The sequence below is a fragment of the Alosa alosa genome, chromosome 9 (assembly GCF_017589495.1).
Source record: "Alosa alosa isolate M-15738 ecotype Scorff River chromosome 9, AALO_Geno_1.1, whole genome shotgun sequence".
Classification (NCBI taxonomy): Eukaryota; Metazoa; Chordata; class Actinopteri; order Clupeiformes; family Clupeidae; genus Alosa; species Alosa alosa.
Window position 1 is genome coordinate 22,965,572 of NC_063197.1, and position 144,179 is coordinate 23,109,750.

Genomic DNA, 144,179 nt, shown 5'->3' on the forward strand with positions numbered 1-144,179 from the left:
GTATTCATTGATTTTAAAATGTATAACTACTGCGAATTACCAGATTTTACTGAAAGTCATCTTACCGTTTGACCTCACTTGACCTTATTTCATTTTATTATGGGCACTTCTATCATCTATTTACAGAGCTCCATTGAGACAGTGAAACCCTGAGGATGTGTGATAACTTCATGATCTGCTAAAACAAAAGGAAAAAACACACAGCATTGTGGAGCCAGAACATACAGAGGGGCATTGTCAGCCTCCACAATCCGTCAGGTTTACCTCCATCAGCGCAAATAGATGGCTCACCTCGATGAATGGCATCCTTCCTGTTTATCTGTGATCATGCTACTCATCTCCACAGTGTGAGCGCAGATAAGGTCAAATGACATGGGGGTCTCGGCGCGCCTCCCTTTGTTAGCCCAAATGGAGGGTTGAAAATGGCCACCTGACTAGAGGCGCTAGGTTGAGCCACTACCCCCACCCACTCACCCACCCACGGGCCCATCGGCACCCTCATCAATCCTCCACCCATCCATCGCCACCTGACAGTGTTTGACTGCTCTCCAACGTTTGAGGAAGCCTCGGCCCGAGATAGGGTCTTATCAGTGCCTGGCCGAGCTGCCGGCCGACTGCTATCCGTCAAGCACTCAGCAGCAGGGACGACAGCCTCTCATTTACCCAAACAACCCCCACACCCCCACCCCCACCCCCCGCCCTACAGTCTTATCTCCGAATGCACGAGATAACAGCAGGCAGAGGAAGACTGATAAAGCAATTTATAAAATCTTACAAGATCTGTGCTAATGCCAGGCCACGTGTGACCTGACTGTAGTAGGTGTTCTGGGGAAGTGTGAGGGGGAGCCCCAACTAGTCTTTGTCATTTTAATTAAGATAATGGTCTTGCCAAGACATCTGCTGCCAAGGATTCTAACATTCCATTTACAGACACACATTGTTACTTGTCATGATTTAAGAATAAAAAGGGGTCTAAATCTTTTACACTTTCTTCATCAATTAGAGCTTAATGGTAATGTTTATATACACAAAATAAATAATAATTAAAAAATGTTTTAAAGAAAAAAATGATTGCATGGTATAGTGTACGCTATATGGTGAGAGTAAATCCAAAAGACTGAAAGCCATGAAAGACTGAATCCATTATCTACCAAGACCAAGGGAGCCATTTTAAAGCCATAACATCAGTAAAACACCTGATTAAATGACATACAGGGAGGGGAAATTAAATCATACATGCACTTCCTATGTCATTCCTGATACATCAAAACTAAACGATCTAACCAACAGGCAGCATAGATGTCATCTTTATGGTCAACTACTCAGGCTTGTTTATGCAGTGAGCAAAGGTGTTTTAGCAAAGCATCCTAAGGGATGTGCCCTGGCTTTTCCAACTCTTTTGTTCCACTGCTTGAATTAGTATGCCATTGGTGAGTTATGGATCCAGCAGTATAGCGTACCCTCGCCTCTCACCCTTACTACTTGCACTAAAACAACAGGCCAATTAACACAAAATGACTGCCTGTTTGTTCGCACCCCTCTCTCTCTCTTTCTCTCTCTTCGCCCCAGATTAATGACCGGCCACCAATTTCACTCGCCGTGGCCATTTATCAAGCCATACAACTGGGTCACTTGATGATTAAACATCCATCCATGTCCTTTGGGACCTTGTCCTCAGCAAAGGCTCCAATTTGATTTAATTGCTCCTCACGGTTTGTGACCTGAAAAAGTCCCATTGGCAGGATCCCCCCCTAGCAACGGCAAGTAGCGAGTCACTTTACGTATCTACAATGCATTGGGTGAAGAAGCAGGGTGTGTGTGTGTGTGTGGGGGGGTTGTGGTAGCCTACAGTAACCACCAGCTGTGGATGTTACAGGTCAGCATGCACAGGGTTCTGGGGAAATCCTAGAGGTTTCTGGGAAATGTCTGAAAATTCTAATCCAGTAAAATGATGCTTTGATGAAAAAGTTGATGAAAGTATCTTTTTTAAAAAAAAGAAAAACTGCTCTCAGAAAGCAAACACACACTTCCTGTAGTTATCCATGTTCCTACCTGACTAGCTGGATTACAGTGCTAAAAATAGACAGGAGAAAAACTCCTGGCTATCAACCCCTTTGTCCATCACGGCAACCCCCTTTTGATTAGTATTGGTTTGGCAGAAATGTGATTAGCGTGTGCAACTTCACGCGGGACACTTGATGAAATTACATGGGCTGTGGTGCAGACAGCTCAAACAGCATTAGCGACTCGAGAGGCCTTGGAAGGGATGCTAAAGGCATTAGCCGCAGTGCTTAAACTGACTCGGCCCTGACATTTATTGGCCCTAATTGAGCTCTATGTCAACAGCCAGAGTCACTTTAGATAGCACTGACAGACTTCACCTGATCGTCACCACTATCACTAAACCAACTGCAGAGTAGCACCTTTCCAGGCAGACACTAGCCAGCAAAATACAACTAAAAGACAACTAGCTAGCAAAATATTAAACAATTCTGCTGGATTTAAATGGAGAAAAGGGGCATTTAACTGTTACTTCATTAGTAAATGATTACACCTTACTAATTTTATACCAATGTATGTAAGAAGCGGTTTGTGCCATGGAGTTGGCGTGTACAGATTGTGTTGTTGAAATAGACTGAAGAAGAAATGGTGACTGAAATAGCTATGATTTCTATGAACGCTCACAAATGAGGCACATTGGTGTGGTAACGATGGTAACTGTTTGTGGTAGCTTCTTATGATGGCCGAAATAGCTGTGCACGGTGGCGTGGATGGCATTTCAAAGCCGGCCAACCGCTGCGGCCAGTCTGACCTCTGCCCTCGGCCGTCAATGCCACATGCAGCCTTTGTGAGGGCAGCTGCACAAAGCCGGACAGGGAGCTCCGTCCGGGCCCTGAGCTGATTAAGGCGTTGTCCGGCTCCGCTCGGATACCCCCGGGAGCCCACAAACAGGCCAGCGAGGACCGCCAGGACCACCAGGGCCCAAGGTTAGTGGCCAAAGTGACCCCTCCACACCCTACCAGGACCCCCGCCATGTTTGGACACATCCCTGGACAAAGCGTGCCCTGCCCTAATCGGGCAGATTAGCATATGTGGGGGGTGGATGTAGAGGGCAAAGGGCGCCAGACCAATGCGGCCACCCCAGCGTATGGACGGGCACTTGCAGAGGGGCTGACATGGTGACCTGGCCGGAGAATAGATACAGTCCCCAACTTGCCCATCCCGTCACCCTAAGGCCATTGTGGTCCGCATTACAGCCGGGATCATCCCAATTTGCTATTCTAGCGTTGCTCCTTCATTTGTTTTGCAGGTTAAACTCAGCTTTGAGGGCTCAGGTTGTCTTTCAACGTCGCAGGACGGACATCTTCACCTCTTAATATAGTTCTTTGATGTCAGAAAATACACAAGGAAAAAGACAGAAAAGAAACCAAAGAAAAGCAAACAGAAGATGTTCTTATTCATCAGGGACATTATTTATAAAAGTATAGATATTCAGTTCATAAAAGACTTAGGGCTCAGTTCATTTTTCAGCTACTATTTCTGTTTGGGGAAAAATAAAAAAATAAATAAAAAATATATTATTTTAAAATACTATAGCTTGTGTACAATAAAATAATGGTATAATGCCCATAGTAAAATGAATGAACTTATATATGTATACCAAAATAGGATGTGAGATGAGTGAAGAATTTCTGTGAGCATGTGTCAGTCATAAATCGGGACCTCCATTTATTGGATTTTCCATAGTAATTCCATCCAGGTAAATCTAATCAGTTGGATGATCAAATTCACCATCAATGGTATGTACCTTCAGTATGGTTGTCAGTTTATAAGTGATAAATAGAGGTCACATTTAAACCAACCAACCAGCCAACAAAATGGAACACCACTAACGTCACACATCAAGTATAAGATGTTTAACATCTTAGAATCAAAGCGCTCTGTTACCTATAATCTTTCTTCAATCTATTTTATAAATGCTGATTCCAGCCATTTAATCCTATAGTACCAGATTTAGTACATTCAAGTTTAATTCTAGGGATTTATTGACTTGGTGTTCCTGGCACTTTTTAAATAATAATAGCAATAATAATAATAACAATAATAATAATAATAATAATAATAATAATAATAAATAAAAAACTTTAAGTAGAGAATCATGTGGTTTCCGAAATATTTGGCCAGCCAAAACAAAAGCAAGCCTGTGGTTGTAGTTCTTCATTTCTAAATATTAATTTCACACTAACTTTACCTGCATATGGATGTCCCTCTATAATGTAACTCAGTCTAGTTTGGAATACGCATGCATAAAAATATACCTAACTGTGGAAAAACAAGTACAGTAGGCCAGTGTCTGCTGTCAGCTCGGCTCGGTGAGGATGGTGCTGACGTGCAGTCATGGAAAAGCCCTGAGGTTGTCAATTTGTGAATGCCAATCACTCACAGGAAGGTTTACTTTCAAGAGCACACTTCTCTCTGGACTGAGGGGGACCAAGCATGCTCTGTTCATTTTCTGCCATTTTCCAAGATTTATCCCCAAGGACCAGTTCTCTTCTGTTGAAAGAATACAGCTAATTGAACCTTTGCCAGCAGATGAAATAAAACGGCATATTGAAATGAAATTAATTCATTATAAAGAAAGTAAGTAATAAAGTTCAATAACTAACAAATATGGAAAATCATGACAGAGCTGGTCAGTTCTGGTCAGTCTGACCAGCAGCCATGATTAAAGGCCTATCCTTTCCCCCCTGCCCTGCCCTGGTGTGGTGGGCCACGTCGTCATTTCCTGTCAGGCGTTGGGCCGCGGGTCAAACACTGGGCCTCCTGTGCGTTCTCATTCAGCGCGGGGGTCGTGTGTCAGGGGCCAAAGAGCAAGTCTGGGGGAGAGAGGGGCGGCTGCAGGCAGGTAGACTCGCTTAATTGATCCCTGGGGACCCAAGAAGCATTCCATGCCTCAGGGGTTGGAGGGTGGGTGAGGGTTCGCTGGGGGGGGGTTGATGGAGGTCATGATGGAGCAAGAGCAGAGCTCAAAGTGGAACTGGAGGGGGTGAGTGAGGTTGGCAGCCATAAATGCCTGCAGGTATGGAATATGTACACTGGCTAATCGATCGGACTGTATCTGGACAGCACTAGGCAGACTGTTATTGGTTTTTTGTAATATGTAACATAACATAACAACGTGTTTGTAACATAATAATAATGTACATCATATACAACTGATTGGCAATCCTACACACACACACACACATATATATATATATATATATATATATATATATATATATATAAAAGGTGGTGCAATTTAGCAGGACATTGTACTGAAGCCCATTTTTTTGTCTGTAGTTGACTTTACTCTATAGAGTGTCATTCAGAGGAAAGCATAGCATTCTGGAACACTTGCTTTAATTAAGTATACACCTTATGCCCACTATCATTTGCTCAAGTTAGTGCTGATTGGCACAAAGGATGCAGTTACAAGATTCAGTCATTGTTCTCCAATTGTCACTAATTGCCTCCATATGACAGATGGCGACTCCCTTCGCACTTGGCAGGTGGCACACTTCACATCCTGCCACTGTGCTGCTGACGCTCGATGGGGCCTGATGATGCAACCTGTCGGCTTGCTTGACTGGTGTGCCACTGAGGTAATGAAGACAGGTACCCACACAAATCACCCTGGGCCAGATGACATCGAATGAATCCATTACTCTGAATCCATGATCCATATCACTCTGAATATGACATTACACGTTATGTAACATTATTTAGATATTGTCCATGTATCATGAATATAACATCCATCATGAATGTATTATCTATGTATCATCAAGTGGCGCATCAATATTAAAAGAAAACAGAATACTTTAATTTGCTCCAGACTGTTGTATAAGGTGATCGACATGTGATTTCAATCTTTCCCCTTAACACCAAGGGGAAACCAATCTTTCCCCTTAAGCCCTCTCAATCTCCCATGTCTCTGTGCAAAAACAGCCTCCTTATCCATCCCTGCCAATTTGTTGACATTGCACTGGCATTAGCTCAGCAGAGAGCCATCACAGTGTGCAGGAAAATTTCATTAACAGCGCGGAGCACTGAGGCCGCAGCTGTGGCCAGATGAAGGGGAGAATGTGAGAGAACAGAGGAAGAGAGGGAGGGAGGGAAGGAGCACCACTCTTTCTCTCTTCTCCCCTCTGAAAGACAGGAATGCATCTCGCCTGAGAATGTTTGTGTGCGTTTGTCAATGTGTGTGTGTGTGTATGTGTGTGTGTGTGTGTGTGTGTGTGAAAGGCAGCATATGCAGCTGGTGGATCCACGGCTGAAAGAGGGTCATAAATATTGTCATGTCGAGCTGTTGCATGCGCCGTCTTTGGCTGCAGAGCGGGAGGCTCTCTCAGGTCGTTAACCACCCAAGTCAAAGGCGGCCCAGGCTGGTGAAGTCAGTAGGTCAGAGCTGTGGAGTGTGGGTGGGAGGGAGGGAGGCAGGCATTCCCAGCCTTGGGCCTGGACACAAGACCACCACACCACCAGATATCTGTCTCATTTGACTGATGGAGCAAAGGTGTGTGTTGAGTGATTAATGTCATATTTGTTTCTGTAATGACAAAAGTAGTTTGGCAATTAAAAAGCACTTAAAGAGCATTGCCTGAAATATGCTTGCTTGCTTAATGCTAAACAAAGGAAATGTTTTGCTAATATCTTGTAATGTATGAGAATTTCCCCATAAAAATTATTCCCACTAATTTTTTCTTTAAAATACAATACAGTAATTTGTTAACTTGATTACTGACACATTGTTTAAAAAAGTCATAAATACTCTGATGAATGCATGTGAATATTACATTTTAAATGAAAAGAATTCACACAATGAGTGAGAATAAATCAAATGTGTTCTCAAATACACTGGTTACCCAAGAGGTTTTACCTATAAAAGCCTACATTATATTATAACACTGCACCAGTTTAGGTATACTGTATCAGAGCTGTGGTCAAAAATCCACCTAAAATTCATATCAGGGCTAAGTGGATCAAAATCCCCACTCCTTGTTGCCACAGTCTTTGTTTTGTGGACGACTGACCCTCAGCCGCATTAGTGCTTTTAAATACCTCATGAGAGGCCCTGGACCCCCCGACAGGGCAGCGTAGACAGCAGTTGGACCAAGTGGCCCAGGGCCTTGTCCTGTTTGTTCAATGTGAGCGCGGCACCCTGGGAGCACATTATACACCTATTAAAGCCCTGTAATTATTTACCTTCTCCTCTTAAGAGAGGGCCATGTCTCGGAGATAAAGAAGAGGCTCTCGCCTCTGCCGAGTGCTGTTTGACTTGCGGCTGGAGAGGCTGGGGTGGGGTGAGACTACAGTTGCTCTGTATTGGCAGAGCAAACATTCCTGAGCAAAGGATCACAGTTGATCAGGGACCACTGAGGGCTCCCAGAGCACCCCACGCTGGACACACAAACACACAGCCACGCATCCACACATAAACACACAGAGGCACACATTCCTTCTCTGCCCTGGTTGTAGAGGGCAGCTCCTGGTCCGGAGGGGTTGTGCCCCCCGCCCCCAGTCCCCTCAACCATCCCACCCACCCCTTCGCCACAGACAAAAGGACACAATGCTGTTAGGGCCAGTAACTGTCAGGAGAAAAAGCTGCAATCAGTGAGTGTAACAGCCGTTTCTACGGACCCTAAACCTAATATTTGAGGAGGCTCTCGGGGTGTGTGCTGAGCCCAGGGTGTGGGCGCAGAAGGGAGTCGACGAGTGCCCTAATCAGGTCCTACCCCCACCCCCCCCCCCCAGCCTCTGCAGCAGGTGAATAAACACAATAGCTGTGGTGGCACGGCCGAAAGCAAGGCGCCCCTCCCACCCCCAAACCCCATCGTCATGTGAGTTGAGCATGTTTGTGTGTGTAGGCACACGAGACGGGATACATGGGACTGGACCGGGCTCGCTGCCCACTCCGTGTCTCAAGCGAGGGGAGATTTCAGCACGTCTCGCTTCTGGTCTCGTGAGGAGCCATGTGTAATCTGCTGTTGGCTCACCCGTTCCTCACATGGCTCTGTTGATCCACCGTGAGGGGCCGTGTGTGTGTGTGTGTGTGTGTGTGTGTGTGTGTGTGTGTGTGTGTGAATGAGAGAGGGGAGAGAAGCATCCACAGAGCCGTGTAATCTTTTGGCACAGGCACGATGCAGGAGGACGGAACATGGAGGGAAAACAATGGATGAGATCCCAAACTACTGCTTATGAGCTGTGGAGATATTGCTCCAGAGTCCAGAGTCTGATGACACACACTATGATGACTGTATCACTATTTCAGAGTCGGTGAGCACAAGTGCTGCACTATGATGTGTTTGGTGTTTTTGTTTTTTTTCGTTTGGGACTAAACACGTTGATTAAGTAACACAACAAACACAAACACATGAGCAAGAAAACATGCAATCTTTGAGAAATTCAAAACCCACAAATCTTGCTTTGTATTTCAAGAAAAGATCAAACACTCCAACAAAGACATCCACTATTAAAAACACGAATTTAACTGCATCTTAATGAATAATATTCATGATATTAATGAAAAATGACGTCCATCAATACAAGCCACAGTTGCCATGCTCCTTAGCCTGTTAATGTGGCTTTCCTGCGTCCTTCTCCCTTTTCTGTGCTTTGTGTTATTGCTGCTATGTAACGGCACTCTCCACAGCAAAACTCCCCACTTGTTGGCAAGCCTCGATGTTAATGCCAAGGCTGCGTCCTTGTTTGCGCAGGGTTTTAGAGCCTGCTAAGATACCATTCTTGCCAGTCAAGTAATGTCACCAGACCCTTTTTGGTGTGGCCACACTGCGGCACTTACAGCGTGAAAAGCGGCCTTCAATGTCCCTCCGTCTCTCTGGACAAGAGGCAGCCGCAAGAAAGGGCTACTCCACTGGGGACAGGGGGATCAGTCGCGCTGTGGATACACTTTCATCCTGGCAACCAAATGCACCCCCCCACCCTCCCCACACACACATACACAATTGTGTCCCCCTCCCCTCTCTCCCTTCTGTCCCTTAAACAGTGGTGTTTACCTAAAGGATGAGCCAGCTCAGGCCCTGGACCTCACCTGCTGAACCGAGGGGTTGCCATGAATACACACATAATCCCTCTAAGTCCATGCAAGCAAGCTCACCCAAGAAAAAAAAAAGAAGAAAAAGAGTCCCGAGCTGCTATGGCTGTGGGAGACAGGGGGGCCAAGCCATGGCAACTCTCCTTATCTCCACATGAAAGTGTCTCCATTTTTGTCAGGAGCCAAAACCCGGACGAAAAAGAAAGAGCTCTTCGTATGCCAACCTCCCGCGGTTCCCGCTGTTGCCTTTATTGGGGCTGCTGTTTGCTTCTCCTATTAGGCAACGGGTGGCACCGATATTGAATTCTTAACAGTAATGCGCTCTGCGGGCCCCTTTATGGGCGAGAGAGAGCGCGGCAGTTTGTTTTGTTCGGAGCAAGTGAAAGGGGGAAGCTGGGCCGGCCGGCGGTCGGAGATTAGCACAGAAATATAGATTTGCCATCAGGAATCCATTAAACGGCCCGATTCGCTCACAATGGCCTAATTCATTTATGGCATTCTTGGCCGTGTGAGACGATGAGGTCATCACATTGATTTTGTCTCCTTACAGCCGCTCCCCCAGCCACACACACACCCCGCACCCTCAACACACCCACACACATCTGATGTGATGTGAAAAGTGTCGGATGAGGCAGTGGTCGGGCCTGCCCTCTCCTGCCGTGGCCCCATGAGAACCTGCCCTTGCAGCCCTTCTCAACTAGTGCTGGATTTATACGAGGGGGCCACGGGAGTAAATGCCGTAACCAGTGGCCGATAGCAACGCTAGCGAGTTAGCGTAATTTATGGTCTGCGCACAGTCAAGCAGCCCCAGGAGGGTGAAAGTGAGGGTGTTGAGTTTGTGTGTGTGTGTGTGTGTGTGTTGGGGGTGATGTGGGGGGAGAAGGAGATCAATGACCTTTGTGACTTGGTCAAAATCCCTACGGGCCTATTCCAGCATTGGAATGGACCCCACACACGAGGCAATGGGAAGATACCACCAACATAATGCATACAATAGCCAATTGTGCTACCTTTTCTATGCTCAGTCTAAAGCACTGGGCCCAAGGGACTGTAAAAGTGTTGGCAGAGAGAGTGGAGCCTGTTGCTTATCCAGTGCCAACACATGCAACCGTGCAAGAGCTGTGATGTGAATGAAATCAAGCCAGGCCACACTTAACACTTTAAGTGTGCAATTTTCTGGTAGCGGAGCCAGAGATCTCTAAATCACCTGAGTTCCCAGAACCTAAGGGCTTTTCCCTGACAGGTTAAAGAGGTTCATCAGGCAATTATTACACTCAGTTTTTATAATGATTGTGTCATCAAAGTTATATTTTACAGGAGAGGCACATACTGTACAATGGGTAGTGTCTGGTAATTTCCTCTATGTATTGTCTATTGTAATTACAGTCACACCTCCTACTACTTCACCACAATGTTCATGTTTACTCATACCTAAACAAATAAATTAAGAGTGTTTTGGAAGCTGCTGGGTATTCTGAAATGTTGAGGGATTTTTTTTACTATGGGAAAGGGACCGAAGTGTACAAAATTTCTAGGAGCCTCTAAATGCTACTAAACAAATGCTATACATAGAATGATTTGGAATGGAATGTACTAATGCACCCTTATAAATTGGTTTATAGTAGGCTTTTAGCCCACATCAGCAGTTTTACTTGTTTTCATTTCAATGCAATTACCAAAGTCACAATGCACCTCCGGCTGGCAGTGGCACGAACGAGCCCCAATACATCTACGCTAAAGTATTCAGTGTGTTCGCCAACTTACTCCAAATAAGACATTTCCAAAATAAAAAGTGAACTCTACTAGCAACATTTTGTTTTAGTTGCATAATGTCGTGCCATTCTTGTTAAATGCCAGAGCCATTTTATTTAAGTCACATTACTTGCCAAAGGCTTTATGAAAGTAATGTCTCCCCACCCATTCGACTTTTTGGCGCAAAACCTCCCCAATTCAGCCCATGTCACACGATGAAGACTCTTTATCAAAACAGAGGCCTAACACAAGAGTGAATCGAGACAATGCTGAGAGGGGCTGGCCCATCCCTCCAACAAGCCTGTGAACAAACGGTAACATGGCCAAAACTGCCCACCCTGTGAAGCCCCTGAATTTATTTTCCCTTACTCTCACTCCCTTTCCCCAATGCACCAGACTACCCCTGCCCACCCCTCTCCTCCGCCCCCTCTTCCAAAACCCCAAACCCAAGTCAGAATGTAGAAGGGGAATCCCCCTCCCCCCCCCATCACCCTCCTTTCCCAAGAAAAGAACAAGCCGGGCCTTTTTTCTTTAGGGGTGTGTGTATGTCTGTGTGTTGGGGGGAGAAGGTATTGTGTCCGTCTGCTGCAGTGCTACTTTTGACAGGTCTTTACCAGTCCTGCGTTCCCTTTGTGTCAGCCACATAATGGAGCAAAAACACAAACCGAGCCACTGTGCCACCGGTGGCCAGGGCTATTAGTCAACGTGACTGCCTTTGGAGATGCTAATAGCTGTATAGAGTGTCCCCCAGTCACCCCCCCTACCCCCACACACAACCCCATCCTCACCACGCGGTTATCTGATAGCACAAAGGCATTCCCCAGGCGGTTGACTTCTCCCCGTCCTTTTGATAGACAGATACAGAGTCAGTAGGTTAAAGCTTTTCTTCTCGTTTTTCTCTACTCTCTCGCCCCCCACCCCCCTCCACCACCACTCTCCCTGAGCAGCCTTTTACTTTCCACTCTCTCCTCACCTCTTCTCTGCACTCTGACCGAGGGGGGAGAGAAATCCGGAGTCGGCGAGAAGTTGACGTGAGCTACCCGTACGTCCGCGGGTACCCTCAGGTGCCGGGAGTCCGAGCAGGAGCACCCTCGTCCACCCCCCACCTCCTCGTTCATCCCTGTGGCCAAGTCAACATGCCAGACCTAGACTGGCCCCCTTTGTGTGAAAGGCTCAAGGTTGCCCAGGAGTGGAAGGCCCTTTGCCCTGGCGTTCCTGCTTGGTCTCTGGCCGGCGGAGGGCCAGCGCGAGGGCCCAGCGCGCCCCGGAGTGGAGAGGCGAAGCGGAGAGCCAAGCGAGAGCACTGGCCTTGGATCTTGCCGTGCCTGGAGAGGCAGAGACGCTCGATAGAAGGAGGAGAGGAGGGGGGTTACAGGGCAGAGGCCACAAGCACGCACACACACACGCACACACACACACGGGTCACACACAAAGACCACGGCTAGCTTCAGGACATGACCCAACACACAGATGCACACACACAGACAGATCATTTAAAGTAAATAAATGAACACTACCATCTTAACGTGGCTCAATTACTGCACAGATCACATCTACATATCCAGTTGCCCATATGCCAGGCTAATCCTGGAAGGCGTCTTAGCCAGCACATATATTTCCAGTGGAACATCAGCTGTGTTGTAGTGGCCATTGTTTACACAGACCTTGTTGGGTGTTGCATTGAGTGAATGAGAATGAGTGAATGAGCATTTTAAGATGTTAAAGGATTTATGCATGTGTCAAAGTTGAATAGAGTTGCCATGTTGGGCATAAACAAGATATGCATTGTCCAAGTGAACACGAAAGGAGCCGAAATATCACAGAAGGTGCCGTGACAACACACCGGAAATAAATGAGCTGGCCAAAGAGCTTTCTATGGTGTATAGTCCATTAAAGTGGTGCCACAAACGCACACTCAAACCCACATCACTCCATATCTCATCCTTTAATTCAGAACACAATGTACAGTCTTTCGTATTTTTTACAATCCATGACAGAACAGAGAAAGATGTGCTGTGGTGTGGTCAGACTGGACAAACACAGTTCCACACAGGCCTGGACTGGACAGTCGAGGGTGTACAGAAAGCAGAGATCGGACACCAAGTCTCCCCTCGACTCTGTGTTGAGGACAAATTGAACAGAAGGAACTCACAAGCAGACCAGTCTGTCTTAGCAAAAGCACAGTCTCACTTGAAGAAAAATGCCACTTATGTCTGTAATTATTAATATTCATTTAATCTTGACTCATTTTCTTTAAACACCAATTTAATAAATAAACCACATCTGGTAGGGTTCACCATGCAAACATTACAATCTACCAAAAAAAAAAAAAGTACTATTTATGTTGAACAAAACCATGGGCATCCTGTTATAAGCATCAGCCTTCCACCGTCTCCCCCTTCAGTGATAACAGATCCATGATTTCAGTTAAATTAACATATACACAATGTGTGTGTGTGTGTATATATATATATATATATATATATATATATATATATATATATATATATATATATATATATATATATATATATATCCATTTACAAATATTGTATGAGTGGCCAGAAAGAATGATATGACCATCTCTTCCAAACAGGTTCAACAGTTAGGGCAGCTGGGTGGGATCTGTGAGAAAATAAAACTGATAGGGCACGTGACCAGCGCAAAAACAGAGTAGAAATGTGGGGATGTAAAAAAAAGAAAAACAAGAGGGAGAGTGTGTAAATTGAACTAAGGGTTAGGGAAGAGAGAGAGAGAGAGAGAGAGAGAGAGAGAGAGAGAGAGAGAGAGAGAGAGAGAGAGAGAGAGAGAGAGAGAGAGAGAGAGAGAGAGATAAAGAGCAATAAAAATGCATAACAGCCGCAAAAAGACAAAAAATAGTTCTGCTTTGACTTCACACACTGGACACAGGCAACCAGATGAGCAGTAAGGTGAGAGAAGGGAGAGGAAACGTGCAGATGCAAACAGTGCTAGAGGAAAGAGAAGTCCGCTTTGAATTCCCCCATCTCAACCCGCCCAACCCCCCCACCCCCTTTCCATTCTCCTCATTCTATTCTTCCTCCGAGGGAAAGGAAGAACGCTCACGTCTTATGGGAGGAAAGGGCTAAGGTGAGAGAGAGATGGAGAGAACTGGAAAGAAAAAGTGAGAGATGGAGAGGGAAAAGAGAAAGTGAGAGAGATGGAGAGAGGGAAAAGAGCCGGAAGCAGAGTGAATCGAGTGGAGAGGGCAGCCAAACGTGTGAGTGTGAGTGTGAGTGTGGACCCCCGCCCCCATTCTGACTTCACCACTAGGAGGACAGCCAACAGGCCTAAGAGCTGCTGCTCCCCCAGAGACCAGAGACGGTAGTGGAGGCTCCGCACTGTTTTCTCAATGAAGGCCTGCAGGACATGGAGCTAACATGAAACACCACGAGTGTGAGGTCCGTGATGTGCAACGCACTACACAGACAGATCTCTCAGAGACGCTCTCGAACCCAAGCAGAAATGAGTGAAAAGGATCTCTTGTTTACGTGTACCCAACTTCAATTAGTCTCACATCTCACATCAGGAACAAAAATAAATAAAGGCAAACAGTTTGCTTTTTAATCCCTACATTAGTCAAACAAACATAAGATGGAGGTGCTAAGTTTAAATAGAGCCGCCATACTGTAAGCAAGAGTACATTATCAGTTGGTGATAAACTACAACACTTCCCCCGTTGGAAAGCCTACAAATCCTATGGGATGGGGCCCGACACCGGGGGCTGCTGATGCTAAGTGCTTCACGGTTATCTGCAGGCTGACAGGAGCGCTGCATCCTCCCCTACACCCACGGCCTCCTAGACATCACCAGCAGATACGTGTCTGATAGACGCGCCTGGCAAACGCAGCCAAATGGATGACGACAGCCAAAGTGCGTGATAAGAGTGGGGTGGGGGTAGTAGGGTGTATGGGGGGGGGTGACAGAAGACACCTGCACAAAATCTTCATTTATGGGAAGTGAGGGAGAACAGAGAGGTGGAGGAGGACGAGAGGAGTGGAGGTGTATGTAAGTGGGTCTCTTTTTTTTTTTGCCTTCCTCCCTCTCCCACTCATTCGCTCCTTCTCTGTGGAGTATGTCCATGTGGAGGACATGTCTGCTGAACGCATCAAGTGCTTTTGAGCCACCAGAGGAGGGGAAGACTGCATCCGGCTGTGACAGGGTCACTCTCGGCTTATGGAGGGCTTCTTTCCCAGTCGCTGATAGAGCCAAGCAGCCGCTCACTGGCTGGAGGAGAGAGCATCCACTCTTTATCTTCCTCCTGAAGCAGCGAGCGAAGAAATGTCTAGCTGCAGACTCCTTTTAGAGTGTGCCAGTGTGTGTGTGTGTGTGCATATATATATATATATATATATAGTATGTGTGAGAGAGTATCTTCATGTTAAAATCAAATGCTGGATGCGGATGAGGTCGGGAGAGCAGTCATTTACAAAAGGGCCGAAGGTGAATTAGTCTTCTTTGAACAGTGCATTTTCTGTGAACTGTAAGTTGCATCCAGCGTTTCTGTGAGAGAAAGACGGAAAAAAGACATAAGAAATTTGACACCATCTAAACCAGTGGTTCTCAACTGGTCTGGCCTGGGGACTCACTATTTCCCATGGGTTGGGTTGGGTTGTCAACCAAATTGTATAGAATTCAAACCATAATAAACACACATTACAGTACAAACACAAAGCACAGGACCTACTTTCATCCCTGCATTCATATAACATTGTAGTATTTTTTAAATTGATTTTTCCTTCTCACACAGTTAAGTTATGCTTATTATTTGCTTCAACTTTTGTCCAACTTATTGATTCAAACTTCATGTTATATTCTTCAGCAAATGAGCTCTTTTTACAAATAAACATGTTGATTTCTAAACCACACACTAAACTGCATGTAACATAGTAAATCTCAAAAGCTAATCACAATATACAAATATACTATCCAACCTACATAAATGAGTAACCAACTCAGGACCTTCAAAACCAAATAAACTTTTATTGTTTTTAAGTTTTGTCATGTTATAAGCTTTCTTTTCTGTCCTGTTTGGAGTAATGCACATTTACTATAATTATTATTGTAATTATAAGTTCACTATCTATACAGACTCAGAGAGGTTGATTATATTTTAATACACCACCCTTATCCTTTCAGAGTTTAAGAAGCTCATCAATTAGAGAGATATGGGATGTTACACCTGTGGAATGTGAAATCTGTGTTCAACCAGATAGGGTTACCTACATGTCTACTTTTCTTTGTGAAGGGCTTCAATGAATGCTTCAAGTTTCTCCTGGATTTCCCGAACTTTTTCTGCAGAAACAGACAAAAAAAACACAGAGGATGAGCAGATGAGTCAATTCTAGAGCAAAAAGAATAAGAGAGATCATTCTAAAGTACGTAGCACATTATAAAAGCCGACATCCCTGTGCATGCACTACGATATCATTTTTAATCTATTCCTGACCACGCCAGTCTTTTTCTCTCTTTTTATTTTCCATGTCCGTAAGAGTCTGGAGAAGAACTTGCTGCTGCTCAGTTACGGTGTGACCGTTCAGTTGATTCAGCACCCTACTGAACAGAACAACAGGGTGGCCGTGAGCATATCTAAAATGCAGACCTGTGGAGAGTGGCAGCGGTAGTAGACAACACTGGCCGTGTCAAAATGCAGTACGTCTGCACCTACAGCTCAACTGCAAGCGATTCCAGTAGTGTCTCCGGCATCAAGGTCACCAGTTCAATTCCCAGTGTGTGTGTGTGTGTGTGTGTGCGCAACGCTTATATGTCTGCCGTGAACACACTGAGTGCTTGGACGGTTTCTCTGGCTGTGTCTCTGCTAAATGGACAAAAATGATAGACATGAAAACACTCGAGCTGGGCTTTTAGTGTAAGAAAAAAAAATGAAGACGGATCAGCTAATTCTCTGTGGGAATGTCAAGAGGGAGTTCGTTCAAGTCGTTCAGTGGCACGGTCGGCTCTGAGGAGGATAGCGCCCAGGTGAACTCTATCTGTTGAGCTGTCCCACAACTCAAGCCTGCCCTGTTCCCCTTGGGAAGGAGGGGGAATAAAAGCAGTCGTGTCGTATGCCGCTGTGGCTTAACGGGTCACTTCTCCATTACGACGAGGAGCAGATGGTCCCTGCTGATAAGGCCAGCGACGTGAGCAGGGGAGAAGGCAGCCTCGCTGGAGAGGAGCGGCTGGTGTTCGATTGCACGGCCTCATCTAGCAAAAAAGCCACATCAAAGGCCTGTCCCTCAAGGCCCAAATCAAACGGCTATTTACTCCCGCAGACAGAGGGAGTAAGCCACCGAGTAGGGGGAAAGTGAGACACGGCTCAAAGAAAAACAACATTCCAACTTTGAAAACTAACAACCCCCCCCCACCCCACGGCCTCCATACACTTAAACCAACCCCCAGACTCTTGAATGGGGCGCAGAGCACTTGTTTGGGCAGCCAGCTACTTGTCAGTGACTCCTAAGAGTCAAGCATGCTGAAGACCTGTGCTCACCTTTCTGACAAGTGGAGGGGGAGGTCCTGCGTAACTTGACCTCTATGGACATTCACACTAAATTAATCATTCAAAAGATGCTACCGCAAATGGTGACAATCTCAACCTGGGTGGTGAACGCCCTATTGAACCCCTTCAAATCAGAGATCAATGTAATCCAAAGGCTCTATTTTGGGCTCTTCACAGAAAAGTTCTTCAAAAAGGTTCTGCCTCTGACATATGGTTCTTAGTAAAAACTCTGGGAAAACCCTTTTTTCCAGAGCAGATTAGTCATTCCGACCTCAAGCTTTCCCCCCTCTAACGGGAGCAACTGGACGGTGCGCTACGTGTGCCAGAGGCCCCGGAGCTACGGTGCCGAGCCGGGGCCAACGGCCGCAACCCAATCCCCACGCACCGGGGCCGGAGTGAGGGGTAGGATTGGGGGGGGGTCCTGCTGTGAAGAACTGTGGCAGTGTGGGTTATTCGTCCTGAGCTGCCAGAGAGGCTAAGGGGCCGCGGGGATGAACGGAGCACGGCAGGCTTTTGTGTGGGCGCGCGCGCACACACACACACACACACACGTCTACGAGACCTGAAACACTACACTGCCAAACCCCTTAATGCGGCAAGTCACACACAGGGGGCCTGACGCACACGCATGGCACACACACCTGCACGTGTGGGGGTAGGACGTACACACGATACTCTGGGAAATGGAGAAGTGTTTGCTGAGGCACGCAGATGCATGCGCGCTCGCACACTCGCACACATAAACACTTCTGGCAGGTAGCAGAAATTCCCCAGCCCTTTGTTACTCTGTTAACACGTCAGGGCAGAAAGGCGAGCACTGGGAGAGATTACAAGCCCTAATGGGGGCTGTGACCAGGGCAGAGGCATGGTGACATGGCAGCTGTGCAGAAGTGTGTGTGCATGTGTGTGTGTGTGTGTGTGTGAGTGTGAGTGTGTGTTCATGCTTCCAGTCCTGAGGCAGGTCAAGGCCTGCATCCAGTGGAATTTGCCACTTGGAACCACTAAACTAATAAATAAACACAGTAAACACCTGACACCTGCAGTGTGAAAGGATGAGCACTTGAAGGCATCTTCATGCAAACTGATGCTGGAAATCAAAGACAACGCTCTGAGGCCCAAATTTGACACAATTTTGTCATAGCCTACAGATTTCCAGCTTCGGGCAAACTATGAATGTTGGAAGCTCAATTTTGACAACACCTGTTCTGATGTTAAACAAAAAGCTGAGTGAGTGGATGGGTAAACATGGTGAGGAGAAAGATGGAGGATGCTGTTGCTGTGTTTTCGTCATTGTGAATCGACCTGATATAAAAATATGATTGTATCTTAATTTACAATTCCAAAATCCTAAACATTTTTTCCCACCACAAGACCTTCTATGAACAGCGAACATGGTTGCTAGCTACATTTATGCGATGCTATGCTTAATGTTTCTTGGAAATTTGACAAAATAAGACTAGTCCTTGGAGAGATGATAATTTACAAAAACAATTCTGTTAAACGATGTAATATCAACACTATTTCTCACAATATAACTCATTTGTGCCAGGTTTATCACAGAGCATCCTTCAGGCCGTAGAGCTGTGGGCGGGGGTAGGGTGGAGGGCAGAGTGTGTTTCAGGGTGGTTTGTGTGCCCATTGGCTTAAGAGGCCTGTGAGAAACACATATGTATGTCCCGTCCACCATCTGTTGAAGAATGCGGTGTGATGGGAGCAGAAAAGCCCAAAACAAGGACCCCACCCCCCCACCCCACCCCTCCGGCGCTGCGGAAATGTTCCGGAGGAGAAAGCAGCCCCGAGTGTCTCCTCTCCGCTGACTGACTGCTGGGAGTGAGAGAGTGAGATAGAGGGGGGTGCCGGGGGGATCTAAAACTCCATTTAGGCGCCTGTTTACCTAAGAGATGAGCCCTGGACACATCCATTCATGAGCTCAACTCCATAGCCCACACAGACCCCCAACCCCCTACCCCACCCCACCCCTGCCGATCCTTCCATCCCATCACTCCAAACACCCACCCACCCGCCACTCTCTCGGTTATCTGGTCATGAATATTCCCATAATCCTCCTGGCTCCTATCCCAGAAGCCTTGCTTTCTGTCTCCCTCTCTCTCGTCAACAGAGAGGGACTTTCTCTGTCCATTCAGGACGCCTCCTCCCGTCCCCTCCATTGAAAGGGCCTTGCGCTGATCTCCACATGAAATGATATCTCTTTCACTCCCACTCGGCACGGCTCTAAGCTCCTCAGGCTGAGGTGGCAGAAGGCTCAGGGGAGAGTCTTTAGCTGACCTGTAATTAGACTAGTGGAGGAGCAGCACGGACAAACAGAGATGACACAGACAGACAGAGAGAGAGAGAGAGAGAGAGAGAGAGAGAGAGAGAGAGAGAGAGAGAGAGAGAGAGAGAGAGAGAGAGAGAGAGAGAGAGAGAGAGAGAGAGAGAGAGAGAGAGAGAGAGAGAGAGAGAGAGAGAGAGACTTAGAACACAGAAGATTAGGAAAAGCTACAGCAACAAAGAGCAACAGATTGGATGAAACAGGACGGAGCAAAAGAGTAAGACGGATGGTAGCACAGAGAGCTGTAGTTCCCCCCCAAAAAATAAAAACAGACGAGATCAGATAAAAAATAAGAAATGAATTTGTTCATTCAGAAAGACGCTCAGTGCCAGTACCAAAAGGCAAGGAAAAGAGCGGGAGCAGGAGTTGGCCTGGAGGTGAAGATGAGAGCGAGATGACATCTGAAAGGTGAGCTTCTGTTTAGAGAGGGCATCCTTGGGGCAATATCAAAAAAACAACAGGAGGAAAGAATTCAGTGAGGGAAAGAGCCCACAAATTAGACGGTGGCAACAGAAAGGTTTCAGCAGCTGGCAGAGTGCCCCTCTCTCGCTCGCTCGCTCGCTCTCTCTCTCTCTCTCTCTCTCTCCTTTCTCGTTCACTCCATCTCTCTCTCCATCCCTCCCACCCTTATTCTCTACCTCCGCCTGGGTTCAGAGATGGGTCGCCAGCTCGTGGGGAAATTCCCGCTGCACCTCCTCCAAACACGCGTGGCTTGCCTGCCAACAGTCACCGCCATGCAGCTCAGCCTCCCTCTCGCTCTCTAGCTCTTTCTGTCTCTCTCGCACACAAACAAAAAAAAAAAAAAACACACCCATCAGAAAAGCCCAAAGCCAGCCTGTCAGATTTCACAAACCTTTCGTAAGTCGTCGGTGAGTGAATGTGAGTGGAGGAAAGCTTCTTCGTGGCTCATACTCCTTTATGGCTACAGTCCGAGACTCATGCATTACACATTCCGAAGCAGCAGTCATGATCAACCTGCCTTGTGATAAAAATCTTTAGTGCTGACAAAAGCCAGACCTATGCCCCAAGGCAAAATATTACAGCTGCACTCACAGACCATCCCATCCCACTCACTGGGTACTATTATGGGTTGTAATATTGCCATTATTTTGGTGTGGTGCTCTGCAGTATTCTAAGAAAGCATGAAAAGCATGAATCTTGGTCAAGCAGCAAAACAAGCTGTAGTCAATGCCATTATTGGTGTGCATGCATACACATCATATTAATATCCAATGGCTCTTAGCACCTACGAGAATCCTGTCTTACTCTGTATATAAAACAGATCAGAACACAACAAAAGCCTCAATAACTATGCCCCATCAGCACAACTCCTCATCGACTAACCATTTCCTACATAAAGTTTAGTAACACCAGTGAGGATGACACGTGAGAAAATAACAGGAGATGGCTAGCATTAGATGCTATGCTAGAGGAAGCCTGCACGTTGCAAGTGGCATCAGAGAAACTCCTGAGTGTCTGAGCACGTCCTTCACCTCTGTTCGCCGCATGCCACTGCGGTGAGGCAAGCTGGTCATATATCAGCGGGCTGAGCCGGGGTCCGTGCAGCACCTGGCGCTGATGGATGGCCGGCTGTGAGAGAGCAGTGGGGCTCCCCTGCGTGGGCCGTGGGGGAGAGTGGCCGAGGGGCCTGGCTTTTAATGCAAAGCGCAGAGAGGCCCGTGATGCTGCTCTCGATATGCCACTAAATCCGTCCTGTAGTGTACACTATAAAGGGCGGCGGTGAGGTGGGGGGTGGGAGGGGGTTAGCACATAAAACTTCATGTCAACAGCACAATGTGTACGTGCGAGTGTGTGTGTCTATGTGTGTCTGTTAACTGTAGGAGTCACCATACTATCAACAACACTGTTCACTACTAAATGTTAGCTATGGTGTGTGTGTGTGTGTGTGTGTGTGTGTGTGTTGGGGGGGCCACAAATCAGCCGCTGGCCTCATGTCTAAAACAGATGCCTGTAAGCGGCACCACTATGCCTGCTTCCTTCCCTCCCTCACACACACACACACACACACACACACACGGCCCGCTCCCCTCCACTGAGCCTGGGTTCAGTACGCGGCTACCAGCTAAATTAAAGTAGAAGAGTTAAGGAGGAGATATCAAAGACTGCAACATCAAATGGAGGCAATTTCTTCCACATCCTTGCTCACATGGGAGGAGAGCATCTTTAAAGAATCCAGAGCATTCATGGATAACATGCCAACAACTGACAGAGATGATTCAATTGGGAAGATGCGGCCTGCCGCTCGGCCCATCGTAGAGGAGAAAAACTGGGAAATGACTTAATGAAATTAATCTGCATCAGAGAGATTGGTGTCCAGGTGCAGAATGAGAGGAAGAGGAAAGGACAACAGACATGACAAACGGTCATCCACAAGGACAGGCTATAGTCCTCTGATCTGCAGGGATCTGCAGGAATTACCTGAATGTCAAGTGAATATGCCTGCTATTATAGCATATGCTTGGGACCTCAGTGGATGATTTTGGTGTTCCATCCATGGAAAAGCTCAGAAATGTCTGATAAATGATCAGAAAAAGTGTTTAGGGACCAAACCCCTGCTAACTGTAACACATACAGCACTGTATTAGCAAGATGATGCATTCAGTTGAATCTGTGTGCTTGGCTCAACACTGCCGTTGATCTCTAGAGCAGGGTAACACTGTTGCACTTTCAAAGACATCAAACACTACCACTTTAAATGTAGACCCACTCTGTTCTCCTTTAAACATACTGTTTGGCACTAGTCTCTCACCAACCATTTTTGTCTAAAATGATTTTTAAATACAACTTTTTGAATGAAAAACTAAGCTTTTTCGCTAAACTAAGTTTTATGACTGCAGTCACTGCAGTGGCACTCTGTCAGAGTCAGGAAACAAACTAATAGAAAAAGATAAAACAGAAAACCCTGACAGGTCCAACGTTTTGATACTACAGTGCAGATGCTGGACTTGCAGTTACATTTCACACATGCACATGTCCTTGAATGTGTCTCTCAAGACTCAAATTGTTTCCGGTGCTTTGAAGGAGACAGGAGGCAGTTCTGATCTCGCCAAACTTACCTCATGCCCACGCAGGTGTTAGGACCACCCTGGGCTGAACTCTGAAAGCGTTCTTGACGCATGCGCACACACGCACACACACACACACCTCCAATAAGTGTTTAATTACAGGGCAGGGAAGGGTGGCAGGAGAGGGGCAAGTCCCGGCGCACACAATCCCCAACACAGCCCTGAGGACAATAGAGGGCTGTCCAAGAGTAGTGTGTGTGTGTGTGTGTGTGTGTGTGTGTGTGTGTGTGTGTGTGTGTGTGTGTGTGTGTGTGTGTGTGTGAAATGTATACAGAGACAGACAGAGAGATAGGAAGAGGGTGTGTGTGTGTGTGTGCGCACACACAGAGCCTGTGTCCATGCCGGAGCATGCTCTAATTACTGCATGTCAATCCCAGGCCAGGCCACGCCACTGACCCTGAACGGACTTTGCAAACAAGCACCATGGCCACGCTTCGCCAGGCACACCCATCACAAGGCCCTACACACACACAGCTTCCCTACCTCAACTCCCACTAACAACTGTGGGGCTCCCGCTGCAGCTGTGTGTGCAACAGAGCCACATTCCGTAACGCTTCAACAGCAGCATTGTGTGTGTGAGTGTGTGTAAGATCCACCTCTCTTCACAAGCACTGCCTTAAGCTGTGCACTCCATAATGACTCCTGACACAGCTTTCCTCTCTCTAGCCGCAACTGTTTCCTCTCACATTATCCATCTCTCTCTTGGTCATTCACTGACCAGTATATACAGATGATCTGATCTGATAATACACATCTGCGTTTAGACAGGCATATTAGATTCCATTGGCTTCTACATAACAAAAAATTCAAAAACAAAGCTGTGACTGTCATTAGCATTCAGCATGGCCACCTCCAGGTGTCTGTGTCCCAGCAGAGGAGAACAGGAGAGGGACCTGACCCACATCAGCCACCTCCACCCCGGGAAATACTCCAGGAATGACCGCATGTCAGCTGCACTCCTGTGAGCCTGACGAGAGGCGCGCGACGCTAGTCTATTTTTATCACGTGAGAAAGGAAGCGTATGGCTTTCCCATTATTTCCCTGGCCTGAGTGAGGGTTGTGGGTGTGTGTTCTGCGTGCGTCTGTGTGTGTGTGTCTGTGTGTGTCTGTGTATGTGTGTCTGTGTGTGCGTGTGTTTGATCGCTTCGAGGCACATGAGTCAGTGAAATGCGTGGGTGTGAGTATGGGAGGCTGCAAGCGTATGTAATACTGGTGGGAAGAAGAGTGCATGTGCAGGGGAGGAACAGTGAGTGTATCAAGGCCCTGGAGCGGATGCTGGCCGCCAGGCGAGGTGACATTTGTGGCCCCTGAAACAGGTCCTTGCGGAACCCCGGGAGCAATGAGAACAGACGGGAGGTACGGAAGCTCACGCCACACAAACATACATCACCCCAAGCCTGCGTTCAAGCCTCAGAGCCACCCCCTCCCCCCAACCCTCTCCCGGTGTTTGCGTGTGTATGTAGGGGTAGGAAAGGCCCCTGTAGTACAGCTACTTTGGAGGACGAGACTAACACTCCGAGATTTACGCACCCAGGCTAGCCAGAAGGGAAGAGAGGAAAAAGAGAGGGAGCAGAGGAGTAGGGGGTGGATGGAGGAAGGGAGGGCAGAGACAAGGAGAGGAGAGGAGGATGGAAGAGCAGAGGAGAAGAGGATGTTGGCATGAGCAGGGCCCCAACTTCACAGCTTGAGAGAAGGTGGTGAGGGTGAGAAGGTGGGGTTGCCAACTGGATTTATGTGTGTGTGTGCGCTTGTGTATGCAGTGAATCCAGGGTCAGTAATCCCGCTGTTTCAGAGACGGAAGCCGTTTCCTCTCAGCCTGTCAGAGAGGGGCATAAACATCTCTGTCACTGGCAGGGCAGGGCCTACATGTGCTTTTAACATCAGGGAGCCCTGTGTGTGTGTGTGTGTGTGTAAAATATGTGTGAAGTAAGGAAGACTGAGAGTGAGCGTGTGTGTGCGTGTGATTGTGCATGTTTGTGTAACACAGAGATAGCGAGTGAAAGAGAGAGACACAATGTGCGTGTGAGAGAGAGAGAATGCGGGAGAGTGTGGGAGAGGCTGAGCTGGAAGAAACAAAAGATTGAGGGAAGAAGAAAAAAAAAAGAGAGCAGCCGGCCGCAGATGAAAGGGGGAGCAGTGAGCATTTATCTGAAACAGCCGTCGGACCTCTCCAAACCTCTGCACTTTCGTCCTCAGAGGCCCGCCTGCCTGCCCGCTCACCAGAATACGAATGGCTTGGACCGCACTCGGCGCCCTGATGCAATCCTTTGTCTTGACAAGTGCTCGGCTCCACGCAACCACCCCCCGTATGACTTACGCAAATTTAAAGTGCTCTCGGAGGATCCCGCCAATCCAGCCGACCCCACGCAGACCTCAGAGTTCTTGCTTTCATTTACTGTAGCATTAAGTAATGCACCCCCTCCATTTACTTCCAGTCCAGAACAAAGTGTACCAAGAAGTAGACACGAGTCAGGTCCTTTTTTTTTCAGACTTAAAAATAGATCAGGGACACATGAGATTGACTGATAAGTTAGAGGCGTAACTCCGAGAAGCAGACCATTCATTTTCCAAGGCATTGAGAGGTTTGTGTGTGGAGTGGGTGATTGATGACTGGCTATGTCCTCAGGCTCTGGCCATCTCAAACGTACACAGACGGCTTTCTTCTAGGCACTGCTACGAGTTACAGGACAGGAGCCCGATAACATTAGCGGTCAGCAGATAGCGTCTGCGGCTTATGCAACATTCACACACCACCAGCTTCCATTGGCTTAGGAGTGAGGGAGAAAAAAAAAAGCTGCCCAACAATTAAGTTAGACAGAAAGGCCAAAGACAGCGTGCTGCACGCCCACACTCTCAAGAGAGGAATTCAGAACACACAGAGACGCACACGGACACACACACAGAGAGAGGGAGAGTCTTCCTTTCCCAAGCTTCTGCTGTGACCTGACGCCTAGTGTAAACACCATTAAACCCTGAACACACGAACACACACACACACACACACACACACACACACACACACACACACACACACACACACAGCATCTTTGGCACTCCTACAGTATCCATCAAACACAGACAGACGAAGTGAAGGACACTTTTTGTTTAAGCCCTGTTAATCTCGGCCTCCTTTCCCCCCCTCTCCTGAGGATGGAGGGAGATGATGAAAGGAGCGCGGGAGGACCTCAGACAGGGAGAGAGAGAGAGAGAGAGAGAGAGAGAGAGAGAGAGAGAGAGAGAGAGAGAGAGAGAGCGTGAGCGAGCGAGTGAGAGACAGCAAGAGAGAGAGAGAGATGAATTCAAACGCAACAGAGCAGGTCTGAACAACCCAGCAAAAGTGTCTATGAGGCATACCCAAGCTCTACTTAAGCACAGCACAGAGTACGCAGATGTCCATATGAAAACAAAAGAACAATGTAGTCTTATGCGCAGGGGATATGTTCATAAATATAACCTCCAATATAACCTGCAATCAGCGGTTCTTTTAGGATCATGAGTTATTTATTTCACACCCTCTTGTAGGGGTGGGTGATATGGACAAAAAATAATATCTCGATATTTTTTTTGATTTTGACGATAACGATAATTAGTCGATATCCTTTAAAAAAATTTTTTTGTTAACCATTGTTGTACTTTACAGCTCATTATTTATGAATAGCATCATTACAATAATAACCTAACCTGTGACTTTTTAACCAAATCAACCAATGCATTGTCACTCTATGACACATTTCCAATTCTGCCCCCACTTGTGTGTAACAATGACATGGTCTAGCCAGCTACATTAGAGAAGATGAATAGGCCTAACAGTTTCCTAAGAGAAAGTCTGAAGCTGAAGTTCCTTTCAAACCTTTACATAGGATTCACTGTAAAACTAAGAGCAGACCAACAGAGTAGCCTACATCTCAGTTATTTCCTTCTATGTTTTGTTTTAGAGCAATCACGTAGGCTAGCATTCCAAGTTACAGAATAGAAACTAATGCGTTAGCTTATGGCTAATGTACATGAGAAATCCCATAGAGATGCTAACGGTTAGCATAATCGGTAAACGTAGATATTTAGAGGGAACTTCAGTCTATTTACAAAAGAGTTTCATGAGAATAGTTATTTGTTTACAACTGACTATTAAAATACTCAAAGGCTAATGTTTTCTCTCCATAATACCGTGTAGGAAAAAACGTGACTGTCTCATCAATGCTACTTGAACAGAAGTAGCCGCATAAAATCCCAAGTAGGCTACTCTGCTGCACAAAATAAACATTAGGCTGCGTGGGACAACTTGTGACCCACTAGTGATCACATGACACTTGCTCTGCTGCACTTCTCCCGCATAGCCTACCTAAGTAATTTAAATACTCAATAATGTCAATTTGCACATCGTTAAAACAACAATCACGATATTATCGCAGACGATATATATCGCCCACCCTTACCCTCTTGTACAAATACTGCTGTTGCTGTCTTAACAGCTGCAATACATTTCCTGATGGGTAAACACTGTGCATGATTGTGCTCGCAGTGCACAGATCTTTGAATACATTACAATATGCAAGAGAAAGAAAGACAGAGAGAGTCAGAGAGAAGAGAGGAGAGAGAAAGAAGAAGGATACTCACTAAGCTCCCAAAAGCCTTTTATTCAGAATCAACCAGCCACCAATGACAGCTTATGTCTAGATGACGTACACATCTGGCCAGAGTCGGGACGTGACAAGCAAATGCACAGCCCAACAAATCTCTCCCTGTACACATAAACTCAACCCCCTTCAAATACACATCTATTCCAAATAAGCCCCAGGTAAGTCCCCTAAACCCACCAAGGCCGCGGCCGAGAGCTAGAAATGTTTCTACTGTTAAAGTCCCTGGCATCGGCCCAACAGGACTTGAGCACAAGCCGCCCTTAAGGCGCTTAAGGCACTTCCTTCAGGCGCTTAATGTTTGTAGGGGAGAGGAGGAGGAAATAAATGAGTGTGGCAGTTGACACAACAATTGTCCTACATTAAAAACACAGTGAGGAAAACGCCTGGGTGAACACGCAGACACACACACACACACACACACACACACACACGCTTAGCACAAATAAACAGACAACCACACAGACCACCTCCCCGTGTGGGCCGTCACAAGGGATGTGGCTGGGGCTAAAAACAGCGGAGCGGAGCAGCACGCTGGCGCTGAGCAGCGGTAATTGAATTGGGTCTATTAGGGAATTAGTGGGACCACGCTGTGTGGTGGTGCAGTATGGTGCGATATGGTGTGGCGTGCGTGTGTGTGTGTGTGTGTGTGTGTGTGTGTGTGTGGGGGGGTGATTCCGTGTGCTGGCGCTGGGTGGGTCGTCTCCTGACGGGCCTGCAGTCGCGCATTAGACACGGGCGCGGCTCCAGAGCAGTGCAGAGCAGAGCAGGGCGCAGTAGGAACGCCGCCATGCAGCTGTGCTGGCATGCGATCTGCCGCCGCGGTTACACACACTTATCAGACACACGTGCATGTGTGCGCGCACACACACACAGTCACTCTCACAAACACTCTCCCTCTCCCTCGCTCTCACACACACACACACTCTCACAAACACTCTCCCTCGCTCTCACACACACAGTCACTCTCACAAACACTCTCCCTCTCCCTCGCTCTCACACACTCTCACAAACACTCTCCCTCTCCCTCGCTCTCACACACTCTCACAAACACTCTCCCTCGCACACACACAAAAACACCCTATCTTAATACACCCCCTATACGCTTACACACAGACAAGCACACTTAACACCTCCCTCACAGAAGGCATGCATGCCAGCGACAGGCCCAGACGCAGCCCTGTTTGAACACCATATCCACATATTCTGATTCTCTCACACTCACACACACAGACTCATGGGACCCCATGTGTTAAAGCGGAGCAAAGTGCCTGCCTGCGAGCAGAGGCACATCGCTGCAAACTCCAACAAACCCTCGGGGAGGGGTTGGGGAGGGGGGGGGGTGCAGAGAAAGAGAGTGAGTGTACATGTGTGTTTGTCAGGGGAAGTGCTCTGCTTAGCAACAGACCCTTCGCCACCCCCACCAGCTTCCTCCGAAATCAGACAAACAGGTGAGGAGCAGGTCACACACACACCCCCCCCCCCCCCCCCCCCCCCCCCCCACTGGGAACAGTTATCCTCACCGCTTAAAGCATCAACCGCCTGACCCAGAGGTCAACTATCTGGTCTGACTTTGGATGACTCGTTCCAATCAATACATGGGGGGGGAGAAAAGAGAGAGAAGACACAGAAGGAAAAAGAGGGAGGGAGAGAAGGAATGGTACTGATTGCAGAGAGCATGCGAGAGAGAAAAGGCCAAAAAGGGGGTGTCTATAGGGAGGCATGGAGGAGTGAGGCCTGTGGGACGAGGCTGTGGGTGACGGCAGCATGTGAGCATGCACAACACCCCACCCAGCCAAACGGGATCTGGAAATCATCTCCTGTCGGATCCTGTGCTGCACGAGTAAGACCCGCACTTTGCCCTGCTTCGCCTCCGTCAACCCCCAGACCTCAGGAGCAGCCTCCGCAACACACAAAACCAGCCCAATTTAGACCCCCCCCCCTCCCCACACACACACACACACACACACACACTTCCCCTGGCCCGTCTCCCAGGCCAGAACTCCGCTCGTGAAGCTGGCCGGGGTGTCCTGAAGCCAGACTGCCTCTCGCTGAGGTCGGCTGGGGAGAACAGCGGCAGAACTCCAAGTGCCTGAAAGGAAGCTTGGAGTAATTGCCACGCGTATAATGATCCGCTGGCAACCCCTATGTGTGTGTGTGTGTGTGTGTTGGGGTGTAAGGCTACGATTTTCCGCCAGCGTAGACACATACTGCACCCCTGAGTGGCAGATGCACACCAAAATGCTGCTGGTGAGAGTTCATTAATCTCAGTAAAAATCCCCTTCTCTCTCTCTCTCTCTCTCTCTCTCTGTCTCACACACACACACACACACACACACACAGGAGTCCCTGTTAGGAATGTGGAGAATGAGGAGGTACAGGCCTGGACCAGACACACGGCTGAGACCCGCCGTCAGGCAGCACAAAGCAGCGAAGGTGGAGGGTACAGGACAGGAGAGAGAGAGTGTGTGTTTCCCTGCACAGACCTGCTTTGCCGCTCTCTTGGCCAGGACTCTTTAATGAGGCCAGTCAAGAGAAGTCCAAGTCAAGTCCAAGGACGGGTTGGACTCTGAACACATAACCATACACGCACACCAGTTAGAATACAGTGGAGTCTGTTTCTGCACTGCAGTGGTTCTAGATCTTGTTCTCTACCAGTCTCTGTCCGAGGTAAGATGGAGAGTTCTTCAGAGCCAGGGTGGCAGGGGGTAAGGGCAAAGGGGCAGGTGAGGATACCAAGCTTATGGAGCAGACAGGCAGGGCAGGGTGTGTGCCTAGTTCCACATCAAACGTGTGAAACGCGAGGCAAACTCGTGCCGCCCTTGCGCAGGAACACGGCTGCAAGGCCGGGCAGGTCCGGGACCGCATGTCTGCCCGCCCGCCCGCCCACCCACCTGCCTTGCCCACAGGGCACGGGCCGTGCTGGCGGAGCCTCTGACAGCCTGCTGGCTCTGTCTCGCTCGGTCTTAAGAGTTCAGTCGCTCACTCCTGCCCTCTTTCTGGTCCTCTGGCAGGGGCGTGCGTGTGTGTGTGTGTGTGTGTGTGTGTGTTTGTTTAAGTTTTAGCCTGGGAGGAGGAAGTGAAGTAAACTAGGCTCAGGGCAAGGTTTTGACAGCTGACGTGTGTGTGTGTGTGTGTGTGTGTGTGTGTGTGCTGACACTGGGGTAATGCTCGATGCCGGCTGGGCGTAACAAAAGACACCTGCCTGCCACACTGGCTCATACTAGCACTTGTGGAAGGAAGAATATGTGCTCGCATAATCACACACACACCAACTCTTCCATCCTTTAGCTGTCAGCATATCCACATCACTCAAATGAACAGTAGCGAGTTTCAGCATAGTTAGAATTAGTGGTTTGAACTTTGTTACTGCCTGAATGTGTGTGTGTGTGGGGGGTAAATCAAATTGTACACTTTTGTGGTACTAGTAGTAGCAATATAGAGATGGAGAGAGAGAGAGAGAGAGAGAGAGAGAGAGAGAGAGAGAGAGAGAGAGAGAGAGAGAGAGAGAGAGAGTGTGTGAGAACACTGAGAAAGAGAAGACACTGAGAAAGAGAAAGAAAGAAAGCATGAGAGAGAAAGAGAGCATGAGAGAGAGAGTGTGTGTGCGTGTTTGTCTGTGCCTGTGAAACATAACAAAGGCAGACCGGCAGCACGTCTCCCTCGTGCTCATTCAATTATTCGCGTTAGAGCAATTAGCAGGAGTCCGATTGGCCTTGCTTTTTCCCCCGCTTCCCTTCTATTTGTTCTCCTTGCTGCCACTCTTCCTCTCTCTAATCATTTCCCTCTGTCCCTCCCTCCTCTCCCAATCTGCCCCTTGCTTAACATCAATACTGGCCAAGCTCAAGTGTTTTCCATGCGCTAGCAACAGTGAAGGAAACAGTACACACACTGCACACACACACTCACAAACACAAACACACACACACACACACACACATGCCCGGGCTTGCCTGCACTGACATAAAGGCAACTGCTGGAGAGGTAGGAGGTCAGAACTCCTTTGTGTTTTCCTCAGCTTGGGTCAACTGTGTACTCTTGTGCGTCAGCATCTGACACACACACACACACACACACACACATCAAGGCCTGCAGCCTTGGTCCTCTGTTCTAGAACAGTGGGCAATGAGAGGTCAGTAAGAGAGAGAGAGAGTGTGTGAGAGAGAGTGAGAGAGAGAGAAAGAAAAAAAAAAAAAAAATGAAAGAAAAGGGAAACAGAGAGCGAGAGTTTTGTGTGCGGTGACCGGTGAAGCGCCAGCTCCCCATGGGGACCCCAGGAAAATGGGGCTGTCTCGGGGAGAATGGAGCCACTCTCTGTGGGCAAACACTGGCCCTCTCTGCCCAGTGCTCGCACACACACACACACACACACACACACACACACACACACACACTCACACAGCCACCTGCCACCCATTGTGCTTCCCAGTGCAATTAGTGACAGTTTAGCGGTTTCCAACTAACAGCTGATAACAATACGGAGGCAAGGTTGTTTGTCCCATTTCTATTGATGTTGACAGAGGTACCAAGTACAGTGACCTACTGTTGAGATGGATTATTGAGCAAGCTAAAGGTCTCGTTAGAAAAGCGTTGATGTGAAATTCATGTCCATCGGCACTTAAAGATGCCTTAAAGTCGGCCACAATTTAGGTTTAACAAAAGGTTGGGATTTGACGGCCAACGGCCAATCAAACTACAACCCATTTATCATACTTTTAAAACTTTGTGTTGATTGGCTGGAACTTTTTGTGGCCCGGTCCAGGTCACTGTATTCCCATTTACTGAGCCTGAACAGCAGAGTGTTCGAGCTGTCCACTGAGTGGACTAACGCTAGAGGACCGTGAGGAGCTGTCTGACCACAACTGTATAGGGTTAGAATCACAGACCGTACGTTTAAGACAACCGAGTATCTCCACATCCACCGCATTGGCATGTTCAGTCAATCCTATTAGTCACAAATAAGGGCTGAGCTACACCAGGCTCGTAACTGAAGCATTCCGTTCACGTTGCGTCTGCTGCAACAATTAGCTTCCATTATAATCAATGGAAGTAGCTACACCAGACGTGACAGTGGGGCGTACATTCGAAAGAAATAGACTGTCGCGAACGGAACGCTTCAGTTACGCGCCTGGTGTAGCTCATACCTAAGTACTACACCTTGTCTGACAGTCTCACATCGATCAGTCTAATAACAATCAAAATGTGAGTTCAATCTCTACAAACTTTTATAGTATGTAGTCATTTAAGACTGGCAATCACATAATACTACAATTCTATAGAACAGGCAGGTACGGCTTTAAATCATCCACAGCAACAACATTCAGTTCCAGTCAACACAGGCATGCCAGTCCACTCACTCTAACCAGCTGACACATAGCCATGCTGCTGAGAGAGACAGAGAAAGAGAAACTCCTTGATAACGTCAACAAGCTCTCCACCCTCTAAGCTGTCTGAGTGGGTAGCTGTTAACATCTCCATCACACACAGAGGAGTCACCACTGAGGAGAACACCACAGTCTCCTACTGTCTAAACACACACACACACATACACACACACACACCAAATCTTGTTTGCACTGAGGCGTCGTTAAGTTTCCCCACGCCATCGTGTAATAACAGCACAACGTTAATGTGCATAGGTTTGTGTGTCTGTGTATGTAGGTGTGTGTGCACAAAGGCACAAGTCTGGGCTTGCCCAAATGGCAGGTTTAATCAGCCTGACTGTTTAACAGTTTCCAAGGCAGTGGACATGACAGGGGGCACGCCGCCTGCAGCCAGCAGCTCTTAACGCGCACCCCTCTCCCCTCCATCCACCTCTCTCCTGTCCGAGCATTAATTAAACACTCCAGCCCCACAGGAGAGATGGGGAGAGGAGAGGAGAGAAGAGAAGGGATAGGGAGGGAGAGCGAGCGAGCGAGCGAGCGAGCGAGCGAGAGAGAGGAACAGAGCAAGATGGAGAGGTTGAGAGAGGAGAAAGTGAGGAATTACACGAGGGAGCACTACACAACGCCAGAGAAAGAGATATCCATGATCACATAATTAACAGATGGAGAGAAGGTGGGTGGGTGCACCAAGATAAGCAGCTGATTAAGACTTCCAGTAAATTCAGTGTTCAAGCAAGACTAGAGTTGATGGACAGATCCTGCAGAACTCAGAAAGATTCTATGCATATTAGCTGTGCATTTCCACATATGAAGGAAATACAGCCTCAGCTGAAATAAGAGCAACATTTGCCCTGTATGATACAACCTGAATTGAAAAATCAGATTAGTCTGAAGTTCTGTTACAAACACAGACCATATGGAGGAGCTCAACTTCAAATGAAAGAGTACTGGAAGGAGATTGCCTCACATGACGCCTGAGGTCTTTAGCACACATACATAGCGAACGAGTCATCTTTCAGTGACCGACTCCCCACATGACAGCATGGGAGATGGAGAGGCGATCTCAGTCTGTCGCAGCAGGGACTCCCCGCTGTCAGCTACACAGTGGACAGACGGCGCACTGGAGGCCAGTGGAAAAGGGTTTGTTGAGCTCCACTGCCACCTGCTGGTTGAAACTTGAATATCTTTTTCTTTAAAAAAAAAAAAAACTAAAGCCAGAGAGCTCTGTACCACAAAGTTTTCAGTTTTGCCCTTAGCAATGCCATGGAAAACATTCATGTTGACAGCTGAAAGCCCTCTGTCGGGAACAGATCCACACATACTGACCCAGGCGGAGATGGGATCTGAGTGTGGACTGTTTGGTGACATTCACAACCGCTGCGTGCCAGGACAAGAACACCCTGGTGGTCTTGCCGATGAGGGTCTTGTTTTGGTAGGTGTGTGTGTGTGTGGGCGCGCGTGTGTGCCTACACTGGAATGGTGCTTGGCATTGGTCTGTTTTCACTGGAGTGTGTTGAAACCTAATGGTGTACTCAGTGCAGGTCTGCTTTTGGTCAGAGTGTACGCAAGAGAGAAAGTGTGTGTGTGTGTGTGTGTATGAGTGTGTGTGTGTTAGAGAGAAAGTGTGACTCACTGAGGTCCTCGGCCAACTGAACTCTCCTGCCGGTGATCAGCTGGGTCTTCTTCTCCGTGTCCTCCCCAAAGTCCTCCAGTACCTCCTTCACGTTCTTCTCCAGGCGACGTACTGCACAGACCACAAAACACAAACACACACACACACACACACACACGCACGCACACACATTAAGCATATGTGCATATACACACACACACACGCACGCGCACGCACGCACGCACATTAAGCATATATACACACAACCACAACCATCAACAAAACATGGACATACACAAACAAAACACGCTGTCAGTTACTAATCTGCACTGCAGATGGCTATTCCGCTCCATTTCACACAAGACGTGGTGCCATGTGTTGATTCAATCATTCCGCTGCAGTCTAAGTAAAGGACACGTCTGTGTGAAGTCCTGCTTTACGATGTGCCGAGACCACTACAAAGCGGTGTGGCGTGGGCCGTGTGACGCGGAGCGCTGTGTGGCGACATACCCTCCGTGTTGGTGAGCTGTTGCCTCAGCGTGTTGGCAGTGATGACCAGCATGCGCTGGATCCTCCAGAACAGCACAATGTCATTGCACTCCAGCTGAAACACACACACACACACAGACAGAGATATAAACACAGAGACATGCGAGACCATCAAATAAGCACAAATAACACACAAACATTCCAAAAAATGTATTACTTAGTTCGGTCCTCAAAAGGTGAGCCATGTACTATATATGTTGGCCTAAATTCTGGCTAGGTCAGAGTTCGAGAAGAGAGAGCAAACTCTTAAGGACTCACTTCAGAGTCTACGAAATGTCTCTGGTAGTAGTAGAAGCCTCGTCGGCAGAGGTTACAGTGGGCCAGGGCCTTCTGCAGGAAGTGGCGTCGGTACAACTGGTGCCACGTGTCCTTGATCTGTTAGAGGAGAGGAACCAAAAAAGAATGTCAGAGAAGAGAAGAGGGGGAGGGGGAGAGGTGGTGGAAGTCAGAGAACACCTCCTTGTGAGTGAGTCAGCCCTGACGTCGGTGAGCGTGAGGTTGTGAACATGGGTTCTCTCTTTCTCCAGCCAATGGCGGTGACAGCTCCTCTGGGGGAGTGATGCTGACGTGTGTGATCGCACGTCACATGAGAGGGTTATCACCAGATCTCCCGAGGCGCTCGTGACACACTTGAGTCACTCAGGGCACAGGTATGAATCAGGTGTTTGGGAGCAGTTTCAGGGTCTCGACACATCCAAAAAGACACCTCTTTGAGTGACTGAGACATACTGACGTCTAAGTCTCAGCTGGACTCTTTGAGGCTCTAATATATTTTTTTTTTTTCTTTGAAGCTAGCTTGAAAGAGCACATGAATTCTCAGCAACCTCTGCAACCCAGGGTAACAAAGCAGTCTGGGCAGCACAATAGAGACATTCCCTTCTGATGCCTCACAAACATCAGGCTTAGCCTTTAACGAATAACAAGCTCAGTCATGGAGTGAGTCTCCAGCCTGTCAGTCAAACAGATGTTTGTAGCTGATTGGGTGGAACAGGGACAGGAAATGGTGTCTGAAAATAACCGACTTCAGATCTTATACAATGGCTTTCAAGTGTGAGATGTTTGAATTGGGTGTCAAAGTATCATCAATGGTTTAAGGAGCATTCAGGTTAGTCTGCTTAGAGCAGCACTCACCAGCACAGGGTCCACATCAACGCCGCGGCTCTCCAGGTTCTTGCGTACGGTGGTGACCTCGTCGTTGGCCAGGTAGGCTGTGTGGTCCTCCTGCAGCTTCAGCAGGCGCTCCAGCTCGTTTTTGGTTTCGTTGCGGATGTGCTGCACACACACACACACACACACACACATGCGCGCACACACACAAAATCACCAAAGAGATGCTTAAGTCACTTCAAGACTATTATAAATCAGACTGTATTATATAAACTATGGAGCCTAAAATCCCACTAACCAGAGCCTAGTGTTCATAGTGAACAGATTATACTTCTCAAAGGAAGAGAAAGCTGCCATTCTGCTTGATTCTGTACTTTCAGTTTAAGATGCTTTGTTTGCTGTTGTGGCCATACTTGCAGAGTCTCACACATAGGGAAGAAGTACAGGGAGTGCTCCCCTTGACTGACCTGGTCTCCCGTGCGGTTTGTCCAGTGCATCCACCTCTCTTTCCAGTCTGGTCCCACCATATCATGAATTACAGACTCCGCTGGAGATGGACACACAGAGAGGACAGAAGAATCAAGACTCCGTATGAAGGAAGGAAACGACATGTACAGTAACTGAAAGTGTGGTTCACTCCAAATCTATGGCTCAGCGCTCTACATGACTACATGGTTACCCATCACATGGCTTTCTTTTAAGACTTATGCAGCTAACTCCAACACTCTCACTTTCATGAACTAAAGAGGCTTACTTTTCCACATTTAAAAGGGACACCAGGCAATGTTTTCGTGTTAATTACTCATCTACGTAAGTCGGTATATGGTTAAATGACTCATTACAGGGCGAATGAAGACTCTCTTGCCCGCCCCTACTGCCTGTAGGCAGAATATCCCGCTTGCAAGTTCAGTGTATCGTAACCGCCGACCGAAGCAGGATCAGTTTACAGCACAGAGGCAGGCTAACGAAACGCTAGAAATTGTTGCAAACGTGTGTATAATGGCAGAGCCGGCAAAGAAGCAGTGAAAACTCTTGACGGAAGATGCAAAGAAAAGGAAAAGAGCTTCAGACCGAGCGAGGGGGAGAAAAAACATCAGGCTTGCCTGGTGTCCCTTTAAAGTAATTTAAAACATATCAAAAGCCACTGACACCCCATACAGCTACATGCAATTTGTATAGGTGCTTGCAGAGCTCACTTAGTGGTTACGTTTCTTCAGTGAAGAGGTGAACGCAAACACTCAAACATGTCATCTCTGAGCCAGCTCAGACCTATATGATCTGGTCACATGGTTGTGGACTGTGGGCCAATGATGCGTGAGTACGAGAGCAGTTAGCAGGTCTTACTGTCTTTGAGGCGGGACTGCAGAGTCTCCTCCATGAACTGGATGGCAGCATCCCACTGAGGCTTGTCTGTGATAGAGCGGTCCTCAAGGGCGTTGTGTTGAATCACCCTCTGAAAATGCACACACACACACACACACACGCACACGCACACGCACACGCACACGCACACGCACACGCAAAACATGGAGTAGCAAATAAGTGTCATGTGAAGGTGACTGTCAAAATATTCAACAGTATGAATAGCAAGATGCACAAATCAGAGAAAACTTCTCATATGCTAGTATGCGGTTTTGGGAGACATCGGCCACTATGCAAAGGGACTCTGGTGGGGACCCATGCACTATTTATTGGTGCATAGATTTATTTATATCTATTAAGTGTCCACAGGCCTGACCTCCATTCAATGGAATACTCCAATTCAAGCAGCTGAAGCCAAGGTAAACAAGGTCCTAGTTTGGCTGATATGTGTGTCTTGTTGTGAGGGCTGACGTGTTTACCAAGCTGTCCATGGCTCTCTCGTTCCACTTGTGTCTCTTGATGCTCTCGTCCTTGACGGCCTCCTTCAGCTTGTCAAAGATGTCATCCTGGTCTTTCCCTTTGTACTCTGCCATAAAGCGGGCAAACTCTTCCTGCAACGTCTCCCAGGCAACCTTTAACAAATCAACAACAATTTGGACACATGAATGAAAGAAATGCACATTAAAGCATGATACATATACAGACTATGTCAGTCCTGCACGGGTCCGATTTGGTAAATCTGCATCCGCCTGTGGCCTAGGCTACCCGCCGTGCTTAAAACCTCACTCGAGCCCTTTTCTGACTGCAGGGATAATTCAATTCTGCACCGGAGCCAACCCGCATAAAATAGAACCGAAACCCAACCCGCACCCAAATTAAAAATCAGTCTACCACATCAGACACGTGTACGTGTACCCGAACCCAGGTCTCTGGACTATGTATGCAAGAAAAACTATTTTCTGGTAACATTGTGAAATTACTTTTCCAATTCAGCTCGGTCATTTTAAAAGCCCTCTTCTGTCCTAAAAAGTGAGCAATTAATTATGCACCATTAAAAGTAAAGTGGGGGATTCTCTATTAATAAATAGGGAATAAGGATTTGCTGATGCACAATTAAAATACATCATAGTTGTGGACATAAAAATGGCAAAAAAAAAAACTTCAAACATACAATAAATATAAAGCAACACCAATTGGCTTCAGGACCTCTGAGGAGATTACCTCCAATGCTTTGTGAGGCAGCTGCTTGTCTGTCCACTGCTTCAGCTTGATGTCCACAGTGGTGTTGAAGGTGCCCGAGTCCATGGTCTGGGCGGCCGGCAAGTAGATGTTCTCAATGACGTGCGTGGACACCCTCTCCCACAGCTTCTTCTGCAGTATGGACTCCCTGCACAGGTCCAAAGGTCAATGAAAAGAAGGGGGAAAGAACATCAGTCACATGACCTCCTCTCTTCCCACATGTGCTTTCGGCCATTTTCCTTCAGAGCATTATGCTCTAAGGGTTATCAATTAGGGTTCGGCCATCTAGACTGTCTGTTTCTGATGACCCTAAAACCAAAACAATAGCCCTCACCTATATCTCATTTCCCTGCTGTAGGCTCCTGGCTTGGAGCCTAATTGATGGGAAAAACCTTTAGGCTTCATCAGCATTCAGACACATATTGAAGCCTGGCCAATATGCAGATGGGGGGGGTCTTTTGGCTAGAAAGGCTGCTGGGTGACAATGGCAACAGCAGAGCTGCTTCCCAGTTTCCCCCGCCGGTGACTGTCAAGGCAGCCATTTATCATAACGTCGCGCTCATATTTCATTGTTTCCTGGCCGCTTTGTTCGGCCGCCACGTGTCGATACGGCGCTGCGCTGATAACACCAACTAGTGCGGGCGCCGGCTCGGGCCGACCCGGGCCCCATTTATCATGCCATTGATCCGCGCGGGCCTGATGGAGCTCGCCGGGGCCGCGGCTGCACCTCTGATCTATTCCACTTAAGCTCCTCTCCCTCTGGGGCCCATTCTCAACGCCTCTCTAACACACACACACACACACACACACACACACACACACACACACGCACACACACACACGCACTCGCACACACACACGCACGCGCACACACACACGCACACACGCGCACACACGCGCACTAAAAAGGCTTCGGCTCTACTGTATGTGTGGTGTGAGTTCGCAGTGAAGTTCACAGAGTGTGAGAGTGGTGGAGGTAATTGGTCGCTGTTTGGGTCAAGGGCTTGCTGGAAATGAGCGTGATGAATTGTGCTTCCTTTACTTCCATTGTTTTGATTGTGTGAGAGTGTATTGGGTGTGGGGGAGGATGGGGGGGGGGGCTGTGTGTGTTCCTATGCATGTGTACATGTATATTTCATTATGTGTGTGTGTGTGTGTGTGTGTTGAATGTACGGATGGGTGGTATTCCAAATGAAAGAATACTTGCCAGTGTTTGGGCGTGACCTGACTCAGGCTGATCACTTCGTCCAGGATCTCATTCTTGGCCTTCTCAAAGAGCTCGTTCTAGGGGCGGTGGAGATGGAGAGCAAGTGAGCATCACATCACATCACATCACAGTTACTGTTTAAGTGCCGCAAGGCCACAACCAGAGAGACACCAGGCTGAGAGTTAATGAAATGAGGATAGAGAGAGGACTCACCCTGTCCAGCTCACGTAAGCGTGGGTAGTTGTTTTTCCACTCCGTCTCCAGGTTGAAGCGAGAGGCTGCCCAGCGCAGAGGACAGAGAGAAAGAGGGTAATGCAGTCGGTTAGCATCATAACACTGTCTCAAACACAAACACACACACACAGCTGAGCTGTGTGCAAAACATCAATATCGCTTTATATCACAACATACTCCTGTCGATATGGCATCAAAAAACTAAAAGCAGAAAATACAGCCGAAAAGGTAATTTTAAGTTTCAAAGTTAAGGATAAGAACTTTTGAAACAGAATTCTGTGAGCCTGAATTTAAGTGTTGAGTTGTGAGATCCTTAACACTTTGGCTTCGCTGTTATATAGAATTATAAACAACAGCTGTTAGAAGCTTCTTTCCTCCTCAGTGTCAATGTTTCTCTCTCCGTTCCACTGAGCTGAGGCCCATCCATGGGCCACACACACTAAGGACCAGCTGTGAGCGCGACCTGGGATGGCACGGTGCAACTCAGACCAACGCGTAGTCCACTGGCCGTGAGGCGTGAGTCTGGCAGCCCGCCACCCAACCCCCCCCATCCTCACTGCTTCCCACACCCCGGCTCACACAGGCGGGCTGACGCTAATTGCTCTGGTTATTGGTCCGGCCCCAGGCGCCGCGCTAGCGATCGATCGATACTTCCCACACAATGGGAAAGAGGAGCGGACGCCCACCAGGTCATAAATCTGCCTCTCCTGCGAGGCGCGCGATGGTGGAGCCACTGCCAGGTAAGGCTGGGTAATTGGTGGTGAGACACCACACATTGCGCCAGGTGAGCGCAAGTGAGGACTGAGGTGAGGTCTGTGGAAAGAGTGTGTATGTCTGACGTGTCTGTCTGATGTGCGTGTGTGTGTGCATGTGCATGTGTGTGTGTATGCGTGTGTGTGTGTGTGTATGTGCCATATTCGTGTGTGTGTGTGTCAGTGTGTGTATGCATGTGAGAGTATGTGTGTGCGTGTGTATGTGAGCGTGTGTGTGTGAGAGAGATATATTATGGAGAGGCAGCTGCAGCTGTAGTTAGAGCAAGGAGTACCTTTTGTGTGGCCTGATTTGGGCAACAGAGCTCAATTCTCAGTTTGCTTAACTGTGCACAAAACGTGCTGGCAAGTCCCCCTAAAGTGACATTTGCTTTTTTAAGCCTCCTCTCCCATACATACAACATGTAAAAAATGACAAGCTATGATAAGTTAACATAAGAGGTATTCACAGTATGGACATTATAAGGCACAGGATCACAGACAAGCAGCAAAAGACAGCTTCTGACTGTCTTGAGGGCTGCGGACCTCTGACCATTGATTTCCCACATGACCTGTGCCTCAGGTCAGTGGAGGTCATGTGGGTCTGTGCATCCCCCCCTCACCTCACCTTTGAAGGCATCGGCCTGCTGCTCCACGGACTCCCGCACCATCTTCCAGAAGCAGTCGGACACGGCCAGGCTCAGGTTCTTGGTGGTGACCTGGTGGGCCTTCAGCATGCCGTCTCTGGGCACAACACAACATAGCGCCGGTCACTCCAGGCAGCCAATCAGAGAGTGCATGGTTCACAAGCAGGCAGGAGGTGATGTTTTGAATACATCAGTGAAGAAGTTTGAATATGTTGCTTGTGTGCTCTTGTAGGTATTTGCTAGATTCGTTTATTGGGTTCAAACCTTAATAGTCTGGAGCCCTGGAAGAAATCTTCCTCGTAGTCTTTAATGGAGTCAATGCTTTCACCAGCACTTCCTGGAAGAAGAAAATAACCACATTAAATAATGACTCTAATTTTCAGACTGTTGCTAATAATTATTTCAGACATATAAACTTTTGTAAATGCAACAACAGTATCCTTTACCTTTGCCAGTAACCACAGCAAAGTATCCCAAGGCCTTCATTGGGAACAGCTTGCCTTCAACAATTTGCTGAATCTACAAAGGAACAAAAGCAAGTGTGTTGTGACTTTAGTCTGTGTCTGAACAGCATCCATCAGACAGCAATACAGAGCTTGCAAAGATGACCTCAGGGAGCCCCTGAGAGCAGTCTTAGAGCTCCCTCTGCTGGCCACTCAGCACTGAGCACCAGTCATGTCCTGGAGGTGTTCGTGTGTGTGTGTGGCTCGTTGAGCCAGGCGTCCAGCTCACCCTGCTGGGGCTGGACAGGTTCTTCTCGGCCAGGTCGACTTTGGTCAAGACAAAGATGGTTCTCTTGCCCTGGGGGTCCATCTGGCTGACCAGGTCCGTGACAATGCTGCGCTCGGCATCCACTGAACCATCTGAGAAGGGACAGCCAAGCACAATGCCTCATGAATGAGAGCTTACGTTTGTAATTCACCAGGTCAGTGTTTTTGACTTCTACACTGACCTTCTAAAAGTTGGCTTGGTAGTTTCTGAACAGTAATGCTACCATACTCCACAACACACACACACAAACGGTAAGAGGTCCTACCCTGAATGCAGAGGATAATGGCATTGGGGTTCTGCATGTACGCTCTACTGATGCTGAAAATGGTCTCCTTGGTGTCTGCTGCCATTCCTGCGGTCACCGTCTACACACACACAAACACATACACAAAAGAAATTTCAGCTCTCCAACAATAATCTGTCTACGTATCTCTCGGTCTGTGCTTGCGTGTGTGTCGGTGTGTATGTGTGCGGTGTGTATGTGTGTCGGTGTGTATGTGTGCGTGTGTGCGCGCGTGTGCTCACACTAATAACACCTGGCAGGTCAACCAACACCATCCTCTGGATTCCTGGGCCTTTGACACTTAGAGAAATTGTCTGTAACACAAACACATAATTGCAAATCCCTCAATTAGCACACATGTAAAATACAACTACTGTTAAATAATGACAAGGATTTGGTTTGTTTGCAGCTGTGCGGAGTTGTGATATGCTGCACGTTCACTGAAAAAGCAAGACATGTGAATAACAAGTGAGAATAACAGTGACAGAATAGATACAGAGTTGGAAACTGTCCCTTTAAGAGACTCTGCGGATGAGTGAGTCACTGTCTAAATATGTGACTGATGTATAGGAGGACTGGGTCAGTGTGTCTGGTCAGTGTGTGTGTGTGTGTGTGTGTGTGTGTGTGTGTGTGTGTGTGTGTGTGTGTGTGTGTGTGTGTTTACCTCCGTGCTGACGGTTTGGCCATCCTTGACGCTCTTCCTCATCCTGAGCTCGATCTCGTGCCTGAGGGCAGCCAGCTGCAGACAAACAGAGGACACACCACTTAATAAGATCAGCATCACACACACGCACACACACACACACACACACACACCACACACACGCACACACGCACACACACACACACACACACAACCCCTGTATGAAACAAGTCTATGTAAACAAACCCAAATGTGTTTTAAGTCTGTGTGTGTGTGCGTGTGTGTGTGTGCGTGTGCGTGTGCGTATGTAGTACGCAACAGCTGAAGAGTTCCTTAGAAACTACAGAGGAAATGGTGAGCTCAAACTCTAACTGACACTTACATCCTCCTCTTTGGTGAGGTCAAACTCTCGGCCGCTGTCCTTGAACATGGCCACGTGGTGAGGGCCTTCACTGAGGGTCACCTGAAGGAAGAGCATGAATCAGACACCAAAGTCATCAAACTTGTAAAGGAGTTCTAAACTTTGGCATCACTTGACACACGTCAGACACCGCCAGTGGGCGTGGGTTTTTAGACATCTGTGACTGATTAAAATATGGTGTTATATATATACAGGATCAGTTTGTACAAATAACCTAGCTTTCAAAAAGCTTTCAGCTTGTAATTTCACTCATTGTTGTTGTGCCATTTCAAGTCTGAATTCCCCTGTAATGTTGTGGGGGCTACAAGGCCTAGAACAGAGCAAACAACAACATTCCAACACACTACAAACATTCAGTTAATGGTGCCCATCCATAAAGCCCATCAGTTCCCCATACAAAATGATGACTACAACCCATCTGTTCCATCTGTGGATCGCCACGTCTCTCGCTGAACAGGACTTTAGGGTATTGGAGTTCATTTATCATGGTGGTCCTGGACCATGGGCCCGAGCTCTGGTTCCCATTATCTCACCTTGACAGGCGACCTGGTCATCATTTCGCCCGAGCCTCGGGGGAAGATCCTGGCCTGGGCGATCATCTCCAGCACGCTGGTCTTCCCGGCACTCTGGTCCCCGACCACCACCACCTAACAGCATACAGTACGTCCCACAGCAGCTCATTAGTCAGGGCAGGAGGACCAGGCCGGTGTGTGTTGACATTACACAGCATCAGCAACATTAGAAGGCCTGGTGTAAGCCAGCCTGGGATAGAGGTACCTACGACTTTCTGAATTCTGATATTGTTTAGAAAGTCCCAAGCTATGAAACCCCCAATCCAGTTGTGCCTTACTCTTCAAACTCTATCATAATCTAACAAAGTTTGCTATGGAAGTGTTTCTTGACATTATCTATAACAAAAATGGGAGATTGGTCAAATCTAGGATCTCAGCACTTGCTAACAACAAATCCATTTCCGCACGGCATTCATCGTCTATTAATATTCAACCCAAACACCACATGTGCAGTAGGAGTATAGAGAGTGCACTTACCCTTGGCAGGTGGTCTTGAGTGTTGTAGTTGGAGTCATAGTCAGAAAGGATGTCCAGCACTTCTGAGTACAAGTCAATCAGAGACTTCTGCAGGAGAAATGGGAAAAAAAAAGTACATGCATCTATTAGGGCTGCTTGATTGTGGCAAAAATCATGATCATTATTAAATAAAAACAATGATATAAATAATCATAATCATAATTATTTTCAATATTGAAGTCATGAGTATTTAACACGTTACTCAATGATTCTGGAAAGACCATCCAGAGTTTAAAAAAATACTGAATACTTTTTTAAATGAATTTAAAAAAATATTGTTTATACAACAGTTAGCAATGGGCTGCGCCGGGTGTATAACTCAAGACAAAACAAGAACATTGTTGCAAAACAGAATACGGCAAAATAATTGTTGCATCTCGATTATGCCGTCTTCGCAATTGTTGGAAGTCACAAGTGAAACTGAAATTCGATTTTAATTCATTCCACAGCCCCAGCATTTATATACTTTCACATTGGCGCTGAGACACAGGCACTGGGTTTGGAAAATCAAGTCTCTCACTGAAAAATGATAGAAGACGTCATGAGCAGATTGACCTCACCTTGACCTTCCTCTGATGAATGCCTTTATCATCCTTCTGCAGCACCACCTTCCTCAGCTCCTTGTTCTCCTTCTCCAGACGCTCGAGCATGCGTTGGTACTTCAGCTGAGGTGTGAGAAATACAGTAGTTTACATTTAGAATGGATTAAAAAGGAACACCATTTCCGATTTTTCTTGTCGACTACACCAACACAACGTTCTGCTTCATGCACAACTTCTGGTACCTCATGTACCTCTCTCAGGTGGATGATGGGAAGCTCACCTGAGTGCGGAGAAGATCCTCCTGTAGTTGGTCTATTTTCTCTTTATCCGATGGCTGCGGGTGGACAGGCGGCCAGAAACACAACGTTATGGAGCCAGACACAATGATCAGTCTCCAAGTTGATGCAGTGTTAACCCCCCACCCCCCGTCAAACATGATTCGGTTTCGTTTCTCGGACGGCTAGCAGCATGTGCACTGAACACCCACAGAGCAATTCAGGAGGCATTAAGTCAAGGCATGAGAGGAAAAACGATTCACTCAAGTCATTCAATTTTGCTCCGCATTAAATCAATGTTGAATCACACCATAGAGTAGAGGTACCGAAAGACCTGAAAGAGACTTGATTATCACTGATCACATGAGAGAGGGGAGACAGGCAAATGATACAGCAAAAAATGCAGCTCATAAAATCATTCAGCTCCTGCAAGGCAACTGATGTAGTTGGACAGAGACATGGGGAGATTTACAGAGCACCAGCGAATGATTGAGGCTGGGGATGGGGAGGGGGGCAAGAGACAGGGGCCCACACATACATATATTTACACACACACACACACACACACATATTACTAGAGGCGTAGGAGTGAGGCGATTTTTAGCAACGAAGATTATAGCAACAGTGACCCTTCACTAAGTTTACATTTAATATCCACTGGAAAGTCAATGGTGGTGGTCACTACAAGGTCACTACAGGGATACTACAAGGACACTTGAGGTGCTCAGATAGTGTTTGGGCTCAGAGCTGAACAAACGCCTCACTGCCTACTAATGCGCCACAGTCCATGCATCTGGCGGACACTCCACTCCATGCAGTGCAGTTACTCCTCCACACGGTTATCCACACACGAGCGCTAGGACCTCTGCGGTGCATTCGCATGGCAGGCTATGTGGGTGAGAAATGTGAGCTGACGTCCAAGCGCCCCATCCTACCGGCGATATGGCCTACTATCTCCCAGTGTTCGTATAAGAATGCAGTACTGACAACCTCCAGGGCAAGAAAAGGGGGGCAGCGTCATTTTTAGTAGGGGCTTTCTCCAGGGAAGGGAACTATATGGCACACAGCTTTATGGAATACCAAAATGTGTGCCGAATGTCAAATGGAAAATATGGGTATACATATACTTATCTAAAGTAGAGGGGCAAGATGTAAAAATACAGGATGTACTCTGGGACCCAAAAGCCATTGAAGGTGTAATCCTTGATGTGGTCAAAAGATCTTTTTATATTTAAACAGCTAAACATATAGATTCCCCTCTCCAGCAACATTGAAGCATGACCACTTCCTGTATATTGGCAGAAACACTGTCTTGCAAGCCACTTTGTTTTTAAACGTAAACACTGAACAGTCGGTTAGAAGAAAGTGATGAGAATTTAGCTGAAGTATAATGGATTATAATCAAGGACTACACCTTTAATGCCCTTCATCATACGGGGCAAATGAACACCAAAATAACTAATGGAGGGGGATAAACAAAGAAGATGGAATGTTCTCCTCAGCTGTATTCTGAAATCTATTAGGGGTTCTACTAAAATTATAATACCCTATTCCATTTTCTACAGAGGTTTTTGGGAGAGGAGGGAGAGATCGGTGTCCAGTCTAGTGCTTTGTGGCTGGGGGAAAGGTCTTCCTGAAGAGGGGTGTGGACCTTCACCTTGCGCTTGTGCTGCGAGGGGCTTGGGCTGGGGATGGCGCTCTGGGCCGGGGCTGGAGTGGGGGTCGGGCTTGGGCTGGGTTCGGGCGGCGGAGGTGGTGGTGGTGGTGGTGGTGGTGGTGGAGGCGGAGGTTGAGCAGGAGCAGGAGCGGGCCGCGCGCTATTGGCCGCTGCTGCTGCTGCCGCTGCCGCCGCCGCCCTTCGGACCTCCTCCTCGTGCTGCTGGATCTGCTGCTGAATGAGAATGAGCTCGCCAAGCAAACCCTGCTGTGAAGGGACGGCAGAGTGAGAGAGAGGGCGAGACAAGACAGAAGAGATAACCAACGGGCCAACCACAACTCTCTGCCTCACTCGACCACCAAGCTTGAGGCAATGGTGAGGGTAGACGCCCTACCCAACAACTGGCATCAGTCTCTTGAAGTGTGAGACAGAAATGTCTTGCCACCAAGAAAAAAACCAATGAAGACAGCCTCAGGCTTCAAGAACTATTCAAAAGTCTGCTGGCTGCATTCTACATACCCATAATCTTCATTGGCTTTCATACGACTAACGAGCAGAGGAGACAACTGATACAACAACCAGTGCCTCTCAGCCAGTGGCGAATAGCTATGCTATGACTGCTCACATCATACATCTTATTTATCTTTTTTTATTATGACAAACAAGATCTAAATTTCAGCTAGCCCCCCACTAGACATGGTTACATTGCTCATCAACCAATACAACATGGCATTCACCAACATATTGAAAAACAAAACATATCTCGCTGCATATATCAGGTAGAAAGGCAGAATCTTAATGCCTGCAAAATAGCGTTAAGCAACACAATCAAAATGTTCTAACAAGTCAAACTAGAATTGAAGACCCTGATGTAACCGTGGTCCATGTTGTGACTAATACTAGCTCGAATCCAAAGTCACTGTGCACTGGAGGCCAAACTCTCATCTTTAAAATCTCTGTGTTTGTGGATGAAGCAAGCACTTAGGAAAGCTGAGGGGATCTATCAGGGAAATAGCAGAAAGTTGGCTGCGGGTAACTGGCAGAATGGCGGGAGGAGAGGGCAGAGGGCTTCAAGCTTATGGCAGATGGTACATTAGGCTGTCAATTTATGTGTAATGAACTGCATTGCTTCAAAACCAGCTGGGATTAGGCCTAGTACTCTAGCAGTCAGAATCAAAGCAGTCTAGTGACAAGTTCACACTTTCAATTCTCTGACACTAAAACATGGTAAAGCAACCAAAGAACTATTATACTAAATACGAATTGGGATACAAAGATTTGTAAAGTCAGAATCAGAATAATTGTATTGCCAAGCTAGGTTATCTTTAAAGCAGAATATTAAAAACCAGAGTGTATCTAAGTGGGACTATTCAAAGAAAAACAAGCAGAAAAACTGCGTTTCTAATTCTGCCTGGAAGTCAGTGAGGGAGCCCTCCATCTTCACCTAAATGTCCAACGGGTCATAATATCTCCCTGCAAATGAAGTGGGCTTGGTGTCTACAATTCAGATTCAAAATCAAAGGCGAGGCTGTGGAAAATGACAGTGCTGAGGGCGCAATATCAAACATTAACAGCATAGAGACATTCAAAGCTGGACCACATGAAGGCCCCATGTGGTCCTACCCTGCAGGAAGCATGGTCTTTTGACCCATTAGGACAGACACATCCATGGGCAGACAGTAGGAACACAGAGGGGGAACGAGATGAGATGCAATGTGGTGAAAAAGCATTTAGAAACACAGTACGACCAGGAGAACATGAGACGGCCAGCAGTGATCTGGAGCTCCATGAGCTATGGGAAAAGCATAATCTCAAACGCAGCAAACGGAAAACACTGACACATTCAAACGTTTGTTCAAATCCATCACTGTTTCTCTCTGCCATTTAAATTACATTTTGTAAGTGGTCATGATATTGGAAAGCCTTTTGTTATCAAAGTCAAAAGTTTTTTTTTTAATCTACATCACCAAATCAGCCAATCAATAAAAAAATACTTAAGTTCTATCCAAATCAAACAAAAAAACGACTTACAAAGTGTAACTTAAAACATAAGATGTTTTTTTCACATAAAAATTCTTCAGGAAGACATAAAACTATAATACCGGTAAATGCCACACATACAAACACTGTGTACCACTCATTTAGGTCCTATAAGGATGTTCAGGGCCCTGAGGGAGACGATCAGCTATGCAGTGCAGGGGAACGTTACACTCATTTGGTAAATGAGCGAACCTACAGGGGGTGACTGATGGAGAAGCAGCACTATGGAGCCAGGTCGGAGCAGCACTGATACTTGCCTTCTTGTACTGCTTGTCGCTATTCGGGCGAAGTGGCTGTCGACGCGGCTGTGGCGGCCGCCACCGGAGCCTCTGGGGCCTTCAGGGCCGACTCGCCAGGGGTTTCTGCGGCAAAACACAGTGAACCAGGACAACCTCAGGCTCAGGTGGCAGGTATGCTACAGAAGACACGCTGTCAGATACTGAGAGGGGGTTATGATACTGCAAGGCATAACAGTTATTACAATTATTATTTCCAAACATGCCCACCACACAAGAACTGATTGGCACCTACTTCCCAGAAAAATCAAAAGTTTGGAAAGTAAAACATCCATTAAAAAATAAAGAAATAAAGACAAAAAAATAAAAGACTATGTTTCAAGCCATTTTCAGACCCACACTCAAATGCAAGGCTGAGAAAATAAATGTGTCAAAATGTGATGTAAACAGTATCATTATCTTGTCAATTTCTACACCCCAGTGAGGATTCAGCCTCAGCTTTCACTTAAAGCAGGTCTGGCATGTGTACAGAATGTGTTTACAGCTGCCTTGTACTTATGTAGGTGGAGTTACTATTTATACATTGTCCTTGAACGCACTATGGAAGACCTTCTACTCTTATGACTTGGCTAGTATGAGTTTGAGTACTCACATAAAGATCATTTGCTTTAGAAACATTATATTAGCATAATGAAATGTCATTAGTTTCCAAACTGTTGACCTCACTGGGCTTCAGAGAAAAAGCCATGTGTTTGTAAAGGGTAAAAAGAAGAGGCAATGGGAGAAGCTCAATGAGAGACCAGAGAGAATAGAATGGAGAGCGTGCTGGTCTGAACACAGATGTGCGGAGCATTTTGCTTGAAGATGAAACTGTGGAAAATCCTTGTCATCTTACTAAAGGAAAAATATATGAAACCCACTGAGCTGACAACTCAGTATAAAGAAGAATCACATCATATTCCACAGATTGACTAAAAACGAAATGCACACACTTATGAACAGACCAGAAACATAAATATAGACAGAAATTGACAGGTTTGAGACAGGAAGCAAAATTCAGAGGAAGAAAATTGCAACAAAAAAAAAGGAGAAAAGGGTGAGTGGACAGTTGAAGACGTGAAGACAAAGACAGTTAGAACGTTCCACCTAAGTGCAAGACAGGTCAGGATGCTGGTGAACTCTCAGAGAAGAGTCCTTCCGTTCTATTCCCACACAGATCATACTAAAGGAATACATATTTTCTCAACCCAATGTCTATGTGAAGCATTTGTAGCATACTACAATAGCCCTGCTACCTTGTACTGTGCAGGTATCATATTTAAGATCAAAGATCCAAAAATACAAAAGGATCTTTCAATGCCTGACAGAACAATGCAGCACATACGGATTAGGCTGAAAATATATTTTAGTATTCCTTTAACATTGTTTTGCCAATCAGCATTAGCTTAACTCAAGCCAAAAAAATGTGTATGTTATGCTGTTGATTCTATGACAAGAAAGCAGCTGTAAAACTGAATATTAATATGAAAGTATAAGCCTGTGATATTATGTGCTGATTGCCATTGTAGGGTATACTATATTTACTTTCCACACAGAAAAGACAGGACTGGCCATCAGGGAGAAAACTGCTTGTAAATCCAATAAACAGAAAGACGTCTTACATCAAGCCGAGACAAACTACTGTGCCAATCATTTGCCTCTGTCTCTTCAATAGAGGGAACTTTTAAAGAATAAAATTAGGGGAGACCAGGTTTGCAGAGATTTGGCATGTCCATTTGTGCATCCCCCCGCTTTTGAGTTCAAGCACCATGGCCGCGGGTTAAAGGCATGGGTGCCTCGCATTGGCGGAGAGCTTTCAAACAGCATCGGGACAGGAGAGGACTGAGAGAGGGGGTTTACACACCTAACAACAGACGCAGACCAGAAGCTCCATTGACTTCACTAACCAAACTCATACCTGTAAAGAACGTGGAGGGGAGAACAGGAAGAACAGAATGAAAACCAAAATAATATGATGACAGCAAAGGGTCAAGGGTCATGCTAGGTGACATGTGGAATGACGAGCCAATAGTCCTAATCTTCTGTGCTTTTAACCTCTGCCTCGGTGTATTTCACCAAAAACACCAGATTATTGTGCATTCCTGACAAGCTATAAATCACCATAAAGAATTAGTAATGTGCAATATGTGTTGTCAGATTGATCACAAAGTGGAGTTTGTATAGACATGGTAAGTCATGTTACTGAAAAACCTGGTTCTTAAACCACATTTGCAAAGCAGTCAGGCCAAACCCTCTTTCAGAAATATACGATGGGTCACAGCTTGTCTAAGGAGGTTGAGCTGAGGAGTTGAGGCATCTACTGTACTGCTTATCACTGATACAGCAAGAATCTGGGGAACTTTAAGTGTAGGCCTATCTAAACCTGGTGCCTGAATGTACATACTTAGGTAGAAAAATGTTGTCACCGCTCTGTTGGGCAGCATTACCAAACAAATCAACTCTATTAACACCATACAGCCTAGCTAGTGTAGCTAATATGGCTATATAATTGAAACTGCATTTCATAATTTGATGGCAATTGACATTTTGGGAATTTTACAAATACAAGGTGGTTACGCAGAATTGAGTTTCTTTTTGTGTAAAGTATTCAAATGTTTAAATAAGACCTTCAACATCAACAGCATAATATAATTGTAACAGCAGTATTGGGAATAGATCTTATAAGAACAACTTTATCTTGGTTAAAAACAAACATGAAAAGCCCAACACAAAAGATAGTCAGTGGAAAAACACAGATCCAGCCTAAAGCTCCAAGTGATGTGTGCTATTAAATCATTTAGCCAGAGCAGATCCTCAAATCTTGCTAAACCAAAATGGAAACAAATGTAATGACATACCAGTGGACAGAAGACCCTTAAGAAAGGTAAAGTTCTCTCCAAACTTTTCCAAATCGGGCATTAGCTTGGCTAGCTCCTCAGCATCAGGTAGAGCTCTGGCCAGCTTTTCTGCACACAGCAACAACAAAGACAACATGAGTGCCATGAGAGCCAACCCATTTTCACACTGACATGTTTTACATCACAATCAATTATGGGATTAAAACACACCCACCTAGGTCAATTTGTTCAGTGAGCTCCCACACAAAATCAGGCACTACCCATTGGTATTCACTGAGATCAGGCAGCATGTCTTTCCACTCCTCATAAGTCTGAAAATGAAAATGAGAGACAATTCACATTTCGTATACAACAATCTGACAACATAAAGATCAGTCTGTGATAGGCCTATATAGCATGTAAAGATATGTGGCTTCCAAAGTTCCGTCTATGATGATATTTTAACTGGTTGTTGGCTATGGCATTTACAGATTCAGAATCAGCAAAATTTCCTTGGGATTTTTTTGACATAACTGACATAAGTCAGTGACATAACTGTTGAACACTGTAAGAATTAAACACTGTTGCCATGAGACTTGTGAAATGTGCAACTGAAGAGCCACTACAAAGCATTACATCATGTTCACTAGGAGGGAGTGGTAAAGGGCTGACACTCATGCAAAAGTTATCACTCTAATCTCTTCCACAGCACAGGCTATTCAAACCTCAGTCAACAAATGCACAGGTAGACGAAGACTAAAATTCAAAAACCCTGCAGTAATATTCCCTGCTGATAACTTAACTACCTTTGTCATTCATTTTCCAAGAAAAAAACATATAGCCAGTCTATCAGTTTTTTACATATCACACTATGTACATACAAATTTCCAGTGGTGCTTTGGCTCAAGACATTCTATAAAAACCTACCCTACTGTAAATTATTCAAACTCCACAACATTTTACATGGCCTAAAACTCAACATCTACCTACTCCAAAAGTCCCCTATGCACAACACATGAATGTTTTTATTTTGCCCAAACAATCCATGGCTGTTCCCTGTACAGTGCAGGCAGGGCCTATGTTTTATTAGCGATGTACTTGTACTCATAGAGTGACAGTGTTTCCCACAGAATTAAATTCCATTTGTGGTGGTTGGTTTGCTGAATTAACTTGAATACAACAGTTTTTAACAAATTAGCACAGCGTGGTTATGATGCTAACCAGATTTAAGCACAATTTAGTACAACCTGGAAAATCATTGTGTGGTGGTCAATGTTGATATTGTGGAGGGCCACCACAAATAAGTCAATGTATGGGAAACACTGAGTGACATAGATGGCTGATACTACTTAGTACATCTTCTGCAATAACACCTAACCAATGGCTCTTACCTTTTTAGCAGTGTACCCTCCTCCCACAGCTGACCCCAGCAGAAGGTATCGTAGCTTGAGCAGCCTGGAGGCCAAGCGCACTGCCCAGAAATTGCGGTGTTGTTGATAGCTATGACCCCCCTGGCCACCATATCGGTACTTGTAGGAACGCGGGGGTAGTCTAGAAAGAGAGGTAAAGTGGCGGGCAGCAGTTCGGTGTGGTGTCCTCTGGGAGTTGGCATTGGTGTATCTGTGGTGGATGGCACGGGATAAGGGGTGAAGCTTCTGGATGGGCACACCAACCCTCAGTCCCATCCTGGGAGACAGTAGGCTCCTGCAGGCCAGGCTAAACAGGATGGGGGAAAAACAGAAGCACCATGTGATATGACAAGAGTGAAACATAACAGGCAAGTGCTCGGAGGAAAGCTACATTGATTGTACATAATGCCTGCATTACACATAAATTAGATGAAAACAATGCCTCGTTGTTGCCCGTGTCAGTCATTAAAGACTATGCAATCATTTTTGCGATAATCACAACACATGTCCATCCATTACCAACTGCCTAAACCATTACGTTTCAACCAAAATGACCAACGTTGACGCTAATGTTACTCTAGCTGGATAACTGGCCAGGTAGCTAGCTTATCTGTATTTATGAATTCACTTCAGACGATAAATCAACGGCAGGCAGTTATCAACCTGCCCACTGTGGGTTACAAAAAGTGATTAATGTTAAGCACATGTTAACATATCAGACTGTCAGACTTTACATTGCTGCATCGCAGTTAATTTTCTGGCTAGCGATAACGTTACTATCCAAGAAAGTTAACCGAGAATGGCTGGCTTATTAAAGATAACGTTAGCTTACAACCATGAAAATGATAACGTTAAGATTGCATGGTTACTAAGGGCACATAATTCAATTAATAGGCACTTCTCTAGCTAAGCATTTCAGTTTATGACAAAACAGTGACAAATAATATGTTTTTGCTAGCTAACCTCATAGGATAAAACGCATGAACGTTAGCTGTAGCAAGAAGCTGCTAACGTTGCTAGAAGTCATTTAGGTTAGCCCACTGCTAACGTTAACTTTCGATAAAGAATTAGCTCAGGAAACCATGTCCAAGATTACATGGTTGTCAAAATAGTCCTGTAATATGTCCAGGAAAGTTGTTCATGCTATAAAATCGTTCACAAATACTCTCATCAACACATACAGCACCTATGCAGTCATAACAGGGTCTCTGTCCTTAGGAGCACGCCCCATACTAGCTGTAATTGCATGACAGGAGAAAGCTAGCCAGTCAACTAAAACATAACTGGATAAGCTGCCAACCGGAGTTATAAAGGTTAACTTACCAGGCAACCGCATTCCCCGCTCGCAACATTATGCTATAAGCTACAGTAGACAAATATACACCTTAATTAATTTAAAAGTAAAGACACAATTCAAATCATCTTTCCAGATGGTGGACATTAGTTAGCTTGCAAGCTAACAAGGACACAACGAGCGTCAGGAATGACAGCGGTACTTCCGAGAAGTAGTCCTACAGAAAACTAGCGCCGCCGAGCTTTCACGACCCAAATATTGTTCGTTCCTCCATCATCGCACACGCGCACACCCACGCGCGCACACACACACACAAACCTGACAGACTAAAAAGTCTAATACTTTCAGTGTTTCAGCCCTCGTGCATTTTAACCTATGATTTTAACAATGCATATTGTGCATGTTTTTATGTCTGGATATAAAACTGTGCAGTGCATTTGTGCAATAAACACCCTGAGCTGTATCGAGATAAATTATACTGAAGTAAATGATACTTTAGAGAGTGGTATATACAGAAATTTAAAAAGGGCAGAAAAAGAAAACTTCAAGGATGGAAGCAAGCAACACAAACAACACACATGCACACCATTTTTTTAGCCAAAGGTCTGTTGCCTTGGTAACTACAGACGCGTCGTGGACAGCGAGTCCTGATGTAACAGTAGTCTGTCAAGTTTAGCACGACGTGTAATGTAAAGGGGCTGTTAGATAGAGTCTTACTTTGCCTTGATAGGAGAAATGTTAGTCCATATTATAGTAGCAGCTATTTGAGTATGTTACTGGAAACCGTCGTGGTTCATTAGCTGTCTTGGTCAATGTTTGATGTGTTAAACATTCTCTGGTTAAACTTAGCTGATAACATTAGCTAACTTTAACTAGCACTGTTTGGCCTATGGACATTCTCACTCGAACGAACATAAAATATCACTGACAGTGACCGGACCATTTCCATTTTTGAAGTAGGCAGTAGTAGTGCCAGAGAGGGTTAAAGAGGAGCTTTATCTTTGGTTGTGCCTTTGTCCTTCAAAACTAAGGATGTTGGAAGATGGCTACCAGATTGCTTGAATCCTTCAATGAGTTTGACAGTTATTCCCAGGAAGTTCTGAGTAGACGTTCAAGGGTAGGTTGGCAGTGTTTCGTCTCATCTGTGTCTTAACGTGTGCAGTCACACTTCAAAATGTGTTTAAATGCTGTTGACAGCTTGTGTCGAGCCTTTTGTTTATCTGTTTAGTGGAACAAACTCAATCATGGAGAGAAGTGCTCTACCACCTTTGATGATCTCGGTGTGTCCTTTGGTGTTCAGCATGACTGGGCATTTGACCTGCCCTGCAACAGCAACACACCGAGATCGAAATTAAACATTGAAATTATACATAAGAAGAATCCAACTCGCAGACAGAGGTATGACAAGACAGCTCACATTCGAGGCCGCACAGACAAACTTTGTTGGAGTGTCTCTAAATTTGTACAGATATTTTTCATGTATCATTTTAGGAAAGCAAAGTATGTTCCCCCACCATCCCACAAAGAGCCTAGGTCTGTAAAGACAGTCTGTAGCAAAGTTTACATCTGTCCATTCACAAGCACTGAGGATTTGGCCCAAAGGACTGATGACCGCAAAGGTAAGTCTGAGCAATTTTAGGATTAAGGATACTTGCAGGGCTCTCCTTAATCAAGACATCAGATTTGGTCACTTGAGCATTATCTAATAAGCATTATTTTAAGGTTGTTTCTTGCATTGAAGTTAAAGTGTGCTTCTCTTCAGTGACTTGCTGAATATTCTACAGCTCCTGAAACAAAACACAAATTCGATGATTAACACATTGTCATTAACCTAGTTTTACAAATGTGGTTTATCTTGTTTGAATTCTTTTTAAAGGTAAAAAATGTTGTATCTAGGAGAATTTAAATCGTATAAATTCTTTCTCTTAACTGGAATGTAATGAGGTTTGAAAGACCTGGAGCAGCCACATGTAAAATATTAGAAATGTTTGCTATACTGACTTGGTCCTCATAATCCAAAATCTTGCATAATTTATAGTGGCTTTGGTTCCCTTGTCATTGATTTCTATGGTTTATGTTTGAGTCTGCAGTTTTGAAACAGTAGGATGCAATGCTATAGCAACTGCATCATGCAATTTTTCAAATTCAATGCATATTCATCAGGTAACGTGATACAGGAACTTATTATCTCTCAACAGATAAGGAAGAGGATTCATATGGCTTTATGGTTGTAAGATTAAATAAACCACAGTCCCTTGCTTCTAAAAAGTATGCACCACACAGAACGAAGTGGTCGAGAGAGGTACGGTATTATGTTAAAAGTCTGAATAATTCAGTGTCCCCTCATGCATACTTAATACAGTTCTTTCAAGCGACCAATCCTGTATCACAACTTTCAGACACAGAAATGTCTTACTACATGTTATTTGTATAAGTAAAAGGAACACTTTTAATCTGATGTTTCAAAGGATGTGCAGCAATATTTTACATTTGAAATGAAGTAGTAACTGTAAACCAGGTGTCCTGCAACTAACACTTATTTTGATTATTTGATTTAATCTAACAATCTAACAAAAATTGTGAAAAAGTGTTGAGTGTTTCCCAAAGTCCAAGATTCAGTATGTACTCAAATGCCTTGTTTAGCTCACACGCCACATGTATATTTAGTTTGGTGTCATAGTAATATATGTAGGCTAAGTTAAAGCGTAACTCTCGCCAAAATTTACTAAAAAGAAAGGGTTTGGCAAGATGGTGGCAAGCAGAAAAAACAACTGCTAAAGTGTGTTGTTCAAAACCTTTCTTTTTAGTAAACTATGTGTACACAAACAATGTTCTCAATGCTTGAGTTCATGAGACCCTGGTGATGCTTTAAGCAAAGTTGTGTCGAGCCTTGTTAGTGTTTTACAAATATTTTGATGCGATCATAGTAGTGCCCCTAGCACTCCCATTCAAAAGGCCATTTGACTTATGACTTTAAACGAAAGTTTGACTCGGGTGCATTTACAAAAAGACCCTACGTTGCATTGCTGACGCTTTAAATTAAGTAAAAGCAGAGAATTGAGGTTGTTTTTAAAATGACAAACTGATGAACGATTACCAAAATAGTTGACGATTAATTGAATACCGGTAATTAACTAATCGATTAATTGTTTCTGCCCTTGTTTCCTGCTACATTTACTCATCTGGTTTCAAATGCTTGGAATGTTTAGCTATGATCTAGTATGTAGTCAAGTCAAACTTTACTTGAAATAGTATGATTGTGATTCCATTGTATTTAGGGCAAAGTATTAGCCTGGCGGGCCATCCTATATCATTGAAATGTATAGTCTGGTATCGAACCATTCACCTCGGTTAATCCAAGGGGCGGGCAGAGAATTGTCTTTCAAACTGCCTAGGCATGCAATAGGCCAGCGCTACGACCATATCCGTATCCGGTCGGCAAAACGGCAAATACATCCTTCTTCGAAAGGAATGACTTAAGTGCATTGTGTTGCTCAACTTTCAAAGAAAAGCACAAGTCCAACTCCTCCAAAGTTGACGCCAACACCGATTCAAACAACCGCTCTTTGTTCGCCATAACCACCTTCCTTGTTGTTCACCGTCGCAGGACTGTTGTTATCCTGTTAAGCCCGCCTTAAGACTCTAACAAAATAGAGCGCTGTGATTGGATGACGTCCACGGCGTCAGCCAATAGATATCCCTATGGTTTGATACTAGACGTACAGGCTGAGCAAATTAATTTGCCGCCGCTAGGGTGCGTCTAGATTTCTAGGCTAGCAAAGTATGCTTGTAATATCAGATTTCTGGAATGATGCCTGAAATAGCCTTTTATTCATCATAATAACTGGTATAATTCACCTATCTACAGTGCGGCTATATGACTTTGCCATGTTCCCTTATCCTTCAGCTAGAACGGTTGGCCCCGATGGATGTGCATCTGAAATACAACAGCAAGGCTCTGACTGGTGGAGCCTTACATTACACCAACACTTCTCACTGGAGCTCCAGCCCCAACAGTGGTCGGGAGAGCCCAATAAGTGCATTCACAAGTAAGGCAAGCTGCAGTATCCTATCTGCGTGGACATGTGACTGTCAGGCCAACTGGATGTCTAATATCCCTATGTTTACTATAGAGGAAGAGAATGGCCATTTCACTTTGCCAGGCTCAGTTAGCAAAGTGGTGACTGAGCAACTACAGCAGGGTAATATTGTTCGGGTGACTACCAGCGAAAGACGGTAAAATGCATGTTACAACACAACATTACCATTGGAGGTAGGAATTGGCAACATGATTAGATTACTCTTTTTTCTCAATATTCTTTTAGGTCAGAGGAGAACCCTGATAAAGATCAGCTTTCCAGAGATGGAGAGCCTCTAACACAGTCGCTGCCTTTATGTCTTGATGATGAGCTAGAGAGAAACCATGCAAAAGTGCTGTCAGCTCGAGCTCCTACCACTTACAGATCTATGCCGGTAATCTACAGATTAGATCTAGCAGATTATTCATAGCTAATGTTGGGGATAAACTATTGTTTTTTTTTTTGTTCTCTCAGGAGTGAATGTGTGAGGTGATGTTTTTGACAGAATGCATATTGTTTTTTCAGATTGTTAGTGAGACATTCCCATTGGTCTACAACACTGGGCAGCCACACAACAAACCATTCAGCAGCCCAGGCTTCCACACTCTGGATCCTACAGGTCTTTCCAGAAATCGCCCCTTCCTGATGCATAATGACATCAGGGGGAGCAAAGTTCACTCTGCCATTGTCCGCCTCACGGATGCCGCACAAGAGAGGCACGCGGCCAGGCTTCAGCGCATGCCGGCCACTAAGTCGAGCCTACACAACTACCAGGAGCCGACAGAGGATGCCAGATCTGGATACATGGAGCAGAGGCTACAGAGTCTCAGGGTGCTGTCTGCAGATGGGACCCAGTACGCTGACCAGGACAGACTTCATATGCCAAGCCCTGCCTCAGGCAAGAGCTCTGCCATTCCCTTCCTCAGCCTCAAACAGTGCCCAGTCTCCTCTGTGCCAGTAGGCACAGTGCTTAATGGAATAAACCCCAAGCAAAACAGCAGGTGTAGAATTCGATCCCCAGATGACACAAGACCACCTTATAGTGGAAGTAAGACCAAAACGACCATCTATCCAAGGCCTGAGTCTATAACCTCAAACAAAACCAAAGACTCGCTCCTACAGAAGAAGGAAATAGGCTTTGTATGTATATCAAAAGCACTGATTCCCCATAAAAGTGTGGTATATCCATGCCTGTCTCAACACGGACTGCAGAAAAAAGTGTGGCACCCAGCGTCAGCTCAGCCTTTTCATGGTGTTGTCATGTCACCAGCAAGTGATTTGGAGAGTGTTGGGATTGGTGTTAGTTTATTTGCATCTAGACCAAAAAGTCACATGAATTCAGAAGTCCAAAATATGACAACTAACACACCAAACCCTGATCCCTCAGATGATCAGGAAGAGTGGTCTAACAACGATGTGCCTCTAAACAAGGATTGCAAACAGATTATAAGCATACCTACGGCAGAGATTGTGTAATTTCTGAGTTATAAAATGAATAAATTTGACATCTGCAATTACTTAATTATTTTATTCAATAAAACATGGTTAACACATGTACACATTGTTTTTGGAGTATGTTCTGGCTATACATTTAACTTGCCTAATGTCCACTGGGTGGTGACAAAGACCTATTTTGAGGTAGTCGTAGCTACGTAGGCTAAATCTGTGTGTTAGTTTGGCGGAAGTTCAGAGACGTCAGCATGGAGAAGGGGAAAGCTGAGAGAGAAGCAATGCTTTCAGAGAGATGAGGCATCTAGGATGGCGGACGAATCGCTCACGTTGTTTGTAAAGCTGTTCGCCGCTGGATTTTATGGAATTAGCTCCTTTCTCATCGTTGTCATTAACAAAAGCGTTCTGACAAGTTACGGGTAAGTCTACGTGATGCCCAATGTTGTTGCTGTTAGCGGAGTGCGGATTTTGGCTAGGTTACCTAGTTACAGTGGTCAGTTACTTTGGATTTCCACTGATGACTTCGATTGTAATGATACATTGCACATCGATTAGGTCCATAGGCGTGAAAAATACTGCTTCAGATTCTGTCGTGCTGGCAGCACAGTCTGCGTTTCATTGTCAGGATTTAGGCTATTAGAAGTTAGCCATTTTTCTCATTTGTTTAATACAGTGCTGTTTCTATGGGCAATTGAATGAGGCGTTGCTTTTTCTGATTCTGTTAGCTTAACCTAACGTCAACCTTTTTGCTGCATAGCCTTGTCTTGCACAGCGCAGTATTTGTTTCAAATTTGTTAAAATAAGAATAGGCCTACAATTCGGTCGGTCGATGTACACTTGTGTGTTCTAACAGCATAATTTTTACTTTTAGATTTCCCTCTTCGATATGCGTTGGGATAGGTCAGGTAAGTGCCTAGGCTATCTACCTTCCCTTGATATTTGGCTCCTCTGCTGAAAGTAATGTCTGAGTGTGTCTTTTCCATAGATGCTGGCCACATTGGTCGTATTACAGGTGGGAAAGGTCCTAAAGGTGATCTCCTTCCCCGACTTCGATCGAAGTATACCTCAGAAGGTAAGAGGATCGGGTAGGCTGGCCAGTTTGCTGCTGACAGTCAGAGGCGGACAGAGTACACAGCTTCATTACTTGAGGAAAAGTACAGATAGGCCTACCCTTTGCTAAATTTTACTCAAGTACAAGTAAAAGTACAACAGTCAGATGTCTACTTAAGTAAAAGTACTGAAGTGGAGTAAAGAGTACAATATTTGCCTCTCAAATGTACATGAGTAAAGTCATAAGTACTCCCCAAAAATGATACTTGAGTAAAGTAAAGATCCCTCAAAATTGTGCTCAAGTACTATACTCAAGTATATGTACTCCGTTACTGTCCGGCTCTGATGACAGTTATAGCTTATGTGAGTAGTGAATCTCAGAATAACGTAGGCCTTTATCGCCATACCTTTCCCTGTCATGATTGCAAACGTCCTGGTTCAAGATGTGTCTTTCAACAAGTGATCACACTGCTGATGAGAGTAATCCTACAGTATTCTATCTTCCTCAATAGACCAAGGATAGGGTGTTATCATAGGATGCATAAGAATGTTGACTACCCAGATTCCTTTCAGTGAACTGTTTATCACCTTAGTCATTTGTCTCTAAAGTTCTCTCTTTGTATTGCAGACATTCCCTCTACCTCTCCTTTTTGTAGGGAATCAAATAACTGGACTGTTCGGAACTAAAAGGCTGAAGTATGTTGTTTTTCTTGACCATTATTATCAACACCATACACGTTGCCAGGCCATATTGTGGTTTTAACAGTTGCATCAGCACAGAATTTTGTTTTTAGATTTGTCCACTCACATGAATGGTTGTCCTGTGGTTAATAAAATTGAATTGTGTTTTCCTCTCATAGTCTGCCCATGTTTACAGTCCTGAGGAGGTTTTCTATTCTCTTCACAATGCTTGCCGAGGGCATTCTTCTGAAGTAAGTACCATGCCTCCATGTGGCATTGAACAAGCAGTTGACACACAGTGATTATAACACGTCATTGCAAGTCCAGTCTGTTTATGGTCCTTGAATCTTTTCATCCACAGAAAGAAATTTTCTCGGCCTGTTCAGCTCACTGTATTTACTATGATCCTGGGAGCTTTTGTAGCTGCAAGGTAAGACAGAGAAATATGTTGAGAAGAGGTACCGTTCTCTTTCATTTTGATCATGTGTTTTTGTCATGTTGCTACATGTTCACTGAAGACAAGGCTTCTTGACATGCTTTTATGGTTTAATTAAAGAAAGGAATTAGTTGGCTGTATTCCAGTTATTCTACTGTGGTATGGTCAATATCGGTGGTAATATTGCAACAAGATGTCAACAAGACTTTCTGTGATGTTTACATTAATGGCCATATAACTGACAGGTTTACTTAAATCTAAACTGGGATATAGTGATATAAAAGTTAGCTTTATAACAGTTTTTTGCATATAGCAGTCTGAAGCTGACAAGGGACAGACAAGAGATCCATTTTGTCAGCAAAGATGGGTTGGCCTTTGTTGACATATGTTGCTCCTCAGCACACAAACAGTGAATGAACAAGGTCATGAGTACCATTGCCGATATAACGTGCTCTGCACATGTAAATGCCAGATATCATGGCTATTTGTTGAAGTCTGCTCATTTAGTATTTTGTCATACTTTCTCCCTCAGTCAGCCAATCATGTTGATGTGGTTATAGAGTTCCATCGTCAGGAGGATATGGGTTGATGAAGGCATATGGCACTGATGCACAAACCCTTGGGGAATGGGTAGTTACTAGTCAGACGACATTTGGGTAAGACCTGGGGTGTAAGTAGCAAAGGACAGCGTATTTCAAGAAGTACTTTTACGTGACACTTAGGGTTATCTCAGAAGGCAGTGCAGAGATGGATTACTGCACGGGCCTACCAGGCCCAGGGGCCCAAGGGGCCAGGGGGCCCTGAAGCCCAAGCCTTTGCATGTAATCATTGCCTCAATATCAACAAATCAGGATGTAGGCTATAAATCTGATTGAATTTAGTATTGGCCATCCCCAAAATGCACCAGAATACAGGAAATCACATCAGAAAAATTAAAAAATTTCTGGGGGCCCAAAAGTTCATAATCCGTCCCATGCATCATCAATCTTTTCTTTAGCCTCATCTGTGCCCTTGGATGGTGGATGTTGTGGCTCAAGTGTGTTGTTACGTTCCTGATATGGGAACAGAAGTTTCTGTGTGCCTCTACGGAGTACCCAATCTAGGGTCTTGAGTTATGCTGAGAGTTGTCATACTGCTAGTAAGATTCTGACCGGAGGGAATTGTGATCATTGTTATTATGTTCCTGACATGATGCCTTTTGTTGCCTTTGGTGGTACCATAGAATGTCCATCAACAGGCTGCTTTCATGATCTGAATTGGTGATGTATTGTTCAGGTTGAGTGGAATATTTGCATGACTGAGAGGGAGGTACAGGGCGTAAATCAATTACATGCCTACACAAGTCATATTTTGGATCGAGGCCATCTGGTTTCAAAAATTCCCAGAGACACAAAGAAGCTTTATCTCTGGGCCTGTGTATAAGTATAAGTATATATACTTTTTTGATCCCGTGAGGGAAATTTGGTCTCTGCATTTAACCCAATCGGTGAATTAGTGAAACACAAACGGCACACAGTGAACACACAGTGAGGTGAAGCACACACTAATCCCGGCGCAGTGAGCTGCCTGCTTCAACGGCGGCGCTCGGGGAGCAGTGAGGGGTTAGGTGCCTTAGCTCAAGAGCACTTCAGCCGCGGCCCACTGGTCGGGGCTCGAACCGGCAACCCTCCGGTTACAAGTCCGGCTACAAGTCCACGGCTGCCCCTACGGCTGTAGAATCCTGAGGGTTAATTATATTAATAAAATCATAAAAGATGAGGACCCTTTAATATTATTTCTGGGAAGGATCCAGGAAACATAAAGACCACTATAGTGTCTTTTCAATTACAAAAAGTTACAAGGTCTTTCTGTTTCTCTCTTTTGCAGTGCTGACTTGTCATTTGACTTACAAGGATATGTGTTCATTCTATTTAATGATGTCTTGACAGCAGCCAATGGGGCATTTGTAAAACAGAAGCTTGACTCAAAGGTAAGCGCTGACAGGAGAGGTCATCACTATTCTTTTTCCATTGCAGAATACTCTACACAGTTTTTTTGTATCAATGCAGCTCTTATGCCTGTGTTTCAAGGATGTCCTCTTGCCCACAACTTCAAATATAGACGTAATGTAAGACGTGATGAACATGTTTTTTCACAGATGTTGTTCCCTCCATTAATAGAGGATTCTGTGTCAATATGAACAATATTGTTAGTTTAGGGATTGTGCTGAATTTGGCCTGTTGATGGATGGCCAGGTTTTTTGCTTTTGTGTCAAAGTTACTTTACAGTGGTACTTGTCAGGGGAAGGGCAATATCAGAGTGTATATAAAGATCCTCAGGAAGCCTAAGTTCAGATTTAGATTATTTACCTAGCCCATGAGTCCACCTAACCCTTGAGATAACTTTGCTGACGCATAACTAACAAACCATTTATTGTGTGCTGTTGCTGGGATTGTTTGGTAGAGAAAAGGACACACATCAGGGCTAAAGAGGAGGGTTAACATTTGTGAGTGTTAATAATATTACCACACAGACATGGGGCAGAGTCACTTGGGTCACATGTGGCCTATTTAAAGCCTCTTGACACAGTCTGTGTTGCCAACATAGGCTTTGCCACTGGTGAGACATACTGTACACGCACACTCACTACAGAGTTTTGCTGCTTGAGAGGAGCCTTCACAACATCTGCATACAGGGTCAGATGGAATGTTCTGAGGCTCCTGACTTAAATATCTTGACCTACAAGTCTCCGTCTGTGTTCCTACCCCCCCCCCCCTCTTCCATTCCCCCCCCCACCCCCAACCTCCAGGAGCTGGGAAAGTATGGCCTGCTGTACTACAATGCTTTATTTATGATCCTGCCGACCCTTCTTCTGGCTCAGGTCACTGGAGATGTTGAAAAGGTAAGAGACAGTCGTTTAGCATGGACTTCAAAGAGACAGGCCAGCCGCTGCACCCCTTACAAACAAGGCTAGATCAAGACCAGACAGGACAGTGGTACATTTTGTTTGATGTGACCAATCACGCTAGAACCCTAAGGGGGTGAAAGAGGGGGTGCAGAACCTTTCTGGTCACTTTATTTAGCATTCAGCTCATGATGAATGTGAATCATTTTATGACATCTGGAGAGTTGCGATAGAGCTTTACTGGTGAGATTGACTCCTTTCTTACATGTCCTTGTGTAGTGAAAGTGCAAGAGATGTTATCCATGGTTAAGGTGGCCAGCCTCACACAGGCCATCTGTGTGGTCAAGTGAGGGCTGATGTGCCCCAGGATATGTCTTCAGATGGTGAGGTTGTAAATCAGACTTTTTCAACAGTAAATTTGGTTAAAGGGACATTCCTCCCCCAATAAAACCTAAATGAGCTGCTTCAGAAAAATCATTTGGAGATACAGACAGTACATTTGGAATACTTTGATAGAACAACCATTACATCTTGTTTGTTAGTAGAAGTGGAAAGTGAAATATTTTTAATTATTTTCTCTCTTTGATCTTCTTTATTCTGTAATTGGCTTTAACTTTTGAGTAATGATCCAGATAACTTGAATATAATACATTGCTCATGGAACCATTTCGAAATCATTGGTTGAGTTCCGTGGGTCCTTCTAACATAAGCACAGCTTTTTGATGAATCACGCTTTTGATTCCCCCTCCCAGTTTTCTGTGGAATCCGTGTAGTCCGATTCGTCAGTGTGGTGTGAGTGTGCAAGGCCCGAGGCCTGAGGTGAATGGTGTGTTTTATTGGGCAGAGCTCGGCTCAGGGGGTAGGCCCCAGCTTGTTTGGCATGAGGGCAGAAGGCGGGGGGAGCAGGCCGCACAAAGCCACCATTATGCCAGCAGCCGCAGCTAATGACTCCAATAGCCCAGCTCCAGAAGTTTGTGCACTGACCCTGCAATTTTTTGTCTTCTTGTGCTCTTTATTCCTATCAGTCCAGTGCTGTTTCAGAGCTTCGAGGGTGTTTTTAGGTGGAGCCTTTTTTATGGCTGTAGAGAAATTTATCTAGGCAGTAAATAATGATGTTTTAGACAGTAAACAATTAGCTGACACTCATCTACAGAGTTCCTTTGGAATTTTTCCAAACGGACATGATGTTTTATGATACCGTGCACAGAGCAGCATGGAGTTGCTGGGCAGAGTTTGGAAAGTTTCCTGGAATTTTGTATATTACTGATAATAAAGCATTTTATTTTTCCCACACAATTGATAATAAATATGAACATGATATGGTAAAACTCAGAATTCTTATCTATGAAATTCCAAAAATGTTGAAGGTTTACTAGGAATACTATGAGGTTTAAGCTTGGGCATAGCCTGGGTGCCATTCCGAACTTAGTCCCGCCCACAACATTTGAGGTCGGGAAGTTCGGTCTGGCATTGTTCCATTGTGGTGGAAGTATGCTCGCTCTATATCGGGCGGACCAATCAAATCAGGCTTTACGATGATGGACAGGTGAGCAACGGCGCCTGGTCTATCACGTCACCTGAGCACGCTTAGATTAGGCTTATGTTTGAAACAAAAACGCTGTGGCTAGAAGGATACATGGCTTTTAAGACCCCATATGGAAAATGCATATTATTTAATGAGGTTGTATCACTGAAAACGATTATTTCTGAAAACTTTGGCCAAAGTTGAGATGTGGGAAAACTCGTGGTTTCACTTTCATCAAGGAAAAAACAAGCTGTTGCATTGCGACATGTTCCCTCGTTTGTTTGGAATCTCTGATTGACCACCTGTTCGAGGGATTTGCGACAGCCTTTCCCAGCTGTTTAACATGTTTGTAGCATATCACTGTTAAACAGAATTATTTTTAAAAACGGAGGGGATATAGGAGAAGAAGGATGGTTTGTGTTAGAGATGCACCGATATGGAATTTTAGGGCCGATAACGATAACCGATATTTATTGGTTTGTTGTGACCGATACGATAACCGATAATATTACTCTTGAAAAAAAAATTAATAAGCATAATTGTATTGCAGTAATTTTACCTACCACCAAATGGACAGAACTCATAATAGTCCTCAATAGTACAGCAGTCAACATAACAGTAGCCTAGCCCTACAGTATGTGTGGCTCCTTTAAGTGAACCTGACGTCAGTGAATTGCGAGTGAGTGGCTAGAGAGTATGAATCGTTTTCATTTAGGACTAAACACTCATAAACGGCTCAGCTGGGAATAAGCTACAGTATAGCGACTAAATCAGAGTTTGTGAGGGAAACTTAGGTTTAGTTTCAACTGCGGGTAACTGAATAAACCTGCAACTCCTCAGACTGTATCTTATGTCCGTCTAGGCTACTCTGTTGCGCACAACCTGCTGCAGCAGAAATGAAAGAGGTTAGCCCCTAAGGTTTTAATAACTTATTATGATGACCTGTCTGGAACTGAAGCAGGAATGGTTAGCATATTTCTAGGTAATAATACAAAACCCAAGCTAAAGTAATGCAAATATAATACTAAAACACAACTTAGAACTAGGCCTACTTATGTACTCGTCCCACTAACGAGTTTGTTTATTTGTTTCCCCGACCAGCGCGGTAAAGTGCAAACACACCAGCACAAGACGACTCTAGATTGGGCTGAGCTCCGCTCTGGTAAGGTTAAATGGCGGATCATTCACAAGAGGATTTTGAGATGCACAGATTCCCAAATGAACGCATATCCACAGATTTTGTTAGAGTGGTGAAATACATTCACACCGCTGACATTATATTGAGGAAAAAGTATAGCCAACCAAGCTCAAGTAGCTCAGTGTAGCCAGACGGACCTTATGTAGGCCTAAATTAGACTTTGAAAAAATATGGGCAGGGAATGGTATAGCCCTAAAATTATCAATGTGTAGGCATTGGTGGGCCAGAATTCTGTTATCATGGGGACTGATAGCCTTGAAAAAAATACTATTTAAAACAAAGGCACCATTTATCCCATGCAGCTGATGTTTATCAATATTTGCTAATATTCAAATATTGCAAATCCATTTTAGACCTTTAAAGGGATACCTGGCAAGCCTGAAATGTTGCTCTGATTGGTTAGCTCTGCCATTCTATACAATTGGCAGTGCAGGGCTCTGTGCTGGGGATGCAGGAAGTAAATTGATCCTGCTTCTCGCCCAATGTCTGAATGAGACTGAAGGTCATTTAACCAATGGGATATTCTTCCTACAGGCAGTAGGGAGGGCAAGAGAGCCTTCATTAAGCCCGTAATGAGTCATTTAAGATGATTAATTAATTAACACAAAAACGTTGCCTGGTGTCCCTTTAACTAGACCCCTGTGAACTGGTTTGGAATTATGACGGTAACATAGTTCACACAGTTCTAGAAGGTGTTACCCAGGTTTCCAACCTGTCAAGAGGGATTTCATGAATTAACTGTGTTCAATGCTACACTTTGCTCCAATTATTTGCACTGTTACACCCCACCTTTAGTTGGCCCTTTAGAGGTGAACAAATACCCACCACTGACCCAAATTCCTCAGAAATAATAACAATAATAATGATGATAATCATTATAACAATAATAACAATAACAAGTCAGTCGCATTCAACAACAATACTAAGGCATAATAGCCATACAAGATTTTAAGCCTAATTACAAAGCAAACAATCTGCAATAAAATTACACAAATTTGGACTGCTGCTGACAAAAAGGTGCTAACTAAGGTCAAGGTGGTTCCAACGAATTCTTACCAATGGGCCAATTAACATGCTTCCACTAGATTTACATATTGAGCAGCCAAATACGTATCCATACAAGTGGGTACCACTCCCACTAAATACAAAACTTCCACAAGTTACTGTGATGTGTGCAAGGAACCAAGCCGGCAGCAGAGCAAATGCTCGGAAGGCTACTACCTCCCAGAGCGAGAGAGAAAAAAGATGCACGTTTTAAAACAACGTGCAGACGAAGGAGTGAATGGTGGCGAAGCTGAAGTTAGCCAGGCGATAACAAAGGCGGCCAACGAGGAGGGCCCGACGGTAATTGTAAAGCAACTTACAAAAGATTCACTGAACGCTGAAATGCTGATGTGGTACATGAAAATGTAGCTTAAAATGCGCACAATGCAATCAAGCATTTTGGGCGATGTGAAGGCACAAGCCGGCAGCAGAGCAAATGCTCGGAAGGCTTCCACTGAGAGCGAGAGAAAAAAAAAAGATGCACGTTTTAAAATATCTCTATGCACGGCTCTGCATTCCACAAGCCTAGAGCGCCCTCTCGTGGCTGTAGACGGTAATGTTTACTCCTTGGTTTATGTCGGTCAGTATGAATTAACATTTAAAAACATGTTAAATTATATATGTTTTGATATAAAAAGTCGCATCTGACTATAAGTCACAGAACCGGCCAAACTAAAAAGTGTGACTTATAGACCGGAAAATAGGGTATGTTAAAGCAGGCTCTATAGAATTAGTGTGTGCCTGGCTTGTGGGGGTGTGCCATCACAGTGGTTGCATCGGTCCAACCCTTGAACACATGCAGCCGTAATTGTCTCTTCATATGGTTGACTTAGTAATCTTTACCATCCTCATTATGGTACTTCCCAAACTTGATTAACAAGCAGAACTCGCCATACTCCAGATGCATTCCAGAATACAATAGCTACGTTGAAAACCTGGACAAGCCCATAAAAAGGAAACAGTTGATTGTAATGAATGGTATTTTCTTACTAGTATGTCATTTAATATTCTTCTGTTTGCTCTTTTCCTAGGCTTATAATTTCACAGGATGGTCAGACACCGTATTTGTTGGTCAGTTTGTTCTATCTTGTGTAATGGGGTGAGTACAACAAAACAAAGCTTGTCTAAATCTGAGCTCTTCCCATGTGCAAATGTTAAGCCCATCAGGTTAGACTAGGTTGGTCCCTTTTACTTTTTTTCCAACATCATTTTTTGTAATAAAATGGGTTTTCTCTGGCTGACCTTGTAGGTTCATCCTGATGTACTCCACAGTACTCTGTACACAATACAACTCTGCACTAACAACAACCATTGTTGGTTGTGTAAAGGTAAGTCTATAGGTTACTACTGATGATCTGAAATGTCCATTTTTGGTCAAGGCTGAAAGCTAGGAAACACTGGACTGATTCTTTTTTATTTGCATGCAATCAAACTTGAATTGATCAGATGGAGAACTATTCAGCAATATTGGCATTACCTCACAGTAAATTATGCTCTGGCCATGATTGAATAATTTTGGAAAATGACTACATTGTCACATAGGTATATCATAATAATACCTGGACATTTGACCATTTTTCATAGTTATGAATGTTGTGTTGGCTTTGACCATGTAATAATAAACACACTACCTTGGAAACACACTACCTTGGATAGTTGGTTAAACCTGGCCAAGTTTACCAAGTTTAATGTTACAATGTTTTGGCTATGATGTCAAGACTACCTTCCCATGCTAGTTGTTGGTGTTCAGTGTTGGGCAAGTTACTTCAAAATCGTAATGTATTATGTATTACTTATTACTGTCATTTCAAAGTAATTTGTTACATTATAATATTACTGTCTCTGAATTGTAAGGCATTACACTACTATTGCATTACTTTTAAGTTACTTTCACCAAAATATCTAGAAATATGGATTTGCCATTCTAAATGCAGTTTATTACGCTCAATGCACCTTGTTCTTCCAATGGAGGGAGATGTGGTATAGCATAATGACTGAGCTAGGCTTAAGGCTAACAACAGTAAAATGCAATAGGCGCAGTGCTCATGATGCAATACAAGGAACAATCATAGTCAGAATTTTGTTAAAAACCGACAAAAGGTCAAAGTCTGGTAAATTGTGATAGAAATACTGTATCTTTAAGGCCTAGGCCTACTCATTAAAATCAATAGAGAGCCTACTATATTGTAAATCAAAGCTTAAAGGAACCGTATGTAAGATTGTGGCTAAAACTGGTACTACAATCACTTTCAAATTACTGTAGAGTGGTAGCCTAGAAATCTAGACGCACCCTAGCGGCAGCTGCCAGGGCTAGTCTAGCAACTCTCCGTTGGCTTGTGAGCTGGAAAAATTAAACTTCTATCAGGCCAGTCAAATCGTTAGGGCGGGCTTAACATAATGATTGATGGCAGAGTTGCAGCGGTTTGGCTTTGAATTCCTGCTACTTGAAAAACAAAGAAGATGGATCTTGCTGTTGGTGAACAGCTTGACACGAGTTAAGCTTTTTTTAAGTTGGCAAAAGTTAGAACGAGCCAACTAGCTCCGCTGGTGGGAAAACGCATGGGACTCGTTCTAGCGCTGTCCTATTGCGTGCAGAGGGAATTTGAAAGACAACCGATTATCCCGCCCCTCGGACTGAGCACTGCGAACTGTGAGTGCCCAGACCCTACATTTTAATGTGGGTCTGGCTCGTCAGGCTAGTAGAGCGGTGTATCCCCTTCCCCTCCCCTCTGACTGGCAGTGTTGGCAACCGGATGCCGAAACACTACTGACTTTGTGATTAGTAAATAGGTGGAGGGTGGCACATTAGGGCAAAACACAAAATGACAATATCATCAGTTAAGGGCTGCAACTTGACTTTTTAAATGACAATATCCTGGCCAGACTACTGTTGTCAGTGATATAAGTATTTGAAATGATAATGCTTTCTTAATGTCTAGTGACATATCAGGGCAATTTTATGATTAATTGAAATATATTTTTTACATACGGTTCCTTTAATAAAGACATGTCAAGATGGTGGCCTGCTGGCCATTTCGGTGCCCTAAGTGAGTGGCTTTGAGTGAGTGACATTTAAATGATAACTCAAACACCTAAAGTAAAATAAAAGGCCTATTATTTACAGACCATTCATTTCTGAAGAAATGCTGTTTTACTTATAAATGGTGCACTGTCACTGTAAGAGCAGTGAACTTTACGTTGTCATAATGCCCTTTTGCCAGCTCTTGTTTACAAGCCTTATTTGTTTGAGTTACATTGATAGCACAATATTAACAATAATATGCACAATGTTAAGTTGTTTTAAGCAGCCTTCATTGCTTTGGAAATGGAAGTATGCAATGATATGTTGCACCCGGTGTTACATGGCAACTGGCTCCCCATGTTAACTGGCTGCGTTGATGACGTTTTGATTGATGACGAAGTCTTTGACAGATGTGGCCGCTTGCAGATTTGTCACTTTCTGATATAGGCCTACTAGAGAGGCACACACAAATATGCATGACATGTTTAAAAGTCAAAATTGTATGTAGTACTACATGCACTGGACCATTAATATGCCACCCAAAAAACAAACACCTAATAAATAGCATAAATTAACTTCACGTGGGTATCGAAACACGAATAAATTGACCTGTTTGCTTGGTAATCAGACGTCTATCAACTTGCACCACGAGCCAGCTGACGGCACGCAGAAATTGACTTCAGTTGTATGATTAAAAGAAGTCAGCTAACATTATGATAATTGTAACAAGTTAACATAGCTGTTCATGTTATCTGGCTACCATGTTATCATGCTACCGTTGCCCAAGCCATTTAGTAGGCCTTCAAAGTATCAGGGTTAAGTTTTACAAACGTTTCACTAAGGTTAGGCTGTGGCCGCCCCTACCTGAAGTGTCTGTAGAGCAAATAAATCAGCAAATAAATCAAATAAAAATGTGTATCCTTGTGTTGTGTAGCCTATCCTTTTGTCCAGCCTATTCTTTTAAGAATTCAGTTCATGAAACACAGGCATTGAAACCCACACTGCAATGGGCAGGAGAAGTCTATAACGCGGTCCATATTTTACACAAAATTTGCGCACAGGAGAGTCAAAACTCTAAGGGTTATAGGCTATTAACGTTAATGTTGCTGACATGTAAACATGGGTTTGATATTTTATTTCCCAATTCACACGTTCATGCTTCTCCTGTGGCGCAACAGGTTAATGCTTATATAGCCTATTGCTTTTTCACGCAGTCAACATGGGTTCAATCCTCCCCATTACCCTTTTTTTTTTAAATGTATTATTTATTTATTTTTAGACCAGCAACGCTTCCTCAATTTAGGCTACAGATACTAGGTGGCCACAGAGAGCCTGACCAGCAGTCAGTGAAATGTTTGAAAACTTAACCATGATACTTTGAAGACCTATTGGCTTGGGCAACTGCTGTAGCAAGACAACACCATCAGCCATGCATGTTAACTTGCTACAATCATCAGCTGACTTCTTCAAATTGTATAGACTAAGTCAAATAAATTTCATGATGACTTATCAGCTGGTTCGTGGAGCAAGTACGTAGATGGTTATCATGTAGCTTAAGTGGTTTCATTTAGGAAGCAGGTTCCATACCCACGAGTTATTATTAGGCTATTTGTATTTATGTTTTTGGTGGCATATTCATGGTCCAGTGCATGTAGCGCACTACAGACAATTTTGACATTTAAATATGTCATGCATATTTGTATTTGTTCGTCTCCAGTTTCCATCAGAAAGTGACAAATCTGCAAGCGGCCACATCTGTCAAAGAAACGTCATCACTCGTGAAACGTCACCAACGCAGCCAGTTAACATGGGTGCCAGTTGCCATGTAACACCGGCACCCGTATAACGTGGCCAAAAGCTATTGTAGCCTTTAGCTTTTTTATCCTATTAAAGATCTCCAGACCAAAGATTTACGCTTATCTCCTCCGCCGTTTTCCATACATGAAAGCTGGTATTATGAGTCCTGAATCATTACAGGCATTCAAATGAAATGTCTTTAAAAAGCATGTACATTTTTTTTTTTTTCTCCATTTGCCTACCAGTGTATGATGCTTACATGAGGGAAACATTCAAAAACCAATAGCACCCATATAGTTGCTGTTGTTTTGAGAAGTATCTCTCATGCAAGCATCATGCAACCATGCAAAAGCAATTTACTATTGTAATTATTATATCTTACATTAGTAAAGCAGTCCTCTGATGAAACTTTTTGTGAACAATGTTAGCACTTTAAACATTGACTGTTTTGAAGTGAAAGTGCATGTATAACAATATAGCAAAATAATAATTGTGATAATGATAATCATCATGATAATTTGATGGGGTACGTATGTGGGCCCTATGACCCCAAAGTCTGCCATGACCAGGCCTCAGGTCAAAGAAGTTATAGAAAGGCTGGTGTTAGTGCATTTTGACATTGTAAACGTTATTGATGAAGACTGAAACGCAGTTTGCAGTAAAGCTACTATTCATTGGTTACATTTGGGTGCCCCCTCTGTCCTTTGGTGCCCAACGCAAAGTGCGTGATGCGCGTGCGGTTGGAGCGGTGGCACTGCCAGGCTACACAATCTTTTTTTGCATTTCTATCCCTTTATTCTCTTTAATTCAAGTTCACAGCACAAAGCTGACATGCACAACAGCATAGTTTGTGTTTTATCAAGAATCAAAAAGATTAGCGTGGCACTACTTTAGATGTTTCATTAATTTACTTGTGCTATTTCTGTGGAGGCATAGAAAGATCTTTCGGTTTTAAGCACACAAAGTGCACTAACTATTATGTTCTTCATAGCCTTGTCTCTGACAAGCTGAAAATAATGAGCGTGAGGCTTATGTCCATCCCGCTAAATAGTCCGCCTATGGAGTCTGCTGCAGCCACAGTCATCTTCAACCAGTATCAGGAGATAACGTTCTACTATTTTGCGCGGATTTTTTCTCCTCTGTTGTTCTCGCGTGGTGTTTGCAAATATGTATCAAAACAAAACACCACTTAATTTCGGGTTAAATGCATTGTAACGGGCGTTACTGAAGTTTGTACCGAGTAAAATATTACCCTTTTTTTTTTGTAATGCCTTACATTACCACGTTACCGCAAACAGCAATATATTACAGGAATTACATTACTTTTGTAACGCGTTACACCCAACACTGTTGGTAATAAAAAAGTTTCCTCAACCGGTAATCTTCCATAACCTCAGTGAATAGTTCGTAAGACTAGCATTCTGTACAGTTACAGCAACATGTGGTCAAATATTTGATTAAAACATTTACTTTAACATTAACATTAACAACAGTTCAGTTGAGTACTGAAAGTGAGGTTTGTATTTGGTGACCCCGTGCTTTTTTGGTCAGTCCTATGGAATGTGTACATTCCTCTTTCCTCTCTAATTACTGGTTATCTTTCTCAGAACATATTAGTGACTTACATTGGAATGGTCTTTGGAGGGGACTACATTTTCTCATGGACTAACTTCATTGGTTTGAACATAAGGTACTACATATCTTTCATCCTCCCACATGTACATTTGTCTCCGTTATGTCTGAATGCCCTGATCACCAAATCTGACATTACATGTTTAAGTTCATTTGTGGCTGGGATCTATGAAATAGTAGTGTTTCTCTTGCACAGAGATTGAGGTACTGATTTCTATGTCTGCTGTGCTTACTCTGTTTTATTCCTGCTGTCTTTTATGTGGTATGTGGCGTTGAACTAATGTGTGTTTTGTATGGTAAGCAGCTGTATGTAGCATTGTATGCCCAAGACAAATTTCCCTTCTGGGACAATAAAATTCATCTAATCTTAAGTACGACGGAGTATTAGGGCCACACATGAAGGAAGAAATATTTTTGCCATGACGAGATTAAACTCGCCATGTCGACATTAAACTCGACATTTCGAGAATAAAGTTGAAATGTAATGTCGACTTTAATCTCAATATATCGACTTTAAAGTCACCATGTAATACATTAAAGCGACATTTCGAGAATAACGTTGAAATATCATGTCGACTTTAATCTCGACTTGTCGACATTAAACTCAACATTTTGAGAATAAAGTTAGTTTGGAGAGAGAACGACCGCTCGGGACGATTGAAAGGGAGGACAAATTAAACATTCCAGTTTTCTTCGACTGCAACAATGATTAGACATAGGCCTATATCATGTGAACAAAACATAAAACCAGTAACCTCCGTTGCTCAGCCAAATACTTTCTTGTAGGTCCTTATCACGGAGTTACAGGTGATAAATGCGATGGTCAAAAGTAGCCTAAACGTCATTAGCAGTTTATTTATTTATTGTAGGCCTATTATTAAAGAGTGTTTTTCATCTAAAGGTTCAACTTCATGCTTATGCACTAGACTAGGCATACTAGGGCTCTCCCAATCCTAGAATTTCACATTGCTTGTTTGTAATGGATGCAAAACAGCCTATTGCTGAATGTCTAGGGACGAATGAAGCTGTCCTCCTCCCGACCACCCCATGTACTAGTAGCCTACATGCGCACATATGCACACATAGTGCATAAATAAAGTATAGGCCTACATGCACACATATTCCCTCACGGGATCAAAATAGTATATATGCTTAGGCTATACCTGTGTTTATAGGCTCCTATGTTTATTGCAGGTGAGACATGGAAAAGCAGTTTTAGATAAATTAGTTAACCTATGGAGAGTGACGGCCTGGTTCATGAAGGGCAGTTATTTGAATGTGCGTTGGCCTTACCCACGTAAAACAGTGAAATAGCATTTTGTATAGAAACCTATCATTGGATACATGTATTATTCTAGCTATATAGCCTAAACGGCATAGTGCATTATTTCCAACCGCGAGATACAGCACTTCACGATGACTGCAATGAGTAGTAACAGACAAGACGCAATCTATCTGAATATCTGCAATCTATCTGAAATAACACCTATTTGATTTGAAGCCCATTATTCATGTAACATATTGTGTGTTAGTGTAGGCTAGCTTAAACTGTGTGTGCTATGTTTAAACTGTATTCCGAGTTTAATTTCAGCATGTCGACTTTAAAGTCGACACGTCGAGATTAAAGTAGATATTATATTTCAACTTTATTCTCGAAATGTCGAGTTTAATGTCGACATGCTGACTTTAAAGTCAACATGTCGAGTTTAATCTCGCCATGGCAAAAATATTTTTTTTTCTTCATGTGTGGCCCTAATACTCCTTCGTACTTAAGGAATGCTGTGCCGAATGTCACTCACTACGTTTTCATGCCGGGAATAAGTGATTTTGAATCAGTTTATTGCCCAAATTCCGTTTATATCAATATTCTGTTTAACCTGTTTACAAGTAGAATGTCACGTTTTGAGCATATTCCTGTTTACATAGCAATCAACAATAAGTCAGACTGAATACGTCAGTGACGCAGCCTACAAATAGGCATTCTGTGCGTATTGAGCATGCACCGGCCTACAACAGTTTTCCTTCTGGGAGCATATTCCGTTTAAGGTGTTTTAACGACCCAATATTCCGTTTAAAACAGGCATATGCTAGCGTGTGCAAACGGTTTATTAGTAAACCGAATATGGCCTTTTTCGGTTTATTTCAATCAGAATAAGGTGTTTACAAGACACATGCAGGTTTATTCCCAATAAACTGATTCAAAACCATTTATTGGCTGCATGAAAATATGATGACTGTTGTCAGATGAACATGACGGCATCCTGTCGAAATAACTACAATACTTTCCCCCTCATATCTCTGTTCACAGCATTGCAGGAAGCCTGGTGTACTCGTACATCACTTTTACTGAAGAGCAGAGCAAAAGGCAGAGTGAAAGTGCTGGAAAGCTGGAAGCAAAGGGGAAGATCGCTGTGTGATATGCACTGGAGGACTTGTTTACTTTAGCACAGTGTTACACATTTCTCCAATTCTCCTCTTACATCTTTTTTTCCTTTTATGCTATCAGCATTAATGAATAACATGCCCAATGCTGTCAGCATGATTCAAAGAAGCAGCAGACACACCCATCTGCCAATACTGCCAGAAAGTGTGGATGGCATGTCTCCATAGACAAAAGAATTTGGTTACTGTTGTATGGCCACTGTTGTTATTGTTTGCAAAATGTACACATGAGAACAGTTTTTAGATGCATTTTCTTTTTACTCTCAGGCTTTTATTCTCTGGGTTTTTTTGTTACATGAGATTAATATTTTAAAGCGGTTTTATTCTTTTCTGTTTGTTTTTTAACTTGTCATTTCTATTTAAAAGGGAGACACTGTACTGTGCACAGTCAACAAAGGGCTTGAATTCTTTCTCTGTTACGTTTATAAAAACTCCTTCAAGTCCTGATCAGCTGACATTTGAGGTAGTCATATCTCTGTCTGTATGTACACATATATGTGAAGAAGAATGTTCTTGATAAGCTCCCCTTGAGATGAGCTTGGTCAAGAATTGAATGTTTGGTCATAACTTGTCAGAATATTCTCTTCAGTATTTGGACACATTTATCATGACATTTAATCTATGTATTTGGAGAAGTAACATGCAGTTGGTCTATTTTATTTTATTTTTATGGTATTGTTGACTGTTTTATTGTTTTATTTTGGTACAAATGGTCTGTTTTATTGCACTTTCACAGTTTACAGAAGCTTAGGTGAGTGTTTTTTGTAGATTTGTGTGATCGGAAAGGGTAAATAAATGTATATTTAGAGTTGCCTTAACCTAGCAACACATGGGAGGCATTGAAAAGATACTTACAAGTTTATATATCAGAATCACAATGTGACCATATTTATACAGTAGCCTACTTATGGAATGTAGTCAATGCATTTGACTCCTAATTCAATACTCCATCCCAAACTCCTAAATCCAGTAAACTTTTGTTATAGGTTACCGAATTTTGGAATTGGATCACCATTACTTTTTTTCATACATTTGTAGACCCTCAATTTATTGTGTATGTCTCCTTATAAGTGATGTTAAGACGGGGCACATGGTACACAGAATTTGTTCAAATTACTTGAACTTCATGTCATGTTTGTAATGATGTGCTGAATCTGCAGTCTGTTGGAAACAGTGCCCCAATGAGAGGCCTGATTTTAAATGGTTGACCAGAGTTTGTGCGTGAAACAAAAACCTGGCCTCAGTTTATTCCTCTTTTTACAAAGATCTTTTCCCTTTTTGTACAGAGATCTTTTTATATTGCGGATTGAATGAAGTGCACTGTTCTGTTTTATTCCTATGTGATGACCTCTGTTGATCTGACTGAATGTACAGACTCAACAGAGAACTTTATTACAATGGAACATGTGTACAGTACTGAAGTAAAATACCTCAGTAACACGAAGCCCATGTCTCATGCCTCTGTCTGACTTTTGTGGGGTTTTGTGGTGTGGGGCTGCTTCTTCTTTACTGAGGGCGGCAGTAGTGAGCTATTTTCTTCCCATTCGTTTAAAAAACAAAATGCGAAGGAGGGAAAAGAGTCCATCCGGGGTCTTAGCCTTGTTAGCCACATAGCAAACATGGCGGAGGTAAGAAGTCACTCTTCAGAGTATACATGGATGAAATCATTTAATACACAACATGACATTGGTAAACGTTGAAAATTATTGCGAACACTTTTTATCGCTTGTAGGAAGCATGCACAACATTGACTGTAGCTATTGATGTAGCTGCTAGTAGCCTAACGTTGGTGGAACTTGTTGCGTTGATGCTGAGCAGAAAACACCCGCCACTTTCAGAGAAAACTTTATAACTTAATGTTTAACTTACCTGGTCAACGACGCAACTACTCTTGGTAGACAAATATACAAACCATGGCTGCATCAATTGTGCGAATATTTGCCATGGAAAACGAGTAACGTTAAAGCATTTTCTTCATAAATTCACCTGCAGACCATATTATTGTATGAATTAGCTAATGTTAAACGTTACAGTTGCAGTAGTATGTTCAGTCTAACGTTATTTGAATTGGGAAGTTATATTATTAGTGTTTAACGTAAATCTAGCTGCAACGTTAGTTCAATTTGCCTAAAGATTACGCCACTGAATAAAAATTCTCCAGCCACCTTAACGTGCGCCTGTGCCTTTGTTGTTGACGCTTGTAGCCTAATCATCAACTAATATTGCTTATTTACAGACATCACTCGACAGCTCAAGTCCTCCAGGTAAGATCCTTTGTTAAACTATCTTTTTTATTTCTAACGTTACACTAACTAGCAAGTAAAGGGTAGCTACAACATTGGGTGAATAACCGTTTCTTTGTTACCTTAATTAACTATAAAATGTAATTCAATGCTGTGTAAAACATTGTATTAGTTAACCCTCTATACCCCAGTGGAATTCTACAACAATGCTTCAGATTCCTGGGAATTCTAAGAGAAAAGGGCAATTTGAGAAACATTTTTAAATAACCAAGAATAACTAAAAATCTAATGAAAAAGTGTCAATTGTAAGTTTCTTTTCAGTTTAAAAAGATTAGAAATTGCTCTTTCAAATGATATATGATCCATTAAAAATTATATATTCATGTTTCCCATAGACAGCCATAGGCCTACTCACTTACAGTCTCAAAGTTTTCACTAACAAAAGTTATAAATATGGTTCACATATTTCTGTATTAGAAGCTGGGAAACACGATACTATATGAGTACTGATTTCATTGAAATAGACTGGCATATCTTGCACTTATTTGGGATTTAGCTGGACAGTGAGCCTTACAGCTAAAAAATGATGAGGATATGAACTAACGTGAGGCCATGAAGCATAGCGTATGAAATCGTGACTCATTTGATAAGCATGTCACCAACAACAGGGACTGTTAATCCTGACATGGATTTACGTTTTGTTTTATATGCACATCATGTTATATAATTTATCTAAACTTGACCAGTTGATGATAATGAACCTGTTGCACTCGTTCACTAACCTTCAACCTATCCTGTGCTAACATTACGAGTCTCAGACTAACGTTAACGTTACATCAGTGAAGGTAGCAAATTAGCAGGCTTTTTTGTAATCACGAAGATGACGAGACATTGGCCTACTTGTATACAAATACATTTTCCTGACATCCATAAGCAGAAAACACAACGGTGGTTCTCGCTTTGGTTATTAGTCAACAAAAACTCATTTAGAGAGACATACATAAGTAGTAGTTTGCAATAACTATCTGTAAGTGGGATAACGATAATGTTAGCTTTACTGTACATGCCAGAAAGGGGTAATGTTAATGTGATATAACTGCAAATAAACCTGGCATGGGTTTATCATAAACTTTATTGTTAATTAGGCCATGACCCATCATTGAATTATGCCTATATTTTGCTGGTGCTAGCTAAACTCAAACTGACTTTCACAGTGACAGCCATACAATTTTTTTTATGCCAGAGAGGCAGCTAAATCAGTCATGACAAACGGGAGGATGCTAACGTTAAATGTATTACACTTTCATGTTTTTATTTTGTCAATTTCTTACATCAATATGATCGTCACTTACATCAAAACATGGTGGATGCACATCAATACCATCTCATCTAATGAGAAAAGACGCTGGACGCTTGTTAGAAGCCATAACTCCAGAGGCACCGTAAGTCCTCAGCCCGGTCAGTCAACAGGCTAAACTCAAAAAATACCGGAGAAAAGTCAATAGCCAACCTAGCCATTTAAGTGTGTCAAAATAAAAGTCTGGTGTTTATTTATCCACTAACGCTGTATTATTTCATGTATGAAGGTTATACTGTAGCAGATGTCTCTTTAAGAATGGCGGCCCGGCGTCAGCGTTACAGGAGAATACAGAACGGCCGTCGACGGCCGCCACGGGTATAGAGGGTTAAAAGAACAGAGGACTGACCACTCCAAGGCCCCTAGCTGTCCCAGTGCATGCCAGCACCCGTCAGAAGCTTTCCAGTGCTGAAAATACAAATTACTTACAGTGTGATTGAGATTACATAGATCTACTATATTTTTGAAAACCACTTAATAGGTTAGATGTTAGCTTAGAGTATAGAGTCAGTACAAATAAATTGTTAATTCAATATTGATCAGTATTCTTTGTTTTAATACAGTCCAGTGGAAACAACAGGGGAATGATACTCAAAATACACTAATGAACACTTAACAACCAATGCACACTGGAAGTAAAAAATTCTAAGTTTTTGAAACCAATTTTAAAGCTAGCCAATAATTAATGACCAAGGAGAAACCAAATGTACTGAATTTGGATTCTTACAGAACTTGATAATGCCAATAATATTATCCTAAGGTGTATAAGACTACTGTCCGTGCCTACTGGTCGGGTTTCGAACTGGCAACCCTCCAGTTACAAGTCTGAAGCGCTAACCAGTAGGCCACGGTTGAGGTAGATCAAATAAGTTCAACAAACAGCAATGCAAAATTAAGTTGTTTCTTCTGCTGAAATTGTGCAGTTCTGCACACTGAAGTACACTGGTATCCAAGTTTGTTGTCAGCAGGCCCTCTATGAATTTTCAATGTGCATTACATCAGCTATATAAAGCGCTTTATAAAATAAACTTATTATTATATTTATCAGGGGGAGGTGGAGCTGGCTCTGATGACCATGATTTTGATCCGTCTGCTGAGATGCTCATTCATGATTTCGATGATGAGCGAACTCTGGAGGAAGAAGAGATACTGGAGGGGGAATCCAACTTTAATGCTGAGATCGATGACCTTGCCAGAGTGAGTGTGACAGTAACTGTTCAATACTATTACAGTTTAGCCTGAAATGATTGAGTACATTATATGAAGAGGTTAGTATTTTACTGATTGTACAACTTTGCATGATAAGGAATGTGATAAATGGATTACTAAAGTCTTTATGATTTCTAACAACCCTGTATCTGCATTTAAAAAAAAAAAAAAAAAATTAAAAAATGCCGTGTGTGCATACTTTTTGTGCCGCTGCTACCAGTAGAACATGACAAACATGCAGAATAGTGAACAGAATGGTGTTTTATCCACTTACAACCTGTTTGTGTTTGCTTTGACTCTGTCCATAAGGAAGGTGAGATGCCCATTGAAGAGCTGTTGAGCATGTACGGCTATGGCCGAACTGGAGAGGAGGAGGAGGACGGCGAGATTGAGGACGACGAGTCAGTGGAGGAAGGGGAGAATGATGAGGGCAGCAGAGGCATAGACGAGAGGAAAAGATCTGTGGTATGTCATCTGCATCTGCAGGATTACTCTGATTTCTATTAATAAACTGTCAGTTTGAATACTACTACACAGTGCATTTGAAATCATTTACATGTTTGGTTACACTTTACTTGACAGTATCGACATAAAGTGACATGACACTGTCATGGACGTGTCATAAACAAGTCATAAATGTTTATGACATAACGCTTAAGTGACATTCGGTTTTTGTCATAACCAGTTAGGGTTAGAGGTTAGGGTTCATGTGTGATGACAGTGTCATGTGTTCATGACAGTGTCATGCCACTCTTATGTTGATACTGTCAACTAAAGTGTTACCAAATGTTTTTTATTTAATTGGCAGTACAGTATACACTCATCTTACTTGCACCATCAGAATTCTGTTCAGTAGTAGTGCCTACAAAACTAGAGACACAACCCTCAAGTAGACAAAATGTCATCTCTTATTTAGTCATCTACAAAACACATGCAAGCCATACTTTTAAATTGTGCTTCCACAAAACAGACATCTAGTACCTAGGGGAAGTCAGTATGGGGGGAGTATGTTAGTGTTTTTGGGGATAAGAAGAGGTCTGTGTTTTGCATTAGGACGAGCAAGTAAAGGACTCCTCTGGCCAGGAGGAGGATGCCCAGTCATCTGGTGATGAGAGGCCTTTACGGGGACGCAACACTGTAGAACTTATCCGACCCAGACCCAGCAACTACTTTGAAGGTATGATCAGATAGACTTTTAATGTCAGCGTATTACTGTACTGTGACAATGTTAGTTACAAGTTTGTTCAGTACAAGAATAAAAATGAGTTAAGGTTTTGTTTGTTTATCCTGTTTTGAAGGTAATGATGGTGAAGAAGAGTCAGAGGAAGACGAGGACTACATTCCCACAGAGGACTGGAAGAAGGTAAGGGAATCCAGCCAGAAATTAAGACATACTATATTTGCATGAGTGTGATAGAGTGAGTGTGCTATCTGGTTTGTCTCTAGGAAATCATGGTTGGGTCCATGTACCAGGCTGAAACGCCATCAGGACTCTGCAAGTATAAAGACAATGAGAAAGGTAAGCTACGACATTTGTCAACCTCAGTTGAAATCTGTCTATCTAGTAGCAAGTATTATGAAACTAAAAGGCCCTTTTTTGTGAAGTACTTGTTGATTTAAAGGTGCTCTAAGCGATGTTGGGTAATGTCACTTCTGTTGACGTTCAAACAAAACAGAGAGCTTGCTCGCCCCTCCCTCCCGTGCAACTGAAACTCTCCTGAATGTGCATCTTGTCGGTGAATGGCTGGAAAAGTTTGTTATGTTTCATGGTACAGGCTGCACCAGGCTGTTTTTGTTGCCATTTTTGGAGCCTGGGCTGTCTACAGAGACTGCGTTTTTTATGGTTATGGGATTTGGCAGATGCTTTTGTCTAAAGCAACATACCAATTACAAAACAATATAATACTTACATTTAACAGGGAACAATAATAAACAACAATGTCAATTCAATCAATAGCCTCATAATGAAATAAACAATGAAAATGAAGGAAAATAGCAATAATATACAATAATGTCCATTCAATCAATAATATGATAACAATAACAATAGCATGGTAAGACTACATTAAGGAGAATATCAATAATAAACAATGTCAAATTAATCAACAGCCTAATATACAAACCATAACGCATAAGAAGCACTTAATAAACTAAGTGCATATTGAACAGATACTGTATGAACAGACGCTCATCAGAAGACCGCAGTGGGCGGTTGGAGATGTACATCTTGATCATTTGGATGGTTAAATTACCTGTTCCGGTGAAAATGTGACTTTCCCCGCTGCGCCTAGCGTCCCCAGGTGGAAAACCAACCTTGCAATATTGAGACTACCGTCTCGGAAAGAGAAGTGAGAAACAAGAAACTCGTTTTAAATTGTGTTTCTTACCTTGTAACATCCACATAGTTCTGCCAAACTTATGCTAACCGTTCGCTAGCTTGTAAACAAATCCATGTGCTTTATCGTTACCTTTTCCCACAGTTTGAAATAGCATAATGCACAATTTCTCCAGCAGAGGGGGAAAGGAGAATGTTATGGTTAACAGTATCAAAGGCTGCAGTAGAATTAATATTGATGACTGAGCAGAGGACTTAGCTACTCTCAATGCTTCAGTCAGACAGAAGAGCAGTTTCAGTAGAATGACCACTCTTGAAACCATACTGCATAGGGTCTAGTTGGTTATTCTGATAAAAGAAGTCACATACTTGCTTGAAGACCACTTTCTCCAAAACCTTTGATAAGAAAGGAAGAAGGGAGACAGTGTATTCAGGGGACAGACAGTTAGTGGATTGTGAGGAGATGTTTGCTGTATGTGGCAAAAACTTAGAAACGCTTAGAAACTGCTTAGAGCACCTTTTAACAAGTCTGCTGCCTAATTGCTCTTGAGTGTTTTGCACAGCCCACTTTAACATTACTCCTGATTGTTTGTTTTTGTTTGTTTGTTTGTTTGTTTGTTTGTTTGTTGTGTCTCTGTCGCTCCACTATACTAGTGTATGAGAATGAAGATCAGCTGCTGTGGAACCCAGAGGAGCTTCCTGAGAATCGGGTGGTGGAGTTTCTGACCGAGGCGTCCAAACGCACCGGAGAGGAGACGGGAGTGGACGCCATCCCGGAGGGTTGCCATATCAAAGACAACGAGCAAGTAAGCATCTCGTTGAAAAACATAAAACAACATTGTCTGTTGAGCTTGAACTCGCCTCCAGTTTACAGGAAAGGAAGAGAAAGGTTTATGCTGTGTGATGAAACAAGTGTAGTGGATGTAGAAATTATGAAGAAGTATTACATGCAATTGAAAAGGCAACAGCAATTGCTTTTCCTGCTTGCCTGCAGTTAGCCCTAAAATTGCAAGTGTGGTCACTTACATATGCTTCCTTTCCTCTGTCTCACCAGGCTCTTTACGAGTTAGTGAAGTGTGACTTCAACACAGAAGAAGCTTTAAGAAGACTCAAATTCAACGTAAAAGCAGCTCGAGGTATGAGTTTTTATATGTTTGACTCAATATGTTGTTGAAATTCTATCAATAACTCATTTTGGGTTCATATTTATAACTCTCTCCTCAAAATGGCATGTGTTTTTGTTTTTTTTTAACGCCGTAAGATTACTCATGTCAACCATCTCCCTTTTCAGAAGAGATTTCAGTTTGGACAGAGGATGAGTGTCGAGGTTTTGAGCAGGGACTTAAAGCATATGGGAAAGACTTCAATTTAATACAGGCCAACAAGGTGAGCATATCCTACGGTCTTCCTTCCCTAAGCCAGTTAAAAGCATCACATTGTTGGCCTCTCGACTTCAAGCTTGTTTTGCTTACTGTGATAACTCTGTTTTCTTTTTTAGATAATTATTGTGATGAATTAAATTTTTCAGGTGAGAACTAGATCAGTAGGAGAATGTGTGGCCTTTTATTACATGTGGAAGAAATCTGAGCGTTATGATTTCTTTGCACAGCAAACCCGGCTTGGGAAAAGGAAATACACCCTTCACCCAGGCATCACGTAAGTTCTCTCCTTTTGGACCTCCCTTGGCATGCTAGAGTTAGTTTGAGATTGGCAGTCTGAACTGACAGAAAATACAAATAAAACAAACAAAAACAATTGTTGTGTTTTTTTTTAGTTGCTTCACCATGTTTGACCACACAGCTCCACCAGTATCAGTTAGTTGTCATTTTAGTCCCAAAGCACTGATGTCATAACTACATCACATCATTTCAGCTCATGACATTTATTTGACAGAGGAGGCTTTTATGCAATTGTTTGTCTGAATAGGCTGCTCATTTCTCTGTCTAGTCAGTACACCATTACAGACTGTGACTGTTTATTTTAACCCATCATTCTCTCTTGTCTGGTATTCATTATAGTCACTTCATGCCTAATAGTATGTTTTAATAGAAACAGTCACAGAATTGTTCTAAGGATGCATGAGTGTTTGTTCTGAACATAAATAATATTGTAATCTGTGCCTTTTAGTGTGTGTCTACATGGATGTCTGCTTATGACTGTGTGTGTGTGTGTGTGTGTGTGTGTGTGTGTGTGTGTGTGTGTAGAGATTACATGGACCGTCTGCTGGATGAGACGGAGAGTGCTGCCTCCAGCCATGCAGCCTCTCCTCCTCCTACCACATCCAACAGCAGCACCAGCCAGTCTGAGAAAGACGACGCCAGCACTCACAATGGTAAGCTATAACGCCCACTTAGAACAGTTAACCTCAGTAACCATATATTAACCAGTAACCATCAATTACAGATCACTGGTGAGTTTTTGGATGGTGATATATTTTGAATCACATCTGTGGACTATCTTGCAGTACATATTATATTTTATTTGGAATAGTCATCAGTATTATTAGGATACTTCATAAATGAAAGGAAAGTTAACAGGTGCGAGTCTGCAATTATTAGATGGCCAGACATTAGTTCACTGTAATTGTTCGCTGAGGGAAAAAATGGTGCTGGTCCAGCCTCAACCTTTCACCTTTCTTTGTCTGTGTGACCCAGGATTAGGTAGCTACTCCATAGGAGAACCTCTGTCCACTCCAAGCGATGGGGTCCAGCCCAACGGCCTGAGCGTGTGCCACGAGCCCCAGGGCACGGCAGACCAAGACCACCCGAACCAGTCCCACTTGGACAGCCGCCGCACCTCCCCGGCGACGGGCCATGCCAGCACCCGACCGGAGGAACGGGAAGAGCAGGAGGAGGAGGAGGAGGAGGAGGAGGAGGAGAAAGAGTCAGAAAGGCCGCTGAAGAGGTGCAGGACTGACTCGGGCCCTGGGGCTCAGGAGGATGGGGCTCCCAGCGAGACTGCTGCCCAACAGCAGAGGACTGACTGAAGCAGCTGGCTAAAGGCTGACCGGCTGGGCCATCCCAAAGTACCATATCCATCCCTCAACCAGCAGCACAACTCTGTGGCAGTTCAATTGCGTTGTGATGTTTTTCCCATTTGTATAGAGGAGAAAACGAGCAAATTGTCCTTATTTTTGTATTTGATAGTTATTTATATTTTTATGTGACAGTTTTGACAATTTACTTGACTTCGTGTGTGTAAGTGTGTGTGTGTGTGAGAGAGTGTGTGTGTGTGTCTCAGTCTGTCTGTCTGTCTGTCTGTATGTGTGTGTGCACATGCTTGCATGCGTGCAAGTTTGTGTCTGTTCATGGTATGGGTGCATGTGACACATGACGTGAGTTTGACCAGAGGTATGTGAAATCCTTTCCTGTGGGAGTGCTGGAGTTGGACATGGCACTAAATATTGCACTTTGTCTCGGTATTTTTTGTCCTTGTGAGGTACATGTTGCACTGTAGTGCACAGTGCCTCGGTTCAGCAAGACCTATTTGTAATGTTTGGAAAGAAATAAACCAAAGGGCCGTTTCCTGTGGTTTGTTAGTTTGTGGCTTCGGCATCAGTGATGTCCAGTCTATCATCAATTGTGAGGCTTTTATTTCAAAGCCCAAAGGACATTTTCAAGTCCTCTCATAACTCTTCTTTTGCATTTTAGTGGAGCTACTTTTTGTGTTCTATTTGTACAGTACGAGTCTTTTTGTAGTGCTTTTATAAAAAAGAGAAAACCAGAAGGATGTATGTTAAATTATAGTCTTGATACTGGCACTCTGTTCTCTTGCATTTTCAAGTGTAACGTTGAATAAAGTTCCTCTGCATTCCAGGTTTTGTTCAAGATGTCTTGAATCTTTTGTTCAGATAATTGCTGTTTACAGTACACTGGAAGGTTTTGTCACCAAATCCGGTACAAACAGCAAGTGTCCCTGTTACTGAATCAGTATGAATATTACACTTATTCCTTACACACATCTATAAAAAGCAATATATAGCTAATATATACTGTTGGCTAGTGAGGTACAGCTGTGTGCAGAATAATAGCAGTGTCCAGTTTCCTTTACAGAAAGTGAAGAAAAGGTAATGTTAGGCTGTTCAAAAAAATCCTATGACACATTTGATACTACTTTTTTGTTAATATTATTGGACAACCTCTGTTTGTCTCCATCCATAGACCATGGCAACTCAAAAGGGTCAGGGGGATCTGTTCGGCCACTAGATGACCAGCCTGAGCCCACTATTAGTCCAACCCAATGAGGTACCTCAGTGCGACAAACTAGTTACTACAGCTACTGGGCTCATGAAGGTGACCAAATCTACACCAACAAAAATGAGGCTTTGTCCTGCCCTTGGGAACCTGTCTGGCCAGTATTCAGTCCTGTGTGACCGCATTTCTGGCGTCAGTGGGACAAGGACAAAACTCAGACGGAGTGTTCAGCTTTTAGAATACAATGACCTGGCCAACCCAATCAGCCTAGCCACAGACTCCATTCTGTTCCCACCCTGTCTTTGTCCCCCTTCATATCAGGACCCCCTGGAGGGATCTCCCCACCCCACTGTCCCTTGACTGGAAAAGCTCTGCCTCTGTCTCATTAGCACAGAATCGGTAATACTATGCCTATCCTCTCCTGCCTCTGCAGGGCGCATGTCCAGGTCTCAATAATGAGAGCTTGTGTTGACCGATATTTCTTCAACCTTTTGATGGTCTGACGGAGACACAGCCATGTCAAAACGTTAATCTGTATGCACTAGTAAAGGCTGGAAATCTAATCATTCTGGTCCATTTTCTTTTCTGCCATCTAAATCTCATAATATTATTGGTGTGACCTTTGTCCCCGAAGCATGTATGAATTTTGCACATTCTTATACTGATTTAGCAGATGAGCAATAGTTCAATTAGATATATTTCAAATTCATATTTAACAACTTATACCCATACTCTAAATACCCTGTATTGTAATTTGTAAGAAAATACTTGAAGAGATATAGAAGGCTTATAAACACACAAAATATAAATTCAAACAAACTTTAATTAACAAGCTTATAGGACTACTAAATGTAGGCCATCATAATATTTGGCTAGATGCTTTGACATATCCTGTTGGATCCAGCTTGCTCTCTGTGAAATTAGCTTTCCTCATAACCAGAAACCCAAGGAAATTGGTTGCTTTTGGCCTTGAAGCAAAATGTCTTAAGAACTAAATGAAAAGAGTGTGTGTTGTTTTGAAGAATATGTTGTCTTGTACTTCTTTAAAAGTATTGCTTGTAAAGTTAGAGACATAAGCTTACTCTACTGTTGCACTTTTTATGATCACAATTTATGCCTGGTATAGAAAACATCTGCTAAATAACCAAAATAGCGTTAGAGACAATTTTGCAAATGTTTTATATTTTCACATTACAAATTACATGTATTTTAATAAAACTAAATTTGTAACAACAGTATTTTGCATTATATTTTATATTTGACAAGCAAGTATTTGTCATTTGTAAATTCTATTCAGGTGAAGGCTGGTACACAGAACACAGTGGATACATTCATCTGAAGTGAAAAGCCAGGAAAGAGAGTAGATAAAAGAATAATAGAAGACAAACTAAGGACCTTAGTTCTCATAGCTAGCTTAGCTTAACACCAGCATTTAATCAAATTAATTGCATCAATGGCATCAACACAGTAACCTGACTCTTGACAGATGAATTTCGTTCTGCCTAGCTCCACTCATCAGGATGTGAGTGGAGCTAGGCGGAACGAAATTCATCTGGCGAGAGTCAGGTTATCAACACAGAGCATTATGTACAAAATACTAATAAACCTTACATTTCTCCATAAATGTTCCTAACATGGTTTTACATGTAGTTTCTCATTACTTGCATGTAAATTTATGTTCTGTTGTGAGTCTTTTCTGGCTTGACCTGTTTCTATTCGTACCAGCAGATGGCAGTCTTACTCTTTAATTGTGACCGGACCGGACTGGATGTCATCACCTTCACCTTATTAAAGGAAAAAAAACAGCTTGGATAGTCCAAAAGCTTATCCCTGCCTTATCCCAAACACATCAAGTTTTTAGAACAATACAATGGTTATGGAACTTGGAGCTTGAGTTTTATTTTTTGTTTGCCAACAAAATCGCCCTCCGCAATCAAGGTCTGCACGGGCGATGGGCTCTCATTTTGCGCCTCTCTGAGCTCTTCACGGAAGCAGCCTGAGAAATGTGTCTTCCAGGAAACTTCCCCTGGCTGAGAAAATGAGCCTTTCTGAAGGCCCCCTGGGGACCTCTAATGTGACTGAATCTTCAACTGACGATGGCTCCAAAAACTGATGTGTGCACATGCAAGCAAGCACACACAAACACACACACACCATCACACACTCCAATACACAATTTTCCAAATACGAAGCTCTCAGCCTCACCCATGAAGCCTTATAGTATTCCGTGCACAGCCATAATGAGTGGCAGCCAGTGCTGTGGGGAGATGGGGGAGGTTACGTCTGATTTGGGAGGGATGTGAGTGAGGCAGTTACAGGAGAGAGGGAGCACACAGGGAACAGCGTCTAAGCGACAGCTCCCGCGCCAATTACTGGGTGATGTGAATCACATCACAGGGGGAATGAAGAGAGAGATAGAGAGAGAGAGAGGGAAGAGAGGGGTGGCAGGGAGGGATGGAGGGGGGCACCGTGAGAGGTCTTAATCTCCCCCTTTTTCCCGTTTTCCTCTGCGGCCTACCCCCGGTGCCCTGTTTGTGGTGCCCGCCCCTGCGTGCCCACAGTGCAGCTCTGCCAGGGGAGGGGGTGTTTTTGAAGGGTTGGGTGAGAAGTAATTAACTCCCCCCAGAACACACACTCTCCCTCTTTCTCTCTCTCACACACACACACACATTGCCTCTCTACACTAAAACTTGCCATAACAGGCTACTCTGGGCCTTCATGGGCCTTCATACTACATATTCATTGTGGTCACTGTTTGCTTAGGGTGCATGCTAAATGGCATTAATAATGCCCAAATAAAGAGAGGGGATGGAGGAATTCTGCCGAGGTGGCAAACCTTTCCTCTCCTATCCTCCGTGATAGCACGGATCAGGGCACGGAAACAAATGGGAAATTAGTCTTTCATGGACAAGGATGCCAACAAGATTAATATGCTGTTTGAGGATCCTACTGTTTGGTTCTGCCACTGGTAGCATGGGACTGGGGCACTGAGACTCCTGGCCACCAGGGGCAATGGAGGATTCAGGGTAGACCCATTTTAATAGAATGAAATACATCCAATTGCGGAATAAACTAATTTAAGCTGTCCTTTCAGTTACACCCAGGAGAGAATGTTAGATTTGTTGTGCTGTTGGTTGGGGACTTCAACAGTGGCCAAACCTTTCAATGGCACATGCCTGTAATCATAACCAACAACCCAGCCTTAATAACACATCCAGGTGTACCTCAACCTAATTCTTAGTTTTAACTTCAACGTTGTTGTAAATGCACCTGTTTTAATCATATTGTTTCATTAATGATGATTAAAATAACCTTTTTGGTCAGTTGTGGAATCCTTCCTGTTCCTGAAAAAACATGGAATGATAAATAGCTTTCACATACTTTTGATCAGATCAGTTCTGACAGGCATAACTACTTCAAAACAATACTGCATGTCACCATTCGGTTTGAGCAGAATGCCATTTCCGTGTGGTGCTGAAGGACACCTTCTGGTAGCAGAGTGAGTGGGGGGGGCACAACAGCTGCTTTGTCAGGAGTACTGCAGGTGTGTGCAGCAACAAGAGGGGGCCGAGTCATCGCCAGCGTCTAATAAAAAGGTGATTAAAGTGCCGATGAAGTGTTCTCTCTGTGACAACCTACCCAAGATGGTTGCTGCTGTGCCACAGATACACATGATGAAGGGGTAAGGACACCTGTTCAGACAGAGGCATGACATGAGCCCCCTTTCCTTTTCATTATCATAACAATGGCAAGGACACACCCTCCTAGACTGGCAACATGAAGGTAGTCCCAGTAGAAACCGTATCCATCAAAATATCTTGTGCGCCGCTGGGAGTCCGCTGGTGCAGTGCAAATTCAACCACCCCCCGCCACCACACACACAAACACCCCAGTTAGGCAGGGACAGCTCACAGGATTTCATCAAGTCCAGCACGCTCACAGACAAAGAGCCACCTCATCTCTCCAGGCACAAGAACAGGCGAGGCTCTCCAAGCGGGGAGGCTTGAAGCGTTGCCACAGCAACCACTAAAAGAAATCGAGTCGAGAATGGAGACAAACAGTAGGACACTGGTGATTGGGGATTTTTTTTTACAATTTAATATATCAATATATAGAGATATTTATGAACAGCTTGATTTCATAGAAATATGAGTGAGACCATTTTGGCATACAGTTCAGATTTTTCCACGTAAGTACAGAATTTTCTAAAGTTAAACGCCCCCCCTCCCCTCATCCCTTCCCCCTTCTAAGAACACACAAAAGAAACAAAAATCACCAACAAATAAAAGAAAAAAGGTAAAATATACATTAACACAAACAAGGCACCAATAAATTAACTGATAACACCTCTTTCAACACGTAACAACAGAATCTATTAAATATAATTAAATACAGCATAAACATCCTAGAGTCTGCAATGCTTTACGGTTAAAAAAGCAAAACCAAAATTAAAAACAGACAGGAAAGGAATAAAAACACTTTGGCAGATTATTAATTTTTAGTTACAATCAAGTAGTAAAGAAATCCAGTGCTCCTGTGTACAAATAAATTTATATATGGTCTACACTCTGTTTTCTCCTTGAGGCTAATATATACATCTTTTTTACAGAAATGTTTTAAAACATTATCAAAAAGGTCTGCTGTATGAAAACGTATTTACAAATCATGATTCAAAACTATTGGACTGCAACGATCATTCCCAGTCCCCACCCCTTCCCCTGCCCCACCCCATGCCAACCCTCGACCACTCTTACGTACTCATCCACACAGTGCAGAAGGCTTCTTGAAAGGTTTGTGCAACAAACAGCGTACAAAATGTCTCCTTTATGGCTGTGGAATGAATGTTAACCAAGAACACTGAATGTCTTCCTCTGGAAAATGATAGCCAATCCCCCTTTCCACAGCAGGATCACCCCACCACACACACACACACTTTCCAATGTTTTCTACTTTTTCTTAAGAAAAAAAGGAGCCTGAACACGTTTTTTTTTGTCTTCAAGTAATACACATCATGGATATAGAATCTAGTTAAATAAAGACAAATAAAGGATGAGTTTCACAGTCACAAAAACACTGAGGAAAAAAATGAACAAATTAAACAAGAGAAACAAAACCAGTAGCAGGAACGTCACTGAGGTTAGCAGAGGAACACCAAACGTTATGGAGCAATCACAAGACGTTCCTTTCCACAGTCCAACAACCCAGCTGCTTGCTTCTCTCAGGGCAGGACACTCAGGAGATGTTGAGGTCAAAGACGTTAGTTTACAGTCCACTTCAGTCCAGCACAGCACAGTCCACTCTGGAGTCTTTGTCCTTCTGGTTTTTCCAGTGTACGTTTATCATTTCGGGGAAAGATAGCCCTTTCAGAAGCACTGTTGATTTCACTTGGAAACAAGGAGTGAGTGAGTGAGTGAATGAGTGAGTGAATGAATGAGTGAGTGAGTGAGTGAGTGAGTTAGTGAGAGACTGAGTAAATGAGTGAGTGAATGATTGAATAAATGAGTACGAGACAGGCAATCAAGTGCACTAACATTAGTAGTGATGGTGGAGAATGATGGAGCAGCATGGCTTAGTCTCTCTAGTCTGAGACAAAGCCTTCAAATGCATAGAGTCACAGTTATATGAGAGGGATGGTCAGCTAGTGTTAGCCAGCTATCACCTACTGAGTGGCAGTAGTATCAGTAACACCTGGCCTAGAGCAACGTCCTAGAGTCTTCTAGAAAGACAGCAACATCAGTAACGTGGTTTAAGCTGCTCAGTTACAGTGAGTTGCACTCCGTTGGAGATGCTCACTCATACTTGAGAAAAATCAATGGAAGTAGAGATTTTCTGCACCTCACAACACGATGATTGAAGGTTATACATACGCCAGAGGTGCCACAGATACCAGCCACTGAGGCTAACCAGAGAAACAGCCAGATGAAGGAAGAGAAAGAAAGAAAGAGAGAGAGAGAGATTGAGAATAAGTGAGAGCTTGTATGAATCATTGCTAGTCTCAACAGAAGACTGCTTGCTCACAGTCAGCTGATTCTGTGAGCACCATAGAAAAGCATACGTTTAAGATAAATGTCAGCCAGACTGGAGATTCATAAAAAATAAAGATAATCTGAAATGACATTTTTATTATAGGCTAACTTCTCTACAGTAGCCTTAGGACCATCCAGCAGTGGCTGTAGGTGATGGAGTCATTGCTTTATGATGTTTCAGCTAACTGCCAAAGACAAGCATTATTCGATTCATACAACACCCCCCTACACTCTCAATATTCCCATGTGATTGCAGCCCAGCATATTGCCTTTCTGAGGCTACTCTCAGATTGGGGTCAGGGCATAACTCAATGCATGATGAATAAGCATTGATGGATTGGCTCAGGACAGACTGCATGTCAGCAGTCCAGAGTAGATGGATGTGTCTGCAGCCACTACCGTGGTGCTGCCACCTATGGTGTCTGAGCGGAAATACACCTTGTCATCTTCCACTGGCACCAGCAAACAAAGAAACCGTGTTAGTGGAAGATGAGGATTTATTTGTGAATGTCTGTTTGTCTGCCACCTAACCTAAACCCTGACTTAAGATCCAGTACAGTAATACACACACACACACACACACACATCCATGTTAATGTGCATAAACACACACATGCATGTACACGCATAAACGTGTGCGCGCACGCACGCACGTACACACACACACACACGTACACACACACACACACACACACACACACACACACACACACACACACAGCATGATTTTGCAGCGAACAGTGGCTCCCAGCAAGGTGTTTCTGATTTCAGATGAAAGCTTGAGGATACAGTCACAAGTTGCATCACAGAGGAATGCAGCCAAAGCGGAGGCGAACAAAGAGAGCTCTCCAGATGCAAGACCACCCACCCACACGAGCAGGGAAGCGAGTCACTGCCACGCAAACACGCACACACACACACGCATGCACACACACACACAGTCAAATTGAGTCACCGCACACAGATACTAGAAATTCACTTAGAAACAGCCCCTTTAAAGTAGAACCCACTTGTATCTAGCCTAATCGAGCTGCCACTTATGGATCTGCAATGCCTTCCGGCCTACTGTATGATGCTCTTCCTCCACAGTGCACAAGTGCTCCGGCTAAAGTGAAAGGCAGATATCTATGTGAAGCGAAAGTTCAATTAACGGAACACCATGTTCAGCGTCAGAATGACCCGAGCATAGAGCAGATAAATGACTTCCCATTCATCTTGCCGAGAGGTCCGGACAGCAGCCCCGATCAGCTGGTCTAATCCAGGAAGTCTATATTCAGGACAGGGCTCTCATCTCCGCCTCACAGGAAAGAGCCATGGCACGCGGCGTGTGGTCTGAGCAAGCTGTGATCTATGGCCACAATCAATCAGGCCATCAGTGTGCGGCTGAGGTGAAAGCAGAGCCTGTGTGTGCGCTCACAGCAAACAGAAACATGAGAGGCCAGAGATGATCACAGAAAGATTTGCTGTAGTGTGTGTGTGTTTGTATGTGTGAGCAAAAGTTCAGAATAGTGTAGAATGTTCTCAAAATGGGACTAGAAATAGAGAAATCTTAAAGGCTCTGCAGGAAGAAATCATATCAATTTTGTGATATGTATGTACGGACAGCAATATCAGACCATATCCCCTCAAGGTTAAATGGAGCAAGCATGTTTCTTCCTTGTCTTTTTTTGATGAAAGACAGGCTCCCTGGAAGTATGCAAAAAGATACCTGAAGTTCCAGGAAGACTCTGATGATATGTACTTCTACTAGCTGTTTATTAAAATGATAAGCAAACCTTGAAGTTCCTACTGTCCATGCTCGGAAGCAGTCTCGCTGCACTCTGCTATGGAAGACAATGGAGGAAGAACCAGGTCTAGTCCTGGAGGAGTTATCCAGTTTCAGTCGTAGGTCAAAAAAAGGCCAGAGTTCTTCTTTACTCTTTTATTTTCCAATGTCTCATAACAGGGGCTCCGGATAAACTGTCAATGTACCTCTGTGCTTAATCAGGTTCCTTTGTAGTTGCAGATAGTAGATAGTAGTACCACCGAATTAATGCAAATCCCACATTCTCACAGATAACACAAACACAAACAGGCTCAGATACTAAACTTGGATTACAAAACCCCCCCCATCAGCTCCCTCTCCACACAGCACCACCCAAATTCATTATCTAACTTTTGTGTACCTCTGATGCCAGCAGAGCAGATTACCCATAATCCCCTTCCCCCAAGCTCTGCCCTGCTGGGTTCCCCTGGCGATGCCCTCTGGTGTGTGCGGCTATGGGCCTAGCCGTGCCCATACAGATACCCGGGCATCAGCGGGTGCAGGCTTATCATATTTACACCAGTAACGCAACTGACGCCACAAGAGCCATTTAATACAAACATCATTTAAATGCACAAGGCCTAGCCTAGCACAGCTGGAGACTGAAATCCAAAGAGTGTTAGCCGCTGTATGTCATTATGGGGTTAGTCACCAGTAAGCAGCCTGTACCACTACTACTACACAGAAGGGGAAGTAGCACTAGCACTAGGCTAGTTGTTAGCACTAGCACTAGCCGTAGTGGTAGTTAAAGAGGTGGTAGTAGTTGTTGTAGGTCTGAGGTTACTGTGCAGTATGGTATGTTAGGAGAGGCTACTCTCGGAGACGTACCCATGGGCCGGCATTTAAAGGCAGGCCCACCTCCCTCCCCCATCTGGATTGGTTGGTTGGGGTTCGTGGGAGAAACTCACTTGTGTTCTCTTTAGAGTGTGTGTGAGTGTCCCCTGCTCTCTCTCTCTCTCTCTGGCACCTTGCCGCAGGAGTGAGGTCTCCCCAGGAGACAGAAAGGGGGAGAGGGGGGTTGGGGGGAGGAGGGGAGGGAGGAGAAGGGAGAGGAGAGGAGAGCACCTCAGGGGAATCCGTCGTCCTCCAGACTGAGCGCCACGCGCTGCAGAGAGCAGATAAAAGACCATTAAACACACGGCATGGATAGAGAGAGAAAAGGAAAGATAGAGAGAAGAAAAAGAAAAAAGGAAACAGACAAACAGGGTTCCAGAAAAAAAAGACAAAGAGAATAAGTGAAGGACAGATGACAAAAAAAAAGACAGACAGTAGGAAAGAATGAGAAAGAGAGAGAGAGAAGGAGAAAAAGAAGGACATGGAGACAGAAAGAAAGGGCTACACAGACAGCTAGCCTAGCCTACATGCAGATCCTGCTCATCCGTCATGACACACTGATAACACACCCAATCCTGTTAGCACTGGGAGCTGTCCCCTGCCTCAGGCGTCACCCATGTCTCAATCTAACACACGCTGTGAGGCTAGGCCATAGAGACCCTGTGTGTGCATGCTTGTGTCTATGTGTTTAGCATTGCATGTACTGTGTGTGTGTGTGTGTGTGTGTGTGTGTGTAAAATATGTGCCCACCATCTCCCCCATCGAGCTCCAGAGCACATGTGGAGGCGGCGGCATCCCCCCTCTGATCCCCCTCCAGCTCTGTGATGGTCAGCTGCTGCCAGCAACCCGCCGCGACAAAAACCACATCCCGCTCTCATCCTGTCTTTACGGCAATCACCGGCCGTTGCCATGCCAACCCCTTCACAGCTGCTTAACCCCTTCCTCCCCGTCGCTCACTCCCCACTCCAGCCAAGCTGCTCGGTCGACGACGAGTTCAGAAAACACACAAATAGAACTGATATCTAAATAAATACGAATGCATACTATCATACATAAATAAATCGATTGTCTTGTATTCTAAGGTGCTGGCATCCCTTTGTATTCCTATGCGTAGTTACAGGGTCCTTTTGATAAACAGTCTTAGGGGAGAAACCACTTGAGGAAGGATACCATCCCAATGCCTTTCAGAGGGAAAAGGAGGAGGATAAAGCTAAAAAAAGACTGTGGGAGGACACACAGTCTGTGCCCCGTCACAAGCACAAAAACACACTCTACGCTCCTTTCACTAAAGGAAGGAGACGGTCAAAACACATGGGCACAATAACCATGGATGGAAACTGGAGGAATGGGATGGCTGAGGTTATGTGTGTGTAGTGATGCACACATTTCAAATATGTGCATGCTTGTGTGTGCCTGTGTGTGTTTATGTGTGTGTTTGCGCGTGCGTACTGTATGTGTGTGTGTGAATGTGAGTAACGTTATAAGAGTGGGTGTGTGTGTGTGCACAGGCGCACAACAAAAACACGTCCCACATTTTGCTGTGCCACTCCCTAAAGACACCCCTCCTTATTATTACGCCCCCCCCTCAATGTTTCCTCCTCGATCCAGTCTCCCCCACTCTCCTCGTCCACACCGCACCTCTCCCGCTTCACTTGGTGCTGGAGAGCATGGGCGCGCCCGAGTACCAGTGCGCGGCCGGGTCGGGCACGGCAGTGCCGCCGCCGCCGCCCAGGGGCAGGGCCAGGAAGGGCTGTCGGGCGCCGCCACTCACTGCGGGGTAGACGTGTCCGATCTGCTCGGTCCGGCCGATGTGGATCTCGTCGTCGTCGTCCTCGGTGGTCTTGCGGTAGACGGGGTTGTCGAAGTTCATGCTCTTGGTGTTCTTCCGCCGCCAGTTGCGCCAGACCAGGTAGCCGCCGGTGCAGAGCAGGCCGATGACCACTGTGGCAAGGATAGGAACTGCATGCGTTTAACACACAGCCGACACACAATGACGGGAGCGTTAACACAGCCAGGGGACAAGGAGCAGCACTTAATGACACACTCAAAACACACACACACACACACACACACACACACACACACACATACAAACACATAGACACAAACACATTCATACCCACTGATGCATACATACGGACCCACACACCAATGTCTGTATATGTCACAATTATGTACTGAAAGCAGTTATATTGGTGACAACCAAGGTAAACAATATTGAATATGGTGTACTTGACAAATGCTTTCAATGCATACTTGGTAAAGGATGCCAACAGTACATAATGACAGTTAAACATATAAATTGACATACATAAAGACAGACACTAGTGTGTGTGTGTGTATATATGTGTTTGCTCACAATTTGACTCACAAAAGGGTAAGCACTGGAAGCCAAGGGACAGACATTAGCGTCCCTGTGAATGTATGTGTGTGTACTGTATGTGTTTGTGCATGTGTGTGTCCATGCATCAGTGTGTGTGTGTTTCTCTGCACCTCCACATCCGATTGTGCAGCATTGTTATTCAGAAGGACAAGATAACCATGCCTGGCCACTCTGTAGCAGCGATGTGGTCCCCTCCACATTCTTAAACTGCCCGACCGCCTGTGCTATTCCCCTTGTGCTCTCCTTTAATTGGTCTTTTGTTATCGGGGTCACCGGAGAGCATTCTATGGTGTGTGTGTGTGTGTGTGTGCGTGTGTGTGTGTTTCTCCGCACCTCCACATCCGCACCGTCAGCATGTAAACACTTCATTTGGGCGCAGCTTTTCGTCTTAATAACAATTTGAAGCCAACGCTATTACAGCGCCACACGCTGAGGGAGACAGAGAGGTGGAGGAGGTGGAGGAGGAGGGTGGAGTCTCTCCAATTTCCTCTAGCAGAAGAGCGATGAGCGCAGGGACTGAATTTCACAGCAGGGTCCACAATTGGATTTGCACAACGCTAATTTGTTTTACCGCTCCGCAATTAAGCGTGTGCGACTGGCGAGAAAAGGGCAAGGTGTTTTCAACTGAACGTTAAAACGGCAACACTACTACACCTGCAATGGCTATGGCACTGCCACTGTCATTATCAACCCATCACTGGGGATGATGAGGTTTTGCTTCTATTTGACCGGCACTATTGTGCGTGTATGAATACGTATATTACCTTTGAGGACAGTGTATATGTGTATATGTGTGTGTGTGTGTGTGTGTGTGTGTGTGTGTGTGTGTGTGCGTGTACACGTGTGGCATTAGGGGAAGGCATCATGCACGTGGGTTTGGAAGCTCCCGGGCTGCAGCTGAATGAAGATGTCGGGGCCAGTAAGCTGGGCAGCATATGGAGAGGGCAGAGCTGGGCAGCATATGGAGAGGGAGGAGGGGGGGGGGTACACAGTATGCACAGCCATACCTACCTATGGGAATGACGATACCCAAAACTGCCACAGTTATGTTGTTGCCTAAAAGGTAGTGCTCGCTCCCAGCTGCGAGAGAGATAAAGAGAGGGATAGAGAGAGAGGAAGAGGGAGGAGAGAGGAGGAGGGGAAGCAAGATAAAGCAGAAGTAAGCGAGAGGGAGAGGAAAAGAGAGAAAAAAATATTGTTCTTTTTTTCCATCTTTTACTCTCCTTTGTGTCAACAACAGACATGGTTTTGTGATCTGTTTCCACCAGTGATGGCTTTTTTTTTCAATATGGATAAACCACGATAAGTCACGCGGATAACAGATTATAAATTGAAGACACAAGAGAGGAAAATGAGAATGCAGTGGAATACATAAAGAAACAGACAAAGAGTCACGGAGACCTTGCAGACTCAGGTGAAGCCGAAATAGTCATAGTCAGAAAATGAAATCGTTCGATTTGTCTTTAAAAACACACAAATACACATATAAACAAATTCTAAAGAGAAAAAGATGACTATAAAAGGCATGAGCGTTTACAATATGGACTGTAATGACACACATACACAGACAATTAGCTCAACCCAGCCCGTACCACAGGTTTCTGTGGAGCCAAGCCCATCTCCGAATATAAATCCTACCTCAATCTCACAATTAACACAGAGGCCTCCATTAGCGCTACTGTAATTAGAAACTGATAATGGAGTCTTGGTCTGGAGATTAAGAGGGGCGGATAGAGCAAGCCCAGCATACAGATGGAGCTACTGATTACCCACAGAATGCTGAGCACAAAACAAAGGAAACAACAACAATAAAATGGGGGTGGATAATTCCCCCTCCTTTCCAGCCAGAAGAAAGATCTCGCTCAAAATGTAGATAACGCCCCATGAATATTGTGTAATTGTACGGTGGTTTCAAGACACGGCAAAAACCAAAAATTTCACACCTCTATTTGGCTCAAGCTACATCTTTGCCGTTGGGAAGACTATGGCAAGTTGATGTGGTGCCTCAGATTAGTATTGTCGACATTGCTGACAGATAAAATCAACAAATGAGTCATATCTCCACATGGCCGACAAATCATCGGGGAGCAGATTGTAAAACATTATTAAAATTTGTCCCATGAATAGCGGCAACTTTTTTTTTCCTGTGGCAGGGAAGCACGCTGTTCACAAAACAGATTGGCAGCCTGCGCTCAGAAGATAGGGACTTTCATTTTCAGGTTATTAGGAGTTGTGCTCCGCGACGGTGTACACACACACACACACACACACACACACACACAAACACACACACACACACCATATGATTCATCCTGACAGAATCTCAACCGCCGCCGTTTAATATGGATCTGCAACAACAATGTTCGCAGCGCTGTCAGCTTTCATCTTCAGGGTGCCACACACACACACACACACACACACACACACACACACATGGTTCTCCTGTGCTGATGGGGATGTAATGCACCTGGTGCTGCTGATGTTGGCAAACTCGGAAATAGAGAGAAAGGGGGGAAAATCCAAGGCACAAGTCGACACACGATTACGGATAACATGCAGCTGGATAAAAAGCCGGGTCCCATCTCCCCCACTAAACCTCCACAATCTCTTTTTTGTGTCGTAATGCCTGAAAGAGGCACCAAGTCCGTCAGACATGCACTTGCTTCTTCTGTGGGCTGTGAGTGCTGCCCTCAATGGCCTCTCTCTGCCTCTTCCTCTCTCTTTCCCTCTCTTCTCTCGCACACACATATACACATGCACTCGTTTTTTTTCTCTCCCTCTGACACACAGGCTCTCTCTTGCTCCTCTGCTTCCCACTCATCCTCCCTCTTCATCCAGAAGCTCTTTCACATCGGCCCTCGGAGTCACTGGTGGGTTCTTGTTGGCAGCCACAGCGCCTGCCCACACAGCATTCATCTTTCAGTGGCACACAGTTTTTAGTTTTATCTAATAGAAAGTTCCAGCACCTCATATACGATGACAAGAGGAAGGCATCAATATTTAAGAGCCCTTATTCATGCCTCTGCTTCCATCGGAAGGCCTGAGAAGAAATGAATAAAAGAAAGTCCCAGACATGAGAGAGGCAGGCTGCCCAGTAGCACCTTCCAGCAGCTGCTCCCCACCCAGCCCCAGCTCACTCCAGGGCCCTGACCGGGGGGCTCGCTGCCCAGCCTCGGCGTCTGTCCTCCCACTGACCCTAAGGCCGGCTCAGAGAGATGAAAGTAGGATGCTCATAGGGGTGAACTACGCGAGCAGATTCAGGAGCGGTCCAACACTTCGGCTGTCTCCGAAGCAGACCTGAAGTTTACTTTTAAATGTTATTTGGCAGTTTGAAGTTGAAGATACAGCGTCTGAGATTAAGATTAAGAAAGGAGAAAGAGGGAGAGGACAGGAATTGAAAAGGACCACATTGTGTCTGTGCTGCTGCAGCAGAGAGAAATGTTAGTGGATTAATCACACTGACACACACAACCTCTCTGACCAGCAGGAGTGCCCAGAGGTGGAGATGCTCAGGTCCAGACAGTTTAAGTACTCCACTCCGAGCTGACTGGTTCCACTCTCATTAATTCTACCTTTTAAAAGAGCTCTGCTTATTAACGAGTCCATCAGAGTTACAAACACAGTGGAGGGAGCACTTCTACTGTCGCAACCTGCCATGTCCACCATTGAGAGTGATGTCTGGATACCCAAAAGCTCACTGCATTCCAGCCACAACAAATGCACACAATGCCCTCATTATAGCTCTCACTGCAACACACTGCACACACACACACGCACGCAAGCGCACACACACACACACACACACACACACACACACACACACACACACAAACACAAACACACACACACACACACACACACACACACACACACAGATTGACACAGAGAACACTCACCCCGGTGTGACAGGTTGGCATTCACCCTCTGAACATTGTTGCTACTGCTGCTGCTACTGGTACTGCTAGAGGTGGTGCTGATGGTGGTGGATGGAGAGCTGTGGTGCACAGGTGGTGGGGCTGTTGTGGAGGCTGTCGTGGATCTGGTGGTGGTGGTCGTCGAGGAGGTGTATGTGATGTATGTCGTGGATGGCGTAGTTGTGGTGGTGGAGGAGGCTGTTGCTGGGGTGGTGGTGCTGGTTGTTGGCAGGGTTGTAGTGGTTGTGGTCGTCGGAGCTGCTGTTGTGGTTTTGGGTCTGACCACTAGAGAGAGGGATAAAAAACAAATAGAGAGAAAGAGAGAGAGAGAGAGAGAGAGAGAGAGAGAGAGAGAGAGATGCAATGATTAAAAAAAAGAGAGAGGTTTAGGACACACAGGATGCAAGAATGAAAAAATCTCCAGGCAAGGAAGAGTGTTTCTCAGCTGCAGAGTGTGGAGACAGATTATCGAGTGCTAAGTCTGGCCTGAGGAGATGGGGATAAGGAAGCGAGTGCTTAGGAAGTCTGTGTAGACACCTGCAAATATCTACTGAATGAGAGCTAGTGCAATGCACAACTGTCAAGGTTTTCTCCATGTAACAGTGAATTTATGTGCCGTGTCTGTGTGTTTGTTAGCATATGTGTGTATGTTCAATATTAATTATGGTTTTGTTAACATAAAACTCATTCTGATTCATTTCTGCAACTAGGCTATAACTAGGCTATAAGCTGACTATCTGTTCATATAAAATCTACAGGAAATGTTATCTGTTCAAATAAAAACTACAGAAAGCATCACAAACATTCTGAGTAGCCAGGTGAAGATTCTAAGTGAAATCACATACCCTTAGAACCTTCACCATTGGTAACCTAACCCAAACATAACTTGGAATCTTCACTTTCTATGAAATATTGCTCACAGAAACTGATTGCTCTTCAATATTTGACATTTTATTCATCAATTTCTTGACCAATCGCTATGGAACAGGTAAGAAATTATTCAATATGGCCCTTGTAACACTTCTGATGGAATTCATCTTTTTTGTACGTTTAGAATTTTTTTAAATGTCAAATTAAGCCACTGGAAGACTCATTTAAGTATAAAGGTAAATCCACCTCTGACACATATGGATAACATTACCTTTATATTACAGGGCAGCACAGGGCGAGCCCCGAATGCCTCCTACAGCCTTAGAAGACAAGTCATACCATCTAAACGTTTTGAGGATTTTTATCTGGAGAAACCCCCCTCTCTAAGAAGAAAGATCTTCAGACTGGGGAGAAATTGACCTGGAAGAGTGAGGAAGGCTCTGCCTCCAGCTCCACCCAGTGTCCTCTCCCTATGCCCATCTTATCTGGGGATACCCTCAGCTGTGGTGACAACTCTTCAACTCTGCCCCAAAACTTTCCTGGATCCTCACTGCCAGTTGAAAATGTATGTGAAAGTACCTGCCAGGTCTCTGGACCTACTTTGTCCACCATTTCAGAGGCTTCTGAGTGTGTGGATCGCAGAAAGAAACAGGCTAAGCCTTGTCGGGTGGGGCCTTGCAAAGATCAGGCTGAACAAGCCCTGGAAATCCGCAATGCGCCCCCGGTGTTCAAGCTTTGCTCTCCTGTGCAGAAGAGTGTGGGGTGTCTCCCTTTAGCCTGTCAGAGTCAGAGTGAGCATAAGCTGAGTTCTCAAACTCCAGTGGACTCCTCACCTGACTGTCTGGCCAAGCCCAGAAAGGCCCAAGTCCTGTCCTACCCTGTCCTGGAATCGTTTACAACACCACGGGTAGAGACACTTTTTTCTATTTCCAATCTGTGATGGAATCACGCATTTGATCATCTTTCTTAAGTGCGTAACTTAAGTGCATTAAAGTTTCAATAACATGCAATGATGTAAGTTTGTATGTACTTGAAAATAACTAGGCCTATACTCTTTTTCTTCCACTATGTAGGTTCCTAAGGTGAAACAGGCAAAGACGGCACCTCAGGGAAACCATGTAAAATGCAATGACCTGAAACAGAGGCAGGAGATAGCAGCTATACTATTGCAATTGGCACAGCAGGTCCCTGCCTTGGTTCCAGAGGTCGGCTGCACCATCAACCTTCTGCAGGAACTTCACCTGATTCAGGAGTACAGCTCCAAATGGAGCCAAAACCTCCCCCATTCAAAGAAAGAAACCTCTGTGAAGGCACGTGCCCGTAAAGAGGCAAACGGTGAAAGTAAGGGATGCATCAAGAAGCACCACTCCACTGGGAAACATGGCCAGAAGAGAAAGCATCTCAGCTCTCTGGACTCTGGCCCAGTGATGGGACCTGAGTGGAAGGCAGCTAGGGACAGAGAGATGTTCTTCCCCCACTTGGAAGATTCTTCTCTCATGGCAGAGGTACAACAAAATTCTACCCTAACTACATTAGCATTATTATAAGCATTTGTATTTTGGGTTAATTCTCTTAAATCAAATTAATGTCATATTTAATTTGACCTGGACAGGCCAAAGAGAGGAAAAGGAGGGAGATGGCTCAGGAAAGCAGCCTTTGCCAGATGGCTGAGCCCTTGGAGGAGAGGTACATCAAAAATGCTGCTGTTCTCCCAGACCTCCGCCCGCTGCCACCTGTGGCTCCCTCATCGGCTCAGAGCAGCTCCCTTCTCTCTGCAGCCCTCAGCGAGCCTCTGCTGATCCACGGCCACACTGTGGTGGACTTCCAGGCCATCTACCACTCGGTGGTGGACCCCATGCTAAAGACCAAGTCTGGGAATGCCCGCCAGTACAACCTGGGGATGGGCCGAGCAATCAAGCAGCGTCTGTGGGAGAGGATGTCCTGCCCCACCCTGGTGGAGACGGTGGACGCCGATGGACGAGTGCACATCACCGAGTCCTTCAGCACGCCCACCCTAAAGTCCTATGCTCCACAGATTGATGTGGACATTAGTGGGGAGCCCCTGCCCGAGCAGCCAAAGAGGAAGAGGGCCAGGCACTGACTTCAAGAGACAGTTAGCATTGACTGCTTACTGGTCACTGACCCTTTTATTAACCCATTTTTATCCATTTTAATTTAAATTAATAAACTTTATATTAACCGCTACTTCAATTTTATCATTCATTTAAAAGTTTTTTTTTTTTTTTCATTTTACACACACATTCAACTTGAAAGCCAAACAAAATTAGTTGTAGACTGGTTGCCCTGGTATTGCACTTCAATCACCCTCAAACAAAGAAAAAAAGTGAGTGAAGACAATGAGCCCAATAGGGGTATGACCCCAATTGGAGCATGGACTTTATGAAAAAGACAGTGGTGTCTTTCAGGTGCTGACTTCATGAAATAGCAGCGTTGACTGCTTACTGGTCACTGCTACAATTTTAAAGTGTCACTACATTATTATTGTTCAACTTATGTCAACTTGTTTAACTAATACATCTCCTTTTTAAAATGTTTCTGTTTTTTAAAGTAAATATATGAAACATTACATTAGGCAGTACTTCTATTGTGTCACTCATGTCAATCTTTTTTACTTGACATATTATTGCACACATTCATCTTGAAGTCCAAACAATCCAAACTGTAAAGTGTGTTTTTGAGTGTATGTCTAGCTATGAGAGGTGTGATGCTACCTGTGATGCAGCGGCGCATGTCAGGTCCCAGTTCCATGCTGTTGGGGCAGGCGCAGGTGTACTTGGGCGAGTGGTCGGTGATCTGAGGCGCCTTCAGACACAGGTACTCACAGCCTCCGTTTGGCAGGCTGCCCATGTTACAGCTGTCTTGCACTGGGGAAACATTAAAATGAACGTTGGCATTAGCAGGACTTGACCTTAGGGTGAGTGGGGTGCACAGGAGTGCTTTGTGTAGTTATCCTAGCAGCTAAATTGGTGCTAAGAAAATGAATTGTTACAGGAACTCTTCATTTAACTGAGATCCTCTGAAAAAGCTAGTGTCTCAAAAGTGTAAGAAGATGCCTTTTATGTTTATCGTTGCGTGGCATGATGGATTATATATCTCTCTTTTAGGAGGATGTTGCAAAACCTTTCAGGTAGTTGCAATACCCGTCTCCGGGCTTGTGGCGAGACAGCGAACAAACCTGAGCTTTTAAGATCAGCACATAAAGAAAAGGAGATGACTGCCTGCATGCTAACATTCTTTTATACACCCACACAAGGGAAGAGAACAAAATCAAAAAGAGAACAAAGGATGAAATAAAAATGGCATCTGGAAAGTGTTATGTTGCCTCAGACTCTGGACACAAAGTGGCTCCAGACATTACAGCAAAGATGTTAACAACACTGAATGGCGATGTCATCAGCCTTATGGATTTAGCATGACTGCCAATTAAATAATGCTACCTTCCAGGGCCTTCTTTATGTGTGTGCTGTGACTTAGAGAAGGGAAAGTGATGAGGTGTGCATTCTGCATGCAGCTCCTCCTCAGGTTAGGGATTTTCCCAGCACAGAGGCCAAGTTCATTCACATAATATTTCAGCGCTAGCTGATTTTGCGTGCTCACAGTAGCTCCTCATGGAGAGAGGGGGCTTTAACGCTGCGATTTATCCTTTGGCAGAGCTGTTTACTTATTAATGTGGGAGCGCGCAATTAACTTTCCACCACTGGGGCCGAGGCGCTCATCTTCTCTTGTGATGAGGGGAAGAAAACAAAACATCAAATCCCAGCCCTCTCCCAATTCTCTTCCTCTCCTATTGTTAAAATACACACATATACGCTTGCTTGCTCTCTCTCTCTCTCTCTTACACACACACACACAACAATATTATGCATATTAAATTCCTGCTGGTAGTGAAGGTATTCTTCATCCTTGTATTTGTGTACTGTGTGTGTATATGTGTGTGTGTGTGTGTGTGTGTGTGTGTGTGTGTGTGTGTGTGCATGTGTGTGTGTGTGCATGTGTATTTCCTGCACTCAAGTCAATGAGCAAGCCTCACCTTTGGGCTGTCTGAGCTCATGGAAAACGACCAGAGCCAGTGGGTTGTTGAGGTGCTGGGCCAGTGTAGCCATATCATGGCCCGTGTGACGGTTGGCGCTGTAGATGGCCTCATCATCCAGGTCTGTCCAGTACACGAGGTCCTGCAAGGGCACATGGGACAACATCAGTCCTCCAAGCTCTCAGCTCGCCTTTGTTTGAAGGCCCACTAGCCAGAGCAGAGGTCAGGAGAAGGCGAGCAATAAACAAACCCAGCGTTGGGTTTGTTTGCCGGCCACAGCAGGAGTATAAAGAAGGAGTAGGCAAACGGAGCGAGACGGACTCCCTACAGCCCCAGCTGTCCGTTACGAGTCCGGCAGAAGAAACCCAGAGATCTCTGTGGAGTGAGTCTGATAAGAGACGAATGGAGTTCTCGTTTTGGCCAGCCGATCGTTCGGCTCTAATTGGGACCCGGGCGGGCAGGCCCATCTAACCTCTGAATTAAAGCTGTCTTCTGGGAGGGTGCAGAGTGGGAGACAACATTAAGAATAAACAGGTGCTCATTCTCTGTCCTTCACTATTCATTCTCTCTCTCTCTCATTCTCTCTCTTTCTCTCACTCCTGATGCCTTCTTATCAGCATCTGAAGCAATAGCTCATTCGTTGCCATGGCAACCCAAGTTTCATTGGCAATGAGTTGACACAAAAGGAAAGACTGATAGGGAAAATCAGAGAGAGCCATTGAGGGTGAGCGCAGGGACAAAATTGAGAAGGAGAAATGACAGATAAAGAGACAGACACAAAGGAAGAGAGGAAGAGAAAAAAAGGGAGAGACAGAGAGAGAGAGAGAGAGAGAGAGAGAGAGAGAGAGAGACTGGTGTGGTGTCTGTCACGGTCTCCATTAGAAGGAGCCACCTGTTTACAAAGCCTTCTCCTTCTGAAAGGTCACCAGTATGGCTTCTGTCTGCCTGTCTTGGTTGTCTTATCAGCTCAATCAGTCAGCTCTCTGGCCCCTACGGACGGACACACACACACACACACACACACACACACACACACACACACACACACACACACACACACACACACACACACACACACACACACACACACACACACAGACTGTCATAGTTGAGGGATCATCTCTCCCACTGGAACAGTAAGCCGCTATTTTTACACCGAGGCGTCTCCACCCAGTCTTAACCTTTATGCACCTCAAACCCAGAGTAAAGCTGTCAGTCCAGTCCGACTGATGCATGGGGCTCATAGACGTCATAGCAGAAGCAGATGTGCCCCATGTGGCAAAGAGATGGACTGTGATAGCTCTGAACACTCACATGTACTGTCACTTGGAAAAGCTGACATATTTGTCAGTGTTGTTAGCAACGATTATATTAACATTCTTAAATAACGTTGATCAAATAAAGAATTAAACATCAGATTTAAAAGAGAGGGATATGAAGTTGTTTGTTTGTCTGGAGATACCAGGGCTCTGCTTCTCTTTCTGCAGGCTGAAACCTTGAGAGGTAACTTTTCCTCGTCAGCCCACTGCAGTGTCTCCTCCTCTGCAGTGCCTCCCCACCTGTAAGAGCTGCCTCCCAGCAGCAGGAGCACCTCGCAGCTGAGCCTCCGCCAGCGCTCCACTCTCACACAGGGACCACCAGCAGATGAAAACAGCTCTTCCGCAGATGCGTCAATGTGCCCATAGACATAAATGTTTTTGCTCAGAAAACTCCAATAAATGAAAACAGCCCATCCAGAGATGTGTGAATGTGCCCATAGATATTGTTTTTGCTCAGAAAACTAAAAAAAAAAAACACAGAATGGAATCGACAACATTAGTGTCATTTCGGTTTTCTTTTTGACGTCTTTGCTTACCAGCACGTATTCTGCTAACGGGCACATGAATTCTTTATAATATTCTGCGGCCTTGAGATATCTGTATAGTATTTTTTTTTACCGACACAAACTCTCTGTATCCTGTTCTGCTGTTTTACTCTTGAAGTAACTTTCACAACGTTTTAAACTTTGGCGTAAACGGAATATCTCACCACAGTGCAATGCAGTGTGCTGCATCTACTCCTGGGCTGAACTCACCCACCTGTGAGAATAGCTACTGCGGCATCCCATCGTTCAAACACCCGACTCATCCACAGAAAAACAAAGAAAAAGAGGAGAAAATGTTTCCTCTACACCGCCCGCCCCCCCAGGGTAGGAGGCCTGAGCGCGCCCATCGACAGGCCTGTCATGAGGAGCGGTGCTATGATATACGACCCTGGCAGGACCACCGCAGCTGCGTGTGGCGCTGCCCTTCCACACGCCGCACCGTTAAAGGGTTTTTAATTTGGTTTCTGTCTTGGGTGCTGCTTGCCATCCCACACCATTAATCTCACTGGCTTGTGTGGCTTCCCTGTGGAATGAGGTTTGGTGTGTAAGAGAAGTATGTGTTTTGTGTGTGTGTGTGTGTGTGTGTGTGTGTGTTTGTCTATGACCACTAAGATTAACTAAAACTAGTACTGAAAAAAAATCATTAGATAACATAAAAATGAAATAGAAGTTTTCAACAAAACAAAATTAAAACTAAAACAAACAATGCAACGCTCTATATCTGAGATGAAATACAATTGCAGGCCAAATCAGTTTGGCACTGTGGTTGCTATACCACTTTGACCTGTTCTGTTTGTGTGTGTGTGTGTGTGTGTGTGTGTGTGTGTGTGTGTGTGTGTGTGTGTGTGTGTGTGTGTGTGTGTGTGTGTATGGCTTTACAGGTATTGGTGTTTGGAGTAAGAGTGGGCTCACCTCAAACACAGTGAGGGCGAAGGGATGTGGAGACGTGGAGGAGGTGAGCACCCGCCTGTTATTGCCATTGAAGTCCACGCTGGAGATGAGGTGCAGCTTGGAGTCCAGCCAGTACAGGCGCCTGCTGGACAAGTCTAAGACACAGGCCAAGTGTCCATAGTCACATAGTCCAGTGATTTGTCAAAGGATAAAACATCAGCTAACTGATGGAGAAATACACAAACAGCCATTGTGGTGGTCAAGAAGCCACCTACAACATTACCATACATGACTCAAAGCTGCTACAGAAAAAAAACAACTACAGCTAAACATGTATACCGGTAATCTGTTCTATTTTTGCAGGAATCAATACAGAGAGAAAAAAGAAACATTTTCACTGTTGTAAAGTAATGGTGCTTAACAAGAGTCCCCCTCATCCTACACACTTTCCCTCCTCAAAAATAAATCTGTTTTCATAGCAATGCACTGATGTTCAATTCTACTTCACCAGGCACCTCTCTTTTTCCTCCCCTTTTCAAGCATGACCACTTCTTAAATGGACTGCTGCTCTTGTGGAGGGGGAGAGAAATGGGGAGAATATTGACAGTATAGCTCATGAAATCCCATTTTAGTTTTTCCCCCTAAACTGGCAGCTGATTGAAGAGGTTGGTTTGCTGAGGAGATCCAAACTACACCAAGGGTAGGGTTTTACTGCACTTTTTTTTACCTCTGCCAAGGAGATTCTGTCTTCGGTGTTTATGTTTTATGATTATGCAAAAACTAAAGGTCCGAACTTGCTGGACAAGTGTTGCATGGGTCAAGGAAGAACCCATTACAGTACATTTTGGAGTAGATCCAATTCACTGGATGACCTCCAAGTGCCCTTCTAGTTAACTGGCTTTAACAGACTTTTATTTTGTTGCTTATTTTTAGCCCGTTCTCTCTATCCATTCTATCTAGCGTGTCTTGCTCTCTCTCTCTCTCTCTCTCTCTCTCTGTCTCTCTACCATTTCTGTTCATTCAGCTCTCACATTTCCATTTCCTATTGATTGCACTCTCATAACCTCACATGACCTCTCATGAGACTTCCTTTGCACAAAATTAAATATACTAAACGTTTCATGAACACTCTTCTTTCTCTTCTCTCTCTCTCTCTCTCTCTCTCTCTCCACACACACACACACACACACACACACACACACACACACACACACACACACACACACACACACACACACACACACACACACACACACACACACACAAGTTGTAAATTAGACCAAGAAGCCCAAGAATACCAAGAGTTATGCCGTTGGGCCACTCGATTCTCTCAGAGACCAGAACCTGCCGGTCCACTCCATTCATGCCGGCCTTCTCAATTTTGGCGCTGGCCCCCCAGTCTGACCAGTACATGAACCTGCAGAGAAAAGATGGAGGAAGATGGCAGACAATTTAGATCCATGTCATGTTCAAGTCAATGTCCCAAAAAAAATATTTTGAGGAAGGAAGTTTTCAGAAGCTCCAATTTAAATAGTTCTCTCAATGGACAAGCACATATGGGTGCACCAATATACTATTTAACCATCGGTGACTTAACTTCATGTATTCCCTGTAGCACAATGTCTTTATTTGAAGTAAACCAAGCTCCAACCAAGTGAAGGCAGCCATTTTCACTTTTGACAAAAGTGAAGATATTAGTAATAAAACCAGATCTTTCATTTTGTGAAACTGATGTAAACACTATAACCAACAGTACCAGTAACCAGAGCCAAGGCTCAAGCAAACTGGCTAGCTATTTCCACTGCATCCTTACTTGCAATAATGTACTGTATTTACATCACAATGTTTCAGTGCTGAGATGTGCTTTTATTTTGGCAAGTTGCTGATATTGAATGCACTCCTTAAACAGGTGATAACTTGAAAGGAGATGAAGTGGCTTAAATTCTGCAATCCCTTGTTGATTTGTAAAAAAAAGTAGGCCACTGATCCCAATGTACAATTATATCTTGAAAGCCTAGTTGAGGACATGGGAAAACTCAAAGTAATCCTGACACACACACACACACACACACGTAAGCGCACACACACACACACACACACACACACACACACACACACACACACACACACACACACACACACACACACACACACACACACACACACACACATTTAACATTCCACTCAACAAGCCCACGGTCCTATTGGGAGTAGTGTTGCAGCACTTCATAGGGGCATCTACTCACCCCAGCAAGCACAGCACAGACCGCAGACCACAGGCGACAGCTACCTCTCCCAGGGACACCACCCGTCCCGCGCATTCAATTTACATGTTTTTCATGCTCCCCTACCTTTGTAATTTGGAGCAAAGTGCCCTGAAGCAACACAGCCTTCGTAATGGAGCAAGTGGCAAAAAAAAACGTCAGAGCAAAGCTAACTGCCTAATGTGAACTGCGAGGCTGTTCTGGAGATTCTGGCGGCTTTTGGCAGGAAGAAATGGAATGCGAGCTGAAGTGAAGGACATCAGTGAGGATCAATGGACAACTCAGGCCCGGTGTGAGACAAGGAAGCTATGACCGGACTGAGAAAGGGACTGAAGTAAAAAATGTCTGAGCAGGACTTGAACTTGACACACGGTCTCTAGCTTTCACCCGGGGCTTTGCAGAACTGCCTGTGGCAGTATGTAGATATGTTACCGTATTTTACAGGAGGAAATATTTATATTTAATATTAATATATACAATATATAATATTTATGTATATAAATAAATATATACTATATTTATGTATACTATAAATATATACTATATTTATATTTACATAAAGATTAATATAATATTTATGTCTGTCATAACTTTTGAGATATGTTCATAACTAAATAACTGCCTTAATTCAGTTTAAAAACCCACCTAAAACATAAACTGTCTCTTAACAAGCTTAATTATATGAGATTAACAATGGTCTCACCCTATCATGATTCAATTTAACTACACCTACTGCTACTTCTCCCAATCTAAGCACCCAGATATCCCGCCACACTCATCTTGCGGTGGCTCACCCCTGTCTTGGGTCCACCACGATGGCCCGTGGCTCGTTCAGGTCCATGTTGATCAGAACCCTCCTCCTCTTGCCGTCGGCAGTGGCCACAGAGATGGTCTTGTCTCCGGAGTCAGTCCAGTAGATGTTCTTGTGGGCCCAATCCACAGCCAGCCCGTCGGGGGAGTGCAGAGCCGTGTCTATCAGCGTCTTCTGCTGTGAGGCATCGCCGGCCTTGTTGATGTATGCACTGCAGAAAGGGAGAGAGAGAGAATTAGAGTCACTTTAAAATGCAAGTACAAGGTGTCAGGGAAAACAATGGTGCGCTGCCATCAGGAGCAGAAAGTTGTCATGCTGTTTTTCAGCGGAGGACAAACTGCAAGGACTGAATAATTAAGTTCTACATTTCTCACTCGCTATATATCACACACACACACACACACACTGTGCACTCAATCATAACATTGTGACAGATGTGGTGAATCTGTGCATAAACAATCACTACAAACACAGAAGTCACTTTGAGTGAGCATCTCTGAAACAGTCGAAACAACCAGATGTTTATTAGCATCTATAAAAAGAGCAACGCCACCGCAGCAAAAAGGAAGCAATGAGCCCTCGGATGCACTCAATAACTTAATGGCATCCCGGTTGCCATCTGAATTTAACTACATGCAATGTAAGTCGTCTCGGCAGTGGCATGGGGACCGTGACGAGGATCGCTGCTGGTCCAAGCAGAGCTCCTGGGGCCTGTGCAAATGCTTGCTCATCACTTGGAGGCCACTTTTCACTGCGGGGAGGAGGGGGGCATTACAGCCAGCTAATGTCCCATCTGTGGCATCTTAAATCCTGCCACTGCTCTTAACAGATGTCGCCCCACTGCACAGAGTCACTCTCAAAATGGCCCTGTCTGCTCTTATCAGCAGCGGAAGCTACAGCACGGCTTTAAGGAAGGCGTTAAAAAAGACAGAGGGGAGTTTGCCAAATCACACACACTACGCTCTCTCCATTCTGAAGATGTTATTTTGCCTCGCTCTACCTCAAATCTCACTATCTTACCACTCCTCCTTTTCCCTTTTTTTCTGTGAGAGGATATTGCCTCTTGTCTCCTTTCTTTTCTATTCTCTTCTCTCATCCCTTCCCCATTCCCCCTTTCCCTCTATCTTGTGGGTGGAGCACATACAGATCTGCAGCATTACAGGCTGATGACAGAATGCCCCACTAATCCATGCTGTGGATGAGAGAGAGAGAGAGAGAGCAGGAAGTGAGAGTGAGAGAGAGTGAGAGCGGGGAGTGAGAGTGAGAGAGAGAGCTGAGTGAGAGGAGAGAGAGAGAGAGAGAGAGAGAGAGAGAGAGAGGAGTGAGGGAGTGCTCCAGAGGAGGTTGGCTACGGGTGGCTCCACGTCTTTCACACTGAGGGGGCGTCAGGTGCGGGAGCGGCAGGCAGCTCACAGACAGAGACGGATTGGAGAAATAGCACAAGCAGATTGTCAGACTAATTGCCAGCGTTTTCACCGCAACATCTTAATTATGGGCTGGAACTTCAAAACCCTGCATCGATCGACCAGGGGAACGATGCTAATATGAATGAATTAGCAGGGTAAACAGTGGTGACACATGAATCACAGGTTGGTGAACGCCACACCTATTCACAGATGATAGAGCTGCCATGGAGCACGTGGGCCCACTGAAGCACATGGTGTCTCAAGTGGCATGTGGAGCCGCCGATAACACTTGCCTGTTAGCATGGCTGCTAGGTCTGCTGTTAAGTGATGCATTATGTTTCTGTGATGGCAAGCCTCCGCTCTCGTGGCTCTGATTGCACCATCCCACCCGCACTGCGCTCGCTGGATTCAAGCACCACTCTCGCTCTCCTCTGATTTGCAGCATTTTATGCTAACCCCGCCATCACTTTTCCGCTAACAGCGCTATATTAGCGTCTTTGTTAGCAGCGCAGCTGCAATTGAATCGCTATGCTAGCACTGCTGTCATAGTTCCATTAGCGGAGATTCTGACTGTTGTAGTAGCACTGCACTTTTTTTGTGATACCAGAGCAGATCCGTGCCGCGAATGGACCATCGGAGCGGGGGGGACGCACAAAGCACAGCACACATTTTCATCACCATTATCCACATCCTTCCCCGAGTGCAGGCCTGATGTAGCTTGAGTGTCATTAAACGGGCACAGCGGTGATTCTGATGGAGTGCGTCCTTGGCAGACAGCGTGAAGCGCTGAAACACCATCCACACGGGCAGCCGTGCCCGTGACGCACATGGACAGACCAAAGTCCTCAAAGAGCAAATCGCCTGGCTTTGGTCCAACTCTGAGCATACAGTACAGCTGTTCTTCTGAAAGTTGAGAAATTGTGGATCACAGCTTGTGAACCACCCACTCCCCCACCACCACCACCACCAACACACACACACATACACACATACATACAGTACACACACAAGTCTTTGTGATTTTTTATTTTGCACGGGCCTTGCGGAAGCAATGTGAGGAAGAGTAATGAAGACAATTACTCAGAGAGGTAAATTAGAGGCAGCATATGGTGGGGCCGGAATGATTTAGAGCTGCCTCCCCTGCAGCCTGTGAGAGCATGAGTGTGTGTGTGTTTGTGTGTGTGTTTGTGTGTGTCTATGTCTGTGTGTGTGTGTGTGTGTGACAGAGAGAGAGAGAGAGAGAGAGATGTGAACCAGGAACAGTGGCTCTCACAGAGGGGGGCTGAAGGACAAACAGGTCCTCTGGTGGCTTCTCGCTAAACCAACTCGCCTCTCCGTGTTTACACAAGTCCAAACGCTCTCCAGCTCCTGTTCTGGGGTTTGGGTGGACTTTACAGGGTCATGTGAGGAGAGGTCACCAAGGACGGATATCCTGCGGCTGCCTGCTTTTACCTTGTCATTTCATTTAGCTCTATATAACACCAATGATATCTTCATTCTCCTCCCAGCCTTGTTTTTCTCTCTTCCATTTCAGCATTTTATCCCTCTCTATCTGGGATTTCACTCTCTCTCTATTTTTTCTCTTCTCTTTCACTCTCTCTCATGTTGCAGGAGCTGCCAGAGCTGCAGGATCACTCAGGTACGTGAAGTGTACTATTCCACTGATCAGTATTAATTACTGCAGAGTGGCTTGAGGCTTGAGGCATAGGAGGGAAGTATGGAGAGGGTGGGAAAGAGAGAGAGAGAGAGAGAGAGAGAGAGAGAGAGTGGAGGGGGGGAGTAGACCTTTCATCTGATGCTCTGAATCCTACTTCTCCCACAGTAGCCAATTATCACCTTGCACATCCACATCCCTGACTTGAGTATGTGTGTGTGTGTGTGTGTGTGTGTGTGTGTGTGTGTGTGTGTGTGTGTGTGTGGATATAATATCTTTTGTATGTGTGTGGGCTCATAAGTGCTTGCGGCTCACTGCAAATCCTAGAACTTCACACATAGAAGGCGCCGGTGTAGAAGGTGTGCGTGCGTGAGAGAGGGACTAACCATCTCAGCCATCAGTGTGTGCTTGTGTTTTAAATGTAAAGTAGCCTCCTCGGAGTGCTGAGTGGAGGCCGTCAGCCAGCTGCATCAGGACAGAGGAGAGGGGAACAAGTCCGCTTCCAGCATCCAGGGTGATTAGCACTAATCGGCCTTCATCGTATCCTCATTAATATAAGACAGTTGCACAGAAGAATAGTCAGGGAATGAGAGTACAGTATGTGTGTGAGTGTGTGTGTGAGAGTGTGTGTGTGTGTTTGTGTGTGTGTGTGTGTGTGTGTGTGTGAGTGAGAAAGAGGAAGAGAGGAGAGAAATGAGAGAAAGAGTGAGTGTATGAGTTGTATGTGTTTGTGGGCATATTCTTTATAGATGATATAACTGTGCATGTAAAGCACCACCACAGCACCACAAGCATATTGATGCTTTTACAAATAACCCTGTCAAGGCCATCAAGGTAAGGAGCATGCATAGAGAGAGAGAGAGAGAGAGAGAGAGAAATGTACGAATGTAAAAAACGTTTAAGAATGTAAAAACGCATAAAAAAGCTAGCTTCTGTACTTAGATTAATACATCGATATGGGAGACCACTTATTACATGTTATTATTATTTATTTAAATTAAAAAGTGATGTGGGTATCTCTAATCACCTGGACTAATATCGTCCACTACCATTAATAAAAAGCAGAATTAAAGAAGAGATATTTAAATTACTTCTAGTATTTACATTTATCTGGCAGACCGTAAGCTGAATTCTAGATATTTTGAATTAAAATAAAACATGTTTGAATTAAATAGAAAATACATCTTCAATCTTACAACTGAAAAATGTAATTAGAGATAACGGTTCATTATTTCAAGACAAAGTAGAGCTAAATTTAGAAATCCCAAATTATCTTTTGGATTAACAATAAATGAACTTCGGTTATCTGAAACCCATAACTGTTTGCACAAAGGCATGTACCAGTGTCATTCCCTCCAAACCAACACATAGAGGGCAGAGTGGTGTCCTTGCTCAGTACCTGTAGATCTTGCGGTGGTAGAGGTCACACCAGTACATCTTGTTGGTGGTCACGTCCACGTCCAAGGCCACGGCGTTCTTCAGGGTGGACACCACCTGACTGTCGACTTTCTTGATCAGGTCAATGCGCCGGATCTCATGCCGATTGGTAAACAGCAGGTACGGGCTCTTGCCTGCCAAGGGGAAGTGAACATAAGCATCCTTACACTAATGTAAACACCAGGCACTTTAATCTAAAGCAATTTGTGCATTATATTAGGACTTCTGTTAACTGAACGATGACATGTGTCATCGCTTTTTGTGTTTTAATCACCAGGGTTTACAGTCGGAGTCAAAGATGAACAAAACCATACTCTACCTACACAAGAGGAAATAAAGCTTTTTAAAAAAAAAAACCTTGATATACAAACTTGTTTTGATTATGTAATGCTTATTGTTTTCAATCAAATACCTCCATTGTGTCCTGGCGTCTCATCATTTCTCAAGTGAGCTCTCTGTCTTTTCATGTCTCCACACAAAGATCTCCTGATTGCCTATAATCTGCGCAGCGTGAGCACTCCAGGTAATTAACTCTTAACAAGCCTGTTTGCACAAGTGACTTGCTTTAAACACAATCATAAATGTGTGTGATACCACAGAGCAAGGGAGCACGACTGCACACAAATCCAATCGGTATGTTTGAAAATTACCCAATGCATTCAGGCGGTGACATTAAGGGATTGGTGGAAGGACTCTTGCGTTCAATGGTAAATATTGGCTTGGTTATTCCTGGTATATCTGAGGTCAGTGGACAATATTGGAATGCAGGTCCTGCTTCCTTGTTGACTGATCGTATCGCACAAGAGTTACTCCGAGGAAATGGGTGTTTTGTGATTATCAATGTGTCATAAAGCGTCTTTCAAGGTTACTCACTTGTGAAAGAATCTACATTAAACGTGAATAGAGTAGTTATGGGTGTGCGTGTGTGTGTGTGCATGCGTGTGGGTGTGTGCGTGTTTGTTACATGTGTGATCTCACTTTTATAGCCATTGATTAAAACATAGATTTGCCATTTGCTGTGCTACAACTTCTTCGAACACAGACTGGTAATTACCTCACATAAACTCACTCTCCCTCACACTCAAATGGATGTGCACACACACACACACACACACACAAGAGAGAGAGAGAGAGAGAGAGAAACAAACACACACCTTTAAACAACAGGCCTAGAGATATCTATTCCCCAAACCAGAGCCTTCCCCATTACCCTTCCCTGTGCCCTCCATTAATCTTTTATTTGCCTGCTCGTGCCTGATCTATGCTCATGTTTGTGTGTGGAAACCGGCCTGTCACTTCTCCATTTACCTCTCCTCTCTTCTCCCTTCTCTCTTTCACAGCACCCTGGTGATCTCTCTCTCTCTCGTTTTTTTTTTCTTTCTCTTTCTTCATTTCTTTGTCTCACGGATCACTCTCATTTGAATCTCTTTGGCTCGAAATCTTGTTAATTTGCCCTCAGCGATTGACCATAAGACCTGCTGGGGAATGTCATAAAAGCGGTGATCTCAGCCCATTCCTTCAGTCGATAAAGGACACCTTTTTAATCCCTGTGTCTGTGTGTGTGTGAGTGTGTTTGTTGAGTGAGTGTGTGTGTGTGTGTGTGTGTGTGTGTGTGTGTGTGTGTGTGTGTGTGTGTGTGTGTGTGTGTGTGTGTGTGTGTGTAAGGGCTGTGTCGCTTGCCGGTATTGGGTTACGATTGGGTTGCGATTGGATCCAGCATCCACGGGGGCAGATAGATGCCTTGGGAGCCCCCAGGGCCGGAGCCCACATGTGAAATCACTGCTCCCCATTTGACAGAGACAAAGCGGGGTGAACTGGACTCGACCTCCCCACCACTGCATCTCCTCTCTGCCCCCACTCCTCAGAAGTGAGTCCACAGAAGCTGCCCCGACATGACCAGAGCTTGGGCAGGGGGCAGAGAGAGAGAGAGAGAGAGAGAGAGAGAGAGAGAGAGAGAGAGAGAGAGAGAGAGAGAGAGAGAGAGAGAGACCTCCTTTCTCCCAACAGCATCACTTAATAGCAGCCACGGGAGGGAGCAGAGGTGTCCGTGGAGATGCCTGTCTGAATCAGGAGGGAAATAGAGCATAGGTGCCTATAGAGGGGCCTTCACCCTCCCCCTTCCTCCTCCTCCCACTCCTCCTCACGGCCCACTGCACACCCAGCAAATATTTTCATTTCCTGCACAAGTTAGGATTCAATCATTTCTCCACCATGTCTGGGAGATTTGGAGCCATCAATTTCAGCCTTTCCTCCAGGGGAGAGAGAGTAAAAGATGTGGCAGTGTGTGTGTATGGGTGTGTGTGTGTGTGTGTGTGTGTGTGTGTGTGTGTGTGTGTGTGTCTGGGCCTGAGTATTACATCAATGTGTGGATATGTGCTTGGTAGTGTGTTTGTGTGTGTGTGTGTGTGTGTGTGTGTGTGTGTGTGTGTGTGTGTGTGTGAACAGTCTCTCTAGCTACTGTATGTGAATGAGAGTATGACAGCCGATGGCAGGCTGGTTCCCCAGCGTCTCTCTCCCTCTCTCTCTGACCTCCTGACTATCAGTGCTGTCCCAGTGACAGATAAGACTCCCCCCAATGTCCACTTCAGCACTTCTCCAGAACCACACCGGCTCAATAGAAATGGGACATCACTTCTGCACCTCACAGACCCCCTGCATCGCTCACTTCAATTCCCCACCTCCAATCTTAGCTAATACCAGGCCAGGCATGCCTGGATAATTAGAGTAGTCTTCCGAGCCCTGGCAGCTATCTAAAGCATCGTCAATTGCACTGAATCGATTTGCTGTGGCTAATGTTATGGAACTGACAAGTGCAAAGAAATAAACCTTATAGACAGTGCAGAGAAAAGGGGGGGGTGCAAGAAAAGGAATCAACATTTATTAATATGATACGTAAAGCCTGCACCAGTGCAGGCTGACAGACAGGTGAAATGAACTCCCAACTTCCCAGGGATCATTAGCTTAATGTCGTCTGCTTTTGTGAATTAAGGGGCCTGATGTGGCCCCCACTCCCCCATGACATGAATTGTGGCCCCAGAAAGCGGGGCCCTATAAATCCCGCTTGTCTGTTCTGTTTGGCTGCTGCACGCACGCGCAAGAGAGACAGAGAGAGAGAGAACGCCCTCGGAATGCCCGCACCAGCCGGCCGAGCTTCCAAGACGAGCTTTCCATCACGGAGCTGTCAGAGCCGGGAGAGCGCTTCATCTGGGCTCCGTCAGCGCTCCGGAACCTTCCGTGTACACTGTAAATGAAAACATCTAGCGCGCGGCAGAAGCGGTGCTGCCTCCCGAACATTCATTAGATTGCGCGTCGACAAGCAGCCGAGCGATGCCTGGGTAGCGCTGACACCGTGGATGGCACTTGCACACGCACAGGGCACACGCGCCTGCTTGTCACAACAGATGCTGGAGAAAGGAGACAGGAGATCGCCAATTATATATTTATACACACAGAAACACAGCAAGGAGTGGGGAGATGTGGAGGTGGAGGAGGAGGAGGAGGAGGAAGAGGAAAGAGAAAGATGAGGGGAGACAGAAAATCAGGCATACAGTGAAAGGAGAAGGGAGGAAAGATGGAGGGGTGCGAGGAAGAGGAGAAAAGGAGGGAGATAGAAGGGAAGAGAACAGAGTGATAGAGACAGACAGGTGAGCAGAAAGAGACACTGAGAGAGAGAGAGAGAGAGAGAGAGAGAGAGAGAGAGAAAATGAGCCCAACAGAAAGCAATCAGGTGAAGCAATGAAAGAGACTGTGACCAGAGAGCTGAGTAAGGGGAGAAAGCCAGATGTTGCAACTAAGTCGATGAGCCAGAACGCACAAAAAAAACAGGGCAGCCATATAAATAGACCAGAGGAGTTCGAGGGAGAGGGACAGAGAGAGAAAAGAGAGAGAGAGAGAGAGAGAGAAGGAAAGAGATAGTAGGAAGAGAGTGAGAGTGAGAGAGAGAGAGATAGGGGGATGAAATGACCTGTAAACATATGGACAGGGTCTGAGGTAATGTCACATTGCCTCTGAAGTCCTCCAACCCCCCTGGCTCCTTCTCAGCTGCTCATTAGCCACAAGCCTGCATAGACAGCTCAGACGTTCACTGATACAAATATAGCACAGACTCCATACAGCACACTATTCTCATCAGCGTGCGCCGCTGAATTGGGGCCATACAAACTTCGCAGGTGTTGCAGTGACCTCGGAGATAAGGGCGGGGTGTGGGGTACCGTGGTAACGGAGCTGCTCGGTGTCGTCTCTATGGAAGGCGAGTGTAATTAAAGCTGTAATTAATTACGGTGCGCTTGCTTATCCTCCGAGGAAATCAGAGTCAAACCAAGCATGTAACACCACGGCTGGGTCAGCGCCGCCGCAAACGTGGATACTCATCTACTTTATTCAGGTGCTACTGAGATATGAGAGATGGAAGGATAGAGAGAGGGAGGGATGGAGAGAGGGAGGGTTGGAGAGAGGAGAGGGAGATAAGTAAGAAGGGAAAACTAAGGATATCACTGGCAAACATGATGGCAGGACACCAGTCGCTATCTCCCCACATATTTCCACACTGTTATAGATGCTCCAGGTATTTTGGGTAACACTAACATTCTTGTACAGTGATAACCAGACAGTTGGCTTTCCCAGCTAGCTCCCAAGTGGTGGTGCATATCTTATCAGACACAACAAAAATGGCAAAAATGTGAAACTCTCAAAACCACGTCTGGGGTCACAGAGTTGTCTCTGCTCTGTCCAGTAATGTATTACTAAGCTATGTTGAAGTAAGTCTCCACAGTTTTCTGTACATTTAAGAACTGCTATCGCAAAACAGTCAGCACATCGATGTAAACTGTGTGAAAAGTAGAAGTTTAATTACATAAACATAAACAAATGCGTCAAGGTGAAGTCTTTCATGTGTCCTCAGAGAGTTGCGCATGCAAACCAAACTACAGGTCCTTCACAACAAAACACATATTTTTTCTAAAGAAACAAACAAGCGAATAATGAGATGTTGCACTGATATTGCAATGTCAGAGTGGAGCTCACAGACGTGGTCAATGGTGAAGAAAATAACTTCCCTTTTTCATAAGGGAAAATCAAAAATCATAAAAAAGTTTTCACTTCAGCATAGGAAGCTTGGTCTAATAATGTCTTCAGGGCAGCTATCCCAGAGGCATCAACTCTTTTAAAGTACACAAACAAGGAAATTAAAATATGGAACAACAGGAACCGATGAGGAATTCAAAAAGAACATCCCACCAGGACATGTGACGCTTTCTCTGATGCCGCACTGAGATGTCTAGTCCCAGCAGTTCTCTCAGGGTAAACTAGCCCTGGAGTGGTGACTCCTAAACACTGAGAACCTTCTGCGTCTAACATTACACAAGCTGACCCTAACATTTCATCACTCGCCAGAGAGTTACTCCAAGCCTTAACAGAGCAGAACAAAACAGAACAACAGAAACTTTTACAATAAGAGAGAGTTGAACGAAGGCCCAGCAAGGGACCTGTAAGTTTCCCATACATGGATTAAGCCTAGTCCTAGGCTAAAACCTTATTTCAATCGACTGCTTCATGGAAGTTCTCTTTAAGCCTAAGACTAGTCCTAAGTATTATATCAATTATTTTATTATTATTCTTTACTTTTTAAACTATTCTTTGACTATTGCCCTTCTATGCTTTTATCAATTATTCCTGTTTGCTTTTGTTTATGTAAAGCCCATTGAACGATCTCTGTGAATGAATTGCGCTATATAAATAAAGTTGACTTGACTTGACTATAAGTTTAATGTCAATCCCATATGTTTAATGATATGGCATTATTATTTTCACTGTCAGTCCAAATGATGAACAGAAAGAGGAGAAATAGAGGCAGAGAAAGAGAAAGCCAGATGGCAAGGAACGAGAGACAGCAAGGAAGAGAGGAAGATAGGTCAACACACCTGAGAAGGACAGGACACCGAGAACTCAGAGATCAGAAACACTGACAGACCAGAGGGGAAGAAAAATATCTAAACAAATAAATAAATAAACTAGAGTGAAACAACACAAAGCCTCAGCACATCCATTCCCCACAGTGACTTCAAAGCACATAAGCCCTCCAGAAGAACAGCCCGTCTCTGTCCCCGATGGCTAGGCCAGGCACCAATGAGCATGCATACACACACACACACACACACTTAGAAAATATCAGACCCTCGCCAGTGATGCTGCGGTTATTCTATGTGCTCTCCGCCTCATAAAGCAGGCTCCACTTTCGACAGCACAGATCCATTTCAGCGAGGAGCAACAAAGAGGAGAATCCCCCCCTCTCTCCCTACACACACACACATGGTAATCAATGCCTTTTTCACGCCACTTTGAGCAAAACGATACCAATTCCAGCTCCCGCTTCCCCCCGACACAGGCACAGAGGGCACTTAATGACTCAGACCTGGGAGCGATGATGGGCTGCTGTGTTGTGCTATGCTATGCTAAAGCACTGCTTGCTCTGGCAGATGCTGGTGCCTCAGGACTATTTGACAACCGGTGGCTTCAAACCACAAAGCCTGTAGCTATTTACAATATGCCAACGGGCACACAGCATTAGCTAGAACCCTCCACCCCTGCATAACCACACACATGCACACACACACACACAGACACGTGCAAGAACACACACACGCACGAGTATGCATAAACACACACACACACACACACACACACCTCACAAGCAGTTAGCCTAGAGCCAACCTAAGGGAGTGCAATTAGTGCAGCAAACCCTCCTGTCTCGCCCTCTCTCCCCATTCAGACAGATGGCAAATATTTGCCTGTGGCTGACAGCTGTGTGTGTGAATGGTGCACTAAAACTCCATTCGTTTTCCTGAGCAACGGAGGAGAGGAAGAGAGTGACACTGAGAACATTTCCACACACACACACACACACACACACACACACAGATGAACCAAATGCCTTACCGACGGCTTTGCAGTTCTTGGTTACAGGGTCCATCTCGTAACCCTCGTAGCATTCACACTTGAAGTCGCCTTTGTAGTTGATGCAGATCTGGCTGCAGGCGTCCGGGTTCTCACATTCGTCTATGTCTGCGCAGAGGGACACACACACACACACACACACACACACACAGACATGAGTTACACACTCCTGATGCCTGTGGCAGTGAGGGTGACAGATTAGATAGATAGATAGATAGATAGATAGATAGATAGATAGATAGATACTTTATTGATCCCCAGGGGAAATTCAAGGTCTCAGCAGCATACAGACAACACAAACACATTCTTTAACAGCAGAAAGAGTAATTAAAGTATATAATATAAAAACACAACTAAACAGTAGAAGATAAAGAATATGCTAAATATACTAAAATACAAATTATACTCACTAACACTTAATCTAAATCAATTCTAAAAAGAGTATCCACATAGTGGTGATTAATCAATCAGAGGCGCTTGCAATGACTGAGGCAGGGACTGGGCCTGTGATTCTCTGTGCATAGTAAGGTAAGGTAGGGTAAGGTGCTCTGTGTGAATAAAGCTTAATAAATGTCTATGTGAGCTCCCTGACTCATCCTCTTCCAGTCTAAGTGACTTTGAGCTGTCAGCTGTTCAAATATTACAAGACAAATTGTCTTCACATAGCATGTGTGATTGAAGTCCCGCTGGGGCCAAACATTACAGTGGCCTATAACATTAAAGTGAGAGAACAAATTGAGCTGTTTGACGTAAGAGCTCAAGGTCCATTGAAACAGAGCAGATAGGGATATTCTCCTGCTTGTTATCACAGTTGCTATACTGGCTCATTGGCAGTTGTCAGACAGTGTCATAGCTTTATGCCTTTTTAATGCTACATGCTGCCCCTGTTTCAGTACATCTTGTCTTCACAGTCTGTACAGCATTGGGGTGTTCCAGTGTGTGGTGTGTGTGTGTGTGTGTGTGTGTGTGTGTTTGTATGTGTGTGTGTGCCGTCGCCTGTGTGAACGCTACAGTACCTCCACACGTCTTCTTGTCCATCAGCTTGTAGCCGGCGGGGCAGTCACACTCGTAGCCGATGCGCCTGTCCCTGCATATGTGGGAGCAGCCTCCGTTGTTGTCCTCGCATTCGTTCAGGCCTGAGGGAGGGAGAGAGAGAGAGAGAGAGAGAGAGAGAGAGAGAGAGAGTAAGACAGGATGGGAGGATGTGGTGGTAGGGGGGGAGGAGAGGTGAGGGAGATGAGCTGGGCTAGCTGGAGTCAGAGGAATGCCCAGTGGCGACGTGACAGCCGGTGACAGGTGAGTGACTCGGGTTCGTTTTTTTCCCCCAAGGCGGTGGAGTGTCTTCGCCCGATGCCAGAGGATTAGGATGGAGCGGTGGTGGTGGGGGTGTGTGTGTGTGTGTGTGTGTGTGTGCCATTGTGTCTGGATATGTGTGTGTGTGTGTGTGTGCTTGGGGGTGTGCATATATCATATCTCAAATCCCAGACAGTGCCCAGAGAAATGTTTTTTTTTTAACAGGAAAAGGGCTTCCAAGGAGACCTGGAAGAAAGCTACATTTGGGGGATTGTGTTGTGTGTGTGTGTGTGTGTGTGTGTGTAGTAATTTGTTTGTATGTTTGTTTAATTTGGTTTTTCAGTATGGTGTATGTCTGTGGCATGGGTGTGAGTGTGTGCGTACTGTGTGTAGCAGTACTTGTTCAGTGTGTGTGTGTGTGTGTGTGTGTGTGTGTGTGTGTGTGTGTGTGTGTGTGTGTGTTCATGCGTTTGTGCTGGCATCAGCCTGTGACGTGCAGCCTTATTGGCTAGACTTCAACGACACAGGAAGCCGAAACACAATAATCCAAATTGCTTTTTAAAACCCAGGTCCCATCCAAAAGCACTGAGGGTGGCAAATAGGAAGGTGGGCGCATGTCACAATTTTTCCTCCGTTTGCTGATCCAAGAACAGCGGGATGGACCGTCAGCATTCACTTACGGCACGGCGTCTGCCTAACGAATGCGGAGCCAGGTAGTCTTAAAGCATCCAGATCCGCAAACTCTCATTATGTTCAAAATACCTTGGGAAGCCCTCGCCAGAAGTCAAGAGGTACACACACTAATTATCCAGCTCACAGTATGAGGGTGTGAGTAACGGTGTGTGTCTGGCAGGGACGGGGAAATGGAAAAGGTGTGTATGTGTGTGTGTGTGTGTGTGTATGCATATGCGTGTGTGTGTGTGTGTGTGTGTGTGTGTGTGTGTGTGTGCGTGTGCGTGTGTATGTGTATGTGTGTTTGTGTATGTGTGTGTGTGTGTGTGTGTGTGTGTGTGTGTGTGTGTGTATATGTGTATGTGTGTGTGTGTGTGTGTATTGTTTCTCTGCTGCTCCATGGGTGAGCTTTATTGGGGATATGAGTGGGTTGCAGAGGTACTGCGGTAACAGCAGCAGCTGCAAACAAATAAAAGTGAGAATCTTGAAGGCATACTACTCTCTCTCTCTCTCTCTCTTCTCTCTGTCTTTCTCTCTTATTACATGCAAGCTGTTGATGAGAAAGCTGCCTACACAAGCTGCAGTAACAAGTATAGAGTATAGAGATATAGAAAAAGACAGGGAGGAGAGAGAGATACAGAGAGAGGGAGAGAGAGACTGAGAGAGAGAGAGAGAGAGAGAGAGAGAAGGCCACACTCTCATGCATAAGCAGACTGTGAAAGTCAACCAGGCAACTGGACTGAAACTGTAGTGGAGACTGATCGTCTACCTGTATGTCAGAGTGTGCGTGTGTATTTGAGTGTGCGTGTGTGTGTGTGTGTGTGTGTAACACATTGGAACAGGCATAAATGACACACCAACAGACACACCTGAGGCAGTACCTGGACCTCACATGGATACAGACAGAGTCATGCTCGAGGCCCTGGCTCATGTGTCTGTGTGTGTGTGTGTGTGTGTCTCTGTGCGTGTGTGTGTGTGTGTCCGCGTGTCCGTGTGTGTTTGTGTGTGTCTATGTCTCTGAATATCTGTGTGTGTGTGTGTGTGTGTGTCCGTGTGTCCGTGTGTGTTTGTGTGTGTCTATGTCTCTGAATATCTGTGTGTGTGTGTGTGTGTGTTGCTGCTGCAGCATGGCGGTGCACCTGGCATGACTCCAGTGACTCCAGCAGACACCAGAGCTCCAGGTCACCCTCCCCCCCGCTAATCCCCTCCTCCCCCTGCCCAAGCTGAGCGGAGGGGAACGGAGCAGAGCAGAGGGGAGCAGTGCTGTGCTGTGCTGCGCTGCCTGCAGCCTGGGGGAGAGGAAAAGGCTTCAGCAGCAGCAGTGGCAGCGGCGGCCTTGTGTGTGTGTGTGTGTGTGTGTGTGTGTGTGTGTGTGTGTGTGTGTGTGTGTGTGTGTGTGTGTGTGTGTGTGCAGTGGGCTCGGCTGACACTAGCTGGTTGGCACACCGCTCTGTGTGTGTACTCTGCATTAAATATTTAAAGCCAACCCTGGGAGACTTGGGGAGAGGGAGGAGAGTGTTTTACAAACACAGCCTGGCATTTTCTGAATATGATATCCATCCCATTAACACACACGGCAATGAGTTGTACACACACACACACACACACACCGCACTTAGGCAGAGAACACAGCAGCAAAGCGTTACACAAGTCGGGGGCTGGGGGTGCTTATCTTCTGTTAATTCACCCCCCATCTCCCTCTCCCTCTTTAAAAGAAAAGAACATGAAATGATCTCACCAGAGGAGAGCTGCCATAACTGTTTACCCTGGCTGACAGGTCGAAACGGCTAGTGTCAGACCGTGTCAGACCATCCATCAGTCTCCGGCAGCAATCAGGGCCCCTCTCCACTGCCATTTACATGCGGAGCGGAGCGTGCCAATGAGCTCACAGACCAGGGGGTCTCATCATGGGAACGGCAGACGCAGACAGCACAGCCACTGCTGGCTGCTCATAAGCCCGAGCCGTGATACATGTCCCAGGGCTACAGAGCAACGCGCATCATGACTACTCTACCATCATCACCAACCATTAGCAATAGTTTTGCTCAAAACACAGTAGGATTGGTGTACAGTATAAACAAAACCTATATGCATTGCATATATAATATACATACATACATACATTATATATACTGTATATACTGTGGTGGTATTCCAGGAGGGGAGGTTAGGAGCGAGATTCTGAGGGTGTTTGTGGGGGAGGAAAAGCTGAGCTCGACGGGTGTCCGAGGGCAGACTCCAGGGAAGGCTTGGACTTTGATTGCAACGAAAAGGCAGAGGCTTTCCACGCTTGATCAAGAGGAGCTTCTACTAATCGCAGGCTTCTCAGGAGAAGCCAGGCTGAATGCTAATGTGTGTGTGTGTGTGTCTGTGTGTGAATGTGATTAATTGCCTGTGTGGGTGTGTGTGAGTAGGTGTGTGTGTAGGTGTGTGTATGTGTGAATGTGTATGTGTATGTGTACGTGCTTGTATGCTGTGTCTTCACACCGGCGTTCGCGAGTGTGTACATGCGTGTCTATGAGAATTTGGGTCGATATGTAAATGGTTACATGTGTCAGAGAAAGTCTTCTGTAGTGTGTGTATGTGCATGTGTGAGTGTGTGTGTGTGTTTCTGTTTCCATGACAGCACTGTAGTGAGTGTGTATTAGGCATGTGGGCAATATGTGAATACATGCATGTCTGAGCAAGTTCAGTTTGTTTTCTTTTGTGTGAGTGAGTGAGTGAGTGAGTGAGTGAGTGAGTGAGTGAGTGAGTGAGAGTGTGAGTGTGAGTGTGAGTGTGAGTGTGTGTGTGTGTGTGTGTGTGTGTGTGTGTGTGTTCATAAAACATTTTTTCATAAAGCATTCATAACACTATTACTCATAAAAATGTTAATGTTATTGGCATCTGTGCTGTATGTGTGTATGTGTGTGTGTGTGTGTGTGTGTGTGTGTGTGTGTGTGTGTGTGTGTGTGTGTGTGTGTGAAAATTCTTACCACACTCCTTCATGGGCTCATCCGACCAGTCCTTGCAGTTCTTGACCGAGTCGCACACCTTGCTGCTGTCGATGCACTCGCCGGTCTTGCACAGGAACTTGTGCGGCCCTTCACACTTGGTGGCTGCAGTGGTGGGAGGGATAAGACAGACATTAGCCCACACAGTCACATCACTAGCACACAGACCCAGAGACCCCCCGTCAGCAGACTCTCTCTCTGTCCACCTGCCAACAGACACAGAGACAGAGCAAGAGCCGAGCGCCAGAGCAGGTGGCGATTAACATGGCCGCCATAAAAAGCCACCAATCAGACACTACTGTAATGCCCATAAAGCACGGGCGCCGGTCCAGCCTCGCGCATGCTGGCCTCATCAGCGGCTACTAATGCAGAGAATATACAGCAGATGACACTAATCATCGTATAGAGGACGGGTTGATGGCAGGGTTGGTTGGGAGAAGTGTGTGGAGGAGTAGTGGAAGAAGAGGAAGAGGAGAAGGAAAGAGGAAGACCAAGGGGGGACAAGACTGACTGTTGACGCATCCGGCCTCGTCGCTGTAGTCCGGGCAGTCGTGGACCCGGTTGCACTGCTTCGTCCCGTGGATGCAGGAGCCGTCCCCACACTGGAACTCATCCGGCCGGCAGGTCAGCAGGGCTGAGAACGCACACACACACACACACACACACACATACACACAGACACACACGCACACACACACACACACACACACACAGAGCCACACACACACACACACACACACACACAAACAGTTTAATGAGCACTACTGCGCACCGTGAAAACTTCTTTATCTCTCGGGGCCAGGAGGAAAATTACAGACAGTTTCAAAGGCTGGCGAGTTTCATCTTCCACTGCACGCCAGGCATTTCAATCACAGGTTCAATTGTGCCATGGAGCAGCCGCGTGCCATGGCCTTCCCCTCCGCTCCGCTCCGGCCCTGCGGCGCCGTATGGGAGAGATAACCCCTCTCTCTCTCTCTCTTTCTATCCTTCTCTTTCTCAATACCCTCTCTCTCTTTCTATCCTTCTCTTTCTCAATACCCTCTCTCTCTTTCTATCCTTCTTTTTCTCCAAACCCTCTCTCTCTATCTCTATCCTTCTCTTTCTCAATCTCTTCCTCTCTCTCTCTCTATCTTTCCTTTTCTTCATTCCCCTCTCTCTCTCGGTCTCATTCTCTCTCTTCCTATCCTTCTCTTTCTCCATATCCCTCTCTCTCTCTCCATCTTTCTATGCCACTCTGTCTTCCTCTCTCACTTTTACACTTCCCATCCCCCTCTCTCTATCCCCCTCTCTCTCGTTTTTCTCTCTATCCAGCTGCGGAGAGATGCGGACGGTGCTGCGGGGAGATTGTGAGCATGGCCGGCTGGCCACTTTCAGGAAGAACCAATTTGTTTTTTCTTCCTCTTCATCTTTTTAAGGCTCTTAAATAATGCGCGGCCTCTCAATTGCTGTGCCATGGAGCCAATTGTAATCCATTTGGGCGCAGCGGCACCACGAGCCGCACCAGCAAAACTATAGTGTGGAAAAAACCCTTTTGGAGCCAGAAAAACACACTTTTGTGTACACACACACACTCGTACATATCCACAAACACTTCTTAAATATACTATATTTGTCATTCACATAGGTTAAGCATTGAACCCAATGAAAACATATGTATACACACACACACACACACACACACACACACCATCACATATTGACACACAGGCACAACCACAAACCTCCCTACTCCCCCACATGCTAAAAAGGTCTGGATTATTCAACCACTGGCACACCCATAATCCCATCATAAATGCAAGTGATGCTCTCAGACAGGTGATTGTGATCTGAATGGGACTAATAGTGATAAATGCCTGAGATACTGACAGCTGAGTGTGGGCGTGTGTGTGAGTGTGTGTGTGTGTGTGTGTGAGTGTGTTTGAGTATGTGGGTATGTGGGTATGTGTGTGTGCGTGTGCGTGTGTGTGTGTGTGTGTGGGCATGTGTGTGAGTGTGTGTGCGTATGTGTATGTGTGTGTGTGAGTGTGTATGTGGGTATGTGTGTGTGTATGTGGGTATGTGTGTGTGTGTGTGTGTGTGTGTGTCTGTAGGGTGTAAATATCTGCGCCGACAGAACCGAGTGCCCAGATGGATGATTCTCCAACTCTCATGACTGGGCGGGGCTGTGTGATGGATCTCCCATGAGAACCCCCACCCCCACCCACCCTTCTGTCCCCACTCAGCCCCACACTGCCTCACCCCCTGGAGAGAACCAGTAGAAAGCCCAGACTGTACTTACACACACACACACACACACACACACACACACACACACACACACACACACATACACGCACACAAATGCAAAACACAAACACATGCACACAAATACAATACATAAACACACTCACAGACAAACACACACACACACTTAAACACACATGAATTATACATAAAGCATATCCACACATTCAAAAGCAGGATTGCATATATGTATGCATCCGTACCAAATAATGTGTCCACGAATGTAAGAATTCCACTATTGTTATGCAAACTGAATGGTAATGTGCTGCATTGGATTGGTGTAGACTGGCACTAATGTTGACATGTGTGCATATACTATATCCTATGGTTACCATGTTCCAACAAAAAAAAAACGATGCACATTAACGACGTGTGAGTGTGTGTGTGCCCTAGTTCTCTAGAAAATAAAATCCTTGTCTTTGACCCTGCCCTTCTCACCAGTCACCTTTACTGTCAACAAACCTGACATGAGTGTGTTATTTAGGGAAGATGGAAGCTCCAGGGACTGATTCAACACACAGACACACACACACGCGCACACACACACACACACACACACACACACACTCACGCAGGTACACTTACATCCTATACACGCTAGGGATGGCGAAATTTAAAAAAATCTTAACTGGCCACTGAGCCTCATTAACCGGTTAAAGTCGGTCACCGAAAATTCTATAACTGCCATTTATGATACCCGTGTCCTGTAGCGTCTTTCTCTGCCGTGAAACAAGTTATCCCCCATTTTAGAATGGTTAGGCTCCCGTTACACAATGTTAGTTTGTGCCCTTTGTATTATACATTTTCCCCAATCATTGTCCACTACTTGTGAAGGAATAAGGGTTTTGTTTTGGGGAGAAAACTAATTGCTTTCCCTGCGCACCCACGCACAGGCACACATTACGCACAACGTCGACCTTCCATGCAACAGCGGCACAGCTCGGGCTATAAAAGCTCACGCGTTACAAAGTCACAAACAGAGAACGCTACATTTGGTGGTGTTACAGGAAAGTATATTAACCAACGTCTTCGTAAAAAACCAACAGCCAACAGCCTCTGTAGCGTGCTGCACAAAATCCTTTGCAACAAGTTCCTGTCGTCATGCCATGTAAGTACAGATGAATAATAAAACACAACAAGTAGGCATATGCTAAGTTAGTCTTTCGTGTCTTCGTTTGCCATTACATTGTTACAATTATCATCATGCCATAGTCAACACGCAGCCACTAAGGGACCGTTCGTTATTTATAAACGGGGTCACCGGAGGGATTTTGAGTGCTTCAATCAAAAGTTGCATGACCCTCCCCTGCCTTCAAGAAAATTTCAAAAAGGACATGACCCTCCCCGGCCAATTGTCGATACCTTCTGCCCACGCTATGAAAACACATCGACTTAAGCAATCGTTCGAAATTCACCCTCTGCTTTCTGATCTTACACATCACACTTCACCAAGAGGGTGGCCATTTCAGTAGATTTACTCACTAACATTGTTGTGGAAACACAATAAGCATGGAAACTAAATGCACACTTCCTGCAACTGCATTAGCCTACTTGAAATAATTTACTCCTCTAGTCCTCTAGTATTCACATGAAATAAAACAATAAAACATTGAGACCATTCAACAAAGCACACTGGGTAATAACAAATTCAACACATGAACTTGTTGCTATGGACTCGTCTCTAGGCTTCCTCAGTCATTGTAAAGCTGCTGAAGCTGAACATTATCCAAAACTCAATTTCTCAGATGAGCGTCAATTTGGGAGCTTGCTACACTCCTTCCTTCTCAAATGACTTGAAAAGGCCGTTTGCACAATTTCACAAATAATCACAGGGAAAAATACCTAACATGCCAACTTTTTCTGTCTTGCCGTTTTAATATTTTCCCGTAGAATATCCCATATTACTGTAATACTCTCATAACATTAGTCCTGCATTCTGGCCTGTCTTTGTGTTGTCCTGTTGTTACCCCTTGCCCTTCCAGAGAAACAGATGTATTCAAATCATCGTTTTGCTTGAATGCGAACTCAGAGTGATGTTAAAGCAACACCAAAGAACTTTTCCTCTGTCGCACGCACTATTTGTTTATCCAGCACTGGCTTTGGAAATAACAATGTCCACAGACAAGGTAGAATATGTGGCATGATTTTATGAAAGTAAGATGTATTGCGACATCAGATGCAAGTCACATTTGTAGTTTCTTATGTGTCATTCCATCGAACTACAGATCCGCTACCCGATCTGGCAAACTTACATAGTGCGGTTATAGCCGATAGAGGGCCGCGAAGCGAATGCAGAAGTGCTGTTCACCCTGTTACGAGTTGATGAACCACTGAAACGATTTTGGAAACATTATTTTAAGGTAGAAAAAACTCTTTGGTGTTGCTTTAACCTACAGTAGGCCTATTTAAGTTAACGACGTGGTTGTCGTGAGAGCACGATTCATTGGCGCTTGCAGTGTTCGGCCGTAGGCTATGTCTACGTGCGCACCTGCCAGGCTAAGAGCCAAAGAAATCCCCATGTATTCACTCCAAGTTGGCCTACCATAACTTACCAACTCTAGCCTACACTGTAGACCATAAACTGGCTATTTATATGACCAATGTATTTGTATTCTGTATTCTGCTTTATGAAGCAGAATTACGCACTGCTACTTGGAACGTAACACATTTTGGTTGGCAGGAGAGAGAATGACAGCGATTAACAAATTGCACTTGTTGCTGGTTACCAATAAATAGGGCCTACTATATATTTTTTTGCAAACAACAAAAACAGAAAGGATGGAGACAGCAAAGCAAGAGATGGGCAGGAACAAGGTCAATTGGTAGAAATGCTTGTCAAAACGTTAGGAGCTGGATGTGTGGATGAATGAAGCACAAGTATGCTTTATAAGCATGCACACTGTTTAAAGTTAGGCTAGGCTACACGGTAAACTACAAGTAAACCAAAGTTAGCTTTTTTAGGGCTGGATAAAGTTGACCAAATAGATATAGGCTGTTAGGCATGAATAAAGTAGTCTACTTTGTTGCTCCAACCCTTCCAACGTTAATGGGGACGGATGTTGACATTTTCCGTATTTTGCGTGAGAAACCCGTGGGGTATACTACGAAGCACGTTAGACATATCTAGGCTATGTAGACATATCGAGGCTTGACAAAGCCTTGATTCAGGGGTATACGTTAAGTGATACTACGATTGCAGTTATGTGATATGTTTGTCAAACTAGGCTTTCAGCTCAGATCTGTGCGGCGTTCTCGTGTTGGGATGGCGTTATTGTCAATAAAAGCGTGGAGACGCTACAAGACCATTTCTAAAAAAAAAACAATTACTTCCGCATTGATGAGCGATAGCTTAATCTACACTGCGGTAATTTTTTTATGTCTAACCTATAACATCAAATAAATCAATTGTCATCAGATGTTGTATGGTATGCACGTCCATAGTGGGATATTTGCACGCACAGCATTATTAAAGCACATTCGAGATCCAAAATGTTAGTAGAGGCGGGGCTCCACCTGTAAGATATATGACAGAATCCTACACGTGAGATAACTTAGTTTTTAAGACAATTGATTGGTCAGTGTGCGGTAGATTACACAATTTGAGCTATAACTTAGCACATAACCTCCTCCCGACCAGGTTTGGTTGACAACATAAGATACCATGGTGATATAGCGACACTAAAACAGATCCACTTTCGTGTCACAGCATAGCCTGGCTTTGAGCGCAACATACCTCGCTAACCCACTAATCGAGATTCGTAGTACACCCCACTGGGAAATCTCCCTTATTTTCATTGTTCAATGTTGACAGCGCTATGGAACGAAAGAGAACGTTATATGGCGACAGAAATCAACAATCAAACAAGCCACTTTGATTTTTTGCTGTTTTCATTAATACAAAAGATGGGTGACCCCCCCTCCTAGACAAAAACAAGTTAGGTGACCCTCCCCTCAACAAAGAATAAAAAGACATGACCCTCCCCTATTTTCCTCCGGTGACCCCGTTTATAAATAACGAACGGTCCCTAACAAGCAGTAAAAGTATAATAATAAAAGTTTTTAGGCCTAGGTAACATGCTTCACATAAGCCTTATCTAGGTTAATAGTGGCGATTTTTTTTTAGCTGCGCAGACAGGACCTGTCATGTAAGGCGTACAAATAGTCACTACACAGTAGTAACCGGTATAAACTGTTTTCGGAATGGCTTCGTGAGCTCTGCTGCGCCAGAGCCATGGCTCTGTGCTGTGGTTGCGCTTAATAAATTCCGCCGTGGGAGCGCTCATGCTCACATTTATCATTTTTAGATATTGAGTGATCATATCGCCCCATACAATACAACACCAATAACACGTGTGTGGGCAGTGTAATAACGCTGGCTGGCATTCGGGAGCTTTAAAACTAGTGGGTTTTTTTTGTTGTTTTATTTTTTTTTTTTAACCGGCGGCAGAAAATTTTAACCAGTCAACGTACCACCGGTTAAATGGCTACCGGTTAACATCCCTAATACACGCATAACCCTTATGTCCACACACATGCTCACACAAACTCTCAAACACACCCCCAGAAATAAGCATATTCTGTCTCTCTTTATTTTTCTCTCTCTCTCCCTCTATAAAACACAAACACAAACACCACACACACAACATCTTTTTCAAGGACTCTCCAGTGTGTCATCACAGACATTAAGTCCTCATCTCACCAACCTCCAGCAACAGAAGCACATTAATGACACACACACACACACAACACACACACACACACACACATAGAACATAAAAACACAACACAGCATCATTACATTTAATGATGTGTGGGTTGCAAGTAGACACACACAAATAAAAACACAAACACACACACAAAGAGGGAGAAGGAATTAAAAACAAGCCCAACGGTCAGAATCAGACAAGAAACATAAACACCCACCACCAAACAGGCACTACTTCAGCCATGTTTTCCTCTGTATTCTACAGATGCTGCGCTCACATGAACCCTTCCTCCAAACATTCCATTCAGACAGACATTCTGCTCACATCAAAGCCCAGGCTCTCAGAGAGAGTCTTCATGTGCTTTCTCTCCCTCTCTTATGGCATCACATTACAAACCAACATCAAACAGGTCCTCTGAAAGGTCAAATCCTTTCTTATACCCTTTGTTTCACACAGAAACCGCAAAACCACACACACAGAGAGCGACACTGTACACACACAGACACACAGAAAAAGCTCCAAATTAGAACATGATGCAAGAATGAAATTGACAAAATCAAATGATGCAAGAATCAAATTGACCACTGGTCAGAACAACAAACACACACACACACACACACACACACCCATGTAACATGAAAACTGCAAGTTAAAGCAATGATGGAGATATCAAATGAACCTCAGTGAAAACAACCTCAAGCATTCAGCAGATCCTTACCGCAGTTGGCCTCGTCGGACTTGTCCTTGCAGTCGGCGTCGCCATCGCACCTCCAGCTCAGGTGCATGGTGATCGCCGGGCTGGAACTGGAACTCGGGGCGGGCAGCGGCGGCTTTGCTTCTCTGCGGCTGCTGCAGCAGGCCACTTCGTCCCGACTTGTCGCGGCAGTCTGGGTCACCGTCGCAGCTCCACAGCATGGGCACGCACTCGGCGTCGTCGCAGCGGAACTCGTGCGGGCCGCAGGTGCGTGGGGCTGGGCCACCGCCGGCCGCCGTGCCTGCGCACGACTCTTCGTCGCTGCCGTCACCACAGTCGTCATCACCGTCGCACACAAAGTTAGGCGCCACGCACTTCCTGTTGCGGCACTGGAACTCTTTGGCTGGGCAGGCTTTAGCATCTGGGGGAGGAGGGTAGAGGGAAACAGCGAGATAGAGAGAGAGAGAGAGAGAGAGAGAGAGAGAGAGAGAGAGAGAGAGAGAGAGAGAGAGAGAGAGAGAGAGAGAGAGAAAGAGAGAGAGAGAGAAAGAAAGAGAGAGACAGTAAGTAAACACCAGAAGCTCTGACACTGCAGTGTGGGATTCCACTGATCCCTCAAGACAAACTAGCCAACAACAAAAACATAAACAAGAGAACAACATCACTTCGCACTACTGGGCTCTGCGGAGAGTGGGCTCACGGAAGTCTGCATTTTAACCCATCAATCATGCACTTTTCAGACGCTCTCTTGCCCACGCAGATAATGACTACATACGAAGAGTGGGAGACGCCGGCGTTAAACGAGTTCTGATATACTGTATAGGGGAATGAGCTAAGCTGCCCCAACAGGCAGCCTGTCCATACTAAACAGGCTCTTCTAGACCACATCGATTTGAAATGTGCACAGCAGATGACCTCGAGGTCAGTCTTCAGCCTGTGCATTGCGTCAGACACTAAACAGGGTTCAGTGGGCTGCCGTGAGGACCCGTCTCCCTTTTTAATGGGGTCAGTCTACACCAGGGAGTGACTGACCGGCAGCATTGTGAAGGGATTGAGATTTATGCTCTACTCAGCTTCATATAAGTAGCTTGGTACATGGAAAATAATGTGTGTGTGTGTGTGTGTGTGCGTGTGTGTGTGTGGCATTGCAAAAGAGTTGTCAGAACAGTCACAGCAACTGAACACGTCGAGAGAAATGAGTTGTTTCTGACATGAGAATGATTGTGTGTGTGTATGTGTGTGTGTGTGTGTGTGCGCGTGTGTGTATTTGTACACACCCTTGAGTTTTTTGTCATTTGTAGATGTGCAAGTGTGCACCTGTGCTTGTGTACATGTGCACTTACACCTAAACCGAGCTCTCAGGAACAGCCCTCACCTGAGCGCAGGGGCCCCTTTGTCTTAAGGGTTCCTCGGCGATGGAAAGAGCACAGGTGACACGCAAAAATGCTTCCGCCATCGAAACGGTGACATTATCAAATTGCCATGCCGGACAAGAAATCAATGTGATTTGTGTTTGTAGTGGAAAAGGTCACGCTTGCCCTTTCAGCGGCGTGCCGGTTCATGTTGCCCACTTCATTTCCCATTTTCTGTCCTGGCGCGTGTGCCGCACCTTCAGAGGGTCCATTACAATAACGACCGTCGGATGTGCCGCTAATTTCATTTCTGCCGAGGTGATTAGCCCACGCGTGCGTGCGCCTAATTGCGCAAAAGTAAACAAATCAACAAGCGCCATTAGACAGGTATTTCCCTGCACTATTAGTGTCCTCTTTATCCTGAGTGTCGGTTAACCGAGGGGAAACGTCTGAATAATGCATCAAACGTTCAGGATGCCAGGCAGTCACGCATTGGGGGAAAAACAGCCATAATCCCCCGACAAAAGTTGACAGGAGGCCATCATTGGTGGATTATCTTGTTATGCTAACGAATAGGAGGCAGCTTACTTTCTTCCTCAAGGGCATGGGAACACATCAAACACCGTATGTGTGTGTGTGTGTGTGTGTACGGAGGAAGACTACGGTCCTATTGTGCTGGTAAAGGGTACTGTGGTTGAAAGTGTTAGCACTGTGCAGTGTACACATAGATCCAGGTTTGCCTCACGTTTTGCTGTTTGACTATGACCTTGCTCATGTACGCTTGAGATCAGAGCCTCAATATCCTTGTGCAGAACTGAACAGAGCACCAGACACTGAAATTTGCAACACTCACGAAACACGCACCAGTATGTACCAGACAAATTTACATAATTCACACTGGAATGATACATAGCCCAAAGAGTCCAAAGTCCACTTTTGTATGAAGCCTATGAGGATTTGGGATGTTATCTCTCAGACAGATTGGTGAGGTCAGTATTCCATGAATGGACCTCTACAGGGCATTGTGAGAGGCTAATAAAGGAGTAAAGCTAAGATGGTCTTCACCTGCATGCGTGCACCAGAGGGCCCATTCCTCCCTCCTGCAGACAGAGGGCAGGGGAGTGATGGAGCTACAGATTAGGGAGATTACAGTGACCTTCAGCTACACAAATCAGGAGGAGGAGAGAATAAGCTTTCACTTTCACATCTATAACAAGTACAATGCCTCAGCCATAGCTGAGCACAGCAGTCTTCTTCTTCTCTCACTCTCTTCTGCACGGACTCTTTCATCACTCTTTCCTGCACAGACTCTTTCATCACTCTCTCCATCATACTCTTTACACTCGCTTCTTGATCTCACTTCCTCTGTCGTGTCTCTCTTGTCTGTCTCTCTCTCTCCCCTCTCTCTTGCTCTTGCATTCTCAATTTTCTCACCCATCCCCCGAACGAACACACACACACACACACACACACACACACACACACACACACACACACACACACACACACACACACACACACACGTTTATTCATGAAGCCCACAGTTTTTGGAGCGTGATATCTAATAAGACACCCCAGTTCAGCACATCAGGGCTGGAAGTCACTGGCATGGAAAATGTCCTCTGCTGGGCTCAGCATCAGGTGAAGCCGTCTCAGACACGGGGGATGAGGAGAAGGAACAAGAAATTCCTCTCTCTCCTTCTTTCTCTCTTTCTCTCTCTCTCTCATGTTCTCTTTCCATTTCAATACCATGTGAAAGACTCTTTATGAGGCATACTCTCACCAAGATGTAAAAGAGTACAATGAGGCTTCAGTCCTTCCTTTCTCAATCTACGTCTAGATTTGTTGGTTGCCAGCTCTTGCTCTCTCAAGATCTCTCTGTTCTTTAGCGCTCACAGAGGTAAAAACCCTCTTTTTAGCACTCACACAGATGCACAGAGGTAAAAGCAGGAGGGCCAGAGAGAAAGGCTTGGGCGAGTTGCGGAGGTTACAGCATGTGCTTCATCAGAGGCCGTAAGCTTCTCCCCTAAGCTTTAATCAGACTCCTCCGGCTAAAGCCTCCACCTCTGGCCATGACACAGCATTTCCCCACAGTGGACGGCTTCCCTTCCTCCCCCCTCTCTCTCTTTCTCCCTCTCTCTTCTCTCTCTCTCTCTCTCTCTCTTTTTCTCTCTTTCTCTGAGATATTCAACAGACTTAGCTGTCTGTGCCCCACATATGCAATTACTGTAGAGAGAGAGAGAGAGAGAAAGACAGAGAGAGAGAGAGCGTTCAATCTGCTCAGTGCTCGGCGTGCCAACGTAAGTCGAGCGACTAAAGTACTCGAGCGTCGTGATTACATGTTATTATGCTGTCATCATAGTTGTTGCTGTGTTATCGTGAGGGATTTTATTACACAGTGCTCATACTAATACAAACTCAAAATCAGGGCACAGTGAAGAAATAACGAATCCCAGAGCACAGGGGTTTTTCTCCCGGAAACTTTGAGGATGTTGATTTCATCAAGTGCAGACTACAACAAAATGGCACATTTTACCCCGGTGTACAAGGTACAAACTCGGAGACTATAAAAACCTCTTTAAAATGGAGATGTCGACCGACTCACAGTCCGTGTGCGATTCAGAACATTACACTTGGGAGCAAAGCGCCGCATCTCCCCGGCAGTGAGGAAACAGCCAGCGTATAGGAAGTTTGAGTTAATGGAGCGTTACTCCGAAGCCAGCATTACCGCTTAATATCATTACAGAAACGAGCAGTACAGAGGGGGGGTTCCCTGCCCACAGGGGGAACCCCTTGCATCCGGAACAAGGAGGAGCCTTGATGTATGGAGCTGCGGATCTGAGATGTCAGAGTGTCATTTAGTGGACTCAGGCTCGAGGGCCTTTCCGAGTGGTCGGGTGCTGCTTCATGCAGACAAGTCTGGCTTTTGACAACAAGGCCCAAGGGGCTATGGGGTGCTGGGAAAGGCAAAGTACATGGGTATGAGTGTGTATTTGCATGTATGTGTGTGTGTGTATGTGTGTGTCTGTGTGTGTGTGTGTGTGTGTGTGTGTGTGTGTGTGTGTGTGTGTGTGTGTGTGTGTGTGTGTGTGTGTGTGTGTGTGTGTGTGTGTGTGAGAGAGTAAACGAGGAACAAGAGATGGAAAGGGGGATAGAGAAGAGAGAGAAAGAGATAGGAAGAGGGATTCAGTCAGAGTGGAGCAGGCATTCGTCTCCTGGGTCTGACCACTCAGTAGGTGCTTAAAATGCATCGAGCGCCTTTGAAGTTAAGGCCTTTGTACACGCACACAACAAGGAAGAGATCAGAGACCCCCACACATGTCTAGTTTAGCCCACGTGCCAGCCTGTCGACATGCTAGTCAGCCATGTTCTCACTGATAGGACGACTGGCAAAGCCCTATGGAGTC

At 44.9% G+C, this 144,179-nt stretch overlaps 6 protein-coding genes across 7 annotated transcripts in view; 4 read left to right on the top strand and 2 right to left on the bottom strand.

The window, feature by feature from the left end:
- Nucleotides 1-13,599: 13,599 nt before the first annotated feature.
- opa1 (OPA1 mitochondrial dynamin like GTPase) lies at nt 13,600-49,574 on the bottom strand. Its single transcript, XM_048252231.1, has 25 exons — nt 49,486-49,574; nt 45,537-45,590; nt 45,275-45,379; nt 44,676-44,762; nt 44,160-44,273; nt 43,588-43,668; nt 43,227-43,301; nt 42,805-42,876; nt 42,545-42,644; nt 42,241-42,371; nt 41,955-42,027; nt 41,773-41,845; nt 41,490-41,605; nt 40,092-40,156; nt 39,879-39,955; nt 38,654-38,819; nt 37,912-38,064; nt 37,415-37,523; nt 36,538-36,617; nt 36,095-36,235; nt 35,222-35,338; nt 34,925-35,018; nt 34,436-34,546; nt 16,094-16,162; nt 13,600-15,370 (listed from the first exon to the last, which is right to left on the bottom strand). Exons 3-24 carry the CDS (start codon nt 45,362-45,364, stop codon nt 16,098-16,100), a joined length of 2,190 nt encoding a protein of 729 aa, XP_048108188.1. The 5' UTR covers nt 45,365-45,379; nt 45,537-45,590; nt 49,486-49,574; the 3' UTR covers nt 13,600-15,370; nt 16,094-16,097.
- Nucleotides 49,575-55,681: 6,107 nt separating this feature from the next.
- On the top strand, nt 55,682-60,679 carry LOC125301012. The gene is made up of 8 exons (XM_048253252.1): nt 55,682-56,160; nt 56,272-56,441; nt 56,535-56,662; nt 57,242-57,345; nt 58,951-59,092; nt 59,177-59,279; nt 59,369-59,516; nt 59,648-60,679. Exons 1-8 carry the CDS (start codon nt 56,086-56,088, stop codon nt 60,596-60,598), a joined length of 1,821 nt encoding a protein of 606 aa, XP_048109209.1. The 5' UTR covers nt 55,682-56,085; the 3' UTR covers nt 60,599-60,679.
- Nucleotides 60,680-60,787: 108 nt separating this feature from the next.
- slc35d1a (solute carrier family 35 member D1a) lies at nt 60,788-79,726 on the top strand. Its single transcript, XM_048253253.1, has 12 exons — nt 60,788-60,990; nt 61,443-61,476; nt 61,557-61,643; nt 62,250-62,317; nt 62,482-62,553; nt 62,664-62,732; nt 64,605-64,707; nt 65,527-65,619; nt 70,421-70,488; nt 70,639-70,717; nt 75,816-75,898; nt 78,149-79,726. Exons 1-12 carry the CDS (start codon nt 60,881-60,883, stop codon nt 78,255-78,257), a joined length of 975 nt encoding a protein of 324 aa, XP_048109210.1. The 5' UTR covers nt 60,788-60,880; the 3' UTR covers nt 78,258-79,726.
- A 116-nt stretch (nt 79,727-79,842) lies between these two features.
- mier1a (mesoderm induction early response 1a, transcriptional regulator) lies at nt 79,843-89,241 on the top strand. 2 transcript variants are annotated; one of them, XM_048253255.1, is made up of 13 exons: nt 79,843-79,910; nt 80,519-80,546; nt 82,931-83,079; nt 83,401-83,556; nt 84,145-84,268; nt 84,390-84,454; nt 84,538-84,610; nt 86,081-86,232; nt 86,481-86,562; nt 86,718-86,812; nt 86,955-87,082; nt 87,631-87,758; nt 88,081-89,241. In XM_048253255.1, the coding sequence occupies exons 1-13, from the start codon at nt 79,902-79,904 to the stop codon at nt 88,410-88,412; spliced, it is 1,521 nt and encodes a 506-aa protein (XP_048109212.1). In that variant the 5' UTR covers nt 79,843-79,901; the 3' UTR covers nt 88,413-89,241. The 2 variants fall into 2 exon arrangements, with proteins under 2 accessions (XP_048109212.1, XP_048109213.1); XM_048253256.1 differs by having other exon boundaries at nt 87,036-87,082.
- Nucleotides 89,242-98,492: 9,251 nt separating this feature from the next.
- Nucleotides 98,493-144,179, bottom strand: part of lrp8 (low density lipoprotein receptor-related protein 8, apolipoprotein e receptor) — a 141,149-nt gene continuing 95,462 nt past the window's right edge. The window contains 15 exon segments of the mRNA XM_048253254.1: nt 98,493-100,242; nt 101,678-101,746; nt 104,563-104,865; nt 108,183-108,335; nt 109,502-109,643; nt 112,278-112,411; nt 113,555-113,673; nt 115,315-115,542; nt 119,791-119,962; nt 126,762-126,887; nt 127,796-127,915; nt 131,720-131,842; nt 132,249-132,371; nt 139,445-139,514; nt 139,516-139,841. Coding sequence (XP_048109211.1) covers nt 99,932-100,242; nt 101,678-101,746; nt 104,563-104,865; nt 108,183-108,335; nt 109,502-109,643; nt 112,278-112,411; nt 113,555-113,673; nt 115,315-115,542; nt 119,791-119,962; nt 126,762-126,887; nt 127,796-127,915; nt 131,720-131,842; nt 132,249-132,371; nt 139,445-139,514; nt 139,516-139,841 — 2,519 coding nt within the window. The 3' untranslated portion in view covers nt 98,493-99,931.
- On the top strand, nt 105,485-107,599 carry LOC125301016. Its single transcript, XM_048253257.1, has 4 exons — nt 105,485-105,568; nt 105,735-106,357; nt 106,524-106,955; nt 107,063-107,599. Exons 2-4 carry the CDS (start codon nt 105,923-105,925, stop codon nt 107,549-107,551), a joined length of 1,356 nt encoding a protein of 451 aa, XP_048109214.1. The 5' UTR covers nt 105,485-105,568; nt 105,735-105,922; the 3' UTR covers nt 107,552-107,599.

Coding starts and splice junctions, on each gene's coding strand:
- opa1 (XM_048252231.1), bottom strand. CDS start 45,364: ATGCTCGAGCGTCTGGAGAAGGAGAACAAGGAGCTGAGGAAGGTGGTG. Junction 41,846..41,954: donor TGCTGTGGTTACTGGCAAAG/GTAAAGGATACT, acceptor TTCTTCTTCCAG/GAAGTGCTGGTGAAAGCATT. Junction 36,618..37,414: donor GCAGTCCCGCCTCAAAGACA/GTAAGACCTGCT, acceptor GTCCATCTCCAG/CGGAGTCTGTAATTCATGAT.
- LOC125301012 (XM_048253252.1), top strand. CDS start 56,086: ATGGCTACCAGATTGCTTGAATCCTTCAATGAGTTTGACAGTTATTCC. Junction 57,346..58,950: donor GAACGAAGTGGTCGAGAGAG/GTACGGTATTAT, acceptor CTTATCCTTCAG/CTAGAACGGTTGGCCCCGAT. Junction 59,280..59,368: donor GTGACTACCAGCGAAAGACG/GTAAAATGCATG, acceptor ATATTCTTTTAG/GTCAGAGGAGAACCCTGATA.
- slc35d1a (XM_048253253.1), top strand. CDS start 60,881: ATGGCGGACGAATCGCTCACGTTGTTTGTAAAGCTGTTCGCCGCTGGA. Junction 60,991..61,442: donor AGCGTTCTGACAAGTTACGG/GTAAGTCTACGT, acceptor TTTTACTTTTAG/ATTTCCCTCTTCGATATGCG. Junction 62,554..62,663: donor GCCGAGGGCATTCTTCTGAA/GTAAGTACCATG, acceptor TTTCATCCACAG/AAAGAAATTTTCTCGGCCTG.
- mier1a (XM_048253255.1), top strand. Junction 84,611..86,080: donor GTATAAAGACAATGAGAAAG/GTAAGCTACGAC, acceptor CCACTATACTAG/TGTATGAGAATGAAGATCAG. Junction 86,563..86,717: donor CAACGTAAAAGCAGCTCGAG/GTATGAGTTTTT, acceptor CTCCCTTTTCAG/AAGAGATTTCAGTTTGGACA.
- LOC125301016 (XM_048253257.1), top strand. CDS start 105,923: ATGCCCATCTTATCTGGGGATACCCTCAGCTGTGGTGACAACTCTTCA. Junction 106,358..106,523: donor AATCGTTTACAACACCACGG/GTAGAGACACTT, acceptor TCCACTATGTAG/GTTCCTAAGGTGAAACAGGC. Junction 106,956..107,062: donor ATTCTTCTCTCATGGCAGAG/GTACAACAAAAT, acceptor TGACCTGGACAG/GCCAAAGAGAGGAAAAGGAG.